The sequence below is a fragment of the Alligator mississippiensis genome, chromosome 7, assembly GCF_030867095.1.
Source record: "Alligator mississippiensis isolate rAllMis1 chromosome 7, rAllMis1, whole genome shotgun sequence".
Classification (NCBI taxonomy): Eukaryota; Metazoa; Chordata; order Crocodylia; family Alligatoridae; genus Alligator; species Alligator mississippiensis.
In genome coordinates this window covers 14,616,649-14,747,208 of record NC_081830.1, presented here as the reverse complement: position 1 = coordinate 14,747,208, position 130,560 = coordinate 14,616,649, and the positions used below count along the sequence as shown (strand labels likewise).

The following is a 130,560-nucleotide window of genomic DNA, read 5'->3' as shown; positions in this document are numbered from 1 at the left end:
CCCAAATGTGGTGATTGGCAGGTCCCTGGGCAAACAGGGTAAACCCTTTAGCCTGGGCTGCAGCCAACCCCCAGTGCTGCTGAGGAAAGCAGGGTTGTCAGGAGAGGGGGGTCCTGACACTGTTGGCAACAGGAGAGGGGAAAAATTATTCCCAACCCAAAGTTGGAAAGCCTAGACACATTGGCCCACTGATAGACGCAGCCTGTTACAAGCCACAGCGAGATGCTGTGACATGTGGTCAGCACTAGGTCCAATGGGAGACTAAGGACAGTCCTTGTGGCTTCAATATCTGTGAATCCTGCGTGTTTGCCCCTGGGCTCTGCTTCTGAGCTGTGCAGGGCTCTAGGGTAGCAGTCCCACAAGACCTCCCAACGTATACATAGACAACTCACTGACTGCGACTTCAGTCTCTTCATTACAGTACAGCTTCAAGGCAGCTGCACACCCAGCTCTTCTTCAGGGACTCATCGTTTTGGGTCAACTCCTCTCAGTTCTCCTGAACAGTGAGGAGTGCACGCCCCCGAGAAACGTGTATCCCTGGCATCTAGATAGCACAGTGGTGGGGAGCAAGAGATTGGAGGCAGGAGTTAGATGCTCAGTAATCAAGCTGCCCTAGGATTTAATGTGGGAAACTGAAGACAAATTCATTAAAACAAACACAGTAAGTAATTTATTCAACTCCATAATGTTTGGATTTTAATAGAGAAGATCTTTTATAGAAATTATAATGAATTATTTAAAATCATTTCAGAACTTTATTCTCCATTTGATAACATCTCTACAGTTCGTAGAAAAAGTAAGCAGAGAAGTATTCTCATGAAAAATAGCAGACTTCTGTCCTGAAATGTTTCCCATTTCTACAGTAATGTAAGTGAAGGAGGAAGCAGGGCAGCAGCCCATGCCCTGTGCATCACAACCTGCCCTGGGCTTGGAGCTGCCCTGCTACCATGTCTCCCTCTTTATCAGTAACCCCTGAAGTACCAAGAGTCATCTAGTTTGCTGGTCACTGAAGATTTTCAGACTAAACGAATAAAGAAAAGGTCAAATATTTTGTAAGTCATGTCTTTCAAAGATGTACAGACCATGCAGGAATGTTGACAACCCATGCTTATATATATTGCTGAGACTTGAAGCCAGTTTGAAAACACAGCCTTGTGCACATCCTGCCAGCCATTTGATTGCAATCTTTCCAGATGACTTAGAGCCTAGACACAGCCAACATCTTATGGTCTATGTCCCTAAGAAAATGGAAATACTATGGGATGACCTTTATGATTTCATAATTAAATGCTCAGCTCCCCGTGGGTAAGATTCAGCCACCGACATTCTTGAAATGATAGGATCTGGGGTTGTAATTATTCCCTTTTCCCACGTCACATGGACTTGCAATGGATCTGCACCTCACATGAACTGACATGGCCCCTTGGACTAGAAAGCAGCTAGGCCAGTTTATGCCAGTGGGATAATCCACTGACAACTTCTCCATTTTCACAGATGTGGAAAATGTCACTGCCACTCACTAGTGCTCATACAAGGTGTCTGCAAAAGCTCTGATAAAATACTTTACCTGTTTGCTTTTTGGCTGCAATGCCTCTATAATCTGAATTTTTTTAAAGTATCATGAAAAATATTGTCACTTTGGGAACCCTGATTTTTATCAAATAACTCCCTTTGAACTGAAAATAAAGCACACCTCTAAAAAAATCAAGTCATAGAAAACTATGGATAAGAAATATGGTTATTTTTGTCTTTCTTCTTCTTGTCCTGACACAGTCATTCCCTTTCCCTCCACAGGCATCTCAAAAGGCACTGTGGATGATGACGTCCAATTGCACCGTGGTGACTGAGTTCCTACTACTGGGGTTCTCTGATGCCCTGGGATTGCAAATCCTGCACTTGACCACTTTTCTAACAATATACCTGGCAGCCCTGATAGGCAATCTCCTTGTTATCATGCTCATAGTCGTTGACAGCCACCTCCACACCCCGATGTACTTCTTCCTCCTCAATCTGTCCATCCTCGACATCGGATCCATCTCTGTCATTGTCCCCAAATCCATGGCCAATTCCATACTGAACACCAGGCTGATTTCCTATTCGGGATGTGTCACCCAAGTTTTTCTTGTCCTCTTTTTCATTCCAGCAGACCTTGCCATCCTCACCATCATGGCTTACGACCGATACATCGCCATCTGCAAACCACTGCACTATGCGACAGTGATGAACAGGAGAGCTTGTCTACAAATGGCAGCCACGGCCTGGAGCACTGCTCTTCTGTACTCTGCCCTGCACATGGGGAACACCTTTAGGCTGCCCTTCTGCCACTCCAACATTGTCAACCAGTTCTTCTGTGAAGTCCCCCAGCTCCTTAGGATTTCTTTCTCAGAGGTGTTTACTAGTGAAATTCAGATTATTATCTTTGGTGCATGTTTAAGTGCTGGTTGCATTGTGTTTATATTTGTGTCTTATATTCAGATATTCACTACTGTACTGAGAATCCCCTCTGAGCAGGGCCGGCACAAAGCAGTTTCCACCTGTCTTCCCCACCTCATTGTTGTCACCTTGCTGGTTAGCACTGCTCTGATCGCCCATGTGAAGCCCACATCTGGGTCCCCATCAGCTCTGGACCTCGTGGTGTCTGTTCTCTATTCCATGATCCCACCAATGATGAATCCGGTCATCTACAGCATGAGAAACAAGGACATCAAAGCAGCTCTGTGGAAACTGCTGAGATGGAAGTGGTTTATTGTGACAAAGATGTCAGTTATTCTCCAGTGACTGTGGTTCCACTGAACATCTTTATAGAAACAACCAACTTTGTTATTAATACAAATTAATTCCACCGATTCCCATTTTGTTGCTTTAGCACTACACTATTTAAAATAATCTCTGTATTTAATTTGAAGCTTATGTCTCCCTGAACTAGTTAGTCTCTAAGATGCTGCTCAGCCCTAGCTAGTGTCTTGGTGTCTATTGAAATTCAGCTTTGATGCTGATAGTGTCATTTGTTACTGCACTATTGCAACACCTCGTACATAACTTCTATATCTCAAAAAATCCCTCTTGGAGAATATCGTGAGATCTTTCTCCTTTTTGTGTTACAATATTTTCTTGAGGTTCTCCTATCTGAGATCTGGAAGGAGGGTCGGAGAATGTTTAAAGGGGAGTGATAATAGTTTTTAGATAGGAGGTGTCAGTGATCACTCTGGTGCTGGGAGTCTTAATCATGATTTCCTTGTACAGGTTTTGCAAGGGAGCTAATGGCTTCTTCCACACCACGCTGAAGGGTTGGAAATGATTTCTTCTAAGTGTCTACTGACTTGAGCTTCTATACAAATCATGACTGTCATGATGCTGGGTTTTTGTTGTCCTTCTATTTCACCCCCTGAAACAGTAGATAGGTGAGCCTGGGGATTTTGGAAGGTGATTTAACTGTGTCAAACCAAAATGGCTTTCGAGCCGCCGGTCCCTCAATCCATTATCCCTTCCAACAAGCAGCCTATCCTATGAAGTCCACTAATTCCAGGAGCATGGCCTTTCTTAGAAATGATGAAGCAGCAAACTCGGTGGAGACCCGAATCTGGTACTGTACAACTCCATGGAAATTGGGATTGCTGTTCCACCCCAAATCCTACAAAATATGAACTGTGTTTTGCTTTCAAATCAGATAGAATAATCAACATTCCCCAGTGAAAAAAGAGTTTCTAACAAAAAAAAAGTAGAAGAAAAAGTTTCTTCTCCAAGAAAATACTGCTAGCAATTTAGAAAACTGTCCAGAATTAACACTCAAAAGGGCAATTTTCAGCGTAAGGAATTGGATTGTTTTGACTGATATGGCCACATAGTTTCATAGTTTCATAGTAGGTAGGGGCAGGAGGGACCTGAACAGATTATCTCGCCTGACACCCTGCCACAGGCAGGAATGAATGCTGGGTTCACAAGACCCCAGACAGGTGAGCATCCAACCTCCTCTTGAATTTGCCCAAGGTAGGGGCGAGGACCACTTCCCTGGGAAGTTGGTTCCAGATTGTGACCACCCTTCTGATCTCCAACCTAAACCTATTTTCCATCAGCTTATGACCATTGTTCCTCGTCAACTCAGGTGGTGCTGGGGAGAACAGGGCTCTGCCTATTTGCTGTTGATCCACCCTGATGAGCTTGTAGGCAGCCACCAGGTCCCCCCTCGGCCTCCTCTTGCTGAGGCTGAACAGGTTCAGGTCCCTCAGCTTCTCCTCGTAGGGCCTGTCCTGCTGCCCTCTCACCAAGTGGGTGGCCCTCCTCTGAACCCTCTCCAGGATGGCCTGAAGTATAGCGCCCAGTACTGGATGCAGTACTCCACCTGTGCCCTGACCAAAGTGGCATAGAGGGGGAGCATCACCTCTCTGGACCGGCTTGAGATGCACCTTTGGATGCATGACAAGGTATGGCTGGCCTTGCTGGCTGCGGTCTGGTATCGGTGGCTCATGTTTGTCTTGGAGTCAATAATGACTCCAAGATCCCTTTCCACCTCTGTGCTTTCAAGAAGGGAGCTCCCCAGCCTGTGTGTATGCTGTGGACTCCTCCTCCCGAGGTGCAGCACCCTGCATTTGTCTACGTTGAACCCCATCCTATTCTCATCTGTCCACTTTTGTCGTCTGTCTAAATCTAGTTGCAGCCTCTCTCTCCCTTTGAGTGTGTCCACCTCGCCCCACATCTTAGTGTCATCAGCAAACTTGGACAGCGTGCTTTCCATCCCCTCGTCCAATTTGGGCAATTTGCAGCTAGTTCTGGCAATGTAGTTTACATACAAGAAATAGAAGAAAGGGAACTCCTATCGAGAGGTGAAATGGAGTTAGGCTGTGGAATTGCCATCCTTGAAGGTTTTTAGCACCTGGATGGACAAAGTCATGGTTGGCACGATCCAATTGGAGATGGTTCTTCTTTCAGCAAGGGGTTGAACTAGAAGACCTCCTCAACTTCCTTCCAAGCATAATTTTCTACGTTGTCCTTCTGTGCACTTGTCCTTACTGAACCTCATGATATTTCTTTTGGTCCAATCCTCCAGTTTGTCGAGGTGTCTCTGAATCCTAGCCTACCCTCCAGCATATCTACTACTCCCCCCAGCTTGGTGTCACCTTCAAACTTGATGAGGAGTGACTCCATCACATCTTTCAGGTCTTCGATGAAAATATTGAAATAGGCCCCAGGCCCAACCCTAGGGACAGTCCACTGGACATTACCTGCCACCTAGACAGTGACCCATTGATTACTACCCTCTGGCTGAACCAATCAGCCATTTTCAATCCACCTCACAGTCCATTCAACCCATACTTCCTTGGCTTGCTAGTAACAATATTGTTGGAGACTGTATCCAAAGGCTTGCCGAAGTCCAGGTATAGAGCATTCAGAGCTCTCCCTACATCCATAGGGGCAGTCATCTCTTCCATCAGGTTGGTCAGGCATGACTTGCCCTTAGTGACTCCATGCTGACTGTTTCTCATTACCTTTGTCTCCTCCAAGTGCTTACAAACAGATTCCTGGAGGACTCGCTCCATGATTTCTCCAGGGATGAGGTGAGGACAACTGTTCTGTAGTTCCCCAGACCCTTCTTCTTCCCTTTCTTAAAGATGGGCACTATACTTGCCCTTTTCCAAATATCCAGGACTAAAACCCAAAAAGAAACTTAAAAGAAATGGAAATGTGGACAAATGGCAAGGGAGGAGGATAAGAGTATTATTCAGGCCAGCTAGGATGAAATCAGGAAGGGCAAAGTGCTGTTGGAGTTGCAGGTAGCCAGGGATGAGGAAGGAAACAAGAAGATTTTCGACAAGTATGTCAGCAACAAGAGGAAGATCAGGGAAAGCGCTGGTGCCCTGTTGAGTGGTGGAAGCAACTTAGTGACCGATGATGGGGAAATGGCTGAAGTGCTCAATGTCTTTTTTGACTTCAGTCTTCACAGGCAAGGTCAGCTCCCAGACTGTTGCACTTGGCAGCACATTTTGGGAAGAAGATGAGCAGCCAATACTGGCAAAAGTTCAGTTTAGGTTCTATTTAGAAAACCTGAACCTGTACAAGTTCATGGGGCCAGAAACAAATGCACCTGAGGGTGCGGAGGAGGTTGGTTGATGTGCAGAGCTGTACAAAGAAACAGGCTTCCTCGGATATTTGAATGGAGAGGTGGCGGTCCTAAACGTGTAGTTGTAGAAAGCGCTCAAACCGTAGGTGTTGGAAGCTGGAGAAGGAGACGACACTCCTGAGTTCCCCTACAATCAGAGAAAAATAGAGCTAGAAGGAACCCCTGGATGTCATCTACTCCAACCCTCGGCTTGAAGAAGGACCATTGCTATCCAAAGCCAAACCCTGTCTAAAATGTTACTAAAAGTGCACAGGCAACCCCCTTCCATTGGAGGATGGGAAACCCTGCCATGGTCCTCCCCATTTGACCATATATTGAAATTATTCCCTGATGCCAAATACAGGGATTGGTCTGACCCTGAGTGGAAGGTCCTGATACCCAATCGAAACCTACTTTTACCGGTGTTTTGGATTCACTCTCTTCTCCCCGTCTCTTCTCCCCTCTGTCCTGCTTCCCCCAGCCCTTGCCCCCATTCCTTCAGATCTCCCATAGTACCATGTAAGTGGACATCATCCCACCTTTCCCCCCAGCTCCGGTCATTACGTGTCACCCTCATCTGCTCGTCTACCACATGCTGCCATGCCATTGTACCCTCTCTTTCCACACCAATTAGCCAATTAGCAGCCAGTACTGACTGCTTGTGAGAAAAGCAGGGTTGTGGGGTGAGGTGAAGCCCGACACTTGTAGCAACGGGAGGGAGGAAAAATCCTTACCAGCCCCATGCGGCTATTAGCAAAGCCCAGAAACATTGGCCCACGGATAGAAACGGCCTAAGTTAGAAGCCAGAGTGAAATCCTCTGACGTGATCAGCAATAGGTCAAATGAGAGAATCATGACTCCTTCTGGCTTCAAAATTACAGATTTCATAGACGTTAGGGTTGGAAGGGACCTTGTCAGATCATCAGATCCTGCCTCTTGCCTTAGGGACAAAGGTAGAGGCAAAGGATCCCAGCATGATAAGCATCCAAATGTTTCTTAAAGGTGATCAGAGCTGGTGCTTGCACCACCACGGGGCGAGTCTATTCCAGTGACTCGGTGAATCCGTGTCTAATCAGTGAATCCAGGGGTGTTTGTCCCTGGTCTCTGCTTGTGAGCTGTGCAAGGCTCTAGGGACCGAGTCCTACGAGCTCTTAGGAAAGATGCATAGAGAAATCACTGCGCTGACGCTTCGGTCCTTTTATTCCAGCAAGGCTCCATGTGAGCTACACCCAGAGCTCTTTCTCAGAGAGAAATCATGTTGATCTTCTCCTCTCCGTTCTCTCGTGGAGTGAGGGGTGGATGAGTGCGAAACCCGTGCCCCTGGCATCTCGATAGTGCAGTGATAGGGGGACAAGGGATTAGATACAGTCAGTAACCAAACTGTCCTGGCGTTCAAGGATCTAATGTAGGAAACCGAAGACAAAACCATTAAGAAGAGCACAGTAAGTAAAATATTCAATTCAACAAAGTTTGGGTATTGAGGCAGAGGAATATTTGGAACAGAAATATAAATTACAATTAAGAATTGTTTGAAAGTCTTATTCTCCATGTAATAACATTTCTTCAGTTTGTCAGACAAGTAAATATGTTTAAAAAAAAAATGCAGATTTTCCATTTTGTACACTAGTATAACTGAGGTGAGCGACCAGGGCAGGAGCCCCAGGCAATGCCTTTGCAGAAGGGTGCAGAATTAGACCTCTCATCTGCATCTCCACATCCCTGGGCTTGGAGCAGCCCTGCTAACATGTCTTCCTTTTTATCAATAATCCCAGAAGTACTAAGGATAATTTAGTTTCTTGCCCACAGAGGGATTTCAGCTTTAGCAAATAAAGAAAAGATGATCTTTTCAGATGATCAATCAGGATCAATTTTTTTTTAAATAGATGAGTTACAATACTTGAAGCAAAACTGGGGTCTTGATAGCCCATGCATATACATATTTGTGAGACTGGTTTGCAATCAAGTGGCTGGCAGGATGTGAACAAAGCTGTGTGCAATCTTCCCAGATGACTCAGAGCTTAAGACATTGGCTGTGTCTATACTATATGTGCCTAGGAAAATGGAAATACAATGGTGTGGCCTTTTTGACTTCATACCTTCATGATCAGCTCCTTGTGGGTCAGACTCAGGCACCAGCATTCATAAAACGGGGTTGTAATTGTTCTCTTTTCCAAAGCTATCTCATGGAACGGACCTAAAACCTGATGGGGACTGACACAGCTCCTCGGACTGCAGAGCAGCTAGGCCAGTATATGCCAGTGAGACAGTGTGTCAGTGCACTGACAAATTCTGCATTTTCACAGACATGGGAAATGTGTCCGCTCTAGTCGGTGCCAGTGACAGGGTCTCCACAACAGCACTGGCAAAATACCTTTGCTGCCCACTTTTTAGATGAAATGCCACAATATTCTGAAGTGACAAAAACAGTTTCTTAACAATTTTGTTACTTTAGGGGCCCTAATTTTTCATTTAACCCCCCCACCCCCTCCAAACTGCCTTTCAACTGAAAATCAAGTGGCACTATTAAAAAAAATAAGACATGCATGACTGTGGACAGGAAAGCTGGGGTTATTCTCTTGTCTGCTTGTGTCCTCACCACAGTCATTCCCTTTCCCTCCACAGGCATCCCAAAAGGCACTGTGGATGATGACGTCCAATTGCACCGCCGTGACTGAGTTCCTGCTCCTGGGGTTCTCCGATGCCCTGGGCTTGCACATCTTGCACTTGGCCACTTTTCTAACAATATACCTGGCAGCCCTGATTGGTAATCTCCTTGTTATCACGCTCATAGCCGTTGACAGCCACCTCCACACCCCGATGTACTTCTTCCTCCTCAATCTGTCCATCCTCGACATCGGATCCATTTCTGTCATTGTCCCCAAATCCATGGCCAATGCCATACTGAACACCAGGCTGATTTCCTATTCTGGATGTGTCACCCAAGTTTTTTTTGTTGCCTTTTTCATTCCAGCAGACCTCTTCATCCTCACCATCATGGCTTACGACCGATACATCGCCATCTGCAAACCACTGCACTACGCGACAGTGATGAACAGGAGAGCTTGTCTGCTAACGGCAGCCACGGACTGGAGCGCTGCTCTTCTGTACTCTGCCCTGCACACGGGGAACACCTTTAGGCTGCCCTTCTGCCACTCCAACATTGGCAACCAGTTCTTCTGTGAAACCCCTCAGCTCCTTAGGATCTCTTTCTCAGAGGTGTTTAGTAGTGAAATTCAGATTCTTATCTTTAGTGTATGTTTATGTCTTGTTTGCATTGCGTTTATTTTTGTGTCTTATATTCAGATATTCACTACTGTACTGAGAATCCCCTCTGAGCAGGGCCGGCATAAAGCAGTTTCCACCTGCCTTCCCCACCTCATTGTTGTCACCTTGATGGCTAGCACTAGTATGATTGCTTATATGAAGCCCACATCTGGGTCCCCATCAGCTCTGGACCTCATGCTGTCTGTTCTCTATTCCATGATCCCACCAATGATGAATCCGGTCATCTACAGCATGAGAAACAAGGACATCAAAGCAGCTTTGCGGAAACTGGTGAGATAGAAGTGGTTTATTGTGACAAAGGTGTCAGTTATTCTCCAGTGACTGTGGTTCCACTGAACATCTTTACAGAATCCATCAACTGTGTTATTAATACAAATTAATTGAACCAATGCCAGTTGTGTTCCTTTAGTTTTAAATAGCCTCTGTATCTAATTTTAAGCTTGTGTCTCCCTGAACTAGTTGGTCTCTAAATGCTGCTCTGCCCTATTTATTGTATTTGTATCTGTTGAATTTTAGCTTTGATGCTGATCCTGTCATTTGTTACTGCACTGTTGCAACATCTTTTACATATCTCCTATATCTCCTTTAATCCCTAGTGGAGAATATGACTGTTTCTTTCTCTGTTTTGGGTTAAAAAGTAGGGCCTGGATGATTGGACTGTGAGGTGGATAGAAAACTGGCTGTATGGTTCAGGTGAAGGAGTAATAATCAACGGCTCAATGTAGCTGGCAGCCAGTATCAAGTGGAGTTCCCCAGATGTTGGGCCTTGAACCAGTTTTGTTCAATATCATGATTGACGACTGGGAAGATGGCATAAAATGCACCCACAGCAAGTTTGCGGAGGACACCGTGCTGTGGGGAGCAGTAGACACGCTGCAGTGTAGTGCTAGTGTTCAGAGTGAACTAGAGAAATTGGAGGATTGGACCAAAAGAAATCTCATGAGGTTCAACAAGGACAAGTGCAAACTCCTTCGGACGGAGCAGGCTGGTGCTGCTTTGAGCAGGGGGTTGGACTAGAAGTGACCTCCTGAGGTCCCTGCCAACTCTAACTTTCTATGACTCCATGATTCTGTGACATCATCTTGTGGTAGGGCACTGGGTGCCTGCCACTTTAAGGGCCGAGCCAAGCAGCCAGCAGGTGCTTAATTGTGGCAGCCATTTTAGATCCTTGGCTGCCTATATAAACAGGGCAATTCGCTGCCAGCAGGAAAGGCAGTAACATTGCCTGGCTGCAAGGCTGCTTGGAGCATCTTGGAGATAAGGGAGGAGCTGTAGGGGATAGTTTGGAGGCTCCTGGTCCTGGGTGTGATCTTAAACTGCACCCTGCTGGGTGTGGGTGGCCTGGTGGGGCTCTGAGTGGTGTGGGAGCCCCCAGGAGATACCAGGCTAGTTGCCTTTCACTGGGGAGGTGAGTAGGCGTGCCTAAGCCCCAGCCTTCACCTTCAGGTGGGCCATATGGCATCAATGTAGGGTAGGCCAGGGCAGCCTCCTACGTTAATTAAGGATTTAATTTATAGATTCATAGATGTTAGGGTCGGAAGGGACCTCAATAGATCATCGAGTCCGACCCCCTGCATAAGCAGGAAAGAGTGCTGGGTCTAGATGACCCCAGCTAGATACTCGTCTAACCTCCTCTTGAAGACCCCCAGGGTAGGGGAGAGCACCACCTCCCTTGGGAGCCCGTTCCAGACCTTGGCCACTCGAACTGTGAAGAAGTTCTTCCTAATGTCCAGTCTAAATCTGCTCTCTGCTAGCTTGTGGCCATTGTTTCTTGTAACCCCCGGGGGCGCCTTGGTGAATAAATACTCACCAATTCCCTTCTGTGCCCCCGTGATGAACTTATAGGCAGCCACAAGGTCGCCTCTCAACCTTCTCTTGCGGAGGCTGAAAAGGTCCAGTTTCTCTAGTCTCTCCTCGTAGGGCTTGGTCTGCAGGCCCTTGACCATATGAGTTGCCCTTCTCTGGACCCTCTCCAGGTTATCCGCATCCTTCTTGAAGTGCGGCGCCCAGAATTGCACGCAGTACTCCAACTGCGGTCTGACCAACGCCCTATAGAGGGGAAGTATCACCTCCCTGGACCTATTCGTCATGCATCTGCTGATGCACGATAAAGTGCCATTGGCTTTTCTGATGGCTTTGTCACATTGCCGGCTCATGTTCAAGTTGGAGTCCACTAGGACTCCAAGATCCCTTTCCACCTCTCTGCCACCCAGCAGGTCATTCCCTAGGCTGTAGGTGTGCTGGACATTTTTCCTCCCTAGGTGCAGCACTTTGCATTTCTCCTTGTTGAACTGCATCCTGTTGTTTTCTGCCCACTTGTCCAGCCTATCCAGGTCTGCCTGCAGCTGTTCTCTGCCCTCCAGCGTGTCCACTTCTCCCCATAGCTTTGTGTCATCTGCAAACTTGGATAGAGTACATTTCACTCCCACGTCCAAGTCGCTGATGAAGACATTAAAGAGTATCGGTCCAAGGACCGAACCCTGCGGGACCCCACTGCCCACACCCTTCCAGGTCGAGACCAACCCATCTACCACGACTCTTTGGGTGCGACCCTCTAGCCAATTCGCCACCCACCAGACTGTGCAGTCATCCACATCACAGCCTCTTAATTTGTTCACCAGTATGGGGTTGGATACCGTATCGAAGGCCTTCCTGAAGTCCAAGTATACGACATCCACCCCTCTTCCTGTGTCCAGGCATTTTGTAACCTGGCCATAGAAAGAGACTAGGTTGGTCAGGCACGATCTGCCCGCCACAGACCCATGCTGGTTTCTCTTCAGCATAATTTGTCCTGCCGGGCTCTCACAAATGTGAGCCTTGATAATTTTTTCAAATACTTTACCAAGGATGGAGGTGAGACTGACCGGCCTATAGTTGCCCGGGTCCTCCTTCCTCCCCTTTTTGAAATTAATTAGCAACAAGGCATGGCGGGTGAGACAGGTGGGCAGCGTGCCCAGAGGCAGGTGGGAAACTAGCCCTGTGGCTAGCTAGGGACTCCCACTTTGCCACACATCTATATACACTACCACATGACTCTGGGGCACAGATACTTGATCCGTAAGGTGCTGGAACATAATGGCTGCCTATGGAGCCCAGATGGCATGCGTTTGAAACTTAAAGCATCCCTAGGATGTGGCGAACTGTTCTCTTGAGCCTTTCCTCCTAAGGTACTTACCAATAGCCCTTAGAAGAAGGTTAGAGAAAATTGAATAGGACCAGTACGTAGCCACTTTAGATTGATCTAACATGTTCTGACACCTCCAACCCAGGTCACTGGATACAAGTTAAACTTTTTCCAAACATTGCTATTTCATTTTCCCATCTGATGCCTTAAAATAGTATCAGTAAGGGAAGTAGTATGGAAAACTGTGAGGCACAGGTGAGAGAACATTTTGGGAACAGCTAGCTCAGTTAGTCTTCCTTATGCTAACTCAACCTAACTTAACACCATTAAGGTCTGCTAAAATGACTGTGATGCAGGATAAAAGGATTCAAACTTAACAGGAGGTCTGCACTGTGTATGGTACCACTATGGGGCCAAACCAAGTTTTCTGGGTTGCCTAGCTGGTTATTTTTGTGTGTAACCAAATGAAATATTTTCGTTGGTCTCTAATGTTAATACTTGTTTTCTCAAGTATGTCATGATTGGTTTTGAGGAAATGAAAACATCCCTTGATGATTGCTGTTTCTCCAATCACTAAGCCATTGTAGAGGTGTCATACATGAGAATATAATTATTTTGGAGTTGAGCCTTGTATTTGGAGCAGGGTTTCAGTCTTTGAACTGCGCATGAGGAGTGAATTGTGCCCCCCCCCCCCCAGACCTTTTTTCTGAGTACAAGATTGGTTATCTTGAAACATTTCAAACAATTAAACTGAATTTAGGAGTCAAAAAGGAATGGCGTGTACTACCCCCTCCCAGAGATCATACAACAACCACGCAAGTGTCATTGTGGCAGGTTACTGCATGTTTGTAATTGCCCCTTGGTTGCTCTTTCCTTTCTCCTCCTTTTTTCTGGCAGAAAGCTAACCTTTTTAGGAGCCCTCTCTAACAGGAAGCCTGATCAGTTGTTAAATGAAGTGTCCCTAATAAAACTATACATGCTTCCTGATTTCCTGAGTTATTAATATAGAAAAGACGGTGAGAAAAAAGGAAAGGAAAAAACAAAGAAGGAAATGAATGGAGTAATCACATTGAATACAATGTTGGAATTTTTGTGATTTAATATGACAAATAATGATGAGTAGAAAAAAGAGTGCACAAAAGACTAGCTCAACCAGAGTCACTGAGGGTGAACTTCTTTTCCCTTCCTGGGTATGTAGGCAACCTGATTTGGTGATATACATGACAGATGGGGTTGTCTAAGGGCAAAAAATGGCACTCAGACACAGGTTGGCATTTATTCGTGGATGTGTAGCTCTCCATGCATGGCCAAATAGTGGTGCAGATTGGGCAGATGCAAGAGTAGCTCAGGCCTATGTGCACACCCCTTGTGCATGCATAACGGCTTCAGACACTTGTCTGTCTTTGAGCCCGTAGAGGAGAGGCTCTGGCACTCATCCAGGGAGCTTGAGTTCCTGGTTTCTAGGCCTTCCTTGGTCATGGGGGATTTGGACCCTGGTTTCACCAGTCTCTCATTGCACTACTATAACTATTATAAAAGCCATTCCCAATGCTACTTTTCAAGATGAGCTGCTAATACAGTGATTGATAAAGATGGATAGCGGGCACAATATGGGATAAAGCTTCCAACTCAGTGGGAGCAAGGTTGTAGGCTATAATCTAGGGCCTTCCCCACTCAGGCTAGCGGCCATCTCTCCAGATCACGCACTCTGGCTTGTTCTCTTTCTTCTTACTCGAGGTATTTCCTACATGGCTGCCCAAGGGGCCATATTTAAAAAGGAGTACTGGGGAAAGGGCTGGACAGTGTCTGGCCCTTGGTGTAGTGGTTAGACTACTGTTGTAGGGGGTCAGTGATGCCCAGATCCGAACACCCTCTTCTTGAGGAGGACCCAAGATCTCTGGCTGCCCTAGCCACTCAAGTATTTAAGTGTAATGATGGGGGCTCTTAAACACGTTTTGTTGCTGGTTCATATGCCCAGTTTGTGAGTATATAGTCATGCATAGTCGTCCACACACCCCAGGTACAGCATGCCAGCTTGCACATAAGTGGCATTTTTGGCCTTAGGTGCCCATGTAGGCAACCCAATTGGTCCTGTGCAGAGGTGATGACATTTCACGCTCAAACATTGAGAAAAGTGGCCATTACTTCACCTCCATACGTAGATTCTAGTTCAGCCTGCCCGAGTCCCTGAAAAAACAGCAATTGCAAAAGGTGAGTGACTCTTCCTCCTCCTCATGTGTTTTTGGTCACAGAGTACCATTTGACTGGAAGACTGAGTCACAATAAAACCCATGTAATATGGCTTATCAGGTACTCGAGGAGGATGCCTTAGAATCATACTTAGACACCCAGGCTAGGGACAAAAGTTGCACACAAACCGGTATACGTGATCAGAAACTGGTTCAGATCTGTAACTCGGTAGACGTTCAGTGCACATCAGCTGCTTTCAGCATGGCTGAACCCAATTTAAGATGAAACTGGATGGATGCAGACTTAATTGTCTTGCTTACCAGGTCAATCTTAGACTAACTTGCAAAGATTGAATGGATTTGGCCTTGGGCTTTTTGACTGTCTGTACTTTGTCCCAGGCACATTAGATAGACTAGGCACCCGATAGGTGAACTAGAAACTACCCTGGGTGCTTTCGCATTCAGAGATCTGATTTGGTTTCCAGTGACATGAAATGTCGAACTCCCTTTGTCCTGAAATGTAGGAGAACCAAGTGTGTTTCTGTTGGGGCCTTAACTCTGAATAAAATCGCCCTCTTCAATGACTAGGGACTTCATAAGGATGGTTACACACATTTCCTGTGCGGTTATAACTGTAATTATGATTGTTAACTCCCTTTCAAAACAATACTATTATTGTCAAACTCCAGATCACTAATTCTAATGTCCCTGATGCATTGCATTCCAGGAGATCTTGCTCTTTCACATAACTGATTCAGTTCGAAGGAAAGTGAGACCTTTCTTTTCTTTCTGACGGATACCAGACACACGGGACCTGGAGCTCAGGACGGGAGTCCATCCTTTACATTTCACTTTGTAATTTTTAGCTTCTGTTACCAAGAAGGTGGAAGAGTGCTTGGGGGGGGGGAAAAACGAGTGCGAGTTCGATTGTATGTCGAGCCTTGAACATGTGGGTGTCTGAACAGGGTTTCAGTGTGGATTTTACTTGGCAATCTCTGCCTAAGTTTTGTTTTCACTTGCATGAATGGAAAAACTGAATCTACTTCCATGGCTTTCATGTGGCTTGCTTAGGAGTTGCAACTCTTCAACTAGGATAAAGTCTATCCATGTAGCAGGGCAAGCTGACAGAGGGATCCTGTTATTTTTTATGTGATGTTGAGATCTTCTCTGTTTCCAGATGTTGGTGATGGATTTGCTTGTGCAAGAAGAACTCGCATCTAACAAATAATTTTTGGAAGCGAGCTTGTGGAATAGAGGGAAAACTGTTTTATTTTGTGGGAACTTTCTCAAACTATCCCCCCTTCCCCCTGCCAATAAAGACAGTAGCAAATAGATATTTGAAAACATTTAGCTGCATATGAATGCTCACAATTCCCTTAAAAAAGCACTGAAATCTGTGTGGACACTGCAGACGCTTAGAATTGAACCCCACCATGTTATTTTTAAAGTGGAAATTTTAGGGAACAAAGGGATGCTTCTTGACAATGTAACTCGGACACAGCTCCTGTTCTCTGTATTGCTTTTTCTCTTGTATCTTGCTTGTGGAATAAAGGGAAAACTGTTTTATTTTGTGGGAACTTTCTCAAACTATCCCCCTTCCCCCTGCCAATAAAGAAAGTAGCAAATAAATATTTGAAAACATTTAGTCATATATGAATGCTCACAATTCCCTTAAAAAAGCGCTGAAATCTGTGTGGACACAGCCCCTGTTCTTTGTATTGTTTTTTCTCTTGTATCTTGCCATCCTGGCTAGGAGCGCCCTCCTCCTGCTCACAATTTTTGCTGACCAGAGCCTTCTCACCCCCATGCACTTCTTTTCTTGGAAATCTACCTTTTCTTGAAATTTGCTATGCAGCCAGTATAGTGCCCAAGACGTTAGCCAGATAATTCTTCCAGCGGTGCTCCTGACAGCCTGCTTGATGCACCTGTAGCCGCACACATGGCATGATGTCTCCATCGCGTAGGGAAAGCAATGCTGCAGCTGGAATCATGTCTAGAGGCCCCAGAGAAATTCAGATGCCTTGACTTGCAGATCTAATAGCAGGATTGAAGGATAAATCTTTTGTTCGTAGATTTTAATGTTTCAAGGCAACCATGACCATCAGCTCCCTGCTTAACGAAGATCAGATGATTCCACTGAGCAAGTTCTGCGTACTGTAAAAAAACATATTTATTGCGTATTGCATAGAAATTGGTTGTATACGTGTTAACAACTCTTATACAGCTGCTTAGAGGTCCATTAGTAATGAAAGGAAATGAAACACATTTTTTTTTTTATAATTATGTAGATGCTTTACTGAGTTATGTGATAAAAAGTTGAAAATCTTCTGTGACTTTAAAAAAAGTAGATAAATATTGCTCTGATGGTCCACCTATTTCCTTGCACATGTATGATTGAATGTCATTTGAAACCTCTGTGTCTAGCTGAACACGTCCATGTATCTCAAGACTGCAGGAACATTTTGATGTGAACTTGGAGAAAAGCATGAAACCACGTACAGAGCAGCCTGACAAGCAGGGTGTTACCCTGGGAGCGGGAGCCTCCAGCAAGGAGTCTTTATTTCCTTCCTTCTGGCCCCAGACTCCACCACGGAAGGGGCAGACGAACCCACAACTCCAAGTGCCTGGAGAAGTCCCATAAGCACCAGGTGATGCACTGGACAGGCCTGGGGGGATCTCCATCGCTCCTGGTGAAGCTCGTTCAGTAGCTAGAAAGGACTGCAAGAGTCCAAGTGCCTTGCGTTCATCTGATTCAACAGAAAAGCAACAAAAAAAAAAAATAGACATCCCTTATTGATAATGATGAAACTGCTTATTTGGGCCAGTCCAAATGATAGAGTTAAAGAAAAAGGGGGGGGGGGGGCTTGGAGCACATTGAAGTGTGAAAGAAATGTTGCTTTCAATGAAAGTTTTTTTTTTTCCATTTTCTTGTACCATCTACACGTTTCCCGGAGCCTGACAAAGGGACTTTGATCCCAAAAGCCTGCAGAAAAGGACGATTTTCTTACCATTTTCCAGTTGGTCTAATAAAAGGTTTCATTCTGGAACCACGAGTTCTGGTTTTTGTAGTTCTTTTTCTATTGGCATTTTGTCCTACCTTTCTGAATGAAAAGTAAGTCTCATTAGTATTTTAAACTTTCCTCTCCCATCAACCTGAAAACAAAGTTTGAAATATTGGAATTTACAGTGAGATGTCTATTCCATTTCCTAATCAGCTTTACATTTACTTTTCAGCGGTTGGATGCATGTGGATATCTGGTTTCCAAAGGAGATCTGTAGGAGACACAATTATCAGTGGGGATGCAGCCCACTGTACCCACAATTAAATATGCACCTCTGTCTTCAACTCATTTATAAGCCTCAGTGTGGAGAGTGTTGTATTTCCTTGGTTCCTATTTAATTTTCTTTCAGTCTGCACATGATCAGCTGGGTGTCATGGGTTCAAATCCCACCCTTGCATGGTGAGCGGGTCTCTGGGGCCAGTTCTTTACTCGCAGGGCTCCCTGACTCTTTCATTGCTGTGGCCAGAGGAACCGAGTCAAGAGGCCACATGCACCCTCTGGAAGATGCTCTCCGCTTTCCCCAATATCTCCCAACCCCATCTTTCATACCACGAGGCCAGAACGACTCGCAGCTGCTTGAACTCCACTGGTCCGCTCCGAATCAGGCCCAGAAAATACTCTTATTTGCTATCACGTGGAATTTGCTCCAGGACAGTGGCATCCTCCAGCACTAAATAAAATGGAACTGGAAACCTTGGCTAGTTTGTGAGAATTTATTTCATGGTTCCCCCATATTTTTACCTTGTTTCCTGCCTCCTGTGCTGTTGGCGGGTCCAGCAGAGGAGCAGGAAGACGGTAACTTCACTGATGAATGCAGCAAAGGAGAGGCAGGGAAGTGCATCAGCCCAAATGCAGAGCCCCTCAAAGCCCTTGCTCCTAACCGGAGCCAGCTGTATCCGACCAGCACGGTTACAAGCCTCTGAAAGAGCCACTGTCCCTCTTTGGCTCTGACCACAAGTGTCCTGCTTGGCCGGATGCAAACCCAGTTAGCTACCAGCTCTTGGGTGCCCCCAGCACTTCCCTTCCTCCTGCTGGGCATCCCCTAGACCCAAACTGCAACTGTGCAGCTCATATGAAACCAGCAGCAATTGCTGCAAGCCCTTCTCCCGCTCAGCGCACAGGTTTGGACTCACTCGGGGGCAAAGCTCACCTTGATGTCAGGGTGCAGCTGAGCCTGGTTCTGGGGGGCTCGCACAGAGCTTCAGCAGCACCGATCCCGACCCAGAGCCTTTCCGGTGTCGATGTCTCACCTGGCTGCTGCCGGGTCACAGCTTGGCCTGAGCCCCCAAATTGAAGCACCCTGCCCGTGGCACTGGTCGAGCACCCAGCACTGATGGTTTGCACTGGGCTGAATGCTTGCAGCAGGGATTAGGGCTCCCGGCCTGTGGCACTGTGGCTGGCCCTGCACCCCTCACCCTCGACAAGAGCAGGAGGCTTTCTGAGCCCAGCTGGAGGGGACTAGTAGCCACCCACAGCCTTGGTGTAGGAAGGGCTAGCTAGGGGAAGTCGTGAACTCTGCACTGGCAGAGACCCGGGCATCTCTAGGCCATGTCTTTGCCCCAATAGTCCTCAGTCCCAGTGGTCCTAAAAGGGGACACAGCACCCTGTTAGACTATCATCCCTTCAATACCCTGTGGATCCAGTCCTGGGGCACGTTGCAGAAGCAGTTTTCAAAGGTAACAGCACTGAACTGCTCCTTGCCTCACTCCCTTCTTGTCCTTAAGGAAACATCCCAAAAGGGATACTGCACCACCCCCCATCCCACAGAGCCAGGACTGATCATGCCCCAAGTGCAGGTCATAGCTGTGGAGGATGCTGAGCCCTACACACCCCCAGTGCCTGCCTGGCAGCTGCATCTCTGCCTTAACATCCTATGGCAGCATAATCCAAACCCAGCCAGTTAGTTGGTAGCTCAGGGAGAGCTGGGACCTTGGTCCTTAAGATGCATCCTCAGGCCCATTGTGTTTTGTATTAAAAAGCACCCACACCGTGCCATTAGAAATAAAGAGCAGGACGTGTACTCAAGGCATTCAGAGAAAATGGTCTGAAGCAAATGGACTAAAAAAAAACACCAAGAAGCTCACACAGTTTTCTGAGCATTTTCTTTTTATTGGGACCATTCTCTTCTTTGGAGACAAGGGACAGCTGAACTTCAACAGATTGCACCCAAGCACCACAACTTCACCGTACATTATTTTTTATTTTCTCAAATAAATCAGGATTGATTTCCTACAGTGCATTTACAGTTGTCAATTGGTGACTAGGCATCACCTGTCATATTATTTGACCATTTTTAAATCAGAACAGGACATATTTTTATTCAACAAGACAGATCAGATCAGTAGACAAAATGAAAGTTTATTATTCCTCCAGCCAGCTCACAACAGGAAAGGGTAATGGCCAAGTCCTCTCAGTGTAGAAGAGCACCAGGCACAAGGTGAAAAGGTTTTTTATACTGTTTATTGTTCGATTGTGCACATCCGGTTTGACGCTAAGCACGCCAACTACCGCTAGGATCATTTGGACACAGATCTTCATGTATGAGGATGGAGATGAACCCTTTCAAACACCCATGGAGCTTCAACTTACAGACGCAACCAAATTGCACCACAAACAGCCTCAAACTGGCCCCACAACCTACGGCTAAAGCAAGCTACAGCCAAGCCACTAACCGAACTGAGCGCACAACTGCATTTCCACACCAACACTGACAACCCAACCCAGAAAACCCTACACGCTACCTTCAGTCACATCTATTTTGATCAACTCCTAAACTAGCAACAGCAAACAACCTGCAAAAACCTAGACCGCCACATATCAATACGCACAACTAGCACACCTCCTCAACCTCACTGCCTACAAATCGCGGCCAACCAAATACGCACAACGCCTCAACCTCGCTGCCTACAAATAGGGCCAACCCAAGACCGAGTCCATGGTGCAACTTGAAGCGTGCAGCAGCTTGCTCCTACTGAGTGTTTGAAAGTGTAGAGATGCACATGACAGTCTCCATCTGTACTTATCTAAGCATATATTAAACATGTGCCTCTCTTCCTCCTGCCCACACCAACCCACACTTGTTGTTTCTGAGCTTTCTTGTCCTGCTTTCTGTTCCTTCTTCTCCAGCTGCTTTTCAGGGACCTGCAATAGTACACAAGACAGAAGTGGAGTTGGCTGGCAATGAACTGCACACACCACTAAAAATATACACGAACGTAGCTCACGGTGCCCATTATACTCTTGAGCTTGGTGACCTTTTGAAAGAAGCGGGGTGTGACCGGCTTCCTGCTTACAGGGAGGTCCCACTGCTCCAAGGCTCCCTCAGCCACATTTTGGCTCTTACGTGACTGCGAGCTAGTGGCAGGGCGGTCACTGTGTCCAGAGTCCCTTTCCTTCGCACCCTTTTCCCTAGCTGGCTTTCCTCCCACCTCACACCCTGTCCCAGTCTTTGTCCTTGCAGTGCTGGAAAGACTTGGTGGTGCAGGGGGAAGTCAGCACAGCCTGAGTGCATATCGAGCGGCTGCAGCTTCTCCCTTTTCAGCCCTGCTGTGAAGGGGTTCCTGCAGCCTCCCTGCAATCCCTAGGTAACCCCTCTGCCCAACCGCACAAAGTAGCCTAAGATTTGGAGAAAGCAGGGCAGGAGACCTGTGCCTTGCTTATAAGCCAACAGACCCAGGACGTCCTGGCACTCCAAGCTTTCCACGGCTCACATACCCCAAGTCTTTACCCAAACTCTCTCACCTTTGCCTCCCGGTGGGCTGGCACTGTTTTCTGCCCTGGTTATAGGTTAACTCGTATTTGTCTGTTGTCTTCTCCGCTTCTTCCTCTAGAGGCAAAAAGGACAAGACAGAAACGGGGTGTCAATCAGCACGATGGAAGATGGGTCTGCAGGCCCCAATTTCTCTCCCTCTCTTATCCTTACCTGGGCCTGTGGCCACTGTCCTCTATCCGTGGAAAGTGGGGAAGGCAGACATCTGTGGTCTGGGCTGCCGACACCTGGGCCAACCAGGAGCAGAGCGCGAAGGGCCAGGACTCCGGACAGAAGTGCTAGGATGGCACCATGAAGGTTACCACAGACACCGGCAACCCTGCTTACAGGGCGGTGCTCCCTGCACACAGCTGGCTGCGGGGCATGAAGCCCAGAGAAAACCTGTAAAGCCCTGAATGCCAGCTGACGGGTGCCTCAGGCAGTCTCAATCAGGGCTCAAAGCAGCCTCGTGTCTGGGGACACAAAGGCCATTACTTCAGCCACCCATCGTGGCTGCTACAGAGCCCAAAGGGCTAAAGGAGGCCTCCTCCCCCAAGGTCAGAGGGGCTGGGGGGGCACAGCCCTGTTTACAGGGTGCGAGAGGAGACCATCTCAATGGTGCCAGGAGCAGCAGAGCAGAGACCTGGACCCGAGTTACAGGAAGGTCACAAAGCCTCAGGGGTCCCAGCGCACCCAGTATCCTCCACAAGCCTGCAACCTTCCCTGCAGTCTGTGGGGATCATCTGTGGCCAACCTCACCGAGTGGGACGAGACCCAACCCGGAGAAGCAAGGGGGCCTGGACCCTGCTTACAGGCTGCAGACCGGGGGCGGGGGCGCAGAGCAAGGGCTGGCCAAGTGCCAGGGCACTCGTCCCCAGGGACTCGGCTGGGGAACACGTGGCTGTCTCTCAAGGAGGGCAGGAACTGCAATCGAGCTACCAAGTGCCCAAAGGATCCCAAAAAGAGGGGGTCTAAGGCCTGTACCCCAAACTACAGGGAGGCCGTGTGCCCCCAAGTATTAGAGAGGGGGCCTAATGCTCCCTGAGACCAAAAGGCCTGGAAATCCGTCCCCCTAGGTATGGAGGTGGGAGGAGAAGGCTACGAGGACGCATCTCGCCCCTTTCCCAGCACTGGGAAGAAAACAAAGTACACTGCAGCGATTTTAAGAACAAAAAGAAAATAACAAACGCTTTCACTCCCAGGCGCTCCTCTCTCTCGTTCTCCACACTCTCACAAGGGTAAAAAGTGTTCCCAGGCTGGAAAGGAGATCGATGCTGCAAACTGCTTGACCTCCAACCTTACACTGAAAATCCTCCTCCGCTCCCAGGGGGCAAGAAAGCTGAGACCAGCACCCTCGTTACAGGGCACGGCCCACCTGGCTAGTCAGGCTGCCCACGGCGGGCAAAAGGGAGAGGACCACAGCCCTGCTTACAGGGGGGGCCGTCAGGCCTGGCAAAGGACAGGACTGTCCCCAAAGGCATGTAGAGACCTGAACCCTGCTTACAGGGCAGGCCACAGCTCTGCAGAACCTAGGCGTGCAACAGCATGCACAGGACTCGTACCCTCATTACAAGGCACAGTCCCCGTGTGACTAGCCACACTGCCCAAGAGGGGCAAAAGGGAAAGGCCCATAGCCCTGGTTACAAGGAGGGCCACAGCCAGCCAAAAGACAGAGCTGTCCCCAAAGGCACATTGAGACCTGGACCCTGCTTACAGGGTGCTCCACTGCTCTGCGCAATCTAGCCCTCCACCAAGAGACACGGGACTCGCACCCTCGTTACAGGGCATGGTCCATCTCACTGGCCACACTGCCCACGGGGGAGAAAAGGCAAAGGCCCAGAGCCCTGTTTACAGGGCGGGTCGCCAGGCCGGGCAAAGGACAGGGCTGTCCCCAAAGGCACGTAGAGACCTGAACCCTGCTTACAGGGCAGGCCACAGCTCTGCAGAACCCAGGCGTGCAACAGGATGCACAGGACTCGTACCCTCATTACAGGGCACAGTCCGTGTGACTAGCCACACTGCCCAAGAGGGGCAAAAGGGAAAGGCCCATAGCCCTGGTTACAAGGAGGGCCACAGCCAGCCAATAGACAGAGCTGTCCCCAAAGGCACATTGAGACCTGGACCCTGCTTACAGGGTGGTCCACTGCTCTGCGCAATCTAGCCCTCCACCAAGAGACACGGGACTCACACCCTCGTTACAGGACATGGTCCGTCTCACTTGCCACACTGCCCAAGACAGGCAAAAGGGAAAGGCCCACAGCCCTGCTTACAGAGGGGGCGGTCAGGCCTGGCAAAGGACAGGGCTGTGCCCAAGGGCACATAGAGACCTGGGCCCTGTTTACAGGGTGGTGCACAGCTCTGCACAATTTAGCCCTCCACCAAGAAACGTGGGACTCGTACCCTCCTTACAGGGCACAGTCCATCTCACTTGCCACACTGCCCAAGAGGGGCAAAAGGGAAAGGCCCACAGCCCTGCTTACAGGCGGGGCCCACAGCCAGACCAAGGACAGGGCTGCCCTCAAAGGCACACTGAGACCTGGACCCTGCTTACAGGGGGGTCCACAGCTCTGCGCAATCTAACCCTGCACCAAGGGATGTGGGACTCGCACCCTCCTTACAGGGTGGCCCAGCTGTCTGGATGTGGAGTGCCAGGCATAGATGCATGAAAAAGGACAGGTGCCTGGACACAAGGATCAGAGAGGAGGCCACGGGCTTCAACCCAGACCACGGGAAGGTCATCAAGCTCTGGGGTCTAAGGAGTTTGCCGTCACCCCACGAGACTCGGCTCCAGTATGCGAGGCTGCCCTGCAGCACAGCGCTGCAGACTGCTCCGGCTGTCTATGCCAGTGGAAAGAGGCTATGTCCATCCTGCTTACAGGGGCTCCTCTCCGACTGGCTGGGAACAGCAGTGGACTTTGACTCCCAATTACAGGACGTCCAATGCTAGGGACATTCAAACTGCCTGTCTTTCTTACACAGTAAGACGCACCATGCACCCTACTCACAGGAGGCTGCGCCCCTGGCAGTCATGTCTGGCAGCTGGCCCGGGCCCCGCTTACAGGGCAGCCCCACTGCGCAAGACCACTGAGTAGATCCACACTCTTTACAAAGGAGGTGGCGGTGACACACGCCTTGCTTACAGGGTTGTCCACTTCCACCCAACTGCCGCAGAAGCGCAACAGCATCAAACGCACAAGCTTGTTACTGCGTTACAGAGAGCTCATGCAGCCAAAATTTGACTAATACATGACTGATACTTAAAGGCAGGGAGATCACTCTGTCCAGAGTCCTTTCCCTTCGCATCCCATTTTCCTGGCTTTCCGCCCTGGTGTGGTTCGCCTGCTGCTCGTCCATCTGGCAGCTGCAAAAAGGAAAAAGAAAAGAAATAAGGACTCACCCCCGACAAAGAAACAGAGACACAGTCTGAGTGTAAAGCACGGGGTCAGAGACTGAGACAGGGAGTTGTAATGTCTGTTTGGTCCTTCCCTGCCACCCCTGTGGAGCCGTCTTCTGTTTGACAGCGGGGTGAGAAGGAATCTCCTTGTTCAGCTCCCAAAGACTAGCTCAGCTGGAAATGGAAAGCCATGGGCCACAAACCGACAGGCCCAACTCGTACCACATCACAAGACTGGCACAGCACAAGGCACCTGCAATCCTACTTACAGGATGGTGCTCCCCGCAAACACCAGCTGCCATGGCACAAGGCTGACCAAACGCTGGTTGCTCAGGCGGTGCGGTTCAAGGAAACAAGCATCCGCACACGTGGAGGACAATGGGCAGAAACTACAACTTCCTCGACAGCAAAGTCAAACCCCTGAAAGGACCAAAAAAAACATTCAAAACACCTGCATTCAAGTTGGGGACGTAACCAAACCCCAGGTAACAGCAGTGAGTGGGGGAAGGAATGACTGCCCGCTTTCAGCTACCAGACCGAACCCAAGTGACAGCAAGCTCACAACGCCCAGTGTCCTAAAGAGCTTGCTGCCTTGGAAAAGCAAAGCGGACGTGACATGCCTCTGGTTTACAAGATCCTCAGTACTTCACCTAAAACTTATCCGCGTATGACAACATCAGGAGCTAAGATACGAATCCTGCTCCTAAGAAGGTGCCAACAAACCAGACTTCCAAGGCCCCCCCAATCCCAAGGCCTATGGCTTGGCAAAGGGACCAAAAATAAATAAAGAAAAAAAGGGGCCGCATGAAAACTCCCTTACCTTTGCATGGTTTTCCTCCCTCCTTGTCCGCTGACTCCTGCTTGTGCGCCATCTTTCCAGCTGCTCCTATCAGGGCCTATAGTAAACACAGGCAGACACTGCATTTAACTCGCCATGTTGAAAAACATGTCTATGGGCTGCAACTTCTCTCCCACTTTAAGCCATACCTGAATCTGGTGCCGATCTGTCCTCTATCCGTGGAGATGGGGGACGTCAGATGTCTGTGGTCTGGGCTGCCGACATCTGGGCCAGCCAGGAGCAGAGCGCAATGGGCCAGGACTCTGGACAGAAGTGCTAGGACGGCACCATGAAGGTGGCCACAGACACCGGCAACCCTGCTTACAGGGCGGTGCTTGCTGCACACAGCTGGCTGCGGGGCATGAAGCCCAGAGAAAACCTGTAAAGCCCTGAATGCCAGCTGACGGGTGCCTCAGGTGGTCTCAATCAGGGCTCAAAGCAGCCCTGTGTCTGGGGACACAAAGGTTATGGCTTCAGCCACCTATCATGATGGGCACAGAGCCCAAAGGGCTAAAGGAGGCCTCCTCCCACAAGGTCAGAGGGGTTGGGCGGGGCGCAGCCCTGTTTACAGGGTGTGAGAGGAGACCATCTCAATGGTGCCAGAAGCAGCAGAGCAGAGACCTGGACCTGAGTTACAGGAAGGTCACGAAGCGTCAGGGGTCCCAGCGCACCCAGTATCCTCCACAAGCCTGCAACCTTCCCTGCAGTCTGTGGGGATCATCTGTGGCCAACCTCACCGAGTGGGACGAGACCCAACCTGGAGAAGCAAGGGGGCCTGGACCCTGCTTACAGGCTGCAGACCGGGGGCGCAGAGCAAGGGCTGGCCAAGTGCCAGGGCACTCGTCCCCAGGGACTGAGCTGGGGAACACGTGGCTGTCTCTCAAAGAGAGCAGGAACTGCAATCGAACTACCAAGTGCCCAAAGGACCCCAAAAAGAGGGGGCCTAAGGCCTGTACCCCAAACTACAGGGAGGCCGTGTGCCCAAAATTATTAGAGAGGGGGCCTAATGCTCCCCGAGACCAAAAGGCCTGGATATCCGTCCCCCTAGGTATGGAGGTGGGAGGAGAAGGCTACGAGGACACATCTCACCCCTTTTCCAGCACTGGGAAGAAAACAAAGTACGCTGCAGCGATTTTAAGAACAAAAAGAAAATAACAAACGCTTTCGCTCCCAGGCGCTCCTCTCTCTAGCTCTCCACAGTCTCACAAGGGTAAAAAGTGTTCCCAAGCTGGAAAGGAGTTCGATGCTGCGAACTGCTTGACCTCGAGCCTTACACTGAAAATCCTCCTCCGCTCCCAGGGGGCGACAAGGCTGAGACCGGCGCCCTCGTTACAGGGCCCGGCCCGCCTGGCTAGTCAGGCTGCCCACAGCGGGCAAAAGGGAGAGGACCACAGCCCTGCTTACAGGGGGGGCCACCAGGCCAGGCAAAGGACAGGGCTGTCCCCAAAGTGAGAGAGAGCTGCACCCTGCTTACAGGGATGTCCACTGCTCTGCGCTATTTAGCCTTCCACCAGGGGCATGGGACTTGCACCCTTGTTACAGGGTGGCCCAGGAGTCCAGACGTGAAGTCAGACACAGATGCATGAAAAAGGACAGGTGCCTGGACACAGGGGGAGAGGAGGCCACAGACTTCAACCCAGACCACGGGAAAATCATCAAGTTCTGGGGTCTAAAGAGTTGGCTGTCACCCCATGAGGCTCGGCTCTGGTGTGCAAGGCCGCCCTGCGGCACAACACTGCAAACTGCTCCAGCTCTCTAAGGCCAGTGGAAGGCGGCTACGTCCACTCTGCTTACAGGGGCTCCTCTTCGACTGGCCAGGAATAGCAGTGGACTTTGACTCCCAATTACAGGATGTCCAGCGCTAGACATTTTTTCTCATGTTAGAAAGCACCACGCACCCCACTTACGGGTTGCTGTGCAACTGGCAGCCAAGTCTGACAGCTGGCCTCGACTCTGATGACAGGATGGGACTGTGCTGTGCAAGACCACTAACCAGATCCGCGGCCTTTACAAACATGGTGGTGGTGACACACCTTGATTACAGGGTTGTCCGCCTTCCACCTGACTGCTGCAAAAGTGCAACAACATCAAGGGCAGAGACTCGTTTCTGAGTTACAGGGAGCTCGCCCAAAGGCTCACAAAGCCGAAATTTGGCTAAGACATGATCGAGACCTGAAGGCAGGGATGCCACTCTGTCCAGAGTCCCTTTCCTTCACATCCTGTTTCTCTGACTGGCTTTTCTCCTACCTCGCCTCTTCCCTGCTGCTTTCCCATCCGCGTCTCCTTCCCGTTCTTCCGAGGCCTGCAAGAACAGAGACCCAGACGGGCTATAAGTGAACAGAGCCAGAGCATACATCTAGCAGTCATAACCCTTAATGCACTTAGTATCCTCTGGAAACTTGCAACCTCCCCCATAATACACAGGCAATACAATACCTCTGGCCAACTTCAGAAAGTAGCCTCAGACAAGCAATAAAGGCAGGGTACCTGAACCTTGCTCCCAGACTAGGGGCATTGGAAATCCCACCCCAAACCTTCCAAATTCCAGGGTGTGCAACTTAGCAATGAAACCTGGGGAACGGACACTCCCCGTGTCCAATTTCTCTTACCTTTACCTCCTGTTTGGCTGGCCTGGCCTTCTTCCCTCCTGGTCAGCTCACTGCTGCTCGCCTGCCATCCCGTCTGCTTGCCCTTCCTGGGGCGATGCGCATCGACCCTCAAAGGGGACCGGTCTCGCGGGATTCGGGGCTGCAGCCTCAGGTGGCCGGTCCAGGCAAGCGATGTCTTCCATCAATCCCTTTTCAGCAAGGGATTCAGCATCCTGGACGACCAGCTCCGACACACTCAGCGCACACTCAGGACACACACAGTGGTTACAAGGGAACCACTGCAGAAATTGAAGGGGGCAGCGGGTGGGGAAACTTGGATGCGAAATAACAGGAGAGAAGAGGAGAGAAACACCGCAGCGGGGAAGGATGAACTTGGAGATGAAAGGCACCAGACACCAAGGAGGTGCCTGGCAGATCAATTTTATTTGTCCATTAAATAGCAGGCCGGCTCACACCTGCTTTTGCGTTATTTTCTCTGCTGGTTTTCTTCAGCGGTACCCCCTGTGCTCGTGCTTCCCCATGGGATGGCCTTGAGAGGGCACAAGCCCCCTCAAGTGACCACCAGTGCTTGACCGCCCACAGAGCTAGGCAGCACCACACCGTAGCTCGGGCTCGGGGGTGTGAAAGACTGTCAGTGCTTGACCCGTTTGCGAGCAGGGCAGCACCACACCGCAGCTCGGCAAGATGACCCCGAGAGCAGACAGCGGCGACCTCCAGGCCCTCGCCCACTGCAGCCTCAAGTGGTGCCTTAAGGAGGGGCCGCGGGCCAAGCCCGATGGGCCTGGCCCGCTGCCCCCCCCCAAAGGCAGGAAATGAGAACTACAGGGGTTCAGACCAGACCCACTGCCAACCCGAATGGTATCTTAAGGGAGGACAGCGGGGGCCTACGGACCTTGCCGCTGCCCCCCACAAATGACACCCTAAGGGAGGACTGCGGGGGTCCTCCGGCCCTCCCCACTGCAGACCCAAATCATGCCTTAAGAAAGGACCGCGCGCAGAGACAAACCAGCCCTGCCCGCCGCCCCCCCAAATGACACGTTAAGGGGGCAGTGGAGGTGACTACGGACCTGAGCCTCCGCCCCCCTGAAGAACACCTTAAGGAAAAGCTGCAGCCGAGGCCCGGGGACCTCGCCCACTGCCCCCAAATGGTGCCATCAGGGAAGGACTGGAAGCGTGCAAGCCCGGCCGCTGCCCGCCCCGCGGGTCACCGGTGCTTGACAGATGCTAGAGCCACGCAGCACCCACGTGGCTCGGGACGTCACTCCCCACAGCCTTTCACAGCCCCGGGCCTGCAGAGGGGCCGTAGGTCCCCAACTGCAGCCCACGTGCCCCCCCCGGCACAGAGCGGGCAGGGGGCTCCGCCTCACCTCCTCGGGGCGCCGCTGCCTCTTCAGATCTGCCTCTTCAGGTCTTCCAGGGTTACCGCTCCCCCCCGCCCCGCTGACAAGCTCTTCTCCGCCCTCCTCAGGGCACTTCTGGGGTTACCGCTCCCCCCCGCTGGCCAGCTCTTCTCTGCCCTCCGCCACCGCAGCCAATCGTCGAATCCGCCCACTTGCGCCGCACGCGGCCTTTTATTCCTTCTGGAGGCCCCGCCCCTGATGGGGGACCAATAGGAAACCTCGGGGGAGGGGTCAGTCCCCCTCAGCGCCTCTCCCTCACCTTGTCTCTGGGGCACGTGGGGGGAAACTTTCCTCCTGCCGTCTCCTGATTGGCGGGGAGGGACACGCCCCAGCCAATCAGCCCGTGCCGTTCTGCTGCAGCTCACGAGGCCGCGGCATGCCTGCCACGTGCGCGGTCTGGCGGGCTCTGCGCGGCGTCACGTGGTGTCTGGCTTTGCACGCTGGCTGAGGCGCCCGGCGCGAAGCGGGCTTTGCTGGGGTTTGCCGTGCTTCCTGCCGGGCTACCGGTCTTGAGGCGTGTTAACATGCATGGGGATACACATCATCTGTAACTACCCGCATGGATCCCCCTCTGCTTGCGGGCACGGCCGCGCTGCTCTAGCGCACTCATTGCCACACACCTCCGCCGGTTCCAGTTTCCCGCCACTCCCGCCCCGCTCCTCTCCACAACGCGCCTGTGCGGAGCAACCCCGCGGGTTCTTCCCGCTCTTCCCGCCCCGCGGGTTTTCACTGCTTTTTTCCCGCTTTTTTTCTATTTTTAAACAAGGTGTGTGTGTGTGTGTGTGGGGGGGGGGGGGGGGATTCCGTGCAAATGTTGCGAGCCGGAGAGCCCCCCCCGCGGCCCTGCCCTGCCCGCGCTATGGGACCGCGAAGGATCGCAGGCGGACCAATCGGCGCACAGAACGGCATCCCTCCCAGCCAATCGCCGCACGTCTCCAGGCGGCCGAGGCTCCTGAGGGGACCCGGGCTGGGCTGCAGCTCCGCCCCCCGCGCAGGCACCTGCGGGGCTGAGACTGGCGGGAAAGGGCAAGCATAGCGCTGGGACACCGCACCCCGCACCGGGGCTTTCTTTAATAATGAAAGGACCTCCCCTTTCCTTTCTTTAATAATGAAGGGAACGTCACTAGCAAAGTTCTCGTTTCTGGAAGCTGGCTCCTCCACTGACCCCACCGACGCTGCACGACACAGTCCCCCCCCCCCCCCCCCCCCCCCCCAAAGGTGGTACGGGGCACTAATAACCCTTTCAAGCTGGCGGAGGTTTCCAGCTCCACTTTATTGAAAAGCAAAAGGTAATTTTTGAATAAAGTGGCTCGCCCGAGAGCATTTCCCAGGTGTGATGCAGAGCAGACAAGGATTCGAGCTGGTGTCAGCACTCAGCAACGCTCCTCATTGTGCTGGTAGTGCGATGCACAGTGACCTGTCCTGGCCCCACAGCTGTTGCTACCAAGATGGGGGGGGGGGGTGTTTCCAGGCCCCTAGACATGCCTTGGCACTTCCCACGTGTGTCTACACAAGACACTTATTGCACATTAGCCTAATAACTCTGTACAGTAGCTTGTCATGGCAAAAAACGTGCTACTAGTCTACTGCGCAGTCTTATTCAGGTAATGTGCAGTTAGCATCACTAAATAACTATGTGCCAGTGCTACTGCACTGTACCTTTAGTGCATTTAGTTAGTACTTTATTAAGAAGGTACTAAAATAAATGCACAGTATCTAAGGCGCATTAATGAACATGAACCACCACAATGCAGTGTGCTGTGTGACACTCACTTCAAGCGAACATCTCACACAGGCTTCTCAGGTTGTGTGTCAGGATCTTGTTTCCTTTGCAGTGACTTGCACCGAGGCTGTAGTATGTTTCCAGGTAGATCCCGGGGTTGAAATCCATCTGATAAACTTCTCCCTCCGTGAAGCTAGATGGAGCCTCCACCTTGCACATGCAATAATTTTGGGTCCAGCCCTCTGGGTCAGCTGTACCGCTAACTTCTGCTTCCACTATTGTAAACCCTTCCCTATGCTGCCAGATTGCAGTCCTCGCCCTGCTGCTCTCATGCTGGAGCTCTCGGACTGAGAGGCTTGCAGAGACCAAAGGTGATAAATCCAGAGCTGAAGCTGCCAGGCACGCGCTGGGGAGGTCTCGGGCTTTCTTTGGCCCTCGAAGATGTGGTGACTGCTCTGACAATCCTAGATACACCCACTGGATAGATTGCCTCCAAGTTTGGGCTTTCTTAAGGGGGAAAATGGACTGAGACAGTGTATTTCGGAGCTATACAGTCATAGAAACCGAAGGTTGGAAGGGAGCTCAGGAGGTCACAGCCAGTCCAACCCCTGCTCAAAGCACGACCCTCCCCAACTACATCATCCCAACCAAGGCTTTGTCAAGCTGGGTTTTAACACCTCCAAGGATGGATACTCAACCCCCTCTCTGGGTAAACTGCTCCAGTGCTTCATCACCCTCCTAGTGAGAGAGTTTTTCCTAATATCCAACCTCAACTTCCCTTGCTGCAACTGGAGCCCATTGCTCCTTGTCCTGTCATCTGTCCCAAATGAGAACAGTTCAGCTCCATCTCTTTGCAACCCCCCAGCAGGGAGCTGAAGTTTGCTATCAAATCCCCTCTCGGTCTTCTCTTCTTCAGACTAAATAACCCTTAGCCTCTCCTCACAAATCATGTTCCTCAGCCCCCCAACCATTTTTGTTGCCCATCACTGGACTCTCTCCAACTTGTCCACATCCTTTCTGCAGCGGGAGTCTCAAAACTGGTCACAGTATTCACAAGTGATTCCCTTGTAAAACTGCTTCAGCAACTTTTTTAAGGATTGGATACAGAGGCTATGGGACAGGTGTTACTGTAACAGCGTGCTGGGGCTGCGAGCTATTGCTGGCGGGTGTTGGAGGATGGAAGTGGCCTACAGATGCCTGTGTGTGTCAGGAAAGCAGTGACACGTGGGATTGCTGAATACTTGTCAAAACTCATCCCTCTTCCAGCACCACAGCAGAGGGCTGTAGGACAGGGCATCGTTCCCTGCTTTTATCATCCTTGTGAGTAACTATGGGCATCGCTCCCTGTGTTTTATCATCCTCATGAGTAACTTTTCATGGCAGCAAAGTGAAGCAAAGTCAGCAGGAGAGGGATTCATTTTGGCTGTAGGAGTGCAACTCACTGAACCAGGCGGGAGATCCAGAAGTCTCTGAGCTGCCTAGGGATGCCTGTGAAGTAGGCACTTGGTAGTTAACATGTCACGGCATTTTTCTTGATGTATCACAGGCTTCAGAACATGACGGAGAAGAAACTGTGCCCTGTGCGATGGGATGGGTTGCATTGGGTGGGTGAGATGCGTTGGTGAAGTGGCATGGGAACTGCCCGCTGGGACAGCAGACAGCGCTATAGCTTTGCTCCAGACAGAGTTAGAAAGCAGCAAAAAAAAAGCAGGGGGTGTTGCAAAATATCTCCTCCAAACTGGCAAAAGTTTCCAGTTCTGTTTTACTGATTCGTAGATGAGAACTCCATGCAGAAGTAGTTTGCATGTTATACTGAATACGTGTATTTTCTATGCAAGAGTTAAAGAGGACTATTGTGTTTCAGGCAGGTGTAATTAGTTCTAAGAAGATGATCTAATTGATGATTTGATTGTTTTCAATGCAGATCAGAGGGCAAATCACTCTCCACAAGAAACAACAAATACCATCTGACCCACAACCCACTTCCTGTCCCATTCCTTGCATTGGTGCCTCCTATTATCAAAGACTGGGATCAGACAGACCAGGCATTGGACCGAAAACCACAGGGCACATCTTGGGTGCCCATATACAATGCCCTTCCAGACGTGGTGAAAGGTTTGTCAAGAGCTTGAGGAACCCAGGGCCTGAAAAGATCTGGACTGGCATCAGCAATCCATGATTAGTACATGTGGAAGCAACACCCTGGCCACTCTCAAGGCAGTTTTCACGTTGCTCCTGTTGTTCAGGGTCAGAAGACACTAGCATCACACCTGAGAGTCTGCGCTCCTCTCCTGCCTAGTGAGGACTTCCACTCGCATGCAAATGCTGCAATTTCTCATTTTTTAAGGAGATGTTTGTATTTTCACAGGAAAGGGCGAAACACATTTTAAGCAGGAATATATGCATCATCCTGGGCATAATGTAGCTTTTTAATTAATTTAATTTCTGTTTTAGAGGGATCCTTTTGTGTCCCACTTATTCTCCAAGGGACTTAAATCGCTTTCTCTTTGCGGGCGACAATGAAGTACATCCCAGAGAAATGGTAGATTTCCTGCATGGTGTCGTCGTCCCTGGAGAGGACGTCAAACTCCTGGATGGCAAAGCCAGTTGCACTAAGGGCCCCCCTCAAAAATTCCTGTCAGAACCAAACAGAAGAACTTTTTGGGACCGACCATGTAGAAACTGGTGCCCAAATCTCCGCTCAGCACCAAATGCCCCCCTGGCTTTAGCAGAGAGCTGATTTCATAGATATTAGGGCTGGAAGGGACCTCGGAAGATCATCGAGTCCAGCCCCCGCCCAAAGGGCAGGACGTCAGCTGGGGTCATAGGATCCCAGCAAGATAAGCATCCAGTTTCATCTTAAAGGTGTTCAATGAAGGCGCTTGAACAACCTCCGGCGGCAGGCTGTTCCAGACCTTGGGGGCTCGGACAGTAAAGAAATTCTTCCTTATGTCCAGCCTGAAACGATCTTGTAGTAGTTTGTGACCATTCGTCCTCGTCATCCCTTGGGGCGCTCTGGTGAACAAACGTTCCCCCAGATACTGGTGATCACCCCTGATAAACTTGTAGGTGGCCATCAGATCACCCCTGAGCCTGCGCTTTTCCAGGCTAAAGAGCCCCAGGGCTCTCAGCCTGTCATCGTAGGGTCTGCTTCCCTGACCCCTGATCATGCGCGTGGCTCTTCTCTGGACTCTCTCAAGCTTCTCCACATCCTTTTTGAATTGTGGAGCCCAAAACTGGACACAGTACTCCAGCTGCGGCCTCACTAAGGCCGAGTACAGGGGGAGAATGACGTCCCGGGATTTGCTTGAGAAGCATCTATGGATGCAAGCCAGCGTTTTGGTCGCTTTACTAGCCGCAGCATCGCATTGCAGGCTCATGTTCATCTTGTGGTCAATGATGACCCCCAAGTCTCTTTCTTCCATAGTGCTAACCAACATAGCACTGCCGAGCCTATAAGGATGCTGCGGGTTTTTTTTTCCCCAAGGTGGAGAACCTTGCATTTATCGGGGTTGAACACCATCAGATTCTCGTCCGCCCACTTGCTGAGCCTGTCCAGGTCAGCCTGGATCACCTGCCTGTCTTCTGGCGTGGATGCTTTGCCCCAAAGTTTGGTGTCATGGGCGAACTTGGCCAGTCCGCTTCTGACTCCAGTGTCCACATCGTTAATGAAGATGTTGAACAGTATGGGTCCAAGGACAGAGCCCTGGGGGACCCCACTGGTCACAGGACACCACGATGATTGACTTCCATCAATTACTACCCTCTGGGTCCGACCCCGGACCCAATTTTCCAGCCAGTGGATCGTGGGGGACCCAAGGCGACAATTGGCCAGTTTCTCCAAGAGACGATCATGGGACACCAGATCGAAGGCTTTTTTGAAGTCAAGATATATGACATCAATCTCATCTCCCTTGTCCAGGTGATAGGTCACCTGGTCGTAGAAGGAAATGAGATTGGTCAAGCAAGACCTAACCGCAACAAACCCGTGCTGGCTATCCCTTAAGATATAGGCGTCGGCCAGTCCATTAAGGATGGCCTCCTTAATAAACTTTTCTAAGATCTTCCCCGGGATAGAAGTCAGGCTGATGGGCCTATAGTTAGCCGGATCCACTTTCCCCCCTTTCTTGAAGATAGGCACCACGTTGGCCTTCTTCCAGTCTTCGGGCACTACACCAGAGCGCCAAGAGTTTTCAAAGATCCGCGCGTTCCTCAGAGCGGCGCAGTACGAGCTGTGGTCTTTGCAGGCAGCTTCCAAGCACAGCGATGAGACCAGGCAGTCGGCCGGAGGCAGGACAACGGGATCCAAGGGGTTGCTTTTGTGGACATCACATTTTAGGACACGTTTGATGGCTCCTCGTAACTTACCCTCTTTCTCAGCCCATTTGTTCCTAAAGGGAGAAGAGGAAAGAGAGAGAGGAAAGCAAGAGGTTATCTATTTTGGTGTGTTTTAAATGCCTCCCCTGGGATACAGATCTGAGAAATGGGCACGTGGGTTTTGTGTCTCTGATTTCCATTCCCTTGGAGAAGGATTTAATAAAGGGGGGAGCTTTGAAAGCCATTTTGCCCCACCCTCCCTGAAATTTGGGTGGATTCTCACAGGCAGGCTTAAACCCATCGGATTTCGATGGCAGTTCGGTACCTGTCTCCCTCCAGCTCACACACGTGCTGCACCACCGGAGTCCAGTCAAATGCTCCGGGCTCGTTCTTCAGCCGCTTCAGCAGCTCCTGGCAATTTTGGTCTATGTAATCCGAAGCAATGATCTCCTTAAATGACTCACAGGCAGAAAGCAGCTGGTAAATGGTGGGTCCACTGCCAATATCAATCAGGGTGTGGCCTGTCACAGCACCTGGTTGGGGTTAAAGAATGGTTCAAGATGATCATCACCTCTTCCCCATGCTGCATGCCCTCCAGCAGAGGCAGGGGACAAGCAGCCCCCCTAAAGCTGCAGCCTTTCCTGGTTCTTGCTCTGCTTTACGGGTGCTCCTTCCTTTCCAGGCGCTGCGGAAATGAACTGATAAAGAGCCAAAACAAGGCACCACAGTGCTTGAGTTTTAGCAGTTTCTCCTCCCTGCTCCCCCTGCACTCAGCCTCTTTCCATTCATGATCCATACCCAAAAACATGATTTCTACTGCACCTAGGTGAGCATTTTTATTCAGCATTAATTATTTCATAAAACCAAGTGCCTCCAATCCCATTGCTGCACCCTGACTCTTGCAACCCCCTTTGCAAATGCTATGAGAAAGGCCAATCTCTAGGTTAACCCTGCCTGCCTCTGGGCTTACAACACCTGATATTAATAAAGCAGTGGTGTGTGTCTGGGCAGAGCTGCACTTGCAATCCCACAGGCATATCCCACTTACTTCCCCATATCCGATTCCTTCAAAACCCTTTATTTCAAGGGATGGCTTCATGACAGTCTAAGGAGAAGGGGAAATCTGCTATATAACAATCTGCTCCAGGACAGCGAGGGCGCTGAATAGCCTCTCCTCTCTGCTCATGGATCTCCAGGCACTTTAGGCAGGGCAGGAGTTCACAACATCACGCCTTGCTTAAGGGATGAGGACGAGCAGGGGGCACAGAGAGCTGACACAACTGCTCTAGAGTCCAACAGGAGGGTGGTGGTGTGGACACGGGACATCATTTTCCTAAGTAAAGTCCAGTGCCTGACTCTTTGCAGGCAGTGCATGAGAGGGGAGGGTGGGAGAAGCTCTCCAATGCTCTGCGCCCTGTTCAGAAGCTAAGCATGAACACTTGGCATTTTTGCTGTGCTTTGTAGCTGGAAAGCCCTTGGGAAAGCACTTGCACAAAAGCTTGTGGGCAGCAAGACAAACTTGGTGAACTGCCCAAGAACTGTTTGTCTCACGACTGAGACACTTGTCTCTAGCAACTGCAGACCACAAGCATGTCGCACGGGCAGTGCAACCTCCCACCCTGTCTCCTCTCCAAGTGCCTGGCTGGTCGTGCCCCTGTCTGGCCAAGGGAAGACAAGAGTGCCCAGGGCTTTGGGAAGGACCTACCCAAAGTGAAGGTTTTGCAGTAGTGTTTCAGGACAAATGTGAGGGACTCATCCCCCAAGGTGCCTCGTCCAAACTTGAAGTATTCCAGGTACGCCATGGGCTCGAACTCTGTCTTGTAGACCTCCCCTCCAGTGAAGGCAGCCATGGGTTTGCTCTGCCCTGGCTCTTCCCTGGCTTTGCTCTATTCTTGCCTGAGTCTCTTCTTGGGGCTTGTATCATCCCATCTACACTCAGCCTTTTAACCCCTTTGTGCCCCTGACACTGAAAAGCTGCTTGTAGCTTGTCTATACCTCAGAGGGTCACTTTAGGGTTGCAGCCGGCTGTCAACAATCCCCACTTGCCCTTTGAGCCAAAGGGGGAGGACACCCCGGGGTTGCAGCGGTCGCAGTGATGTGAATAGTTAATAGCCCAAGGCCATCCCGTTAGTTGCCCCCTCTGCAGCATCACAGCATATGTATATGTATATGCACAGCAAGGGACTTCTGACCCTTGGCCAAATTCTCCATCATGGACATGAGAGCAGCAAGGAGAGAGAGCAAGTTCATACAATGATCAACATCAGCAGCACAAAAGCTCTCTTAATGCCTCACTGCGGCATTCATGTGCTTCATCTGATGTGTGAGAGGAGCTGGAGAGACTCCCCACGGCTCTTGATCCCAAGAAGCCCAATGATCATGGCAAAGGAGCCTGGAGATCTGAGTCTGATAGGGTAGGATACAGTGCCCAGGAATAGCCCGCGGAGGCAAAGTGCCTGTGCTCAGGAGTAGCCATGAGAGGTGAAGTGCCTGGGAGAAGCAGGCAAGCCTGTGTCTCTGGGTTTGTGGTAATTGATAGTAACAAAACAATACAACGCGATTTGCTAGGGCTCCCATTTGCCGTCTCACAGCTAGGTAAACAGCATTAGAAATAACATCTCATTTCCTTCACAATAACAGACGAAGGAGGGCGTTTGATTTTTTAATGCGGTGCTTATGGAGAAGCTTCGCCATCAAATGTTATCAGGCTTATCTCTGCTACCATCATCTCCAGCACTAACATGTTCTGGATTGAATTTGGATCATACCCTGCCATGTAAATGGCTCTCCAGTGAAATCTGGAACTTACACGTACGGTGCATTTCTTTCCCCTTGGCTTCCCTCTCCACACCCAGCCTTGCACCCTGTATTTGTTTAAAGTTTACAGGGATGCGAGACCTGAGCTCAGCCACAGCAGAGACTGGTGAATGCCCTTGCTTATGTGACTGTGCAGAAGTGCAGGAGGCTGGCCGCCTTCTTTTAAACCTTCTTTTAAATCCCATTTGCTTTCGGATCAGGAGGGAAGGGGGCTGTGGGGCCCAAACAAAGATCTTGGGACAGGTAACACATCCTGCAAAGTCCTCTGAGGGGTCGATAGCTGCATGCCCTGATATCTGGGGGAAATACAGACACACCAAGAGCATCCTGAGACATGGCCCTGTGCCTGGCACCAGCATGGTATGCAGAGAAGACCATTTTGGACAGAGCCTTTTGGACAGAGAAGACCATTTGGCTGTGGGGCCGGTGTTACTCCAATCTCCAGGCAAGACTGCAGGCTGGTTTATTTTAGGTGCTGATGGATGGGCCCACTTTAGTAATCAAGTTCTCCCATCTCGGCTCATTTCCGGCTTGTGGCACTCTCTGTAGGTAGATGGCTGAATACTCCCAGTTGGACCGGGATAGCACAGCACGTCCCCTTGCAGGCGGAGGGGAAAATCTGCCACGTCCTATTGAGTTCTCATCGTGCTTTCTCTTTTCTGGCCATGAAGAGGCAGCAAAGGCTCATGTGAAACTCCACTGCTCCTTGTTCTGTCATCTGCCCCCAAAAGGTCCTGCGACAACAGTAACCAGCAGCTGGGCGCTCAAACAGCACAGCTAGGGGGGCACCCAGGCCATGGGTCTTGGGCTCGCTCAGGATCACTCACCAGGCCCAGACACACACAGGACTAGAACCCATGCCTCCAGTGACTCAAGGCAGCACCTCACCCACAAGGCCAGCAAGATTTCCTTCCCAGTGCCCTGTCGGGTGCGCCTCTTGACTCGGCGCCTCTGGCCGCAGCAATGAAAGAGTCAGGGGCCCTGAGAGTAAAGAGCTGGTTCCATAGATGGGCTTACAAAGGGTACTCACTCACAGTGACAGGATGGGATTTGAACCCATAACACCAAGCTTCTAAACCAGCACCTCACCCACAAGGACAATAAGCTCTCCTTCTTGGAGACCTGTCGGCTGCGCCTCTTGACTCAGTGCCTCTGGCCACAGCAATGAAAGAGTCTGGGCTCCAATAGTAAAGAACTGGCCCCAGAGACCAACTTATCTCTATCAGGGTGGGATTTGAACCCATGACATCAAGCCTTTAAGGTAGCACTCTCCCCACCAGGCTAGCAACCGCTCCTAGCCAGCATGCTGTCGGCCGCACCTCTTGACCCGGTGCCTCGGGCCCCAGCAATTAAAGGGACAGCAAGCTGGCCGCGCTGCACTACTCACAGTGCCAGGGCTCAGGCAGAGGTGCAAGTGCAGCCAAATCAGGTGGAGAGAGAGAGAGAGAGAGAGAGAGAGAGAAATAGTAAAGGGTTTTTTTTATCTCTCTCTCTGTGACACAGGAGGGAGGGAGAGAGAGAGAGAGACAGCTGGAGAGACCAAGGGTGCGCCACAGGCCTTGTGCCCCGGCCCTCCCCGGGAGCTGGTTAAATACAGGGTTGTGTTCCTGTATTAATGCAGACCCTAGGACCATCTCAGACTCCTCTCAAACTTCCCTTGCTTTACTTAGCCAAGGGGTCATCATCACTGCACCCGCGTGAAGCGGGGACCTGTTACATGGAGCACCTGGTGCGTGGAAGACGGGTGCAGACTGAGACTCAGGGCAGAGGCACAACAAAAAAGGACCTTGGGCAGGTAAAGTGGGGCTTCAGCTGCAAGCCAGGAGCCTGTATCCAATACTGTTACCCGAAAACCCCGACTCAGCTGCTGCCCAACCCTGGAGGTGACCAGACATCAGGGCCTCCTCTATCTCGGACCTTAAGGCTTCCCCGATGGCAACAACTGCGTCTCAGTGAAGGCCGAAAAGTTTCCCAATCTTACCCGATCAGCAGCCAGGCGCCCAACTCCCCTAAACCCGTCAGCATTCAGAATATAAGCCTATTCCCCAGCCAGCCCCACCGCCCCCATGGAGCAGCGCCGGCTCACGCCGCCCCGCACCCCTTCTCCAGCCCTGCAAACACCATGTCCCGCAGGCCAGGCCTGCCACCTCCACAGCTCCTGGCTCAGCCCTGCCCCGAGCAGGGTTGGCTTTCCCCTGCGGGCTGCCAGGTAGAGCCGGCGCCACGGGACGGCAGCACCGAGCAGGGGTTTTTCCTTCGGTACATTTTTTGTTTTTTGATGTGGATCAGCCAAAAGCAAAAGCAGCTTTGTATCCTATGTCAGTCAGAAGCCTTCACTTGGTCAAATGCATTTTTGTTTCAACGGTTTGAAAATATTCATTCCCTCCCTCCAGCCGAACGTGCTGGGAAACGTGCTGACCGTCACTGACTCACCATTTCCCCAATAATTAAAATAACTAATATGGCTGAAAATAAATTCGAAATGAATTTAAAAATTATATATTTTAAAAATATAACGGCAGTGAGAAAATGTGTCTGGCTTCCTCCCAACTCAGTGGCCCCCCAGGGATGAAAATCGGGAGACATGGCTGAAAGCCCGTGGACATTACATTGAACAGACATGGGGGTAGGGGACGGGGGGCGGAAACCACAGCTGGACTTCAGGGACTCGCGAAAACCTGGAGGTGACTGGGGATGGACACAGGCATTCTCCTTCTCGCAAGGGGACAAGCGCATCTTCCCCTGCCGTGACCCAGCCCGGTACAGAAAGAGCGCCCACCGTGCTAGTAGAAGCAGCAAGACTCGTACCAGAGCCATTCAGAGACTACGGTCGGAAACACTGGAACTAAAACACACCAAGAAGCTGGGAAGTTACTCCTAAGTATTTTAGTTTTATTGGGACCAGTTTTTTTTTTTTAGACAAGGATCGGCTGGACTTCCACAGATCATACCAAAGCATCGCTCCTTCACCCTACCTTATTTTCAGTTCCTCTCAGAATCGGGACTGATTTCCTACAGTGCATTAGCAATTGTGAACTGATGACTAGGCACCATCTGTTACAGTCTTTTACCACTTGTAAGTCACAACAGGAAACATTTGCATTAAACAAGTAAGACCATGGACTGGATCAGTAGATAGAATGAAAAAGTTTATTCCTTCAGCCAGCCTCAGTAGGAAGGATAATGGCTGAATCTTCTCAATGTAGACAAGCACCAGCCACAAGGTGAAAAGTTTTTTATACCATTGAGTATTCGACTGCGAACATCTTAGGCCCGCTTGTTCCTACTGGTTAGACAACGACATCAATTAACTTTATGATCGTTTGGACACAGGACAAGATCTTTGTCCCTGTGGAGCTAGAGATTAACACTTTCAAACACCCATGGAGCCTTCACTTCCAGACGCAAACAAACTGCACCACAAACAGCCTCAAATTGGCCCCGCAACCTCCAGCCGAAGCAGCTACAGCCAAGCCACGAACAGAACCGAGCACAAATCTGCGTTTCTACGCTACCACCGAGACCCGCTCAACAAGAAAAACCTACACGCTGCCTTCACAGTCGCATCTATTTGGACCAACCGCTTAACTAGCAAAGCCAAAGAACCCGCAAAACCCTCGACTGCCGCATATCAGTACGCACAACTGGCACAATGCCTCAACCTCGCCATGCACAATCGGGGCCAACCCAAGACCGAATGCTCGGTGCAACTTGACGCGTGGGGCTGCTTGCTCCTAATGGGTATTTGAAAGTGGAGAGATGCACACCGTCTCCATCAGGACTCATCTAAGCATGCATTAACAATTCCCCTCCCTCCTGCCCACCCCAACCCACACTATTTGTTCCCCAGTTTCTTTTCCTGCTTCCGTTCGCTCTTGTCCAGCTGCCCTTCAGGGACCTGCAATAGTACACAAGACAGAAGTCCAGCTGACTGGCAATGAATTGCACACCCCCATAGCATATAAAATAAATGTCGCTCATGCCGCCTACTGTACTCTCAAGCTTGGTGTCCTTTCAAAACAAGGGGGGTGTGACATACGTCCGGTTTCCTAAATGAGGAGTACCCCGCTAGCACTCACCCGTGTATGACAACAGGAGGACCTCAGGCACGAATCCTGTGTATAAGGGGGTCCCACTGCTCCAAACTTTCCACGACATGCTCTTCACAAGGTCGACAACTTGGGGATGCAACTTGCAGAGACGACAGACACCGTGTCCAAACTCCTTTACCTTCCCTCCAGGTGGGCTGGCGTGGGTCTCTTCCCTCCTTAGTGGCTAACTCCTGCTCATCTGTCATTTCCCTGCTTCTCCTTCTGGGGCCTTAAATCCAATGCCTGTCTGTTTTCTAAGTCAGCACGTGAGAGGACGAGACTACAGGCGACCTCTGCTACTGCTATCGCCTTGTGTCTACTGCCTTTTCCCCAGACCTCTGCCACTGCTATAGCCTTGTCTCCACTGCCTTTTCTCCTGATCTCTGCCACAGCTATCACCTTATCAGGAGAAAAGGCAGTGGAGACAAGGTGATAGCAGTAGCAGAGGTCAGGAGAAAAGGCAGCGGAGACAAGGCGATAGCTGTGGCAGAGATCAGGGGAAAAGACAGCGGAGACAAGGCGATAGCAGTGGCAGAGGTCAGGGGAAAAGGCAGCGGAGACAAGGCGATAGCAGTGGCAGAGGTCAGGGGAAAAGGCAGTAGACACAAGGCGATAGCAGTAGCAGATGTCAGGAGAAAAGGCAGTGGTGATCAGGTGATAGCAGTGACAGAGATCAGGGGAAAAAGGCAGTGGAGACAAGGTGATAGCTGTGGCAGAAATCAGGGGAAAAAGGCAGTGGAGCCAAGGTGATAGCAGTAGCAGAGGTCAAGGGAAAAGGCAATGGAGATCAGGCTATAGCAGTGTCAGAGTTCAGGGGAAAAGGCAGTGGAGACAAGGCTATAGCAGTGACAGAGATCAGGAGAAAAGGTAGTAGACACAAGGCGATAGCAGTAGCAGAGGTCAGGAGAAAAGGCAGTGGCAATCAGGCAATAGGGGTGGCAGAGATCAGGAGAAAAGGCACGGGAGACAAGGCGATAGCTGTGGCAGGCCACGGTTAGAAGAGAACAGAGCAAGGGTGAAAAGGACCCTTGGCTTGGGGGACCAAGGAGACGGGCAAGGAGGTGCCTAAACCTCCCTGCTCTGGGACATGCACCAGCTGCACCAGGGAAATGGTGCCAGCTGCCTCTGGAGCTGGATAAAAGGGGATGCTCAGCACACCAAGCTCCAGGGCCAGGCTGCCCAGGCACAGCACCAACCAGGGCTCATCTGGGAGTTAAACCCAGGATCTCTCACATCCTAAGTAGGAATCATGCCCCTAGAACAACAAGTCACATGCCTATCATTGCTCACCTTTACCCTGCAAGAGTCCATGTGACCCCTGAGCACCTGAGCAGCAGCTGCACCAGAGGCAGGCCCAGCTGGCCTTGGCCTCATGCTGCAGAAGGAGGAGCAGACAGTGCAGGTGGAGCAGCAGCCACCCACACTGCTGGGGCCTGGGGGTGGAGCAGCCCTCCCAGGGTGGGCATAGGATCTGCAGACGGAGTCATAGAGGGCTGCACCAACATGCTGCAGACTGCTGTGGGGCAGGAAAGCAGGTGGCCAGGGAGCATCATGTGGGACTACCTTTTAAAGAGTGATCCTAGCAAGCACGCAGGTGTGGCTGGAGCCTCCACCTCCTGCTAGCTACGGCAGGGAGGCAGAGCAGGGCTAGAGGAGGCCTGGGGCAAGCTGCTCCCATAAGGAAGAAATCTCTTCAAAAAAGATGCATGTGTAGACAACATCCCAGGGCTGGCTCATTGCACAGGACATTACTGAGCAGTAAAGCCAAATAGCATTAATTGCATGTGTAGGCAGCACCTGTGACTTATGAGGGATGACTTGTGACTGAGTACAATAATCTGATGAGATTTGAATAATGATTGGTTTTAGAGTCCAGAGTTCCAAAAATTATCCCATGAACTGCCTTAAAGCAAGAAAAAAGTGAGATTTGAACTCCCAAGCCCAGGCCTCTACACCCTGAGCTACAGAGCCATGCCAAGTGCAAGACATAGGGCCTACTGGGATTTGAATCCAGGATCTCCTGTTTACTAGGCAGGTGCTTTAGCCAAAAAAGCCACGGGGCCTCCTCTCCTTGGGTCAAAATCATGGGAATTTCAGCAGTGTCATTCAGGGTTTATGTCAGGACATCAGTTTGGCTTCTTTGTGTCCCTACAGGAGCCTGATGATCAGGGTTTTCCATTTCCCTCGGAAAGAAATGGAAGCCCGTGAATTTTGCAGTTTTGCCATGAGCTCCCTGCAGGCTGGCACAGTTCAAATTTGCCCAGAGCTGGCAAGGAGCTGGAGGAGGGCGGTACAAGCACATGGCCCCAGGCAGCGCAGAAAGCAGGTCCTGATGGGGGGTGTAGGAAGGGGCGGTATTGAGCCCCCATAGGGAGGGAAGGGGAGATAGGGGTAGTTGGGGAAGGCGGGGGCTGGGGCTGCCCCACTGTTCCCTGCCATGCTGGATCGTGCCCACTGGGCTGCGGCGGTCCCAGGGTAGGGGAGCAGGGTGGGAGCCTGAGCCCGCAGGCTGTGCCCACCATGCCGATAGATCTGGGGGGTGCAGGTCCCCCCTGCCTCCCGGGGAGTGCGTGCAGAGCCAGAGAGCTGCCACCCCGCCCAAGGACACAACCTGCCCTGCGCTCAGATCTGGCGGGCACGGGTTCCCCCTGCCCCCTGGGCGTGCATGCAGCAACGGGGAACCAGCCTCCCGTGCCCAAGCCCACAGCAGGCAGGCAGGCAGCAGCGGGGAGCCGGGCTGCAGAAGCTGTGACCTCCTGCCTCCTGGCCCAACTCACAAGCTTCTCCTCTTCTCCTTCCCTCTTCTCCTCTTCACACACCACACCAGGTAACAAGGCCACACACCTTGCCACAAGAACGACCTCAACCAGGGAACTTCAAACTGGGCAGCCAATGCTCTACCAGCTGAGTGACACCGCTTCTAGGAAAGAAAGAGCATCCCTCTCGGCTCAAGACCGTCAAGCAGGCCAGCGAGCAAGTGACAATGGTAGCAGCCAAGCATTTCTATCGGCTTCACCGCGTGGTGGAGCTTGCACACGGCCCCTCCAACTGGGCTCCAGCCCCTGGCACAGGTACCGCCTGCCACATCTCCACACCGCGGGTTCTGCACCAACCGAACTGTGCCCTGAAGACGCCTTGCTCAAGGACATTCTTCTCAGACGACAGCTCCCTCACCCACACAAAAGTACTCACCTGTCCCGGTGGCAGGCACTGCCTTCTGAAAACCCCCGCGGCCCAACTTGATGCCTCGATGGCCACCGTCACCCAATACTATGATTTTGGGGGGAGCAAGGAGGTGTCTAAATCTCCCTGCTCTGGGCCACGCACCAGCTGCACCAGGGAAATGGCCTCACCTGCCTCTGGAGCTAGATAAAAGCGCTGCTCAGCACACCAGGCTCCAAGGACAAGTGGTGCAGGCACAGTGCTAAGCAGGGCTCGTCTGGGAGTTGAACCCAGGACCTCCCACACCCTAAGTGGGAATCATGCCCCTAGACCAACGAGCCAGATACCTACAAGCGCTAACCCTGCCCTGCTGCATTTCAGACCCTGCGACACGGGGCCCCTCTTGTGCCATGGAAGCGCTGCCGGATGTCCGAGCTCAGGCTTCCAAGCTGTCTTTCCTTGGTGGCTCTTCCCACCATGGCAAGCTCTGAAGAGTTGCTCTCCCCTTTGGGCAGAAGGCCAGAAGGTCCTGTGCAGCCAGGCAGGACTTGAAGGGGAGGCAAAATGCCAGTGGCCGGTAGCCCCAAGAGATGCACTGGGAGGTCAGGCTTGGGGTGGGCAGGAACGACCCAAGTGGGAACGAGGGCCCCGGCTCAAGACGGGTGTAGTTGCACCAGGCCCTGCCTTCTGAAAACCCACATGGCCCTGCTTGATGCCACGATGGCCACTCTTCCCCAGCGGCTTGGGGAGCCAAGGAGATGGGCAAGGAGGAGGAGGTTTTGCTGGGTGGGCGATCCCCGCTCCCCTGCAGCGCTGCCAGCCCCGGGGACCCGCAGCTGCCCCGCATCGCCACTCCAGCGCTGCATTACACACACGAGCCTCCACTTGGTTCCTTCTCCCCACTTCCCAGTCCCTGAATCCCTGTTCCTCAGTCCCAGTATCTTATTCCCAGCTCCCAGTTCCTCATGGAGGGACCGATTGGTGGCTTTGTGAGATAATCCTGTCCAGCAACAACTGGAAATGGCCCCACCTGCCTCTGCAGCTGGATAAAAGGGACCACTCAGCACACCAAGGGGGCTAAGCAGGGCTCGTCCGGGAGTTGAACCCGGGACCTCCTGCACCCAAAGCAGGAATCATGCCCCTAGACCAACGAGCCATGTACTTACGTGTCTCGTGCCTGCCCTGCTTTATTTTAGACCCTTGTGACACAGGACAGACCTCAAGGGCAGGGCTTGGGATAAGTCCTCACGGGTGTGGGGCTGTTCAGGCGCTCTCACACCCGTAGCATGAGGGCCCAGCCCTGTTACAAGGATGTCCTGGAGGACACCACAGACCTCCAGGACAGCCTCCTCAGCAGTTGCCTTCACCACCCCAAAGACAGGGATGACGTAGCTCAGGCTGGTGCGTGTGGCCAAGTTGAGCAAAGCAATAGCCCACTCCCATAAGGAGCAGGCTCCTCCTGTAAGGAAGAGATCTCTTCCAAATGGATGCAGGTGTAGACAACATCCCAGGGCTGGCTCATTCGCACAGGACATTACTGAGCACTAAACCCAAATTGCATTAATTGCATGTGTAGGCAGACCCTGTGACTTATGAAGGACGACTTGTGACTGAGTACAATGATCTGACTAGGTTTTAGGTTTGAATAATGATTGGTTTTAGAGTCCAGAGTTCCAAAATTTAGCCCATGAACTGCCTTAAAGCAAGGAAATAGTGAGATTTAAACTCCCAAGCCCAGGCCTCTACACCCTGAGCTACAGAGCCATGCCAAATGTAACAAAGCAGGCCTTGCTGGGATTTGAACCCAGGATCTCCTGTTTACTAGACAGGCGCTTTAGCCAACTAAGCCACAGGGCCTCCCCTCTAGGGGTTAAAATCACGGGAATTTCAGCAGTGTCATTCAGGGTTTATGTCAGGACATCAGTTTGGCTTCTTTGTGTCCCTACAGGAGCCTGATGATCAGGGTTTTCCATTTCCCTCGGAAAGAAATGGAAGCCCGTGAATTTTGCAGTTTTGCCATGAGCTCCCTGCAGGTTGGCACAGTTCAAATTTGCCCAGAGCTGGCAAGGAGCTGGAGGAGGGCGGTACAAGCACATGGCCCCAGGCAGCCCAGAAAGCAGGTCCTGATGGGGGGTGTAGGAAGGGGCGGTATTGAGCCCCCATAGGGAGGGAAGGGGAGATAGGGGTAGTTGGGGAAGGCGGGGGCTGGGGCTGCCCCACTGTTCCCTGCCGTGCTGAGTCGTGCCCACTGGGCTGCGGCGGTCCCAGGGTAGGGGAGCAGGGTGGGAGCCTGAGCCCGCAGGCTGTGCCCACCATGTCGATAGATCTGGGGGGTGCAGGTCCCCCCTGCCTCCCGGGGAGTGCGTGCAGAGCCAGAGAGCTGCCACCCCCCCCCCCCCCGCCCAAGGACACAACCTGCCCTGCGCTCAGATCTGGCGGGCACGGGTTCCCCCTGCCCCCTGGGCGTGCATGCAGCAACGGGGAACCAGCCTCCCGTGCCCAAGCCCACAGCAGGCAGGCAGGCAGCAGCGGGGAGCCGGGCTGCAGAAGCTGTGACCTCCTGCCTCCTGGCCCAACTCACAAGCTTCTCCTCTTCTCCTTCCCTCTTCTCCTCTTCACACACCACACCAGGTAACAAGGCCACACACCTTGCCACAAGAACGACCTCAACCAGGGAACTTCAAACTGGGCAGCCAATGCTCTACCAGCTGAGTGACACCGCTTCTAGGAAAGAAAGAGCATCCCTCTCGGCTCAAGACCGTCAAGCAGGCCAGCGAGCAAGTGACAACGGTAGCAGCCAAGCATTTCTATCGGCTTCACCGCGTGGTGGAGCTTGCACACGGCCCCTCCAACTGGGCTCCAGCCCCTGGCACAGGTACCGCCTGCCACATCTCCACACCGCGGGTTCTGCACCAACCGAACTGTGCCCTGAAGACGCCTTGCTCAAGGACATTCTTCTCAGACGACAGCTCCCTCACCCACACAAAAGTACTCACCTGTCCCGGTGGCAGGCACTGCCTTCTGAAAACCCCCGCGGCCCAACTTGATGCCTCGATGGCCACCGTCACCCAATACTATGATTTTGGGGGGAGCAAGGAGGTGTCTAAATCTCCCTGCTCTGGGCCACGCACCAGCTGCACCAGGGAAATGGCCTCACCTGCCTCTGGAGCTAGATAAAAGCGCTGCTCAGCACACCAGGCTCCAAGGACAAGTGGTGCAGGCACAGTGCTAAGCAGGGCTCGTCTGGGAGTTGAACCCAGGACCTCCCACACCCTAAGTGGGAATCATGCCCCTAGACCAACGAGCCAGATACCTACAAGCGCTAACCCTGCCCTGCTGCATTTCAGACCCTGCGACACGGGGCCCCTCTTGTGCCATGGAAGCGCTGCCGGATGTCCGAGCTCAGGCTTCCAAGCTGTCTTTCCTTGGTGGCTCTTCCCACCATGGCAAGCTCTGAAGAGTTGCTCTCCCCTTTGGGCAGAAGGCCAGAAGGTCCTGTGCAGCCAGGCAGGACTTGAAGGGGAGGCAAAATGCCAGTGGCCGGTAGCCCCAAGAGATGCACTGGGAGGTCAGGCTTGGGGTGGGCAGGAACGACCCAAGTGGGAACGAGGGCCCCGGCTCAAGACGGGTGTAGTTGCACCAGGCCCTGCCTTCTGAAAACCCACATGGCCCTGCTTGATGCCACGATGGCCACTCTTCCCCAGCAGCTTGGGGAGCCAAGGAGATGGGCAAGGAGGAGGAGGTTTTGCTGGGTGGGCGATCCCCGCTCCCCTGCAGCGCTGCCAGCCCCGGGGACCCGCAGCTGCCCCGCATCGCCACTCCAGCGCTGCATTACACACACGAGCCTCCACTTGGTTCCTTCTCCCCACTTCCCAGTCCCTGAATCCCTGTTCCTCAGTCCCAGTATCTTATTCCCAGCTCCCAGTTCCTCATGGAGGGACCGATTGGTGGCTTTGTGAGATAATCCTGTCCAGCAACAACTGGAAATGGCCCCACCTGCCTCTGCAGCTGGATAAAAGGGACCACTCAGCACACCAAGGGGGCTAAGCAGGGCTCGTCCGGGAGTTGAACCCGGGACCTCCTGCACCCAAAGCAGGAATCATGCCCCTAGACTAACGAGCCATGTACTTACGTGTCTCGTGCCTGCCCTGCTTTATTTTAGACCCTTGTGACACAGGACAGACCTCAAGGGCAGGGCTTGGGATAAGTCCTCACGGGTGTGGGGCTGTTCAGGCGCTCTCACACCCGTAGCATGAGGGCCCAGCCCTGTTACAAGGATGTCCTGGAGGACACCACAGACCTCCAGGACAGCCTCCTCAGCAGTTGCCTTCACCACCCCAAAGACAGGGATGACGTAGCTCAGGCTGGTGCGTGTGGCCAAGTTGAGCAAAGCAATAGCCCACTCCCATAAGGAGCAGGCTCCTCCTGTAAGGAAGAGATCTCTTCCAAATGGATGCAGGTGTAGACAACATCCCAGGGCTGGCTCATTCGCACAGGACATTACTGAGCACTAAACCCAAATTGCATTAATTGCATGTGTAGGCAGACCCTGTGACTTATGAAGGACGACTTGTGACTGAGTACAATGATCTGACTAGGTTTTAGGTTTGAATAATGATTGGTTTTAGAGTCCAGAGTTCCAAAATTTAGCCCATGAACTGCCTTAAAGCAAGGAAATAGTGAGATTTAAACTCCCAAGCCCAGGCCTCTACACCCTGAGCTACAGAGCCATGCCAAATGTAACAAAGCAGGCCTTGCTGGGATTTGAACCCAGGATCTCCTGTTTACTAGACAGGCGCTTTACCCAACTAAGCTACAGGGCCTCCCCTCTAGAGGTTAAAATCACGGGAATTTCAGCAGTGTCATTCAGGGTTTATGTCAGGACATCAGTTTGGCTTCTTTGTGTCCCTACAGGAGCCTGATGATCAGGGTTTTCCATTTCCCTCGGAAAGAAATGGAAGCCCGTGAATTTTGCAGTTTTGCCATGAGCTCCCTGCAGGCTGGCACAGTTCAAATTTGCCCAGAGCTGGCAAGGAGCTGGAGGAGGGCGGTACAAGCACATGGCCCCAGGCAGCCCAGAAAGCAGGTCCTGATGGGGGGTGTAGGAAGGGGCGGTATTGAGCCCCCATAGGGAGGGAAGGGGAGATAGGGGTAGTTGGGGAAGGCGGGGGCTGGGGCTGCCCCACTGTTCCCTGCCGTGCTGAGTCGTGCCCACTGGGCTGCGGCGGTCCCAGGGTAGGGGAGCAGGGTGGGAGCCTGAGCCCGCAGGCTGTGCCCACCATGTCGATAGATCTGGGGGGTGCAGGTCCCCCCTGCCTCCCGGGGAGTGCGTGCAGAGCCAGAGAGCTGCCACCCCCCCCCCCCCCGCCCAAGGACACAACCTGCCCTGCGCTCAGATCTGGCGGGCACGGGTTCCCCCTGCCCCCTGGGCGTGCATGCAGCAACGGGGAACCAGCCTCCCGTGCCCAAGCCCACAGCAGGCAGGCAGGCAGCAGCGGGGAGCCGGGCTGCAGAAGCTGTGACCTCCTGCCTCCTGGCCCAACTCACAAGCTTCTCCTCTTCTCCTTCCCTCTTCTCCTCTTCACACACCACACCAGGTAACAAGGCCACACACCTTGCCACAAGAACGACCTCAACCAGGGAACTTCAAACTGGGCAGCCAATGCTCTACCAGCTGAGTGACACCGCTTCTAGGAAAGAAAGAGCATCCCTCTCGGCTCAAGACCGTCAAGCAGGCCAGCGAGCAAGTGACAACGGTAGCAGCCAAGCATTTCTATCGGCTTCACCGCGTGGTGGAGCTTGCACACGGCCCCTCCAACTGGGCTCCAGCCCCTGGCACAGGTACCGCCTGCCACATCTCCACACCGCGGGTTCTGCACCAACCGAACTGTGCCCTGAAGACGCCTTGCTCAAGGACATTCTTCTCAGACGACAGCTCCCTCACCCACACAAAAGTACTCACCTGTCCCGGTGGCAGGCACTGCCTTCTGAAAACCCCCGCGGCCCAACTTGATGCCTCGATGGCCACCGTCACCCAATACTATGATTTTGGGGGGAGCAAGGAGGTGTCTAAATCTCCCTGCTCTGGGCCACGCACCAGCTGCACCAGGGAAATGGCCTCACCTGCCTCTGGAGCTAGATAAAAGCGCTGCTCAGCACACCAGGCTCCAAGGACAAGTGGTGCAGGCACAGTGCTAAGCAGGGCTCGTCTGGGAGTTGAACCCAGGACCTCCCACACCCTAAGTGGGAATCATGCCCCTAGACCAACGAGCCAGATACCTACAAGCGCTAACCCTGCCCTGCTGCATTTCAGACCCTGCGACACGGGGCCCCTCTTGTGCCATGGAAGCGCTGCCGGATGTCCGAGCTCAGGCTTCCAAGCTGTCTTTCCTTGGTGGCTCTTCCCACCATGGCAAGCTCTGAAGAGTTGCTCTCCCCTTTGGGCAGAAGGCCAGAAGGTCCTGTGCAGCCAGGCAGGACTTGAAGGGGAGGCAAAATGCCAGTGGCCGGTAGCCCCAAGAGATGCACTGGGAGGTCAGGCTTGGGGTGGGCAGGAACGACCCAAGTGGGAACGAGGGCCCCGGCTCAAGACGGGTGTAGTTGCACCAGGCCCTGCCTTCTGAAAACCCACATGGCCCTGCTTGATGCCACGATGGCCACTCTTCCCCAGCGGCTTGGGGAGCCAAGGAGATGGGCAAGGAGGAGGAGGTTTTGCTGGGTGGGCGATCCCCGCTCCCCTGCAGCGCTGCCAGCCCCGGGGACCCGCAGCTGCCCCGCATCGCCACTCCAGCGCTGCATTACACACACGAGCCTCCACTTGGTTCCTTCTCCCCACTTCCCAGTCCCTGAATCCCTGTTCCTCAGTCCCAGTATCTTATTCCCAGCTCCCAGTTCCTCATGGAGGGACCGATTGGTGGCTTTGTGAGATAATCCTGTCCAGCAACAACTGGAAATGGCCCCACCTGCCTCTGCAGCTGGATAAAAGGGACCACTCAGCACACCAAGGGGGCTAAGCAGGGCTCGTCCGGGAGTTGAACCCGGGACCTCCTGCACCCAAAGCAGGAATCATGCCCCTAGACTAACGAGCCATGTACTTACGTGTCTCGTGCCTGCCCTGCTTTATTTTAGACCCTTGTGACACAGGACAGACCTCAAGGGCAGGGCTTGGGATAAGTCCTCACGGGTGTGGGGCTGTTCAGGCGCTCTCACACCCGTAGCATGAGGGCCCAGCCCTGTTACAAGGATGTCCTGGAGGACACCACAGACCTCCAGGACAGCCTCCTCAGCAGTTGCCTTCACCACCCCAAAGACAGGGATGACGTAGCTCAGGCTGGTGCGTGTGGCCAAGTTGAGCAAAGCAATAGCCCACTCCCATAAGGAGCAGGCTCCTCCTGTAAGGAAGAGATCTCTTCCAAATGGATGCAGGTGTAGACAACATCCCAGGGCTGGCTCATTCGCACAGGACATTACTGAGCACTAAACCCAAATTGCATTAATTGCATGTGTAGGCAGACCCTGTGACTTATGAAGGACGACTTGTGACTGAGTACAATGATCTGACTAGGTTTTAGGTTTGAATAATGATTGGTTTTAGAGTCCAGAGTTCCAAAATTTAGCCCATGAACTGCCTTAAAGCAAGGAAATAGTGAGATTTAAACTCCCAAGCCCAGGCCTCTACACCCTGAGCTACAGAGCCATGCCAAATGTAACAAAGCAGGCCTTGCTGGGATTTGAACCCAGGATCTCCTGTTTACTAGACAGGCGCTTTAGCCAACTAAGCCACAGGGCCTCCCCTCTAGGGGTTAAAATCACGGGAATTTCAGCAGTGTCATTCAGGGTTTATGTCAGGACATCAGTTTGGCTTCTTTGTGTCCCTACAGGAGCCTGATGATCAGGGTTTTCCATTTCCCTCGGAAAGAAATGGAAGCCCGTGAATTTTGCAGTTTTGCCATGAGCTCCCTGCAGGTTGGCACAGTTCAAATTTGCCCAGAGCTGGCAAGGAGCTGGAGGAGGGCGGTACAAGCACATGGCCCCAGGCAGCCCAGAAAGCAGGTCCTGATGGGGGGTGTAGGAAGGGGCGGTATTGAGCCCCCATAGGGAGGGAAGGGGAGATAGGGGTAGTTGGGGAAGGCGGGGGCTGGGGCTGCCCCACTGTTCCCTGCCGTGCTGAGTCGTGCCCACTGGGCTGCGGCGGTCCCAGGGTAGGGGAGCAGGGTGGGAGCCTGAGCCCGCAGGCTGTGCCCACCATGTCGATAGATCTGGGGGGTGCAGGTCCCCCCTGCCTCCCGGGGAGTGCGTGCAGAGCCAGAGAGCTGCCACCCCCCCCCCCCCCGCCCAAGGACACAACCTGCCCTGCGCTCAGATCTGGCGGGCACGGGTTCCCCCTGCCCCCTGGGCGTGCATGCAGCAACGGGGAACCAGCCTCCCGTGCCCAAGCCCACAGCAGGCAGGCAGGCAGCAGCGGGGAGCCGGGCTGCAGAAGCTGTGACCTCCTGCCTCCTGGCCCAACTCACAAGCTTCTCCTCTTCTCCTTCCCTCTTCTCCTCTTCACACACCACACCAGGTAACAAGGCCACACACCTTGCCACAAGAACGACCTCAACCAGGGAACTTCAAACTGGGCAGCCAATGCTCTACCAGCTGAGTGACACCGCTTCTAGGAAAGAAAGAGCATCCCTCTCGGCTCAAGACCGTCAAGCAGGCCAGCGAGCAAGTGACAACGGTAGCAGCCAAGCATTTCTATCGGCTTCACCGCGTGGTGGAGCTTGCACACGGCCCCTCCAACTGGGCTCCAGCCCCTGGCACAGGTACCGCCTGCCACATCTCCACACCGCGGGTTCTGCACCAACCGAACTGTGCCCTGAAGACGCCTTGCTCAAGGACATTCTTCTCAGACGACAGCTCCCTCACCCACACAAAAGTACTCACCTGTCCCGGTGGCAGGCACTGCCTTCTGAAAACCCCCGCGGCCCAACTTGATGCCTCGATGGCCACCGTCACCCAATACTATGATTTTGGGGGGAGCAAGGAGGTGTCTAAATCTCCCTGCTCTGGGCCACGCACCAGCTGCACCAGGGAAATGGCCTCACCTGCCTCTGGAGCTAGATAAAAGCGCTGCTCAGCACACCAGGCTCCAAGGACAAGTGGTGCAGGCACAGTGCTAAGCAGGGCTCGTCTGGGAGTTGAACCCAGGACCTCCCACACCCTAAGTGGGAATCATGCCCCTAGACCAACGAGCCAGATACCTACAAGCGCTAACCCTGCCCTGCTGCATTTCAGACCCTGCGACACGGGGCCCCTCTTGTGCCATGGAAGCGCTGCCGGATGTCCGAGCTCAGGCTTCCAAGCTGTCTTTCCTTGGTGGCTCTTCCCACCATGGCAAGCTCTGAAGAGTTGCTCTCCCCTTTGGGCAGAAGGCCAGAAGGTCCTGTGCAGCCAGGCAGGACTTGAAGGGGAGGCAAAATGCCAGTGGCCGGTAGCCCCAAGAGATGCACTGGGAGGTCAGGCTTGGGGTGGGCAGGAACGACCCAAGTGGGAACGAGGGCCCCGGCTCAAGACGGGTGTAGTTGCACCAGGCCCTGCCTTCTGAAAACCCACATGGCCCTGCTTGATGCCACGATGGCCACTCTTCCCCAGCGGCTTGGGGAGCCAAGGAGATGGGCAAGGAGGAGGAGGTTTTGCTGGGTGGGCGATCCCCGCTCCCCTGCAGCGCTGCCAGCCCCGGGGACCCGCAGCTGCCCCGCATCGCCACTCCAGCGCTGCATTACACACACGAGCCTCCACTTGGTTCCTTCTCCCCACTTCCCAGTCCCTGAATCCCTGTTCCTCAGTCCCAGTATCTTATTCCCAGCTCCCAGTTCCTCATGGAGGGACCGATTGGTGGCTTTGTGAGATAATCCTGTCCAGCAACAACTGGAAATGGCCCCACCTGCCTCTGCAGCTGGATAAAAGGGACCACTCAGCACACCAAGGGGGCTAAGCAGGGCTCGTCCGGGAGTTGAACCCGGGACCTCCTGCACCCAAAGCAGGAATCATGCCCCTAGACCAACGAGCCATGTACTTACGTGTCTCGTGCCTGCCCTGCTTTATTTTAGACCCTTGTGACACAGGACAGACCTCAAGGGCAGGGCTTGGGATAAGTCCTCACGGGTGTGGGGCTGTTCAGGCGCTCTCACACCCGTAGCATGAGGGCCCAGCCCTGTTACAAGGATGTCCTGGAGGACACCACAGACCTCCAGGACAGCCTCCTCAGCAGTTGCCTTCACCACCCCAAAGACAGGGATGACGTAGCTCAGGCTGGTGCGTGTGGCCAAGTTGAGCAAAGCAATAGCCCACTCCCATAAGGAGCAGGCTCCTCCTGTAAGGAAGAGATCTCTTCCAAATGGATGCAGGTGTAGACAACATCCCAGGGCTGGCTCATTCGCACAGGACATTACTGAGCACTAAACCCAAATTGCATTAATTGCATGTGTAGGCAGACCCTGTGACTTATGAAGGACGACTTGTGACTGAGTACAATGATCTGACTAGGTTTTAGGTTTGAATAATGATTGGTTTTAGAGTCCAGAGTTCCAAAATTTAGCCCATGAACTGCCTTAAAGCAAGGAAATAGTGAGATTTAAACTCCCAAGCCCAGGCCTCTACACCCTGAGCTACAGAGCCATGCCAAATGTAACAAAGCAGGCCTTGCTGGGATTTGAACCCAGGATCTCCTGTTTACTAGACAGGCGCTTTAGCCAACTAAGCCACAGGGCCTCCCCTCTAGAGGTTAAAATCACGGGAATTTCAGCAGTGTCATTCAGGGTTTATGTCAGGACATCAGTTTGGCTTCTTTGTGTCCCTACAGGAGCCTGATGATCAGGGTTTTCCATTTCCCTCGGAAAGAAATGGAAGCCCGTGAATTTTGCAGTTTTGCCATGAGCTCCCTGCAGGCTGGCACAGTTCAAATTTGCCCAGAGCTGGCAAGGAGCTGGAGGAGGGCGGTACAAGCACATGGCCCCAGGCAGCCCAGAAAGCAGGTCCTGATGGGGGGTGTAGGAAGGGGCGGTATTGAGCCCCCATAGGGAGGGAAGGGGAGATAGGGGTAGTTGGGGAAGGCGGGGGCTGGGGCTGCCCCACTGTTCCCTGCCATGCTGAGTCGTGCCCACTGGGCTGCGGCGGTCCCAGGGTAGGGGAGCAGGGTGGGAGCCTGAGCCCGCAGGCTGTGCCCACCATGTCGATAGATCTGGGGGGTGCAGGTCCCCCCTGCCTCCCGGGGAGTGCGTGCAGAGCCAGAGAGCTGCCACCCCCCCCCCCCCCCCGCCCAAGGACACAACCTGCCCTGCGCTCAGATCTGGCGGGCACGGGTTCCCCCTGCCCCCTGGGCGTGCATGCAGCAACGGGGAACCAGCCTCCCGTGCCCAAGCCCACAGCAGGCAGGCAGGCAGCAGCGGGGAGCCGGGCTGCAGAAGCTGTGACCTCCTGCCTCCTGGCCCAACTCACAAGCTTCTCCTCTTCTCCTTCCCTCTTCTCCTCTTCACACACCACACCAGGTAACAAGGCCACACACCTTGCCACAAGAACGACCTCAACCAGGGAACTTCAAACTGGGCAGCCAATGCTCTACCAGCTGAGTGACACCGCTTCTAGGAAAGAAAGAGCATCCCTCTCGGCTCAAGACCGTCAAGCAGGCCAGCGAGCAAGTGAAAACGGTAGCAGCCAAGCATTTCTATCGGCTTCACCGCGTGGTGGAGCTTGCACACGGCCCCTCCAACTGGGCTCCAGCCCCTGGCACAGGTACCGCCTGCCACATCTCCACACCGCGGGTTCTGCACCAACCGAACTGTGCCCTGAAGACGCCTTGCTCAAGGACATTCTTCTCAGACGACAGCTCCCTCACCCACACAAAAGTACTCACCTGTCCCGGTGGCAGGCACTGCCTTCTGAAAACCCCCGCGGCCCAACTTGATGCCTCGATGGCCACCGTCACCCAATACTATGATTTTGGGGGGAGCAAGGAGGTGTCTAAATCTCCCTGCTCTGGGCCACGCACCAGCTGCACCAGGGAAATGGCCTCACCTGCCTCTGGAGCTAGATAAAAGCGCTGCTCAGCACACCAGGCTCCAAGGACAAGTGGTGCAGGCACAGTGCTAAGCAGGGCTCGTCTGGGAGTTGAACCCAGGACCTCCCACACCCTAAGTGGGAATCATGCCCCTAGACCAACGAGCCAGATACCTACAAGCGCTAACCCTGCCCTGCTGCATTTCAGACCCTGCGACACGGGGCCCCTCTTGTGCCATGGAAGCGCTGCCGGATGTCCGAGCTCAGGCTTCCAAGCTGTCTTTCCTTGGTGGCTCTTCCCACCATGGCAAGCTCTGAAGAGTTGCTCTCCCCTTTGGGCAGAAGGCCAGAAGGTCCTGTGCAGCCAGGCAGGACTTGAAGGGGAGGCAAAATGCCAGTGGCCGGTAGCCCCAAGAGATGCACTGGGAGGTCAGGCTTGGGGTGGGCAGGAACGACCCAAGTGGGAACGAGGGCCCCGGCTCAAGACGGGTGTAGTTGCACCAGGCCCTGCCTTCTGAAAACCCACATGGCCCTGCTTGATGCCACGATGGCCACTCTTCCCCAGCGGCTTGGGGAGCCAAGGAGATGGGCAAGGAGGAGGAGGTTTTGCTGGGTGGGCGATCCCCGCTCCCCTGCAGCGCTGCCAGCCCCGGGGACCCGCAGCTGCCCCGCATCGCCACTCCAGCGCTGCATTACACACACGAGCCTCCACTTGGTTCCTTCTCCCCACTTCCCAGTCCCTCAGTCCCAGTATCTTATTCCCAGCTCCCAGTTCCTCATGGAGGGACCGATTGGTGGCTTTGTGAGATAATCCTGTCCAGCAACAACTGGAAATGGCCCCACCTGCCTCTGCAGCTGGATAAAAGGGACCACTCAGCACACCAAGGGGGCTAAGCAGGGCTCGTCCGGGAGTTGAACCCGGGACCTCCTGCACCCAAAGCAGGAATCATGCCCCTAGACCAACGAGCCATGTACTTACGTGTCTCGTGCCTGCCCTGCTTTATTTTAGACCCTTGTGACACAGGACAGACCTCAAGGGCAGGGCTTGGGATAAGTCCTCACGGGTGTGGGGCTGTTCAGGCGCTCTCACACCCGTAGCATGAGGGCCCAGCCCTGTTACAAGGATGTCCTGGAGGACACCACAGACCTCCAGGACAGCCTCCTCAGCAGTTGCCTTCACCACCCCAAAGACAGGGATGACGTAGCTCAGGCTGGTGCGTGTGGCCAAGTTGAGCAAAGCAATAGCCCACTCCCATAAGGAGCAGGCTCCTCCTGTAAGGAAGAGATCTCTTCCAAATGGATGCAGGTGTAGACAACATCCCAGGGCTGGCTCATTCGCACAGGACATTACTGAGCACTAAACCCAAATTGCATTAATTGCATGTGTAGGCAGACCCTGTGACTTATGAAGGACGACTTGTGACTGAGTACAATGATCTGACTAGGTTTTAGGTTTGAATAATGATTGGTTTTAGAGTCCAGAGTTCCAAAATTTAGCCCATGAACTGCCTTAAAGCAAGGAAATAGTGAGATTTAAACTCCCAAGCCCAGGCCTCTACACCCTGAGCTACAGAGCCATGCCAAATGTAACAAAGCAGGCCTTGCTGGGATTTGAACCCAGGATCTCCTGTTTACTAGACAGGCGCTTTAGCCAACTAAGCCACAGGGCCTCCCCTCTAGAGGTTAAAATCACGGGAATTTCAGCAGTGTCATTCAGGGTTTATGTCAGGACATCAGTTTGGCTTCTTTGTGTCCCTACAGGAGCCTGATGATCAGGGTTTTCCATTTCCCTCGGAAAGAAATGGAAGCCCGTGAATTTTGCAGTTTTGCCATGAGCTCCCTGCAGGCTGGCACAGTTCAAATTTGCCCAGAGCTGGCAAGGAGCTGGAGGAGGGCGGTACAAGCACATGGCCCCAGGCAGCCCAGAAAGCAGGTCCTGATGGGGGGTGTAGGAAGGGGCGGTATTGAGCCCCCATAGGGAGGGAAGGGGAGATAGGGGTAGTTGGGGAAGGCGGGGGCTGGGGCTGCCCCACTGTTCCCTGCCATGCTGAGTCGTGCCCACTGGGCTGCGGCGGTCCCAGGGTAGGGGAGCAGGGTGGGAGCCTGAGCCCGCAGGCTGTGCCCACCATGTCGATAGATCTGGGGGGTGCAGGTCCCCCCTGCCTCCCGGGGAGTGCGTGCAGAGCCAGAGAGCTGCCACCCCCCCCCCCCCCCCGCCCAAGGACACAACCTGCCCTGCGCTCAGATCTGGCGGGCACGGGTTCCCCCTGCCCCCTGGGCGTGCATGCAGCAACGGGGAACCAGCCTCCCGTGCCCAAGCCCACAGCAGGCAGGCAGGCAGCAGCGGGGAGCCGGGCTGCAGAAGCTGTGACCTCCTGCCTCCTGGCCCAACTCACAAGCTTCTCCTCTTCTCCTTCCCTCTTCTCCTCTTCACACACCACACCAGGTAACAAGGCCACACACCTTGCCACAAGAACGACCTCAACCAGGGAACTTCAAACTGGGCAGCCAATGCTCTACCAGCTGAGTGACACCGCTTCTAGGAAAGAAAGAGCATCCCTCTCGGCTCAAGACCGTCAAGCAGGCCAGCGAGCAAGTGAAAACGGTAGCAGCCAAGCATTTCTATCGGCTTCACCGCGTGGTGGAGCTTGCACACGGCCCCTCCAACTGGGCTCCAGCCCCTGGCACAGGTACCGCCTGCCACATCTCCACACCGCGGGTTCTGCACCAACCGAACTGTGCCCTGAAGACGCCTTGCTCAAGGACATTCTTCTCAGACGACAGCTCCCTCACCCACACAAAAGTACTCACCTGTCCCGGTGGCAGGCACTGCCTTCTGAAAACCCCCGCGGCCCAACTTGATGCCTCGATGGCCACCGTCACCCAATACTATGATTTTGGGGGGAGCAAGGAGGTGTCTAAATCTCCCTGCTCTGGGCCACGCACCAGCTGCACCAGGGAAATGGCCTCACCTGCCTCTGGAGCTAGATAAAAGCGCTGCTCAGCACACCAGGCTCCAAGGACAAGTGGTGCAGGCACAGTGCTAAGCAGGGCTCGTCTGGGAGTTGAACCCAGGACCTCCCACACCCTAAGTGGGAATCATGCCCCTAGACCAACGAGCCAGATACCTACAAGCGCTAACCCTGCCCTGCTGCATTTCAGACCCTGCGACACGGGGCCCCTCTTGTGCCATGGAAGCGCTGCCGGATGTCCGAGCTCAGGCTTCCAAGCTGTCTTTCCTTGGTGGCTCTTCCCACCATGGCAAGCTCTGAAGAGTTGCTCTCCCCTTTGGGCAGAAGGCCAGAAGGTCCTGTGCAGCCAGGCAGGACTTGAAGGGGAGGCAAAATGCCAGTGGCCGGTAGCCCCAAGAGATGCACTGGGAGGTCAGGCTTGGGGTGGGCAGGAACGACCCAAGTGGGAACGAGGGCCCCGGCTCAAGACGGGTGTAGTTGCACCAGGCCCTGCCTTCTGAAAACCCACATGGCCCTGCTTGATGCCACGATGGCCACTCTTCCCCAGCGGCTTGGGGAGCCAAGGAGATGGGCAAGGAGGAGGAGGTTTTGCTGGGTGGGCGATCCCCGCTCCCCTGCAGCGCTGCCAGCCCCGGGGACCCGCAGCTGCCCCGCATCGCCACTCCAGCGCTGCATTACACACACGAGCCTCCACTTGGTTCCTTCTCCCCACTTCCCAGTCCCTCAGTCCCAGTATCTTATTCCCAGCTCCCAGTTCCTCATGGAGGGACCGATTGGTGGCTTTGTGAGATAATCCTGTCCAGCAACAACTGGAAATGGCCCCACCTGCCTCTGCAGCTGGATAAAAGGGACCACTCAGCACACCAAGGGGGCTAAGCAGGGCTCGTCCGGGAGTTGAACCCGGGACCTCCTGCACCCAAAGCAGGAATCATGCCCCTAGACCAACGAGCCATGTACTTACGTGTCTCGTGCCTGCCCTGCTTTATTTTAGACCCTTGTGACACAGGACAGACCTCAAGGGCAGGGCTTGGGATAAGTCCTCACGGGTGTGGGGCTGTTCAGGCGCTCTCACACCCGTAGCATGAGGGCCCAGCCCTGTTACAAGGATGTCCTGGAGGACACCACAGACCTCCAGGACAGCCTCCTCAGCAGTTGCCTTCACCACCCCAAAGACAGGGATGACGTAGCTCAGGCTGGTGCGTGTGGCCAAGTTGAGCAAAGCAATAGCCCACTCCCATAAGGAGCAGGCTCCTCCTGTAAGGAAGAGATCTCTTCCAAATGGATGCAGGTGTAGACAACATCCCAGGGCTGGCTCATTCGCACAGGACATTACTGAGCACTAAACCCAAATTGCATTAATTGCATGTGTAGGCAGACCCTGTGACTTATGAAGGACGACTTGTGACTGAGTACAATGATCTGACTAGGTTTTAGGTTTGAATAATGATTGGTTTTAGAGTCCAGAGTTCCAAAATTTAGCCCATGAACTGCCTTAAAGCAAGGAAATAGTGAGATTTAAACTCCCAAGCCCAGGCCTCTACACCCTGAGCTACAGAGCCATGCCAAATGTAACAAAGCAGGCCTTGCTGGGATTTGAACCCAGGATCTCCTGTTTACTAGACAGGCGCTTTAGCCAACTAAGCCACAGGGCCTCCCCTCTAGAGGTGAAAATCACGGGAATTTCAGCAGTGTCATTCAGGGTTTATGTCAGGACATCAGTTTGGCTTCTTTGTGTCCCTACAGGAGCCTGATGATCAGGGTTTTCCATTTCCCTCGGAAAGAAATGGAAGCCCGTGAATTTTGCAGTTTTGCCATGAGCTCCCTGCAGGCTGGCACAGTTCAAATTTGCCCAGAGCTGGCAAGGAGCTGGAGGAGGGCGGTACAAGCACATGGCCCCAGGCAGCCCAGAAAGCAGGTCCTGATGGGGGGTGTAGGAAGGGGCGGTATTGAGCCCCCATAGGGAGGGAAGGGGAGATAGGGGTAGTTGGGGAAGGCGGGGGCTGGGGCTGCCCCACTGTTCCCTGCCATGCTGAGTCGTGCCCACTGGGCTGCGGCGGTCCCAGGGTAGGGGAGCAGGGTGGGAGCCTGAGCCCGCAGGCTGTGCCCACCATGTCGATAGATCTGGGGGGTGCAGGTCCCCCCTGCCTCCCGGGGAGTGCGTGCAGAGCCAGAGAGCTGCCACCCCCCCCCCCCCCCCGCCCAAGGACACAACCTGCCCTGCGCTCAGATCTGGCGGGCACGGGTTCCCCCTGCCCCCTGGGCGTGCATGCAGCAACGGGGAACCAGCCTCCCGTGCCCAAGCCCACAGCAGGCAGGCAGGCAGCAGCGGGGAGCCGGGCTGCAGAAGCTGTGACCTCCTGCCTCCTGGCCCAACTCACAAGCTTCTCCTCTTCTCCTTCCCTCTTCTCCTCTTCACACACCACACCAGGTAACAAGGCCACACACCTTGCCACAAGAACGACCTCAACCAGGGAACTTCAAACTGGGCAGCCAATGCTCTACCAGCTGAGTGACACCGCTTCTAGGAAAGAAAGAGCATCCCTCTCGGCTCAAGACCGTCAAGCAGGCCAGCGAGCAAGTGAAAACGGTAGCAGCCAAGCATTTCTATCGGCTTCACCGCGTGGTGGAGCTTGCACACGGCCCCTCCAACTGGGCTCCAGCCCCTGGCACAGGTACCGCCTGCCACATCTCCACACCGCGGGTTCTGCACCAACCGAACTGTGCCCTGAAGACGCCTTGCTCAAGGACATTCTTCTCAGACGACAGCTCCCTCACCCACACAAAAGTACTCACCTGTCCCGGTGGCAGGCACTGCCTTCTGAAAACCCCCGCGGCCCAACTTGATGCCTCGATGGCCACCGTCACCCAATACTATGATTTTGGGGGGAGCAAGGAGGTGTCTAAATCTCCCTGCTCTGGGCCACGCACCAGCTGCACCAGGGAAATGGCCTCACCTGCCTCTGGAGCTAGATAAAAGCGCTGCTCAGCACACCAGGCTCCAAGGACAAGTGGTGCAGGCACAGTGCTAAGCAGGGCTCGTCTGGGAGTTGAACCCAGGACCTCCCACACCCTAAGTGGGAATCATGCCCCTAGACCAACGAGCCAGATACCTACAAGCGCTAACCCTGCCCTGCTGCATTTCAGACCCTGCGACACGGGGCCCCTCTTGTGCCATGGAAGTGCTGCCGGATGTCCGAGCTCAGGCTTCCAAGCTGTCTTTCCTTGGTGGCTCTTCCCACCATGGCAAGCTCTGAAGAGTTGCTCTCCCCTTTGGGCAGAAGGCCAGAAGGTCCTGTGCAGCCAGGCAGGACTTGAAGGGGAGGCAAAATGCCAGTGGCCGGTAGCCCCAAGAGATGCACTGGGAGGTCAGGCTTGGGGTGGGCAGGAACGACCCAAGTGGGAACGAGGGCCCCGGCTCAAGACGGGTGTAGTTGCACCAGGCCCTGCCTTCTGAAAACCCACATGGCCCTGCTTGATGCCACGATGGCCACTCTTCCCCAGCGGCTTGGGGAGCCAAGGAGATGGGCAAGGAGGAGGAGGTTTTGCTGGGTGGGCGATCCCCGCTCCCCTGCAGCGCTGCCAGCCCCGGGGACCCGCAGCTGCCCCGCATCGCCACTCCAGCGCTGCATTACACACACGAGCCTCCACTTGGTTCCTTCTCCCCACTTCCCAGTCCCTGAATCCCTGTTCCTCAGTCCCAGTATCTTATTCCCAGCTCCCAGTTCCTCATGGAGGGACCGATTGGTGGCTTTGTGAGATAATCCTGTCCAGCAACAACTGGAAATGGCCCCACCTGCCTCTGCAGCTGGATAAAAGGGACCACTCAGCACACCAAGGGGGCTAAGCAGGGCTCGTCCGGGAGTTGAACCCGGGACCTCCTGCACCCAAAGCAGGAATCATGCCCCTAGACCAACGAGCCATGTACTTACGTGTCTCGTGCCTGCCCTGCTTTATTTTAGACCCTTGTGACACAGGACAGACCTCAAGGGCAGGGCTTGGGATAAGTCCTCACGGGTGTGGGGCTGTTCAGGCGCTCTCACACCCGTAGCATGAGGGCCCAGCCCTGTTACAAGGATGTCCTGGAGGACACCACAGACCTCCAGGACAGCCTCCTCAGCAGTTGCCTTCACCACCCCAAAGACAGGGATGACGTAGCTCAGGCTGGTGCGTGTGGCCAAGTTGAGCAAAGCAATAGCCCACTCCCATAAGGAGCAGGCTCCTCCTGTAAGGAAGAGATCTCTTCCAAATGGATGCAGGTGTAGACAACATCCCAGGGCTGGCTCATTCGCACAGGACATTACTGAGCACTAAACCCAAATTGCATTAATTGCATGTGTAGGCAGACCCTGTGACTTATGAAGGACGACTTGTGACTGAGTACAATGATCTGACTAGGTTTTAGGTTTGAATAATGATTGGTTTTAGAGTCCAGAGTTCCAAAATTTAGCCCATGAACTGCCTTAAAGCAAGGAAATAGTGAGATTTAAACTCCCAAGCCCAGGCCTCTACACCCTGAGCTACAGAGCCATGCCAAATGTAACAAAGCAGGCCTTGCTGGGATTTGAACCCAGGATCTCCTGTTTACTAGACAGGCGCTTTAGCCAACTAAGCCACAGGGCCTCCCCTCTAGAGGTTAAAATCACGGGAATTTCAGCAGTGTCATTCAGGGTTTATGTCAGGACATCAGTTTGGCTTCTTTGTGTCCCTACAGGAGCCTGATGATCAGGGTTTTCCATTTCCCTCGGAAAGAAATGGAAGCCCGTGAATTTTGCAGTTTTGCCATGAGCTCCCTGCAGGCTGGCACAGTTCAAATTTGCCCAGAGCTGGCAAGGAGCTGGAGGAGGGCGGTACAAGCACATGGCCCCAGGCAGCCCAGAAAGCAGGTCCTGATGGGGGGTGTAGGAAGGGGCGGTATTGAGCCCCCATAGGGAGGGAAGGGGAGATAGGGGTAGTTGGGGAAGGCGGGGGCTGGGGCTGCCCCACTGTTCCCTGCCATGCTGAGTCGTGCCCACTGGGCTGCGGCGGTCCCAGGGTAGGGGAGCAGGGTGGGAGCCTGAGCCCGCAGGCTGTGCCCACCATGTCGATAGATCTGGGGGGTGCAGGTCCCCCCTGCCTCCCGGGGAGTGCGTGCAGAGCCAGAGAGCTGCCACCCCCCCCCCCCCGCCCAAGGACACAACCTGCCCTGCGCTCAGATCTGGCGGGCACGGGTTCCCCCTGCCCCCTGGGCGTGCATGCAGCAACGGGGAACCAGCCTCCCGTGCCCAAGCCCACAGCAGGCAGGCAGGCAGCAGCGGGGAGCCGGGCTGCAGAAGCTGTGACCTCCTGCCTCCTGGCCCAACTCACAAGCTTCTCCTCTTCTCCTTCCCTCTTCTCCTCTTCACACACCACACCAGGTAACAAGGCCACACACCTTGCCACAAGAACGACCTCAACCAGGGAACTTCAAACTGGGCAGCCAATGCTCTACCAGCTGAGTGACACCGCTTCTAGGAAAGAAAGAGCATCCCTCTCGGCTCAAGACCGTCAAGCAGGCCAGCGAGCAAGTGAAAACGGTAGCAGCCAAGCATTTCTATCGGCTTCACCGCGTGGTGGAGCTTGCACACGGCCCCTCCAACTGGGCTCCAGCCCCTGGCACAGGTACCGCCTGCCACATCTCCACACCGCGGGTTCTGCACCAACCGAACTGTGCCCTGAAGACGCCTTGCTCAAGGACATTCTTCTCAGACGACAGCTCCCTCACCCACACAAAAGTACTCACCTGTCCCGGTGGCAGGCACTGCCTTCTGAAAACCCCCGCGGCCCAACTTGATGCCTCGATGGCCACCGTCACCCAATACTATGATTTTGGGGGGAGCAAGGAGGTGTCTAAATCTCCCTGCTCTGGGCCACGCACCAGCTGCACCAGGGAAATGGCCTCACCTGCCTCTGGAGCTAGATAAAAGCGCTGCTCAGCACACCAGGCTCCAAGGACAAGTGGTGCAGGCACAGTGCTAAGCAGGGCTCGTCTGGGAGTTGAACCCAGGACCTCCCACACCCTAAGTGGGAATCATGCCCCTAGACCAACGAGCCAGATACCTACAAGCGCTAACCCTGCCCTGCTGCATTTCAGACCCTGCGACACGGGGCCCCTCTTGTGCCATGGAAGCGCTGCCGGATGTCCGAGCTCAGGCTTCCAAGCTGTCTTTCCTTGGTGGCTCTTCCCACCATGGCAAGCTCTGAAGAGTTGCTCTCCCCTTTGGGCAGAAGGCCAGAAGGTCCTGTGCAGCCAGGCAGGACTTGAAGGGGAGGCAAAATGCCAGTGGCCGGTAGCCCCAAGAGATGCACTGGGAGGTCAGGCTTGGGGTGGGCAGGAACGACCCAAGTGGGAACGAGGGCCCCGGCTCAAGACGGGTGTAGTTGCACCAGGCCCTGCCTTCTGAAAACCCACATGGCCCTGCTTGATGCCACGATGGCCACTCTTCCCCAGCGGCTTGGGGAGCCAAGGAGATGGGCAAGGAGGAGGAGGTTTTGCTGGGTGGGCGATCCCCGCTCCCCTGCAGCGCTGCCAGCCCCGGGGACCCGCAGCTGCCCCGCATCGCCACTCCAGCGCTGCATTACACACACGAGCCTCCACTTGGTTCCTTCTCCCCACTTCCCAGTCCCTGAATCCCTGTTCCTCAGTCCCAGTATCTTATTCCCAGCTCCCAGTTCCTCATGGAGGGACCGATTGGTGGCTTTGTGAGATAATCCTGTCCAGCAACAACTGGAAATGGCCCCACCTGCCTCTGCAGCTGGATAAAAGGGACCACTCAGCACACCAAGGGGGCTAAGCAGGGCTCGTCCGGGAGTTGAACCCGGGACCTCCTGCACCCAAAGCAGGAATCATGCCCCTAGACCAACGAGCCATGTACTTACGTGTCTCGTGCCTGCCCTGCTTTATTTTAGACCCTTGTGACACAGGACAGACCTCAAGGGCAGGGCTTGGGATAAGTCCTCACGGGTGTGGGGCTGTTCAGGCGCTCTCACACCCGTAGCATGAGGGCCCAGCCCTGTTACAAGGATGTCCTGGAGGACACCACAGACCTCCAGGACAGCCTCCTCAGCAGTTGCCTTCACCACCCCAAAGACAGGGATGACGTAGCTCAGGCTGGTGCGTGTGGCCAAGTTGAGCAAAGCAATAGCCCACTCCCATAAGGAGCAGGCTCCTCCTGTAAGGAAGAGATCTCTTCCAAATGGATGCAGGTGTAGACAACATCCCAGGGCTGGCTCATTCGCACAGGACATTACTGAGCACTAAACCCAAATTGCATTAATTGCATGTGTAGGCAGACCCTGTGACTTATGAAGGACGACTTGTGACTGAGTACAATGATCTGACTAGGTTTTAGGTTTGAATAATGATTGGTTTTAGAGTCCAGAGTTCCAAAATTTAGCCCATGAACTGCCTTAAAGCAAGGAAATAGTGAGATTTAAACTCCCAAGCCCAGGCCTCTACACCCTGAGCTACAGAGCCATGCCAAATGTAACAAAGCAGGCCTTGCTGGGATTTGAACCCAGGATCTCCTGTTTACTAGACAGGCGCTTTAGCCAACTAAGCCACAGGGCCTCCCCTCTAGAGGTTAAAATCACGGGAATTTCAGCAGTGTCATTCAGGGTTTATGTCAGGACATCAGTTTGGCTTCTTTGTGTCCCTACAGGAGCCTGATGATCAGGGTTTTCCATTTCCCTCGGAAAGAAATGGAAGCCCGTGAATTTTGCAGTTTTGCCATGAGCTCCCTGCAGGCTGGCACAGTTCAAATTTGCCCAGAGCTGGCAAGGAGCTGGAGGAGGGCGGTACAAGCACATGGCCCCAGGCAGCCCAGAAAGCAGGTCCTGATGGGGGGTGTAGGAAGGGGCGGTATTGAGCCCCCATAGGGAGGGAAGGGGAGATAGGGGTAGTTGGGGAAGGCGGGGGCTGGGGCTGCCCCACTGTTCCCTGCCATGCTGAGTCGTGCCCACTGGGCTGCGGCGGTCCCAGGGTAGGGGAGCAGGGTGGGAGCCTGAGCCCGCAGGCTGTGCCCACCATGTCGATAGATCTGGGGGGTGCAGGTCCCCCCTGCCTCCCGGGGAGTGCGTGCAGAGCCAGAGAGCTGCCACCCCCCCCCCCCCCCGCCCAAGGACACAACCTGCCCTGCGCTCAGATCTGGCGGGCACGGGTTCCCCCTGCCCCCTGGGCGTGCATGCAGCAACGGGGAACCAGCCTCCCGTGCCCAAGCCCACAGCAGGCAGGCAGGCAGCAGCGGGGAGCCGGGCTGCAGAAGCTGTGACCTCCTGCCTCCTGGCCCAACTCACAAGCTTCTCCTCTTCTCCTTCCCTCTTCTCCTCTTCACACACCACACCAGGTAACAAGGCCACACACCTTGCCACAAGAACGACCTCAACCAGGGAACTTCAAACTGGGCAGCCAATGCTCTACCAGCTGAGTGACACCGCTTCTAGGAAAGAAAGAGCATCCCTCTCGGCTCAAGACCGTCAAGCAGGCCAGCGAGCAAGTGAAAACGGTAGCAGCCAAGCATTTCTATCGGCTTCACCGCGTGGTGGAGCTTGCACACGGCCCCTCCAACTGGGCTCCAGCCCCTGGCACAGGTACCGCCTGCCACATCTCCACACCGCGGGTTCTGCACCAACCGAACTGTGCCCTGAAGACGCCTTGCTCAAGGACATTCTTCTCAGACGACAGCTCCCTCACCCACACAAAAGTACTCACCTGTCCCGGTGGCAGGCACTGCCTTCTGAAAACCCCCGCGGCCCAACTTGATGCCTCGATGGCCACCGTCACCCAATACTATGATTTTGGGGGGAGCAAGGAGGTGTCTAAATCTCCCTGCTCTGGGCCACGCACCAGCTGCACCAGGGAAATGGCCTCACCTGCCTCTGGAGCTAGATAAAAGCGCTGCTCAGCACACCAGGCTCCAAGGACAAGTGGTGCAGGCACAGTGCTAAGCAGGGCTCGTCTGGGAGTTGAACCCAGGACCTCCCACACCCTAAGTGGGAATCATGCCCCTAGACCAACGAGCCAGATACCTACAAGCGCTAACCCTGCCCTGCTGCATTTCAGACCCTGCGACACGGGGCCCCTCTTGTGCCATGGAAGCGCTGCCGGATGTCCGAGCTCAGGCTTCCAAGCTGTCTTTCCTTGGTGGCTCTTCCCACCATGGCAAGCTCTGAAGAGTTGCTCTCCCCTTTGGGCAGAAGGCCAGAAGGTCCTGTGCAGCCAGGCAGGACTTGAAGGGGAGGCAAAATGCCAGTGGCCGGTAGCCCCAAGAGATGCACTGGGAGGTCAGGCTTGGGGTGGGCAGGAACGACCCAAGTGGGAACGAGGGCCCCGGCTCAAGACGGGTGTAGTTGCACCAGGCCCTGCCTTCTGAAAACCCACATGGCCCTGCTTGATGCCACGATGGCCACTCTTCCCCAGCGGCTTGGGGAGCCAAGGAGATGGGCAAGGAGGAGGAGGTTTTGCTGGGTGGGCGATCCCCGCTCCCCTGCAGCGCTGCCAGCCCCGGGGACCCGCAGCTGCCCCGCATCGCCACTCCAGCGCTGCATTACACACACGAGCCTCCACTTGGTTCCTTCTCCCCACTTCCCAGTCCCTGAATCCCTGTTCCTCAGTCCCAGTATCTTATTCCCAGCTCCCAGTTCCTCATGGAGGGACCGATTGGTGGCTTTGTGAGATAATCCTGTCCAGCAACAACTGGAAATGGCCCCACCTGCCTCTGCAGCTGGATAAAAGGGACCACTCAGCACACCAAGGGGGCTAAGCAGGGCTCGTCCGGGAGTTGAACCCGGGACCTCCTGCACCCAAAGCAGGAATCATGCCCCTAGACCAACGAGCCATGTACTTACGTGTCTCGTGCCTGCCCTGCTTTATTTTAGACCCTTGTGACACAGGACAGACCTCAAGGGCAGGGCTTGGGATAAGTCCTCACGGGTGTGGGGCTGTTCAGGCGCTCTCACACCCGTAGCATGAGGGCCCAGCCCTGTTACAAGGATGTCCTGGAGGACACCACAGACCTCCAGGACAGCCTCCTCAGCAGTTGCCTTCACCACCCCAAAGACAGGGATGACGTAGCTCAGGCTGGTGCGTGTGGCCAAGTTGAGCAAAGCAATAGCCCACTCCCATAAGGAGCAGGCTCCTCCTGTAAGGAAGAGATCTCTTCCAAATGGATGCAGGTGTAGACAACATCCCAGGGCTGGCTCATTCGCACAGGACATTACTGAGCACTAAACCCAAATTGCATTAATTGCATGTGTAGGCAGACCCTGTGACTTATGAAGGACGACTTATGACTGAGTACAATGATCTGACTAGGTTTTAGGTTTGAATAATGATTGGTTTTAGAGTCCAGAGTTCCAAAATTTAGCCCATGAACTGCCTTAAAGCAAGGAAATAGTGAGATTTAAACTCCCAAGCCCAGGCCTCTACACCCTGAGCTACAGAGCCATGCCAAATGTAACAAAGCAGGCCTTGCTGGGATTTGAACCCAGGATCTCCTGTTTACTAGACAGGCGCTTTAGCCAACTAAGCCACAGGGCCTCCCCTCTAGAGGTTAAAATCACGGGAATTTCAGCAGTGTCATTCAGGGTTTATGTCAGGACATCAGTTTGGCTTCTTTGTGTCCCTACAGGAGCCTGATGATCAGGGTTTTCCATTTCCCTCGGAAAGAAATGGAAGCCCGTGAATTTTGCAGTTTTGCCATGAGCTCCCTGCAGGCTGGCACAGTTCAAATTTGCCCAGAGCTGGCAAGGAGCTGGAGGAGGGCGGTACAAGCACATGGCCCCAGGCAGCCCAGAAAGCAGGTCCTGATGGGGGGTGTAGGAAGGGGCGGTATTGAGCCCCCATAGGGAGGGAAGGGGAGATAGGGGTAGTTGGGGAAGGCGGGGGCTGGGGCTGCCCCACTGTTCCCTGCCATGCTGAGTCGTGCCCACTGGGCTGCGGCGGTCCCAGGGTAGGGGAGCAGGGTGGGAGCCTGAGCCCGCAGGCTGTGCCCACCATGTCGATAGATCTGGGGGGTGCAGGTCCCCCCTGCCTCCCGGGGAGTGCGTGCAGAGCCAGAGAGCTGCCACCCCCCCCCCCCCCCGCCCAAGGACACAACCTGCCCTGCGCTCAGATCTGGCGGGCACGGGTTCCCCCTGCCCCCTGGGCGTGCATGCAGCAACGGGGAACCAGCCTCCCGTGCCCAAGCCCACAGCAGGCAGGCAGGCAGCAGCGGGGAGCCGGGCTGCAGAAGCTGTGACCTCCTGCCTCCTGGCCCAACTCACAAGCTTCTCCTCTTCTCCTTCCCTCTTCTCCTCTTCACACACCACACCAGGTAACAAGGCCACACACCTTGCCACAAGAACGACCTCAACCAGGGAACTTCAAACTGGGCAGCCAATGCTCTACCAGCTGAGTGACACCGCTTCTAGGAAAGAAAGAGCATCCCTCTCGGCTCAAGACCGTCAAGCAGGCCAGCGAGCAAGTGAAAACGGTAGCAGCCAAGCATTTCTATCGGCTTCACCGCGTGGTGGAGCTTGCACACGGCCCCTCCAACTGGGCTCCAGCCCCTGGCACAGGTACCGCCTGCCACATCTCCACACCGCGGGTTCTGCACCAACCGAACTGTGCCCTGAAGACGCCTTGCTCAAGGACATTCTTCTCAGACGACAGCTCCCTCACCCACACAAAAGTACTCACCTGTCCCGGTGGCAGGCACTGCCTTCTGAAAACCCCCGCGGCCCAACTTGATGCCTCGATGGCCACCGTCACCCAATACTATGATTTTGGGGGGAGCAAGGAGGTGTCTAAATCTCCCTGCTCTGGGCCACGCACCAGCTGCACCAGGGAAATGGCCTCACCTGCCTCTGGAGCTAGATAAAAGCGCTGCTCAGCACACCAGGCTCCAAGGACAAGTGGTGCAGGCACAGTGCTAAGCAGGGCTCGTCTGGGAGTTGAACCCAGGACCTCCCACACCCTAAGTGGGAATCATGCCCCTAGACCAACGAGCCAGATACCTACAAGCGCTAACCCTGCCCTGCTGCATTTCAGACCCTGCGACACGGGGCCCCTCTTGTGCCATGGAAGCGCTGCCGGATGTCCGAGCTCAGGCTTCCAAGCTGTCTTTCCTTGGTGGCTCTTCCCACCATGGCAAGCTCTGAAGAGTTGCTCTCCCCTTTGGGCAGAAGGCCAGAAGGTCCTGTGCAGCCAGGCAGGACTTGAAGGGGAGGCAAAATGCCAGTGGCCGGTAGCCCCAAGAGATGCACTGGGAGGTCAGGCTTGGGGTGGGCAGGAACGACCCAAGTGGGAACGAGGGCCCCGGCTCAAGACGGGTGTAGTTGCACCAGGCCCTGCCTTCTGAAAACCCACATGGCCCTGCTTGATGCCACGATGGCCACTCTTCCCCAGCGGCTTGGGGAGCCAAGGAGATGGGCAAGGAGGAGGAGGTTTTGCTGGGTGGGCGATCCCCGCTCCCCTGCAGCGCTGCCAGCCCCGGGGACCCGCAGCTGCCCCGCATCGCCACTCCAGCGCTGCATTACACACACGAGCCTCCACTTGGTTCCTTCTCCCCACTTCCCAGTCCCTGAATCCCTGTTCCTCAGTCCCAGTATCTTATTCCCAGCTCCCAGTTCCTCATGGAGGGACCGATTGGTGGCTTTGTGAGATAATCCTGTCCAGCAACAACTGGAAATGGCCCCACCTGCCTCTGCAGCTGGATAAAAGGGACCACTCAGCACACCAAGGGGGCTAAGCAGGGCTCGTCCGGGAGTTGAACCCGGGACCTCCTGCACCCAAAGCAGGAATCATGCCCCTAGACCAACGAGCCATGTACTTACGTGTCTCGTGCCTGCCCTGCTTTATTTTAGACCCTTGTGACACAGGACAGACCTCAAGGGCAGGGCTTGGGATAAGTCCTCACGGGTGTGGGGCTGTTCAGGCGCTCTCACACCCGTAGCATGAGGGCCCAGCCCTGTTACAAGGATGTCCTGGAGGACACCACAGACCTCCAGGACAGCCTCCTCAGCAGTTGCCTTCACCACCCCAAAGACAGGGATGACGTAGCTCAGGCTGGTGCGTGTGGCCAAGTTGAGCAAAGCAATAGCCCACTCCCATAAGGAGCAGGCTCCTCCTGTAAGGAAGAGATCTCTTCCAAATGGATGCAGGTGTAGACAACATCCCAGGGCTGGCTCATTCGCACAGGACATTACTGAGCACTAAACCCAAATTGCATTAATTGCATGTGTAGGCAGACCCTGTGACTTATGAAGGACGACTTGTGACTGAGTACAATGATCTGACTAGGTTTTAGGTTTGAATAATGATTGGTTTTAGAGTCCAGAGTTCCAAAATTTAGCCCATGAACTGCCTTAAAGCAAGGAAATAGTGAGATTTAAACTCCCAAGCCCAGGCCTCTACACCCTGAGCTACAGAGCCATGCCAAATGTAACAAAGCAGGCCTTGCTGGGATTTGAACCCAGGATCTCCTGTTTACTAGACAGGCGCTTTAGCCAACTAAGCCACAGGGCCTCCCCTCTAGAGGTTAAAATCACGGGAATTTCAGCAGTGTCATTCAGGGTTTATGTCAGGACATCAGTTTGGCTTCTTTGTGTCCCTACAGGAGCCTGATGATCAGGGTTTTCCATTTCCCTCGGAAAGAAATGGAAGCCCGTGAATTTTGCAGTTTTGCCATGAGCTCCCTGCAGGCTGGCACAGTTCAAATTTGCCCAGAGCTGGCAAGGAGCTGGAGGAGGGCGGTACAAGCACATGGCCCCAGGCAGCCCAGAAAGCAGGTCCTGATGGGGGGTGTAGGAAGGGGCGGTATTGAGCCCCCATAGGGAGGGAAGGGGAGATAGGGGTAGTTGGGGAAGGCGGGGGCTGGGGCTGCCCCACTGTTCCCTGCCATGCTGAGTCGTGCCCACTGGGCTGCGGCGGTCCCAGGGTAGGGGAGCAGGGTGGGAGCCTGAGCCCGCAGGCTGTGCCCACCATGTCGATAGATCTGGGGGGTGCAGGTCCCCCCTGCCTCCCGGGGAGTGCGTGCAGAGCCAGAGAGCTGCCACCCCCCCCCCCCCCGCCCAAGGACACAACCTGCCCTGCGCTCAGATCTGGCAGGCACGGGTTCCCCCTGCCCCCTGGGCGTGCATGCAGCAACGGGGAACCAGCCTCCCGTGCCCAAGCCCACAGCAGGCAGGCAGGCAGCAGCGGGGAGCCGGGCTGCAGAAGCTGTGACCTCCTGCCTCCTGGCCCAACTCACAAGCTTCTCCTCTTCTCCTTCCCTCTTCTCCTCTTCACACACCACACCAGGTAACAAGGCCACACACCTTGCCACAAGAACGACCTCAACCAGGGAACTTCAAACTGGGCAGCCAATGCTCTACCAGCTGAGTGACACCGCTTCTAGGAAAGAAAGAGCATCCCTCTCGGCTCAAGACCGTCAAGCAGGCCAGCGAGCAAGTGAAAACGGTAGCAGCCAAGCATTTCTATCGGCTTCACCGCGTGGTGGAGCTTGCACACGGCCCCTCCAACTGGGCTCCAGCCCCTGGCACAGGTACCGCCTGCCACATCTCCACACCGCGGGTTCTGCACCAACCGAACTGTGCCCTGAAGACGCCTTGCTCAAGGACATTCTTCTCAGACGACAGCTCCCTCACCCACACAAAAGTACTCACCTGTCCCGGTGGCAGGCACTGCCTTCTGAAAACCCCCGCGGCCCAACTTGATGCCTCGATGGCCACCGTCACCCAATACTATGATTTTGGGGGGAGCAAGGAGGTGTCTAAATCTCCCTGCTCTGGGCCACGCACCAGCTGCACCAGGGAAATGGCCTCACCTGCCTCTGGAGCTAGATAAAAGCGCTGCTCAGCACACCAGGCTCCAAGGACAAGTGGTGCAGGCACAGTGCTAAGCAGGGCTCGTCTGGGAGTTGAACCCAGGACCTCCCACACCCTAAGTGGGAATCATGCCCCTAGACCAACGAGCCAGATACCTACAAGCGCTAACCCTGCCCTGCTGCATTTCAGACCCTGCGACACGGGGCCCCTCTTGTGCCATGGAAGCGCTGCCGGATGTCCGAGCTCAGGCTTCCAAGCTGTCTTTCCTTGGTGGCTCTTCCCACCATGGCAAGCTCTGAAGAGTTGCTCTCCCCTTTGGGCAGAAGGCCAGAAGGTCCTGTGCAGCCAGGCAGGACTTGAAGGGGAGGCAAAATGCCAGTGGCCGGTAGCCCCAAGAGATGCACTGGGAGGTCAGGCTTGGGGTGGGCAGGAACGACCCAAGTGGGAACGAGGGCCCCGGCTCAAGACGGGTGTAGTTGCACCAGGCCCTGCCTTCTGAAAACCCACATGGCCCTGCTTGATGCCACGATGGCCACTCTTCCCCAGCGGCTTGGGGAGCCAAGGAGATGGGCAAGGAGGAGGAGGTTTTGCTGGGTGGGCGATCCCCGCTCCCCTGCAGCGCTGCCAGCCCCGGGGACCCGCAGCTGCCCCGCATCGCCACTCCAGCGCTGCATTACACACACGAGCCTCCACTTGGTTCCTTCTCCCCACTTCCCAGTCCCTGAATCCCTGTTCCTCAGTCCCAGTATCTTATTCCCAGCTCCCAGTTCCTCATGGAGGGACCGATTGGTGGCTTTGTGAGATAATCCTGTCCAGCAACAACTGGAAATGGCCCCACCTGCCTCTGCAGCTGGATAAAAGGGACCACTCAGCACACCAAGGGGGCTAAGCAGGGCTCGTCCGGGAGTTGAACCCGGGACCTCCTGCACCCAAAGCAGGAATCATGCCCCTAGACCAACGAGCCATGTACTTACGTGTCTCGTGCCTGCCCTGCTTTATTTTAGACCCTTGTGACACAGGACAGACCTCAAGGGCAGGGCTTGGGATAAGTCCTCACGGGTGTGGGGCTGTTCAGGCGCTCTCACACCCGTAGCATGAGGGCCCAGCCCTGTTACAAGGATGTCCTGGAGGACACCACAGACCTCCAGGACAGCCTCCTCAGCAGTTGCCTTCACCACCCCAAAGACAGGGATGACGTAGCTCAGGCTGGTGCGTGTGGCCAAGTTGAGCAAAGCAATAGCCCACTCCCATAAGGAGCAGGCTCCTCCTGTAAGGAAGAGATCTCTTCCAAATGGATGCAGGTGTAGACAACATCCCAGGGCTGGCTCATTCGCACAGGACATTACTGAGCACTAAACCCAAATTGCATTAATTGCATGTGTAGGCAGACCCTGTGACTTATGAAGGACGACTTGTGACTGAGTACAATGATCTGACTAGGTTTTAGGTTTGAATAATGATTGGTTTTAGAGTCCAGAGTTCCAAAATTTAGCCCATGAACTGCCTTAAAGCAAGGAAATAGTGAGATTTAAACTCCCAAGCCCAGGCCTCTACACCCTGAGCTACAGAGCCATGCCAAATGTAACAAAGCAGGCCTTGCTGGGATTTGAACCCAGGATCTCCTGTTTACTAGACAGGCGCTTTAGCCAACTAAGCCACAGGGCCTCCCCTCTAGAGGTTAAAATCACGGGAATTTCAGCAGTGTCATTCAGGGTTTATGTCAGGACATCAGTTTGGCTTCTTTGTGTCCCTACAGGAGCCTGATGATCAGGGTTTTCCATTTCCCTCGGAAAGAAATGGAAGCCCGTGAATTTTGCAGTTTTGCCATGAGCTCCCTGCAGGCTGGCACAGTTCAAATTTGCCCAGAGCTGGCAAGGAGCTGGAGGAGGGCGGTACAAGCACATGGCCCCAGGCAGCCCAGAAAGCAGGTCCTGATGGGGGGTGTAGGAAGGGGCGGTATTGAGCCCCCATAGGGAGGGAAGGGGAGATAGGGGTAGTTGGGGAAGGCGGGGGCTGGGGCTGCCCCACTGTTCCCTGCCATGCTGAGTCGTGCCCACTGGGCTGCGGCGGTCCCAGGGTAGGGGAGCAGGGTGGGAGCCTGAGCCCGCAGGCTGTGCCCACCATGTCGATAGATCTGGGGGGTGCAGGTCCCCCCTGCCTCCCGGGGAGTGCGTGCAGAGCCAGAGAGCTGCCACCCCCCCCCCCCCGCCCAAGGACACAACCTGCCCTGCGCTCAGATCTGGCGGGCACGGGTTCCCCCTGCCCCCTGGGCGTGCATGCAGCAACGGGGAACCAGCCTCCCGTGCCCAAGCCCACAGCAGGCAGGCAGGCAGCAGCGGGGAGCCGGGCTGCAGAAGCTGTGACCTCCTGCCTCCTGGCCCAACTCACAAGCTTCTCCTCTTCTCCTTCCCTCTTCTCCTCTTCACACACCACACCAGGTAACAAGGCCACACACCTTGCCACAAGAACGACCTCAACCAGGGAACTTCAAACTGGGCAGCCAATGCTCTACCAGCTGAGTGACACCGCTTCTAGGAAAGAAAGAGCATCCCTCTCGGCTCAAGACCGTCAAGCAGGCCAGCGAGCAAGTGAAAACGGTAGCAGCCAAGCATTTCTATCGGCTTCACCGCGTGGTGGAGCTTGCACACGGCCCCTCCAACTGGGCTCCAGCCCCTGGCACAGGTACCGCCTGCCACATCTCCACACCGCGGGTTCTGCACCAACCGAACTGTGCCCTGAAGACGCCTTGCTCAAGGACATTCTTCTCAGACGACAGCTCCCTCACCCACACAAAAGTACTCACCTGTCCCGGTGGCAGGCACTGCCTTCTGAAAACCCCCGCGGCCCAACTTGATGCCTCGATGGCCACCGTCACCCAATACTATGATTTTGGGGGGAGCAAGGAGGTGTCTAAATCTCCCTGCTCTGGGCCACGCACCAGCTGCACCAGGGAAATGGCCTCACCTGCCTCTGGAGCTAGATAAAAGCGCTGCTCAGCACACCAGGCTCCAAGGACAAGTGGTGCAGGCACAGTGCTAAGCAGGGCTCGTCTGGGAGTTGAACCCAGGACCTCCCACACCCTAAGTGGGAATCATGCCCCTAGACCAACGAGCCAGATACCTACAAGCGCTAACCCTGCCCTGCTGCATTTCAGACCCTGCGACACGGGGCCCCTCTTGTGCCATGGAAGCGCTGCCGGATGTCCGAGCTCAGGCTTCCAAGCTGTCTTTCCTTGGTGGCTCTTCCCACCATGGCAAGCTCTGAAGAGTTGCTCTCCCCTTTGGGCAGAAGGCCAGAAGGTCCTGTGCAGCCAGGCAGGACTTGAAGGGGAGGCAAAATGCCAGTGGCCGGTAGCCCCAAGAGATGCACTGGGAGGTCAGGCTTGGGGTGGGCAGGAACGACCCAAGTGGGAACGAGGGCCCCGGCTCAAGACGGGTGTAGTTGCACCAGGCCCTGCCTTCTGAAAACCCACATGGCCCTGCTTGATGCCACGATGGCCACTCTTCCCCAGCGGCTTGGGGAGCCAAGGAGATGGGCAAGGAGGAGGAGGTTTTGCTGGGTGGGCGATCCCCGCTCCCCTGCAGCGCTGCCAGCCCCGGGGACCCGCAGCTGCCCCGCATCGCCACTCCAGCGCTGCATTACACACACGAGCCTCCACTTGGTTCCTTCTCCCCACTTCCCAGTCCCTGAATCCCTGTTCCTCAGTCCCAGTATCTTATTCCCAGCTCCCAGTTCCTCATGGAGGGACCGATTGGTGGCTTTGTGAGATAATCCTGTCCAGCAACAACTGGAAATGGCCCCACCTGCCTCTGCAGCTGGATAAAAGGGACCACTCAGCACACCAAGGGGGCTAAGCAGGGCTCGTCCGGGAGTTGAACCCGGGACCTCCTGCACCCAAAGCAGGAATCATGCCCCTAGACCAACGAGCCATGTACTTACGTGTCTCGTGCCTGCCCTGCTTTATTTTAGACCCTTGTGACACAGGACAGACCTCAAGGGCAGGGCTTGGGATAAGTCCTCACGGGTGTGGGGCTGTTCAGGCGCTCTCACACCCGTAGCATGAGGGCCCAGCCCTGTTACAAGGATGTCCTGGAGGACACCACAGACCTCCAGGACAGCCTCCTCAGCAGTTGCCTTCACCACCCCAAAGACAGGGATGACGTAGCTCAGGCTGGTGCGTGTGGCCAAGTTGAGCAAAGCAATAGCCCACTCCCATAAGGAGCAGGCTCCTCCTGTAAGGAAGAGATCTCTTCCAAATGGATGCAGGTGTAGACAACATCCCAGGGCTGGCTCATTCGCACAGGACATTACTGAGCACTAAACCCAAATTGCATTAATTGCATGTGTAGGCAGACCCTGTGACTTATGAAGGACGACTTGTGACTGAGTACAATGATCTGACTAGGTTTTAGGTTTGAATAATGATTGGTTTTAGAGTCCAGAGTTCCAAAATTTAGCCCATGAACTGCCTTAAAGCAAGGAAATAGTGAGATTTAAACTCCCAAGCCCAGGCCTCTACACCCTGAGCTACAGAGCCATGCCAAATGTAACAAAGCAGGCCTTGCTGGGATTTGAACCCAGGATCTCCTGTTTACTAGACAGGCGCTTTAGCCAACTAAGCCACAGGGCCTCCCCTCTAGAGGTTAAAATCACGGGAATTTCAGCAGTGTCATTCAGGGTTTATGTCAGGACATCAGTTTGGCTTCTTTGTGTCCCTACAGGAGCCTGATGATCAGGGTTTTCCATTTCCCTCGGAAAGAAATGGAAGCCCGTGAATTTTGCAGTTTTGCCATGAGCTCCCTGCAGGCTGGCACAGTTCAAATTTGCCCAGAGCTGGCAAGGAGCTGGAGGAGGGCGGTACAAGCACATGGCCCCAGGCAGCCCAGAAAGCAGGTCCTGATGGGGGGTGTAGGAAGGGGCGGTATTGAGCCCCCATAGGGAGGGAAGGGGAGATAGGGGTAGTTGGGGAAGGCGGGGGCTGGGGCTGCCCCACTGTTCCCTGCCATGCTGAGTCGTGCCCACTGGGCTGCGGCGGTCCCAGGGTAGGGGAGCAGGGTGGGAGCCTGAGCCCGCAGGCTGTGCCCACCATGTCGATAGATCTGGGGGGTGCAGGTCCCCCCTGCCTCCCGGGGAGTGCGTGCAGAGCCAGAGAGCTGCCACCCCCCCCCCCCCCCGCCCAAGGACACAACCTGCCCTGCGCTCAGATCTGGCAGGCACGGGTTCCCCCTGCCCCCTGGGCGTGCATGCAGCAACGGGGAACCAGCCTCCCGTGCCCAAGCCCACAGCAGGCAGGCAGGCAGCAGCGGGGAGCCGGGCTGCAGAAGCTGTGACCTCCTGCCTCCTGGCCCAACTCACAAGCTTCTCCTCTTCTCCTTCCCTCTTCTCCTCTTCACACACCACACCAGGTAACAAGGCCACACACCTTGCCACAAGAACGACCTCAACCAGGGAACTTCAAACTGGGCAGCCAATGCTCTACCAGCTGAGTGACACCGCTTCTAGGAAAGAAAGAGCATCCCTCTCGGCTCAAGACCGTCAAGCAGGCCAGCGAGCAAGTGAAAACGGTAGCAGCCAAGCATTTCTATCGGCTTCACCGCGTGGTGGAGCTTGCACACGGCCCCTCCAACTGGGCTCCAGCCCCTGGCACAGGTACCGCCTGCCACATCTCCACACCGCGGGTTCTGCACCAACCGAACTGTGCCCTGAAGACGCCTTGCTCAAGGACATTCTTCTCAGACGACAGCTCCCTCACCCACACAAAAGTACTCACCTGTCCCGGTGGCAGGCACTGCCTTCTGAAAACCCCCGCGGCCCAACTTGATGCCTCGATGGCCACCGTCACCCAATACTATGATTTTGGGGGGAGCAAGGAGGTGTCTAAATCTCCCTGCTCTGGGCCACGCACCAGCTGCACCAGGGAAATGGCCTCACCTGCCTCTGGAGCTAGATAAAAGCGCTGCTCAGCACACCAGGCTCCAAGGACAAGTGGTGCAGGCACAGTGCTAAGCAGGGCTCGTCTGGGAGTTGAACCCAGGACCTCCCACACCCTAAGTGGGAATCATGCCCCTAGACCAACGAGCCAGATACCTACAAGCGCTAACCCTGCCCTGCTGCATTTCAGACCCTGCGACACGGGGCCCCTCTTGTGCCATGGAAGCGCTGCCGGATGTCCGAGCTCAGGCTTCCAAGCTGTCTTTCCTTGGTGGCTCTTCCCACCATGGCAAGCTCTGAAGAGTTGCTCTCCCCTTTGGGCAGAAGGCCAGAAGGTCCTGTGCAGCCAGGCAGGACTTGAAGGGGAGGCAAAATGCCAGTGGCCGGTAGCCCCAAGAGATGCACTGGGAGGTCAGGCTTGGGGTGGGCAGGAACGACCCAAGTGGGAACGAGGGCCCCGGCTCAAGACGGGTGTAGTTGCACCAGGCCCTGCCTTCTGAAAACCCACATGGCCCTGCTTGATGCCACGATGGCCACTCTTCCCCAGCGGCTTGGGGAGCCAAGGAGATGGGCAAGGAGGAGGAGGTTTTGCTGGGTGGGCGATCCCCGCTCCCCTGCAGCGCTGCCAGCCCCGGGGACCCGCAGCTGCCCCGCATCGCCACTCCAGCGCTGCATTACACACACGAGCCTCCACTTGGTTCCTTCTCCCCACTTCCCAGTCCCTGAATCCCTGTTCCTCAGTCCCAGTATCTTATTCCCAGCTCCCAGTTCCTCATGGAGGGACCGATTGGTGGCTTTGTGAGATAATCCTGTCCAGCAACAACTGGAAATGGCCCCACCTGCCTCTGCAGCTGGATAAAAGGGACCACTCAGCACACCAAGGGGGCTAAGCAGGGCTCGTCCGGGAGTTGAACCCGGGACCTCCTGCACCCAAAGCAGGAATCATGCCCCTAGACCAACGAGCCATGTACTTACGTGTCTCGTGCCTGCCCTGCTTTATTTTAGACCCTTGTGACACAGGACAGACCTCAAGGGCAGGGCTTGGGATAAGTCCTCACGGGTGTGGGGCTGTTCAGGCGCTCTCACACCCGTAGCATGAGGGCCCAGCCCTGTTACAAGGATGTCCTGGAGGACACCACAGACCTCCAGGACAGCCTCCTCAGCAGTTGCCTTCACCACCCCAAAGACAGGGATGACGTAGCTCAGGCTGGTGCGTGTGGCCAAGTTGAGCAAAGCAATAGCCCACTCCCATAAGGAGCAGGCTCCTCCTGTAAGGAAGAGATCTCTTCCAAATGGATGCAGGTGTAGACAACATCCCAGGGCTGGCTCATTCGCACAGGACATTACTGAGCACTAAACCCAAATTGCATTAATTGCATGTGTAGGCAGACCCTGTGACTTATGAAGGACGACTTGTGACTGAGTACAATGATCTGACTAGGTTTTAGGTTTGAATAATGATTGGTTTTAGAGTCCAGAGTTCCAAAATTTAGCCCATGAACTGCCTTAAAGCAAGGAAATAGTGAGATTTAAACTCCCAAGCCCAGGCCTCTACACCCTGAGCTACAGAGCCATGCCAAATGTAACAAAGCAGGCCTTGCTGGGATTTGAACCCAGGATCTCCTGTTTACTAGACAGGCGCTTTAGCCAACTAAGCCACAGGGCCTCCCCTCTAGAGGTTAAAATCACGGGAATTTCAGCAGTGTCATTCAGGGTTTATGTCAGGACATCAGTTTGGCTTCTTTGTGTCCCTACAGGAGCCTGATGATCAGGGTTTTCCATTTCCCTCGGAAAGAAATGGAAGCCCGTGAATTTTGCAGTTTTGCCATGAGCTCCCTGCAGGCTGGCACAGTTCAAATTTGCCCAGAGCTGGCAAGGAGCTGGAGGAGGGCGGTACAAGCACATGGCCCCAGGCAGCCCAGAAAGCAGGTCCTGATGGGGGGTGTAGGAAGGGGCGGTATTGAGCCCCCATAGGGAGGGAAGGGGAGATAGGGGTAGTTGGGGAAGGCGGGGGCTGGGGCTGCCCCACTGTTCCCTGCCATGCTGAGTCGTGCCCACTGGGCTGCGGCGGTCCCAGGGTAGGGGAGCAGGGTGGGAGCCTGAGCCCGCAGGCTGTGCCCACCATGTCGATAGATCTGGGGGGTGCAGGTCCCCCCTGCCTCCCGGGGAGTGCGTGCAGAGCCAGAGAGCTGCCACCCCCCCCCCCCGCCCAAGGACACAACCTGCCCTGCGCTCAGATCTGGCAGGCACGGGTTCCCCCTGCCCCCTGGGCGTGCATGCAGCAACGGGGAACCAGCCTCCCGTGCCCAAGCCCACAGCAGGCAGGCAGGCAGCAGCGGGGAGCCGGGCTGCAGAAGCTGTGACCTCCTGCCTCCTGGCCCAACTCACAAGCTTCTCCTCTTCTCCTTCCCTCTTCTCCTCTTCACACACCACACCAGGTAACAAGGCCACACACCTTGCCACAAGAACGACCTCAACCAGGGAACTTCAAACTGGGCAGCCAATGCTCTACCAGCTGAGTGACACCGCTTCTAGGAAAGAAAGAGCATCCCTCTCGGCTCAAGACCGTCAAGCAGGCCAGCGAGCAAGTGAAAACGGTAGCAGCCAAGCATTTCTATCGGCTTCACCGCGTGGTGGAGCTTGCACACGGCCCCTCCAACTGGGCTCCAGCCCCTGGCACAGGTACCGCCTGCCACATCTCCACACCGCGGGTTCTGCACCAACCGAACTGTGCCCTGAAGACGCCTTGCTCAAGGACATTCTTCTCAGACGACAGCTCCCTCACCCACACAAAAGTACTCACCTGTCCCGGTGGCAGGCACTGCCTTCTGAAAACCCCCGCGGCCCAACTTGATGCCTCGATGGCCACCGTCACCCAATACTATGATTTTGGGGGGAGCAAGGAGGTGTCTAAATCTCCCTGCTCTGGGCCACGCACCAGCTGCACCAGGGAAATGGCCTCACCTGCCTCTGGAGCTAGATAAAAGCGCTGCTCAGCACACCAGGCTCCAAGGACAAGTGGTGCAGGCACAGTGCTAAGCAGGGCTCGTCTGGGAGTTGAACCCAGGACCTCCCACACCCTAAGTGGGAATCATGCCCCTAGACCAACGAGCCAGATACCTACAAGCGCTAACCCTGCCCTGCTGCATTTCAGACCCTGCGACACGGGGCCCCTCTTGTGCCATGGAAGCGCTGCCGGATGTCCGAGCTCAGGCTTCCAAGCTGTCTTTCCTTGGTGGCTCTTCCCACCATGGCAAGCTCTGAAGAGTTGCTCTCCCCTTTGGGCAGAAGGCCAGAAGGTCCTGTGCAGCCAGGCAGGACTTGAAGGGGAGGCAAAATGCCAGTGGCCGGTAGCCCCAAGAGATGCACTGGGAGGTCAGGCTTGGGGTGGGCAGGAACGACCCAAGTGGGAACGAGGGCCCCGGCTCAAGACGGGTGTAGTTGCACCAGGCCCTGCCTTCTGAAAACCCACATGGCCCTGCTTGATGCCACGATGGCCACTCTTCCCCAGCGGCTTGGGGAGCCAAGGAGATGGGCAAGGAGGAGGAGGTTTTGCTGGGTGGGCGATCCCCGCTCCCCTGCAGCGCTGCCAGCCCCGGGGACCCGCAGCTGCCCCGCATCGCCACTCCAGCGCTGCATTACACACACGAGCCTCCACTTGGTTCCTTCTCCCCACTTCCCAGTCCCTGAATCCCTGTTCCTCAGTCCCAGTATCTTATTCCCAGCTCCCAGTTCCTCATGGAGGGACCGATTGGTGGCTTTGTGAGATAATCCTGTCCAGCAACAACTGGAAATGGCCCCACCTGCCTCTGCAGCTGGATAAAAGGGACCACTCAGCACACCAAGGGGGCTAAGCAGGGCTCGTCCGGGAGTTGAACCCGGGACCTCCTGCACCCAAAGCAGGAATCATGCCCCTAGACCAACGAGCCATGTACTTACGTGTCTCGTGCCTGCCCTGCTTTATTTTAGACCCTTGTGACACAGGACAGACCTCAAGGGCAGGGCTTGGGATAAGTCCTCACGGGTGTGGGGCTGTTCAGGCGCTCTCACACCCGTAGCATGAGGGCCCAGCCCTGTTACAAGGATGTCCTGGAGGACACCACAGACCTCCAGGACAGCCTCCTCAGCAGTTGCCTTCACCACCCCAAAGACAGGGATGACGTAGCTCAGGCTGGTGCGTGTGGCCAAGTTGAGCAAAGCAATAGCCCACTCCCATAAGGAGCAGGCTCCTCCTGTAAGGAAGAGATCTCTTCCAAATGGATGCAGGTGTAGACAACATCCCAGGGCTGGCTCATTCGCACAGGACATTACTGAGCACTAAACCCAAATTGCATTAATTGCATGTGTAGGCAGACCCTGTGACTTATGAAGGACGACTTGTGACTGAGTACAATGATCTGACTAGGTTTTAGGTTTGAATAATGATTGGTTTTAGAGTCCAGAGTTCCAAAATTTAGCCCATGAACTGCCTTAAAGCAAGGAAATAGTGAGATTTAAACTCCCAAGCCCAGGCCTCTACACCCTGAGCTACAGAGCCATGCCAAATGTAACAAAGCAGGCCTTGCTGGGATTTGAACCCAGGATCTCCTGTTTACTAGACAGGCGCTTTAGCCAACTAAGCCACAGGGCCTCCCCTCTAGAGGTTAAAATCACGGGAATTTCAGCAGTGTCATTCAGGGTTTATGTCAGGACATCAGTTTGGCTTCTTTGTGTCCCTACAGGAGCCTGATGATCAGGGTTTTCCATTTCCCTCGGAAAGAAATGGAAGCCCGTGAATTTTGCAGTTTTGCCATGAGCTCCCTGCAGGCTGGCACAGTTCAAATTTGCCCAGAGCTGGCAAGGAGCTGGAGGAGGGCGGTACAAGCACATGGCCCCAGGCAGCCCAGAAAGCAGGTCCTGATGGGGGGTGTAGGAAGGGGCGGTATTGAGCCCCCATAGGGAGGGAAGGGGAGATAGGGGTAGTTGGGGAAGGCGGGGGCTGGGGCTGCCCCACTGTTCCCTGCCATGCTGAGTCGTGCCCACTGGGCTGCGGCGGTCCCAGGGTAGGGGAGCAGGGTGGGAGCCTGAGCCCGCAGGCTGTGCCCACCATGTCGATAGATCTGGGGGGTGCAGGTCCCCCCTGCCTCCCGGGGAGTGCGTGCAGAGCCAGAGAGCTGCCACCCCCCCCCCCCCGCCCAAGGACACAACCTGCCCTGCGCTCAGATCTGGCGGGCACGGGTTCCCCCTGCCCCCTGGGCGTGCATGCAGCAACGGGGAACCAGCCTCCCGTGCCCAAGCCCACAGCAGGCAGGCAGGCAGCAGCGGGGAGCCGGGCTGCAGAAGCTGTGACCTCCTGCCTCCTGGCCCAACTCACAAGCTTCTCCTCTTCTCCTTCCCTCTTCTCCTCTTCACACACCACACCAGGTAACAAGGCCACACACCTTGCCACAAGAACGACCTCAACCAGGGAACTTCAAACTGGGCAGCCAATGCTCTACCAGCTGAGTGACACCGCTTCTAGGAAAGAAAGAGCATCCCTCTCGGCTCAAGACCGTCAAGCAGGCCAGCGAGCAAGTGACAATGGTAGCAGCCAAGCATTTCTATCGGCTTCACCGCGTGGTGGAGCTTGCACACGGCCCCTCCAACTGGGCTCCAGCCCCTGGCACAGGTACCGCCTGCCACATCTCCACACCGCGGGTTCTGCACCAACCGAACTGTGCCCTGAAGACGCCTTGCTCAAGGACATTCTTCTCAGACGACAGCTCCCTCACCCACACAAAAGTACTCACCTGTCCCGGTGGCAGGCACTGCCTTCTGAAAACCCCCGCGGCCCAACTTGATGCCTCGATGGCCACCGTCACCCAATACTATGATTTTGGGGGGAGCAAGGAGGTGTCTAAATCTCCCTGCTCTGGGCCACGCACCAGCTGCACCAGGGAAATGGCCTCACCTGCCTCTGGAGCTAGATAAAAGCGCTGCTCAGCACACCAGGCTCCAAGGACAAGTGGTGCAGGCACAGTGCTAAGCAGGGCTCGTCTGGGAGTTGAACCCAGGACCTCCCACACCCTAAGTGGGAATCATGCCCCTAGACCAACGAGCCAGATACCTACAAGCGCTAACCCTGCCCTGCTGCATTTCAGACCCTGCGACACGGGGCCCCTCTTGTGCCATGGAAGCGCTGCCGGATGTCCGAGCTCAGGCTTCCAAGCTGTCTTTCCTTGGTGGCTCTTCCCACCATGGCAAGCTCTGAAGAGTTGCTCTCCCCTTTGGGCAGAAGGCCAGAAGGTCCTGTGCAGCCAGGCAGGACTTGAAGGGGAGGCAAAATGCCAGTGGCCGGTAGCCCCAAGAGATGCACTGGGAGGTCAGGCTTGGGGTGGGCAGGAACGACCCAAGTGGGAACGAGGGCCCCGGCTCAAGACGGGTGTAGTTGCACCAGGCCCTGCCTTCTGAAAACCCACATGGCCCTGCTTGATGCCACGATGGCCACTCTTCCCCAGCGGCTTGGGGAGCCAAGGAGATGGGCAAGGAGGAGGAGGTTTTGCTGGGTGGGCGATCCCCGCTCCCCTGCAGCGCTGCCAGCCCCGGGGACCCGCAGCTGCCCCGCATCGCCACTCCAGCGCTGCATTACACACACGAGCCTCCACTTGGTTCCTTCTCCCCACTTCCCAGTCCCTGAATCCCTGTTCCTCAGTCCCAGTATCTTATTCCCAGCTCCCAGTTCCTCATGGAGGGACCGATTGGTGGCTTTGTGAGATAATCCTGTCCAGCAACAACTGGAAATGGCCCCACCTGCCTCTGCAGCTGGATAAAAGGGACCACTCAGCACACCAAGGGGGCTAAGCAGGGCTCGTCCGGGAGTTGAACCCGGGACCTCCTGCACCCAAAGCAGGAATCATGCCCCTAGACCAACGAGCCATGTACTTACGTGTCTCGTGCCTGCCCTGCTTTATTTTAGACCCTTGTGACACAGGACAGACCTCAAGGGCAGGGCTTGGGATAAGTCCTCACGGGTGTGGGGCTGTTCAGGCGCTCTCACACCCGTAGCATGAGGGCCCAGCCCTGTTACAAGGATGTCCTGGAGGACACCACAGACCTCCAGGACAGCCTCCTCAGCAGTTGCCTTCACCACCCCAAAGACAGGGATGACGTAGCTCAGGCTGGTGCGTGTGGCCAAGTTGAGCAAAGCAATAGCCCACTCCCATAAGGAGCAGGCTCCTCCTGTAAGGAAGAGATCTCTTCCAAATGGATGCAGGTGTAGACAACATCCCAGGGCTGGCTCATTCGCACAGGACATTACTGAGCACTAAACCCAAATTGCATTAATTGCATGTGTAGGCAGACCCTGTGACTTATGAAGGACGACTTGTGACTGAGTACAATGATCTGACTAGGTTTTAGGTTTGAATAATGATTGGTTTTAGAGTCCAGAGTTCCAAAATTTAGCCCATGAACTGCCTTAAAGCAAGGAAATAGTGAGATTTAAACTCCCAAGCCCAGGCCTCTACACCCTGAGCTACAGAGCCATGCCAAATGTAACAAAGCAGGCCTTGCTGGGATTTGAACCCAGGATCTCCTGTTTACTAGACAGGCGCTTTAGCCAACTAAGCCACAGGGCCTCCCCTCTAGAGGTTAAAATCACGGGAATTTCAGCAGTGTCATTCAGGGTTTATGTCAGGACATCAGTTTGGCTTCTTTGTGTCCCTACAGGAGCCTGATGATCAGGGTTTTCCATTTCCCTCGGAAAGAAATGGAAGCCCGTGAATTTTGCAGTTTTGCCATGAGCTCCCTGCAGGCTGGCACAGTTCAAATTTGCCCAGAGCTGGCAAGGAGCTGGAGGAGGGCGGTACAAGCACATGGCCCCAGGCAGCCCAGAAAGCAGGTCCTGATGGGGGGTGTAGGAAGGGGCGGTATTGAGCCCCCATAGGGAGGGAAGGGGAGATAGGGGTAGTTGGGGAAGGCGGGGGCTGGGGCTGCCCCACTGTTCCCTGCCATGCTGAGTCGTGCCCACTGGGCTGCGGCGGTCCCAGGGTAGGGGAGCAGGGTGGGAGCCTGAGCCCGCAGGCTGTGCCCACCATGTCGATAGATCTGGGGGGTGCAGGTCCCCCCTGCCTCCCGGGGAGTGCGTGCAGAGCCAGAGAGCTGCCACCCCCCCCCCCCCGCCCAAGGACACAACCTGCCCTGCGCTCAGATCTGGCGGGCACGGGTTCCCCCTGCCCCCTGGGCGTGCATGCAGCAACGGGGAACCAGCCTCCCGTGCCCAAGCCCACAGCAGGCAGGCAGGCAGCAGCGGGGAGCCGGGCTGCAGAAGCTGTGACCTCCTGCCTCCTGGCCCAACTCACAAGCTTCTCCTCTTCTCCTTCCCTCTTCTCCTCTTCACACACCACACCAGGTAACAAGGCCACACACCTTGCCACAAGAACGACCTCAACCAGGGAACTTCAAACTGGGCAGCCAATGCTCTACCAGCTGAGTGACACCGCTTCTAGGAAAGAAAGAGCATCCCTCTCGGCTCAAGACCGTCAAGCAGGCCAGCGAGCAAGTGACAACGGTAGCAGCCAAGCATTTCTATCGGCTTCACCGCGTGGTGGAGCTTGCACACGGCCCCTCCAACTGGGCTCCAGCCCCTGGCACAGGTACCGCCTGCCACATCTCCACACCGCGGGTTCTGCACCAACCGAACTGTGCCCTGAAGACGCCTTGCTCAAGGACATTCTTCTCAGACGACAGCTCCCTCACCCACACAAAAGTACTCACCTGTCCCGGTGGCAGGCACTGCCTTCTGAAAACCCCCGCGGCCCAACTTGATGCCTCGATGGCCACCGTCACCCAATACTATGATTTTGGGGGGAGCAAGGAGGTGTCTAAATCTCCCTGCTCTGGGCCACGCACCAGCTGCACCAGGGAAATGGCCTCACCTGCCTCTGGAGCTAGATAAAAGCGCTGCTCAGCACACCAGGCTCCAAGGACAAGTGGTGCAGGCACAGTGCTAAGCAGGGCTCGTCTGGGAGTTGAACCCAGGACCTCCCACACCCTAAGTGGGAATCATGCCCCTAGACCAACGAGCCAGATACCTACAAGCGCTAACCCTGCCCTGCTGCATTTCAGACCCTGCGACACGGGGCCCCTCTTGTGCCATGGAAGCGCTGCCGGATGTCCGAGCTCAGGCTTCCAAGCTGTCTTTCCTTGGTGGCTCTTCCCACCATGGCAAGCTCTGAAGAGTTGCTCTCCCCTTTGGGCAGAAGGCCAGAAGGTCCTGTGCAGCCAGGCAGGACTTGAAGGGGAGGCAAAATGCCAGTGGCCGGTAGCCCCAAGAGATGCACTGGGAGGTCAGGCTTGGGGTGGGCAGGAACGACCCAAGTGGGAACGAGGGCCCCGGCTCAAGACGGGTGTAGTTGCACCAGGCCCTGCCTTCTGAAAACCCACATGGCCCTGCTTGATGCCACGATGGCCACTCTTCCCCAGCGGCTTGGGGAGCCAAGGAGATGGGCAAGGAGGAGGAGGTTTTGCTGGGTGGGCGATCCCCGCTCCCCTGCAGCGCTGCCAGCCCCGGGGACCCGCAGCTGCCCCGCATCGCCACTCCAGCGCTGCATTACACACACGAGCCTCCACTTGGTTCCTTCTCCCCACTTCCCAGTCCCTGAATCCCTGTTCCTCAGTCCCAGTATCTTATTCCCAGCTCCCAGTTCCTCATGGAGGGACCGATTGGTGGCTTTGTGAGATAATCCTGTCCAGCAACAACTGGAAATGGCCCCACCTGCCTCTGCAGCTGGATAAAAGGGACCACTCAGCACACCAAGGGGGCTAAGCAGGGCTCGTCCGGGAGTTGAACCCGGGACCTCCTGCACCCAAAGCAGGAATCATGCCCCTAGACCAACGAGCCATGTACTTACGTGTCTCGTGCCTGCCCTGCTTTATTTTAGACCCTTGTGACACAGGACAGACCTCAAGGGCAGGGCTTGGGATAAGTCCTCACGGGTGTGGGGCTGTTCAGGCGCTCTCACACCCGTAGCATGAGGGCCCAGCCCTGTTACAAGGATGTCCTGGAGGACACCACAGACCTCCAGGACAGCCTCCTCAGCAGTTGCCTTCACCACCCCAAAGACAGGGATGACGTAGCTCAGGCTGGTGCGTGTGGCCAAGTTGAGCAAAGCAATAGCCCACTCCCATAAGGAGCAGGCTCCTCCTGTAAGGAAGAGATCTCTTCCAAATGGATGCAGGTGTAGACAACATCCCAGGGCTGGCTCATTGCACAGGACATTACTGAGCACTAAACCCAAATTGCATTAATTGCATGTGTAGGCAGACCCTGTGACTTATGAAGGACGACTTGTGACTGAGTACAATGATCTGACTAGGTTTTAGGTTTGAATAATGATTGGTTTTAGAGTCCAGAGTTCCAAAATTTAGCCCATGAACTGCCTTAAAGCAAGGTCTGGGCATTTCCCAGCCAGGACTGCATGCCTGTGTGCATTAGCTGGAGGTTATGGCACCTCCCACCTGCCTTTCACTGGGGGAAAATTGGGCATGGCACTTACAGGGCTGCTGCAACTGCCAGCAGTCTAACCAGGCCTCCCTACCCTGGTAGGGTGCAGTTTTAGTGGTCATGCCCAGTACCTGGGGCCTCTCCCTTCCCCATAGCCCCATCCCATACCTCCAAGCTCACCCTTTTGCTCAGCACACTGGTCGGTGGACAGGACAGGTGTTTCTGGGCAACTCTGGCCAGGTCCAACCACACCTGGCTGCGGCTTGCCCAGTAGGCCAAAGGGTCGCATAGGAGCAGCTCCATGTCCTTGGCAAGATAGGCAGCCACCAAGGTGGGAGTGCTCCCTGCCTGATGCTGGGGTCTGGTAGCTCTAGACCCCACCATAGAAGCCAGGCCCTTAGCCCATATTGGCAGCACCTGTGGTGGAGGACAAGACTGGCGCACAGCCGGGGGATTGGAAACTGGCTAATGTGGTCCCAATTTTCAAGAAAGGGAAGAAGGAGGACCCGAGTAACTATAGGTCTGTAAGCCTCACCTCAGTGCTCGGGAAGATCTTGGAGAGAATCATTAAAGAGCACATCTGTGGGGGGCCAGCAAGGGAGATCATGCTCAGGGCAATCAACATGGTTTCACCAAAGGCAGGTCCTGCCAGACCAACCTGATTTCCTTTTATGACTAGGTAACTAAATCCTTGGATGATGGTGTCGCCATGGAAGTAGTCTTTCTGGACTTTAAGAAGGCATTTGACACTGTCTCTCACCCCATCCTCATCAATAAATTGACTGTGGCATTGATGCCTGCACAGTTGGATAGGTAAAAAAATGGCTGATGGGGCGCACCCAGAGAGTAGCGGTGGATGGGTTGTACTCAACCTATCAAGATGTGAGCAGTGGGGTACCCTAGGGGTCAGTCCTCCGGCCCGCACTGTTTAACATCTTCATCAGCAACTTGGACGAGGGGGTGGAAAGCACACTGTCCAAATTTGCTGATGATACTAAGATGTGGGGCGAGGTGGACACACTTGAAGGGAAAGAGAGGCTGCAACTAGGTTTAGACAGACTGCAAAAGTGGGCAAACGAGACTAGGATGGGGTTCAATGTAGACAAATGCAGGGTGCTGCATCTTAGGAAAAGGAATCCACAGCATACATACAGGCTGGGGAGTTCCCTTCTTGAAAACACAGAGGCAGAAAGGGATCTTGGAGTCATTATTGACTCCAAGATGAACATGAGCCGCCAATGCCAGACCGCAGCCAGCAAGGCCAGCCATACCTTGTCATGCATCCAAAGGTGCATCTCAAGCCGGTCCAGAGAGGTGATACTCCCCCTCTATGCGACTTTGGTCAGGCCGCATTTGGAGTACTGCGTCCAGTACTGGGCACCGCAGTTTAAGAGGGATGTGGACAGCCTGGAGAGGGTGCAGAGGAGGGCCACCCGCTTGGTGAGAGGGCAGCAGGACTGGCCCTACAAGGAGAGACTGAAGGACCTGAACCTGTTCAGCCTCGGCAAGAGGAGGCCAAATGGGGACCTAGTGGCTGCCTACAAGCTCATCGGGGAGATCAACAGCAAATAGATAGAGCCCTTTTTTCCCCAGCACCACCTGGGGTGACGAGGAACAATGGTCATAAGCTGATGGAGAATAGGTTTAGGTTGGAGATCAGAAGGCAATATTTTACAGTTAGGGTGGCCAAAATCTGGAACCAACTTCCCATAGAAGTGGACCTCGCCCCTACCGTGGGCAAATTCAAGAGGAGGTTGGAGGATCACCTTCCTGGGGTCTTGTGAACCCAGCACTCATTTCTGCCTGTGGCGGGGGGTCAGGGGAGATGATCTGTTCAGGTCCCTCCTGACCCGAGCTACTATGAAACTATGGATGGTGTGCTAGCATGAGACGGTGGATCCGCCTGTTCCACATCCCCCTGCCTCTGCCATTCTGCCTCCCTGACTTCCTTTACCAGCACCTCCATCCACTGATTCAGCACTTGGCCACCGCATATGGTGCCCTTCACCCTTGGGTCACACATGGTGGCCAGCACATGGACTGTACTGTACTGCAAGGGATCAAGCCATTTCCTGATGACCTCCTCCAACTGCCTCACCAGTGCCTGCATGTCTGGTGACAGTGGCTTGCCCCAGCCAGGAACACTGATCCCCTGGAAGCTCTCCATTTGGCTCTCAAATTCCCTCACTATGGTGATCACCTGGCTAAGGAGAGCATCAGCAGCGCTGAGACTCTTGGTGGTCTCGAGGAAGGGCTTGAGGACCACCAAGATCTTGGATATGGTATCCCACTTAGCTCTGTTCAGGAAGCACTGATCCCGATCTCCCTGAGCAAGGCCATCTCATGTAAGTCCTTCTGTTGCTCCACCAGCCTCTCGAGCATTAGGTATGTGGCGTTCCACTGAGTCTCCCCATCCTGCATGATTTTGTGATGTGGGATGTTCAGCTCTTTATGTTTATCCTGCAGCATCTTTCCCACCTTAATGCTCCAGTGGATGTAGCCTGCCATCTTCCTGCATTTTGAAGTGAGCTTGCAGGTAGTGGCAGTGCCATTGCCAGCAGCCCTGTCCCCCTCCAAGGCATCCCTGATAACAAGGTGCAACTTGTGTGCCACACAGGGGATGTCAACTAAGTTGACATCACAGAGCACCTTGACCATACTGGCCCCATTGTCAGTGACCACAAACCCACAAGTGAGCTCTCCCTCCCCAGTGAGCCAGCCCTGCAGGAAGTGGCTCATGGACCCTATGATCTCTGTTGCTGTGTGGGACTTATCTATCACTTTGGCCTGCAGGAGAGCCCACTCAGATGTCCGAGGTGAAATGTAAGGCCACCTGCGGACCTGCTTTGTGCAGCTCCTCCTCAAGTACTCTGTGTATGCCTCATGCAGGTATGGCAACACTGTCCTACTGAAGGTGGTACATGCAGGCACTTTGTATGATGGGACCACAAGAGCCATGATCTGCTTGAACCCTGGCTGCTCAACTAGAGAGAATGGCTGCCCATCGACAACAAGCATTTCCCCAATGCTCTCAGTCCTCCTTTCCCCCACTGTCCCAGGGTGGCCTGCCTCTGCTTTGGGGGGATGGGGCTTTGGATTGAGTGGGGGACTTCCCTTTGGGCACACTCCCACTGGTGCCATGCTGAGGAAGAGCAAGGGCAAAGGGGTGGTGCCTGAAGAAATGCATCAGCATCCCCGTGGTGCTCATATGTTTTGTTCCCTTGCCTTGGCTCGTTTTGGGTTGGCAGTGCAGGCAGATAGCATACGTGGGATCATCTGCCAGATCAACATGATCCCAGACCAGACTACCTGCTCGCTTCTGGGGTGCAGGTGCATCTGTGGATGCTGCTGCACTATCCCCCCCCTCCCCCCCCCCCCAGCAGGCAGAGGCACAGCAAGAGAAGGAGCGGGCTCAGCTGAGCCACTTGCCTTCACCTGTACATCAACCTCCTTCAGAGTGCCTTCTGGGGAAAGAGACCTGGCTGAAATGGAAACTCGAGGGGTGACGAGCACAAACTCAGGTGATTCCCACTCCTTCCCCATAATTTCCCTTGCTAGGGCACTGAGATCCAGATCCAGCTCCAGCTCTTCTTCTGGCACTGAAAGGCTCAGCATGGGAAGTGAAATAGGGGTGGAGTAGGCTGCTGTGCTGGTGCAGCTGGTTGTGGTTGTCGTCATGGTCGGGGTGGGCAGGTTATGACTGATGCGCGTGGAGGGGATGCAGTCTCGGGCACAGGCAGTGGCAGTGCTCCCCTCTCCTTGTAGTAGCCTCATCCCCTTTAGCTGAGGAAAGGGGCTGCATCTCAGTTTGGTGGGGGGGGAACTTACAGCTCTCCCTCTACCCGCTCTTCTGCCCCTCCCTGAAGGCTGGCCAATGTGGCCACCTGCCTTTCCACCATGCTTCATGGTGTTTCGTGTCTTCCTTTTCTACAGATGTATAAATGTATTTGCCTTCCTATATAAATTAAAAAGGTAGGTGTGCTGCAGTGAAGAATGTATACAAACTAGAAATATATCCATCTCTGTATATACCTTAAAAAATGTAGGCATGGTACAATTAAGAATATATACAAACAACTAGAAATATCTGTCTCCATATATAAATTAAAAAACATAGGTGTAGTGCAGTGAAGAAATTTATGAAATGGATAGAAATATATCTTTCTCCCTATATAAATTCAATAGTATAGGTGCGGTGCAAAGAATGAATGTATAAAAACAAATATAAATATATAATTCTCCCTATATACATTATAGAATTTATGATGGATGGTATCCTGCAAAGCTTTAAATGTATAGAAATAAAATAGAAACTTATTGCCCTTCCTATATAAATTAAATTCTATAGTAATCCTCTCCAATATAAATATAAAATTCAAAAGAATAAATCAATGAATATAATACTAAAATAAAAGCACCTAGAAGAAAAATGGTATTGTGAAATCCCTCTTGGTAGGGTAGCAAGCAAGGAATCCTTTATAAAATAAGTGCTGCTAGCCATAGTGGTCTGATGGTGAGCTGCTAGAACAGACGCTCAGTACGTCACCCAAGGCAGAAGGCAGGGCAGTTCAAAAAATCCTGGCTTTTATGCAGTTTTTTCATCCCCCCCCAGAGCACTGGGATTGGAAGGGACCTAAGGGAAGGGCCACTATACAGTCAGTAATAAGAGCACTCCTTCCCCCATCCCTCTCCTTACTTTACTTTCTCTTTCCCTGCAGGCAAGCCATTGGAGGCAAGTCGCAGCTTCACGGCCGAAACTCGAAACGTTTCGACCTGCCCCATTTTGTTTCAACACTGTTTCAAGGCTGCCTGTTTTGTTTCAACTTCTCTGTTTTGAGGTTGAAATGGGTCAAACCAGCGTTGAAACAAAATTCCTGGCGAAACTTCACACAGCTCTACAGACAAGGTTGTTTGAGTGAATCTGATACCTTTTATTAGACCAATTTAAATAGTTGGAATTTTTTTTTTCTTAGAAAGCATTCGAGTTTAAAAACTAGGAAGAGCACACACAAACTGAAGATGCTTTCCCAGTCTGATGAAGGGTTTTGAAACCCGAAATCTTGCTAAGTAAGATGTAAAACATGGGAGGTGATAGTACCACTCTACATGGCGCTAGCTTGGCTTCACCTAAACTAGTGTGTGAATTTCTGGGATTCACATCTTAAGAAGAAATATGAAGAAGTTAGAAAGGTTCAGAGATAGGTGACAAAAGTGATAAATGGTTGGAAGGCAAGCCACGTTAAGGAGAGATGGAGAGAAGTAGGCATATTTAGCTTGCAGAAAAGATCATTAAGAGGCAGATCAGAGCAGTCTTGAAACAGCTGAAACACTGCCATAAAGAAGAGGGTGAACAATTGTTCTCCCTTGTTGAGTAGGGAAGGACATCAAGCTTCAGATAACAGTAAAGAAGATTTAGATTAGATTTCAGGGGGGAAAGCACCCTTGTTTCTAGACCAGTGTGGATGTGGGATAGGCTGCCCAGGGACGTTGTGGAGTTTCCTTCACTTCAGGTTTTCAAAAAGAGGATAGTCATTGCTTATGAATGATTTAGGAGTACTGTTCTTGCATTTGTGCAACAGGGTGGACCACATGATCCTTGAGGTCCCTTCTAACCCTATGATTTTATAATTATTATCACAGTAATTGCACCATGAATACATAGTCAACTGCAAGTGAATGGACACTGAGACAGTAGAGTTACTCTATGTCTTATTACACAATCTCTTTTATTTTCTTTTTCCTTTTGGAGGGTAGACAGACAGATGGGTACTAGTCCTCCTGGTCATTCATGTATGTGTGAACGGCTGGAACTCGAGTTGACATGACTAAGGTTTTGTGAACTTCTTTGGTTATACTGGTTATACTAACACAGCACTTTCCAAACAAAAAGGGTTTGAAGGGAAATTTCCTGATCAGCTTTACTACTGATCATATTAAACTTTGGGGAAGTAGCCCATGTATTAACTACCATCATTAAGTTTTGAATACAGCAATATCCTATCTAAACCTTCCTTAAAGAGACGATCCTCCAAGCTCAAAGGGAAGTAATCCCTACAAGAACCAAAGGGGGCAAGAGGGCTCAAAGGCCCCCATGGCTCACCAAAAGCATCTGGGAATGTCTCCAAAAAAAAAAGGAGGCGTACACCTGTTGGAAGGGAGGGGCCATCACAAGAGAGGGCTATACTTCGGTAGCTCAGGAATGTAGGGGGGCGGGCAGGAAGGCCAAGGCGAAAATGGAGCTGGGACTAGCGACCCAGATCAAGGACAAAAAGAAGTCCTTTTTCAAATACATAGGGGGGCAAAAGAAGGTGCCAGGTAACGTGGGGCCTCTGCAGGACACGCTAGGAAATCTGGCCATCTCATCTGACGGTAAAGCTGACATATTCAACAATTTCTTTGCCTCCGTATTTATGAGGAGGGACCCAGATATCTCCCCCACTGGTACCCCCAAGGGCCCTGTGGGTGAGACACACCCAGGCCTAGGGTTAATGAGGACCTTGTCAGGGAACTTCTGGAGGGACTAGATGTATTTAAATCTGCAGGTCCTGATGATCTCCACCCCAGAGTGCTGAAGGAACTAGCAGGAGTCATTGCGGGACCTCTGGCACAGCTCTATGAGCACTCATGGTGCTTGGACAATGTGCCAGAGGGCTGGAAAAGGTCCAATGTGGTCCCCATCTTCAAGAAAGGGAGGAAGGAGGACCCGGGAAACTATAGGCCCGTGAGTCTTACCTCTGGGAAAGCTGGGAAAGCTTTTCGAAAGAATTACCCTGGCACATGTCCAGGAAGGGCCAGCAGGGGAAGTTATGCTCAGGGGCAACCAGCATGGGTTCATTAGGAGCAGGTCTTGTCAAACCAACCTGGTGGTCTTCTACGACCAGGTCACCAAGTCCTTGGACGCAAGTGTCGCGGTGCATATAGTCTTTCTGGACTTCAAGAAGGCCTTTGACATGGTCTCTCACCCCATACTCAGTAAGAAACTAGGAGGCAGTGGTGTTGACGCCTACACCGTCAGATGGGTCACTAACTGGCTGGAGAGCCATACTCAGAGAGTGGTCATGGACAGGTCTTATTCGACCTGGAGGGATGTGGGCAGTGGGGTTCCCAGAGCTCGGTCCTCAGGCCCGCACTATTCAACATCTTCATCAGTGACTTGGGCGAGGGGGTAGAAAGCACCCTGTTCAAATTCGCAGATGACACTAAGAAGTGGGGGGAAGTGGGTATGCTAGTAGGAAGGAACAGGCTGCAAGCATATCTAGACAGATCACAGGGGTGGGCCGAAGAGAACAGGATGGGGTTCAACACTGACAAGTGCAGGGTACTGGACTTGGGGAGGAAGAACCAGCAGCAGACCTACAGGCTGGGCAACTCCCTTGTCGCCAGTGCAGAGGCAGAAAAGGATCTTGGAGTCATCACTGATGCCACAATGAACATGGGCCGACAGTGTGGGGACGCGGTCAGGAAGGCCAACCACACCTTGTTATGCATCCACAGATGCATCTCAAGCAGGTCCAAGGAGGTGATCCTCCCCCTCTGTGCGACACTGGTCAGGCCACAGCTGGAGTACTGTGTCCAGTTCTGGGCGCCGCACTTCAGGAAGGATGTGGACAGCATTGAGAGGGTCTAAAGGAGGGCCACCCGCATGATCAGGGGGCAGCAGGGCAGGCCCTTTGAGGAGAGGCTAAGGGACCTGAACCTGTTCAGCCTCCACGAGAGAAGGCTGAGGGGGGATCTAGTGGCAGTCCATAAACTAGTTAAGGGGGACCAGCAGGCATTGGGAGAGTCCCTGTTCCCCCAAGCAATCCCAGGAGTTACAAGAAACAATGGACACAAGCTAGTGGAGGGTAGTTTCAGGCTAGACATTAGGAAGCACTATTTCACTTTCAGGGCGGCTGGGATCTGGAACCAACTTCCAAAAGAAATGGTGCTGGCTCCTACCCTGGGGAGCTTTAAAAAAAGGCTGGACAAACATCTGGCCACGGTCGTTTGACCCCAATACGCTTTCCTGCCATGGCAGGGGGTTGGACTAGATGATCTCCTCAGGTCCCTTCTGACCTGACCAACTATGAAACTATGAAACTCGGTATGGCAAAGTGCTTCCTCTTTCCATCTGAGAACATGCTTCCTTGCTCACATCTGCCCAAGTGCTCCTTCATCTTTTTTTTTCCCCTCCAGGCTCTGAGTGCAAGGTTTCAGGGCAAGGATGAGAACTACAGACATTAGGAAGCTCAGTCAATTTGGACCCACAGTAAGCCATGAAACAAGCCTCTTTTGCTCCACAAGGACGAAGGTGCCCAAGGAAAACATTCATGTAGATTTGGTTATGTGGACATGTTTATTTCTTATACAGAAACAGGTTTTTTTTTCCAAATGGCAAAAGCAATGATTCAAGGCTGAGGAAGGCATACCACTGAAGAACAGATTCTCATTGAACTATATGTTAGAGCACATCATTTTCCACCAAAGCCTTAAGGTCTAGTGTTTAGAGGGCTAGGACATTGAAAAGTGCTCTAGCATTGTTGGCACGATTCAGTTATGGTTACATTGCTAGATTGTATTCAAATGATTGGTTGTATTATTCTCTATTGATAATATATATATGTATATATGCCTTCTTTTTGATTCATGTCTCTGTACCCGAGGGAGACCCCAGGTCTACTGGCACCTTGAGGATCTGAAGTCTGGCATATCGCCCAGCCTAGTGCACCGGTGAAGTTTACTGTAGTATGAGGCTACTGCACAGTAGCATCACATAAAAGGTGTTTCCTGGTGCTACTGTGAAGTAACTCTGGTTACTGTGTATTTATTTAATACTTAACTTATACAAGCACTAAATAAACATGCAATAACCACTGTGCAGTAGTGTCTTGTGTAAATGCATCCACTGGGCCTTTTTTTAATAAACAGTAACCTTGAGGTTAACCTAAACTTAAAAAAAAAAAATAGCCCTGCACACACTGGCTGCCCCAGCAGCTCTTGCAGTCTCTGCAGGCTCAAGGCAGAGCTTCCCTCACATAGCGTGGGTTATTGGGGGGCAGTGGGAATCACCCCCCAGCCTGGCAGGAGCCAGTGAGTGCACGGCTTCTTTCTTTTCTTTCTTTTTTTTTTTTTTTTTTTAAGGTGCTGGGACCCTGGGGCAGCTGGGGCAGCCACTGATGAGGCTGGGAGAGCAGGTGGGGGATAGGGCCTGTTCAGTTCAGAGATTCGGCCAATTTGGCAGCAGACAAATCTCTGAATCAGATTTGGCAGAATCGATTTGGGACACCGATTCAAATCACTGAATAGAATCACTGCCCCCCGAATCGGTCAAATCCGAAGTGAATACTAGCCACTTCGCACAGGCCTACTGCTGATGATACGTATCCTGGGCCAGAAGTAGGAAACAGTAGATAAAAGGTGATCAAACTAAAGAATCAAAACAAAACTTTTTTTTGCTTTCAAAAGCATGAATCCAGCAAGGCTTGTTTCTGATTCTATGCTTCAGAGGTAAGCTGCGCTCTAGGGAACAAGTCCCAGAAGCCCTAACAAGAGACATGTGGATAAATCAGACAGACCTCCCAGAAGTGGCTCAGGCTAGAACAGCCCTCCCTCACTTCCACAGAGCTGAGCTGAGGGAGGCATGGCCAGGCTCTGGCAGGACACACGGATTATTTCCCCCTGCTCCTGAGCTGCCCGGCAGGGAGTGTTTATCACACCTAACTCAGTGTTTATTAGACCATTAAGAAAACAAAGCCTCTCTCCATTAACTAATGGAGCTCTTCTTAAACAGCTCTTCCAAGGGAGGAAATTAAACTACTTGTTGATTAGTTCCCAAAAGCTTGTCTGCTTCTGTCATCTCCCACAGCACAGACCTTAGCCAGCATGTGGTCTGCTAACTAATGCTGAGGTGTCTGCATAAGACAGAGGGGAGGTGGGAATATTCCCTGCTTAGCAGGGAGAAGCCAGACAGATGCTCTGAGCCGAGCTGCAGCCAGAAAGCAGAGGGGAGGGATCAGCCCTGCTGCATAGGAGAGTTCCCGGCACAGTCCAGAGAGCATGCTGGGATGCTGGGGAGTGTCTGGTTTATCTTATACCAGCAACGGGTCTGGGACAGACATTGCATAAACTGGTTTGAGACAACTAAGTTAAACTGGGTTGAATGTAGTATCAGACTTATCTCAAACCAGTTTCAGCCATTTTCCAACTGGTTTATGTGCAGTGAACATCTGTTCTGCTACAGGTTTAAACCAGCTTCTGATCACTTAAGCTGGCTTATGTGTAATGCCTGTCCTTAGCTATATGGCGTGGAACAGTTTCAAGTCCTGTGGAAATCAATGGAAGTTGAGGGTATCAGCATCTTCATAGATCAGGCCTCTTATAAATATCTGTTGTAGATTCAGTCCTGTGGCTCTAGCAGTGAGTGGGCACAGGTTTCTTTCTTCTTAGCTCAAAAAAGTATATATAAAATTAAACAGCAACGCAGGTAGCAGTGTGCGTCTCCAGTGCTAGCTGCAGTGCAGTGCAGAAATGTACGGGCTAGCTATAAATGAAGTAAGCAGGGCAGTGTGTCACCTTAGAGACTAAGGCAGAGAAGTATGGGCTTTTGTAGGCTACAGCCCACTTCATCAGATGCTATTCATATTTGTAGTGCATAATGAAGCAGGCTGTAGCCTACAAAAGCTCATGCCTCTCTGAATGAGTTAGTCTATGAGTTGCCACACTGCCCTGCCTTCTGCCTAAGCTTCAGGCTAACATGGCTAACTACCTTGTGTGGTGGGCCAGTAGGAGGTGCTCCTGCACTGAGCCACACACCTCACTGTGCCCAACCACCTACCAAGCTCTGAGTGCCTCCCTGGGGGCACCTCACGTCTAGCTGACCCCCTTCCTGGAGCACACCTGCAAGCTTGGGGGTGATGCTGCCACCACTCAAGAGTCTTGGTCTGTGAGTGGCTAGTGCCTCTTGAGGCACACAGGCTTTATAGACCTGAAGGGCGCTTGACCCACTGCAAGAACTTGGGGTGCTTCTTATAGCCACAAGTCCAAATCGTAGCCTCCCTTAGTCAGCCGGAACAAGGGAGCACCAAGGCATAACCCAGTGCGTCTGCCAATAGGTCTCCAATGCCAAACTCGGAGGATAATTTTATTGGTACAAAAAGGCGGCCTGGGGTAAGATACAGGGTAGTGCAAGATCAAAAAATACCCTTAGAGCAAACAGTGTGGCTAGATAGCCTTTGATTACACAACTGTGTTACTGCAAACTATATATCTAGATAGGTTCCAGTAGACTACTCCCAAGTATCATCCAGAGGCTGGTTGCTTTCCTCTGGAGGCGGGCAGTTGCTTGTGTGTCCAGTTTCACGTGACAAAAGGAGAGGGCTGCAGCATTCAGCTGCTCCTCCTCTCTCCCCATGAGCCCTAGGGCTCCAGCATGGCTCTGCCAAAGATGTTTCAGCTCAAGGTAGCTCTGCCCTCCTTCTTCATGGAGACCTCTTTTATCCCCTATCGTGACCTCATCACTAAGGTCCCACCAGGAGCAGCCCCACTGGCTAATGCCTGGTGCTTTCAAATGACACCACCTTTCCAGGTGAGGAAGCTAGTCACATGACCCGCAGTGGTGGGGAAAACTTGAGACAAAGGGAACAGGTCCCCCCTCCCTCTGGCATGTATCCAGCGCAGGTTACAACTCAGGGTTAGCTGAAGCAGATGGGGTTCTCTCATACAACTAGCTTGACTATTTTTGCACTACCGTGCAATCTGCAATGCAGAAATAGCAAAAGGAAAGAAAACTCATAGGAAGGGTCCTTGATATATTACATCTTTGAAGTCAGAGGCAGACGTGAGTCAGTGAATCCACATGCATGCCAAAGATGGGAGGTAATTTTAGTATCCATATTGTAGAAGTGAGGAACCTTGTGACAGGGATTCCTTCCGAGGATGCAGAGTGGACAGTTGCTCTGGGCATGTCTGCACGGTCCCCAGAGCAAGCCTGAAGCGACACTGAGAATAAAACCTTGCTCATTCATTCCTCCTTAGCATGTGCAAAAGCCTGACCCCTATTTCCAGTATCAAAAAAAGAGGACAGGGGTGGGGGGCAGGAAGGATGGGTGGTAGGGGGCAGCGATATGCCCATGGCCTAGCTCTGCCTCTTACTCCTAAAGCCACAGGCCCCAACCCTTCTGCTGCCTAGGACCTGGGTTTCTTACTTCCTAGGCAGTTGTCCTAATAGGGTTAAAACATGGGGAGGAGATTCAAAACCACTACACCAGTAGATACCTGTGCAAGATTATTCTGTTTTACTTCAGGGAGAAATAAAATCTTCAACTGTAAGTGCCAGAAGCTGCAATTACACAGCCGTTGACATGCCATCTAAGTGAGTAAAGAGACATGAATTTAGCCATAAGCCTTCTTTTGCCTACCTTCTAGGTGCCTGGCCTCTTACCCAGAATGCACAAATCTATTATAAAAGTACTAAATTAAATGTGCAGTAACCACTGTGCATTAACAACTGTAGCCATGTCCCAGTGTGGCCTGTTTTGGTCAATGCTGTAGCACAACCTTTGTACAATTTGGACATGCACTGAGCAACAGTTGTATTAATCTATAGTCCAGTGAGGCCTACAGCAGGTGGCCAAACTCCTTTTCTCCTGCTTAGGCTAACATTTGCCAAGCTGTTTAAGGGATGCGGACAATAAGCTCTCATTAGCTGTCATGGTACTTGGGCTTCCAACTCTCATAGGTATCTTAGAAAAACCTTAGCGTTCACTGTAACAGCATATTTACTTCTAAAATCTGCATGAAGTTTAGGAGGCCTGCTGTGTAGCGCACTCCTCTACTTATACCCGAGACAAGGAGTCCTGACTTCCAGCTCTCATCACTTCTGATTTAACAACTGGGCACTAGCGCATTTTTTAATGGAGAGCTCAACACAGACATCCCTGACTTCGCATCCTGAACTTGCCCTAACCCTTGAAACTCAACCCTCTACCATAGGTCACAGTGGAAGCCAGAACTCCTGGTAGAGAATGCCCCCATTTCTAGAAGATGGCATGTACTCCTCTCCACAAGCTCAATATGGATACCAGAATAGCTCTGTCCTGTTCAGGGATCTTGTTTTAACTCATCAGACCCATAAAATAGGAGTTTGCTCCTCCACCCTCCTCGAAGGCTGGCCAAAGGCTGTAAATACCCTGCAGATGTCAGTTCCCAGCCCAAGGACTTTTCCAAGGTGTGTTGTTTCTGCTTGTGTTTAAAACTTGCTACCTAAATAATAATAGTAAGGAAGATGTATAACTGAACAGATGTTGTCAACTTTTAAGTGATTTCTTGAGACTGAATTATCATGGTCTACTAGACTAGAGATTGCAGGGATAATTGTGAGATGTTACAAGTCAGGAACCAAATGCCAAGCCGGGGAAAAGATGCACGAATTATAAGTCAAGTTATGTTAGAAGAACAATTCACAGATATACACCAAAAGCAAGCCAAACCAAGGTCAGGAAACAGATATGCACGAAAAATTCAAAGCTAAAACCTAGGAACAAGTCAAAGACAGGATCAAAAACCAAGACAACCATGGATGTTGTTAGGACAAAAGCTGTTCAGAAACTAAAGACTAAAGCAATGAGTAAAACAGCTCAAGTGCTGGAGGGGTTTCTTAAAAGCAGCCCCATAACCAATCAGAGGGGGTCAGCTGACCGTGATTAGTAGTAACTGGGTCAACTGCACTATAAAAAGGCTGTAGGGCACAAGCTTCTGTAAGCTTTACAGAGGTAGCTCACACTGCAGGGTAGGATCCTTACATGAATAATCTGCCTTTCAGAAGCAGTAGCTTTATTGATCTTATCTAGTAAACCTTGGGAGGATTTTCAGTATCAGAGTTACTAGGAGGGTACTAAATAAGAGGAAGAATAGGGAAAGATGTCCAAGGCTTTACTGCTTGAAATTTGACCCACTTTCCTTGTCTCTTACAAAAACAGAACATGAAGAGGTCTGAGATGGGACTGGCTAAGGATATATTTTTAACAGTCAGAGGCACCTACATTTGCAGTTACAGCCCAGGCTGGTGATATGAAGTCATGAGTCTTGGAGCGTACATTGTGCCGTGTTCTGCTAGAGATGCATGATTGATTCATAAGTGTGGAGGAAGATGCGGTGTGATCCTCTTGACAATGCAGGAGAGATTTGGTTAGGTAGATAATGTTTAGTGTTACAAACTTTCTAAAAGGCTTTCCAAATATTGGCTGTGGTTTTTAGAGGAGCCTGGAGCTGTTAGCTGCCCACCTCCATTGCAAGTCAGTGCAAACCTGTTCTCCAAGTCACTTAGGCTGTTTCAAAAAGCCTAATTGGTCTCCTCCATGCTCCAACACCTGACTGATTTTAATCATTGCTTCTAGTGCAGGAAGCTTGCTTCCCAGGTCTCTGAAGGAGCTACAGACACATGGTGTTGGATTGATCTCAGTTTAAAATTCAAAAGTATGTTGAAGTGCAGAGATGATTTAGGATTTGATGATCTGACAAAACTCATCTATGAACACTTTGGATGCCACAGGAATCCAAGCTTGCACTCTGCTATCCAAGCTAGCCGTTAGCTTTCTAAGGACTAAGGTTTGCAAAACTACATAGGTTTGCAATGGTTGGACTAAGAAGGAAAGGATCACTCAAAGAAGTTGTAATTGCCCTGATTACCTGATTCCTTTTAATGGCTAGCTCTTTCTCTCTCCTCCTCTCTGTACTTGGCTTCCCATTCACTGAGCAAATCCAAACTAGAAACAAAACTGGGACTGCTTTCTAAGACTAGAGGATCCCACTTAGGTTTATATCTTTCTGCTTGCACACCCCATGTCTATCTGCTTGCACACCCTTTATCTGTCTGAATGCATACCCCTTAGCTAATCATATGAAGAATGTCAATCAATTCAGACATCATAAAAGCTCACTAGAGGATTTCATTAGGAAAGGTTTGCTGAAAGAAAAACTCTAAAATGTAATGGCCTTTAATGTGCCAATGTAAGACTAAAAAAATCTAGCAGCCTTTCCTGAAGAAAATCCAGCCTTACACCAAAGACATCAGTTGCTGGGAATCTACCATTTACCTTGATAGTGTATTTCAGTGCTCAATCATCCTCTTAAAACATGTATGCCTTATTTTTAATTTGAGTTTGTCTGAATTTAATTTCAGTTTTCAGCCATAGTTCTTCTGGATGGGTTTTTCTCACTGTGTTAACATTGCTTCCCTCTGATGGTGTTCAAATTCTGGTATCAAGCCTCTTCTCAGTCTTCTTATAAATAAAAGTGATTTGTGTCTCAAATGCAAATTTCTGGATAATTCTTACACCTGCTTTTCTATGTACTTTCTAATTTTTCACTACCCCTACAAACAGCTAGCACTCGCACACCCTTTAGATCTTTTCGAAATCTGATCTACCTTTAATAACCTTTTTCTACTTGCAAATACAGCCATGCATTTTAATTGATTCCAGCCTCTCTGCTTAAAAAGATAGCTTCTTGCTCAGTTCACCCATTCTCCATGTTGTATTCAGAGTGTGATTTTTTTTCTACACTGAATGATTTTTTTTTCTCATTTTTTAAGCATGTAGGAATAAGAGCCAGCATTACTCCATATGACATGTATGCATATATGCAATGAAAATAATTGTTTATTCATTTCCAGTCACTCAGATTACTCCAAATATTTTGCATGAGGGTCACTGGGGGCTACAGTGGGAAGTAGGTAAATCTGCAACGGTGTCTCTGAGAGTAGAGAAGGCCATGCATATTACTGCCCTGGAGTCACCACTGCAGAGAAGGAAGGCAAGATGTTTGCCCGTAGAAAACAAGGTAGATTGTGTGGGGATGAGACTTTGTCCTCAGTACTGACTTTGTGAGTCTATAAGCAGGAAACTTGGTTGCTGGCAATGATGAAAAAGAGGAGGAGACACGGCTCTCTTGGATCTCAGTCTGAACTCACTCTCTGGGTTTGGACTAGCACAAAGGGCTAACAATGTATTTTCTTCAATCACATTTAAAGGATTTTAACATAGATCTCAGAAACTATCCTGTACTCAGTTCAGGCAGGGTTTCAAAAACAGCCTCAAAATTAAGTGATAGGTCATCTAGTCAACCAAGTATTGAAAGCCTTGCATTTGAAAGATTTATTCCAATTGCATAGTTGATCCAATAAAAGATACCAGCCTAAGAAATCCTTGCCTTTCGAACAAAAAACAATCGCTCCAAATGGAAATTTCAGAAGTGCCGAAGAGAATTAGAAAGACGAGTTCTTTCAGCTCTCAGTGAGACTTGATCACCTAGCATCCACACAGTTTCAAAAATCCTACCATCATCTTCTATATTACTTGTGACCAGCCAGACTAGATAAATATATTGATAAAAGGTTTGGGTATGGGATGGATAGACGGACCGACACAAAGACCACATAGATAAGTTGGCATGAAACCAGCCACACGAAGTTGACAGCTACAAATTGTTTCTACCTAAATGTAACCTAGTTTTAGAGTCCAGGTAGCTTTCCCCCCACAAGTGCCATGTCAATTAAAGCTTGGACACATTTTCTCTGTCTCATACAAAGCTGCTGAGAGGAGCAAGATCTGCTTGGCCCAGGTCGGGACTGCTTGGTTCAGACCAAGATGTTGACTCTGAAGTGATTCAAGAACCAGCTAGAAAGACTCAGCTCTCATTAATTTTCACTGTTGTAGAAGCAGAGCCCTCATGAATGGAAGCCAATAACAACACCAGGGCATCTGACTTCGTCCTGGAGGGGCTCTTTGATTATCCCCACCGCTGTGGTCCGTTCTTTGGCGTCATCCTGCGCGCCTTCATGGCTGCTGTCCAAGCCAACTCCCTGATCATCCTGGCAATTGTCCTCCACCCGCCTCTGCACAAACCCATGTACTTCTTTGTTGCTAACCTGGCTCTAACTGACCTTGTCTGCACCACCCATGCTGCCCAAAACAATGCAGAACCTGATACTGGGAAAGAAAACCATTTCCTTTAATGGCTGCCTGATCCAGCTCTTTACCTTCACCTTCTCAGGAGGATCAAAGCTTATTCTTCTTAGTGCCATGGGCTTTTGCAGGTACATGGCTGCCTGTCGTCCTTTACACTATGTAAACATTATGACCAAGAGAGTCTGTATTACCAAAAGAGACCCCTCCAAAGAGCCTCGACGGCCCTGGGAGAAGAAGACAGTGGCAGTCGGCCGTGCCTCCAGCGCTGCAGCAGAGAGGGAGCCATGGCCAGGAGTGCAGGTGGCATCCTTATCCGGAGCAGGGAGCTGGGCCAGCGAGTTGAGGAAGCCCCTCATCTTCCCTGTGGAAGCGGGACAGCAGTAGGCAAGGCACTGGGATCCTGAGGAGCAGCAGAGAGCCAGGATGAGGGTCCCCAGGAGCTTGAGGCACAGGCCGGCACTCAGAGCGGGATTGCCGAGCCGCAAGGTGTGTGGGGTGCCCGGCCAGTCATCTGGAGTAGGGGTTTGGAGCAACAACCCCTGGGAGCTGCCTGTGCTGCTGACCCTCTGCCACTGACTGCCCCAGAGGGGACTCAGCCCTGTCCCTTATTCTGCAGCTGATGGTCATTACATGGCATCCCTGAGCTTTGTGCTTGGGTCATGCTGATTGCTGCAGGAGCCTACTCTGTTGCTTGCTTTTTTGGTTCCCATGGAGGGTCACCCTTCAGCCTCTTTGTGGGGCTGGGGTTTGATACAGTTTGATTGCTGCAGACCAGAAGAGCTGGACCTGTTGCAGTCTGTCACTTATTGGGAAGCCTGTAGGAGCTGCTGGGAGTGAGCACCTTGCTTCCTTGTGGTAGCGTCTCAGCAGCGGCTGAAAGCTGCCAGTTCCCCTACCTGGGGGTCTTGAGTCATGGGTTGACTAATGCATTCAGGTTTGTTTTGTGATTCTGGTTATGCCATTGAAGTTCACGTGTAAGTCACCTTTCCTATTATTCTTGTTCTGTAAATAAAGTGTAAATCGTTAAATCAGTTAAGTGTTAGACCTTCTTGGGACCACGGGCTGCTCTGTGGGGAGAGGGGCTGGCTGGGAAGTAAATTGGTGCTGGCAGGAAGCCCTGCCCCACTCTTACCACACCATCCCTGATATCGGGCAGGGGTAGCAGCTATTGGGCCAACACCTGGGTTACAAAAGTCAAAGGATTGTCCTCCTGGTATCACCTGTCTTCCAAATACTCTTGCAGTCATGAGATTCAGAGGAAGCACGCTTTCCTGCCTATGGTTTCGACCCCCTGCCCCGGGCAGGAACGGGTGCCAGGGTCATATCACTCCAGCCAAATATCTGTCCAGCCTCCTCTGGAAGACCCCTAGGGTAAGAGAGAGCACCACCTCCCCTGGGAGCCCATTGCAGAGCCTGGCAGCCCTACCCCTAAAGTCATGTCTCCTGATGTCCAGCCTGAATCTACTCTCAGTCAACTTATGGCCGTTGTTGCTAGTAACCCCGGGTGGTGCCTGGGGGGACAGAGCCTCCCCCAATTCCTGCTGGTCCCCCCAGTGGGTTTGTAAACCACCACCAGATCCCCTCTCAGCCTTCTCATGTGGAGGCTGAATAGGTTCATGCCCTTTAGCCTCTCTTTGTAGGGCCTGATTAAGATGAAATCTGCCTGTGCTGATAGAAACCTGATCAGGTTTACAAAGAAAAGTAGGAGGAAATTATGTTTCCTTTAGGTTATTTCATAAAAGGAGAGATACTTCATAAAAAAACTCCTAGAGGTATTTTGCCAGCTTAATGGAGAATATTTTTCCAACCAGTTTGAGTGACACACACTTTTCTTCCCCTTTGGGGCATTGTTTGAGAGTAAAATCTTAGATCAGTTCACAAGGGACTGGTGAACTTTTTGTAGAAGGAGGTCCTTTGAAATGAGAATCATCTTAATCAATTTACAACTCACTTGGAGTCAGTACTTAAATTGTCTCCTTCACTGTAAAGAATTAATCTGTGTGGTTCTACAGAGAGGTGAGGTTTTTCTTGATTCACTCCATCTCCTTTTCTTCCTTCCTGGGTTTTTTATAAGGCAAATGATACCCATTGTTTTCCTGAGATCAGACTCCTTTCTGAGTGTACATGATGATATATAAAGACTAAGTATAAATGGGTGCTCTCTCTCTTGTGCGCGCGCGCACTAAATTCCACTCCTATATTTTTTTAATTTGTTTTTGTGGTTACTTGCTCTGAAATGTACCTCACTGTCTTGTCTAGAAATTTGCATTTCTTCAGTTGAGTTAAGGACATTTCATCTGCAGTCTGATCTGAGTTACACATGTGCCAATCCGGTCTGAATTCACAGCCATCACCCGGGTTCCTGTGAAATTCACTGTGGTCAGAATCCAAATGATAGGTGGTACAATATAGGCTTATAGGTGGTACAATACTATAATTGATAGTTATATAACTATATAATAGTTATATAGGTGGTACAACACCGTAATGGTGGTGTCAGTGACAAATGACATTTATAGGTGGTACAACACCGTAATGGTGGTGTCAGTGACAAATGACATTTATAGGTGGTACAACACCGTAATGGTGGTGTCAGTAACAAAAGAGTCAGGAGAGAGGATGAGTGCTGAAAGAGTCTGCATTTAATCTGTAAAGTGATGCAAAATGTGCAAATGGTTAACCAGACTTGTTCTAGGAAGATCTCCTGAAGACTGAGAAATATTGGCCATGGTAGTCTTCCTACTTTCACCATTTTTATCCACACTTCCTTTGACGCTCCATTTTACACACCGGAGCCCATTTCAGATGGTGGGGGAGCTTATTCAACACCGGCAATGTAGCAGCTTGTAAGAGGAGGAAACTCTGAAGACGATAATACATTCACTAGAGAAGCGGGTATTGAAGTCATCCTGAAATTCCTGCTATATATGAAAATACAGGAGCTTGTACTTGTGGGACAGCCTACCAGAAAACAAAACTAGAACCAGATTAAATTCTGTGGCTTCTTTTCTCCTGCCATTTAAATGATGCACATGAATACCACTCTAATGAAGGGAGATTTTGGCTGTGTCATTTCAGGGGAATGATTCCTGATTGAAAGGAAAGTAGAGACCTCTCTTTGTATGTCTTGTTTTCCCTTAAACATAGATATTATTACATTATGTATAATTGCTCAGCTGGACCAGATCAGACTTTTAAGCTAATATAGACGGTGGAGCACGTATTACTTCTAAGCCATGGTTGTATGAACAGTGTTCCAGATAGTACGGTGTGTGTAGCTCAGGTGAGTTTCTGAATACTCCTATCACTAATCTAATATAATGTGGCTTCTGTTAAGACCCAAATGATTGTTATTACCCTTGTCACAGTTGCAAAATCAGGGGAATGTGGTTTGGGGAAATGAAAAAAAGAGGTTTAGGCTATTTATTCATTTTTTTAAGTTAACGTGTTTTTATATTGCTCAGTTTTGGTAGAGACCGTAGAAGTTTTTGGAATGGCAGGCTGCCCGCCGCCTTCAGCTACCGGTCCCCTCCTCGGTGCCTTAGTCCTCCCTGGGGTATGGATCAATTTAAGACCCAGGGCCGGATGATGTGGCTTCTCAGGCTGGATCCGGGTTACAGACCATATCTCAGACGGACCTGTGCAAGAGATTGGGTTGGATAGCTAGATATTTGGAAATACTTTCATTCATTATTATTTGTTTATCTATCAATCCACACCTCTTTTCATTCATTCGTAGGTTTAGGCTTGCCCATAATTTTGATGGACTGCACATTATGTTGATGGACTGCACAGCTGTTTTTCTTGTCAGCTGGCTGCAATAATGTACATCTCCATTTTCATTCTTTCAGAAGAAATGCCCAAGTAAATGGAAACCAGGAACCACACACGGGTGCCTGAGTTCATCATGGAGGGGCTCTTTGAACGTCCCTACCTCCAGGGTCTGTTCTTTGGGATCATCCTGTGCCTCTTTATGGCTTCGATTAGAGGCAACTCTTTGATCATCCTGGCAATTGTCCTCCACCTGCCTCTGCACAAGCCCATGTACTTCTTCATTGCTAACTTGGCTTTAATTGACATTGTCTGCACCTCCTCTGTTCTGCCCAAAATGATGCAGAACCTGATACTGGGAAAGAAAACCATCTCCTTTAATGGATGCATGGCTCAGCTCTTTACCTTCACCTCCTCAGCAGCAACAGAGCTTGTTCTCCTCACTGCCATGGCCTTTGACAGGTATGTGGCCATCTGTCATCCCTTACACTACATAACCATCATGACCAAGAGAGTCTGCATCACGTTAGCAGCCTGTATCGGGGCGCTTGGAACCATGAATTCCCTTGTGCACACATTGCTCATGCTGCGTCTAGATTTCTGTGGGCCAAACCTCATCCAGCACTTCTTCTGTGAGATCCTACCTCTGCTGGCGTTGTCCTGCAGCTCAACTTACCTCAACGAAGTCATGGCTTTCATTGCCGATATTTTCCTAGCCATGGGAAACTTCTTGCTGACCATTGTATCTTATGGCTTCATCATCAGAAGCATCCTGAAAATTCAGGGTCAGAAGGGAAGTCAAGAGCCTTCTCCACATGTTCCTCGCATCTTGTTGTGGTTGCCTTTTACTACTCCACTATCACCTACATCTACATCCGGCCACCCTCCGGCTACTCCCTGCATAAGGACAAGATGGTCTCTGTGCTTTACACACTTGTGACTCCTGCGCTGAATCCTTTGATCTACAGCCTGCGCAACAAGGTCAAAGTGGCCTTCAGGAAAATCCTCACGTTCTGCAAGAGAGATTCATGTTGACGCCAGCAAACAACAGTCTCTGTCATCTCATCATTTCTGTTCTGGCCCCACGCCTGGTGTGAACTGTTTTAATATCCTGCACTTCAGCAGGCCCCGGTTGATCTGTATCTCTAGAGCCTCTGAGTTTTTTTTCTTATTTCACTGCAGTTAATAATGATGCCTTTTGACCCCTGTACAAAATGATGCAAGTGTTTTGGTGAATATTACACAGTTTTCTTTGTAACTTTATTAAGATTAGGAGTCCATGATGTGTTAAAATAATGTACAAATTGTTGCATGCTTTCCTTTAAATGTATGGTCAGACTATCAGAGCGTTATTTTTTTTCAATGGGTTTATAAATATATAAACCAAACTAAAACAAACCAAATAAATTAACCACCGCCCCATTCTTTCCCTTCATTCTGTTTTCTGTACAACAATGTGACTCCAAAATAGTTCATATATCTCAATTGATATCTAAAAGTTTCATCTACCCAGGTGTAGGTCTCTGACAGATTTTTATAAAATTGTATTTATGAAAATTCACTTTTTAATTCTCACTTAAGGCTTCTGTTCTAGAATTGCATCACCATCGCAGATTGGCGGTATAGAAATGATATTTTGTTCCTTTTTAAATTTTTATTTTTAATTGATTTTCACTTACTGCAGAAATAGATTGATATCAATTACATACATATCAGTCTAAAATGTATCTACATCTCTCAGCCATAGTAACCAATAAAGTGAGTGGGAAAATGGAGAACAGTATAGCAAGGGATAAATAACAAAAAGATTTGAGAGCAAGGAGTAAATTTAGGATTTACTTGCCAAAATATTCCAAAAAGAGTTGTCCTAGGTACTGTTATGCTTTTCAAAGCACTTGGTCTGTGAACACTATTTTCTGCATGGTTGCTATTTTGGGCATTTCATTACTTAAGGGCTTTCTTACACATGGATTTCTGGTAGCTCCTGGAACTCTTAAGCCCTGGGTTGTCCACACATTGACACCTGAAACTAGTTTTAAGCACACTTTAGGTGGTTTAAAAGTTAGGTCACTCCAGGGCAGGTTCATCTCTGATCTGTGTTCCCAAGCATGAATGTGTGGCCACTTCCCACAAATGAACTGCCCAATTGCAGTCCTCCACCATCTCAGGAGGACGTGTCCCCACCTCACCCCACTGTTCTGTGTGGACACATTTTCCATCCCCTGAATTCTGCTGCCTGGAGGAAGATTGTAGCACCAAGCCACCTCCCTCTGCTGTGCCTGGGGGTGTTACCTTCTCACCTGTGGGTGTGCAACCCCATGCAAACGGTGTGCAGGACACATGCCAGCCAGCCAAGTCACAGGGCATGCATGAGTTCACAAGTGGGTACGGAGTTGGGGGGCAGGGGGAACAAGGGCTGGATTGGGGTCCCCATGAGCTGAGACTGTCTTTCCAGGGCGGGCACACTAGCTCTCCCAAAAGCATTTTCCCTTACTGCTCCCACCTCCCAGTCATCCCAGAAAGCATGACCAGCACCCCACACACCTCAATCCCAAATCCCAATTTATTAAAACATGAGCCCTTCTTCCATTTATTTCCTCTGTATTTCTTTTTAAATACTTTTTTAACTTAATTTTATCCTTCATTTCACCGCCCTTCCCCCAGCCCCATTTCCTTTCCACCTCCCATTCGACTACTCATGCCCCCCCCCACTAATTGTCTACCTCCCAACTTCATAATCCTGCCCCTCCAAGCTCATATCTCACCCCCCACCCCACACCCACCTAGAGCAGTGATAGAAGTCTATCCTGGCTTGCCAGCCCCATAGGGGTAACACAGCTGTGCAGGTGATGGAGAATCAGAGCAGGTTTTTAGCCTTTACATGTGACTGCTCTAAACTCGAGGTAGGACTAATCTACTTTTGAGCAGCTCAAAATGCAATGTGTAACCAGGCCCTATGCAATCTTAATAAGAAACCTTGCTAAGGGCACAGTAATGAACCATCCCAATGTGCAGGAAGACTAGCAAGTATGGCACAAGACTGACGTGGCTTAATAGGGAACTCTTCAATGAGCTAAAACACAAAAGGAAACTTAGAAGAAGTGGAAACTTGGCAAACTTCTGGGAAGGAGTATAAAAGTATTGCTTGAGCATGCAGGGGTGAAATCAGGAAGGCCAAAGTGCACTGGAGTTGCAGCTAGCAAGGGCCGTGAAGTAGGTAACAAGATGGGTTACTAGAAGTATGTGAGCAACAAGATGAAAATCAGTGAAAGTGTGGGTCTCTTACTAAACGGGAGAGATGACCTAGTGAGAGATGATGCAGAAAATGCTTAAGTCCTCAATGCCTTTTTTATCTCAGTCTGCACAGGCAAGGTGAACCTGCTGTACCTAGTACACAGTTTGGGGAGGAGGTGAGCATATGATAGTGGCAAAAGAACAGGTTAGGGACTATTTAGAAAAACTGGATGTATACAAGTCGATGGGGCCAGATAGAAAGCACCAAGGATGCTGAGGGCTTTGGTCAATGTGATTGCAGAACTGCTGGCCATTATCTCTGAAAACTCATAGCTATCAGGAGATGTCTTGGATGAATGGAAAAGGGCAAACATAATGCCTATATTTAAGAAAGGGAAAAGGGAGGATCTAGGGGACGTCACCTCAGTCCTTGGAAAAAATCATGGAGCAGATCCTCGAGGGAGCCATTTCTAAACACTTGGCAAAGGAGGTGATTAGGAACAGTGAACACAGATTCAACAAGGCCAAGTCATGTGTGACCAACCTGATTGCCTTCTATGATGAGATGACTCTGTGGATGTGGGGAGACCAGTGGATGTGCTATACCTTGATTTTAGCAAGGCTTATGATATAGTCTCCTACGACATTGTCTCCGGCAAGCTAAGGAAGTCCGTGCTGGATGAATGGACTGTAAGGTGGATAGAAAACTGGCTGGAGCATCAGGCTTGATGTCTAGTGGGGTGGATTGTGGGGCTGTGATGGCATGGGGCCAGGGGCCTGGAGCAGAGCTGTGATCTGCTCCCCACATGCCCCTGCCTGCAGAATCGGTGTCCACTGCAGCGACATAAGGGGGGGCGGATCATGGCTCTGCCCTGGGCTCCAGCACCGTACTGTCAATGCCCCTGGCCCCATCCCACACCCAGATGCCACTTCCCACCCAGCTGCAGCCTCATCCTAGCCACCTAGCTGAGCACGGGGGCCACTCGACGAGCTTTGCTGAGCTCTTTGGGGAGCCCAGAAGTGCTGATCCAGCCTGTAACAGCTCATTAAAGCTCCCTAAGTAGCCCTCAGGCCAAAATAATTGCCCACCCCTGCTTTAAACCATTCTTTTACTCCAGGCTAGTTGTTTCCTTTCCTATTTTTGTTACCAATTGCATTCATCCTGTGGTAGCTGACCTAATTAAAGAAGACTGTAGTAAAAAAGGCATTAAATGCTGTGTTTACTTGAATCCAAGGTAAGGTTTTTTTTTTCCCCCCATACAACATGGGGGGGGGGGGAACCCTTGGATTCAAGTAAGGTCTGGGGCAGGAGGCTCTGGTTACAACTGCAAGTGACAGGAGGGTCACCTAGGAAGCCAGAGATAGGTTTAAAGCCCTGCCCCCCCGGCCCAGATGAGGTTTGAATCCACATAGACCTAACTTCTCATATAGCATAGAGGGAGATACATAGGGCCAAACCAATGCAAGGGGTATGTGGCTGTGCTAGATGGGTATGCTCCCTTTCCCCACCCCTACCAAAAAGGAGACCTTTGGATCTAGCCTTGGACATTACTCCAAGTGGACAGAAACATCTCCACTTTTCTTTTTTTCTTCTCCTTCCCCCAGTTCCCAAATGAGCAGGAAAATAGGAAAGGAGCCAGCTTCAAGAAGAAGCCTGGAAAGAGGCCTGGGCAGTCAGGACTAGCAAGGGGAACTATCTAGTTTGTGATAGCCAGTCATTCAGACTAGGTGGTGGTACTCTTTTCTTGCTTTACAGCAATCCATAAATACTGTGGCAGGGCACGGTTTGTGCCTGCCACTTTAAGGGCCTGAGCCCAGCAGCCAGCAGGTGCCTGCTGAGGGCAGCCGTATTGGAATCAGGGCTGCCTATATAAGCAGACAATATTGTCCAGCTGCAAGGCTGCTGGTATCAACTGGAGGTAAGTGTATGAGCTGTAGGGGTTGGGTTAGGAGGCTCCTGGTCCTGGGTATGACCTAAAACTGCATCCTGCCAGGAGCGGGTGGCCTGCTGGGGCTCTCAGTTGTGTAGGAGCCTCCAGGAAATGCCAGGCCAGTTATCACTCCAGTGAAAGGCGGGTTGGGGTGCCTTAACCCTAGTTCCCACCTTCAGGTGGGCCAGATGACACCAGAGGCATTGGGGCCAGGCATGGCTGTGGCCAACTGAGCCCTATGGGGTTCAAGACCCTGAGGAGGGGTCACTGTCTCTCACCCCATCCTCATCAATAAATTAAGCAACTGCAGCATTGATGCCTGCAGTTAGATGGGTAAAAAATTGGCTGATGGGGCACACCCAGAGAGTAGTGGTGGCCGGGTTGTACTCAACCTGGCAAGATGTGAGCAGTGGGGTCCCCCAGGGCTCAGTCCTCAGGCCCGCACTGTTTAACATCTGCATCAGCGACTTGGCCAAGGGGGTGGAAAGCACGCTGTCCAAGTTTGCTGATGACACTAAGATGTGGGGCGAGGTGGGCACACTTGAAGGGAGAGAGAGGCTGCAACTAGATTTAGACAGACTACAAAAGTGGGGAGATGAGAATAGGGTGGGGTTCAATGTAGACAAATGCAGGGTGCTGCACCTGGGGAGAAAGAACCCACAGCACACATACAAGCTGGGGAGCTCCCCCTTTGTGAGCACGGAGGCGGAAAGGGATCTTGAAGTCATTATTGACTCCAAGATGTACATGAGATGCCAATGCCAGACCGCAGGCAGCAAGGCCAGCCAGACCTTGTCATGCATCCAAATGTGCATCTCAAGCTGGTCCAGAGAGGTGATCCTCCCCCTCTACGTGACTTTGATCAGACTGCAGTTGGAGTACTGTGTCCAGTACTGGGCGCCGCACTTCAGGAGGGATGTGGCCAGCCTGGAGAGGGGTCAGAGGAGGGATGCCCACTTGGTGAGAGGGCAGCAGGACAGGCCCTACGAGGAGAGACTGAAGGACCTGAACCTGTGCAGCCTCAGCAAGAGGAGGCCGAGGGGGGACCTGGTGGCTGCCTACAAGCTCATCAGGGGAGATCAACAGCAAATAGGTGGAGCCCTTTTCTCCCCAGCACCACTGGGGTGACGAGGAACAATGGTAATAAGCTGATGGAGAACAGGTTTAGGTTGGAGATCAGAAGGCAATATTTTACAGTTAGGGTGACCAAAATCTGGAACCAACTTCCCAGGGAAGTGGTCCTCGCCCCTACCTTGGGCAAATTCAAGAGGAGGTTGGATGATCCCCTGTCTGGAGTCTTGTGAACCCAGCATCTATTCCTGCCTGTGGCAGGGGGTCAGGCTAGATGATCTGTTCAGGTCCCTCCTGACGCTAGCTACTATGAAACTATGAGGGAGAGTGAGGACCAGGCATGACTGAGGCCACCTGAGCCCACCAGGGAGTGAAGGGGGCAGAGATAGGAAGCCCCAGTGAAGGGGCAGAAGAACCAGAGGGCTGAGGGCCCAGTACATATATAGACACTTAGTGTTACACTGAAAGTAACACTAAGTGTTACTCATTAACATCTATGAATCTATGAAAGGGGCCAGAGTATGCTTAGACCCGGCTGGGTAATTGGCTGGCCACTACCCCGGTGAGGGTTGCGGGAGAGGCCCAACAGACGGTACAACTGCCACCCTTGGAATGGACTAGCTAAGCCTGTGGCCAAAGGGTGCCCGTTCCAAGAGGGAATAAAGTGGCATAAGTTGTCGAAGCAAGAAAGAGAGACCCTGTGAGAGAGGGTGAGGTGAGTGAGGCCTGAGACAGGAGGGCAGCATGCCCAGAGGCAGGTGGGGAGCTAGCTGCGACTAGCGGGGATGCCCACCTTGCTACAAATACCATAGAGAACCCAACATGAGATCAAAATATTCCTTTTGTAGCACGCTGTTTTATCTTGAATAAAAATTGTACCCCTTTGTTTTCCCCAAAAAACAAATGGACAGTTTTAGGAGGTGCCAAGGTCTTAACCGAGTAATGGTCAAAGTGGTAACATTGTAACGCGTGTAGCTAAAGTTAAGTAAACAGTTTCATTTCCCAGAAAGATGTCAGAATTTTTTTGAATGTCCCATCCACTCCACTCCTTTCATAACTGTTCGTTTGGGGTTTTTTATGGCAGTCGCATATCTTTCAAAATGGTCTCTCACTGTTTTACATGTGGGGCACAGAATGGGACAGGTAAAATATTGCAAAGCTCCTCAAGTCTTAGATGGCCAAAAGCGTTTAGGCAGCTAATTTCTGATTCCACCCAAAATGAGGAGACTAAATACTCTTGACCACCTTGGCCTAAAGCAGTGGTTTTCAGTTTTTCATACGTAGATCCCTAAAACTTTTCAAATGGATGTGCTGACCCCTTATGAAATTTTTGAATGGAGGTGCAGACCCCTTTGAATTGTAAGTGTGAGTATTTACATACTTCTGATTGATCATAGTCATCTTTAGCAGATCCCTTAGATCCCACCAACCCCCAGGGGTTTGCAGATCACAGGCTGAAAACCAGGGGCTTAGAGGATTGAATTATGGTTGAACTATCAGAAGTGACTTAGGACCAGATTTTAAAGAAAGGTAGGTGCCCATGGGGGTCAGAGGCACATGAAGTGAGGTGCCTGACTCCAGTCTGAATGAAAAGAAATAAAAGTTTGAGAATTTATAGTCCATGAGAAAATCTCAGTTTAAATATCTCGATTTGTTCTAGTGATCCAGTGCTACCTACATACAGACCTGCCCGCCCACTTCCACTGCTTATGGGTAGTTTCGTTATTGGGTGCAACTGTTGTTATTACTATTACCATTGAGTACTACTATTACTATTATTTAATCTGGATTTACAAGCATGTAACCAGGACTAGAAGACTCAGTCCTGCCCCAGTCCTGGCCTGTCCAGCCAGTCTAAGGAGGCAGGGACTCAAGAACAACAGTGAAGCTCCTTCGATGCCAGGTCTGGCCTACCAGGAACCAAGCTGGGCAGGTCTGCAAGATTCGCCAGGGCTGTGCACAATGTCACTGCTGGAGTAATGGCAGTTCATAAATGAGCAAGATCTGTGTGTCCATGTATCAGAGTTTCCATGGTGGAGGAAATAAGTGCGCATCTAAACATACATAGTCACATATATAAATACACTAAACTCAGCTTATGTGTTTCAAGTCTTCCTTGTGCTGGAGAGAAATCAGCTTGTTGTGTTGTGTGGTAGGGAAAAAAAACTCCCCTGTGCTTCTGAGGCTGAGCTTTATACTCTGTGGGCGTATCTACACATGAATTTAATTTGACACAATAAACTCTGGCACAGTTTGCTCTTGGGCGCAATATTTACACATGCGCCTTGGAGCACAGCATGTTGAGCGGAGCAGAGCAGCCCCGGCTGGCAAAGGGCTCTGGGGGTCAGCCTGGGGCTGCAACCCAGCTCAACATGTTGTGGAGGGACTGGCCAGGTCATGAGGGTGCTCCAGGACAAGGTTATTTGACAGGCAGCCTTGCACTATGACACCCTCACTCCCCAGCCAGCCCCGTCAGCATCTACACATGTATTGAAGTGGAGTGACTCCTCCATAGGATAGTACTTATGTCTGGCAGTACTATCCTGCAGTGAAGTTAAAGAGTTTACTTTGACCTAATAGCACAACACACGTAGACATTGACAGTTTACTGCAGAGCTAATTAGTCTGTTCCGCAGTAAATGCCTTGTATAGACATGCCCTGTGCTTGTGCAGTGTGTGTATGCGTGTATGTGTATATGTGTGTGTGTTGCTGCTGCTTGCACCTGGAATATATTATATCAGTTATATACCGCTGTGTGTGTATACATCTGTTCCTATGTGAGCCCAATTCTATTCTGCTGGGGATAACATGGCTAGTTTTGCATTTGTTTCAGGGTACCCAAGAATATGTATGTTATGTCCCTTCAGCATCCTGCTGGAGAAAATCCTGGTGATCTTCAAAAAGCATCTAGATGTCCACCTTCCTGGGGCCATCTGGCCCCAGAAGTCTTTCCTAGATGTGCATGGGGGCTGGGCCTGATGATCAGTAAGGTCCCTTCCAGCCCCTAACAACTATGAAAAATGGGATCTTGTATGTGCGCTGTGCATGCATGCATGTGTCTGCTGCCCTCTGTTAGTGGAAAAGGTCCAGCTGCATGTGGGTGTGTCACGTGAGCACCAAGATATAGATGCTGAGCCTATTCAGGATGTGCATGTAGGTGACTGCCTCTCTGGAAGGCATGATATTGTTCACAGTGTGTGATCGAGTGTGCATTGCCTCCTTCTGGAAGGACTGATGCTGCATTTGTAGTACTGTGTGGGCATGCACTGTCATTTCCTGGAGGGAATGATACTGCTCACTGTGTATACGGGGGTGGGAAACAGGCATTCATCCTGACCCATGATGGATGAAGAAAGTTTAGCCCAGCCTCAGTCCTGAATACCCTCTACTATGGGTATTTGCTGCAACTCTGGCCTGGCCTAATAAATGCTGTACTGGGCCAGTTCAAGAGCGGGGCTACCATGTCTGCCTGCAATGTGAGGCCGGGAATAGCAGGCATATCTGCAAGTCACAATAGGGGTGCAGAGAGAAAGAGTGCGTGTGGGGGGTGGAAGTGGGGAGTACAGTCTGGGTCCAGGTGAATTATCAGTCACGTGTCCAAGGCAGAAAACATAAGAGAGATATGTGACTCCTTACTAAAACGCATTAACACAAATGGGAATCGGGTCCAGGACAGGTGATTGCTGATGGCTACTAACCAAGCTGCAACAAGGACCGGGCTTCTGACATATGGGATGCACAGATTTCAGAAAAACTGGGCAACGAAAATCCAGTCGTAAGATAGCAGAGTGGGCAGAGCAGGATTGAAGGGGATTGTCAAGGCTGGAAAGGCTTGGGGCTAGGCAGAGTAAGTGTGGTAAAGTCAGGAATAAGAGATGTTTTTAGAGCTGGTGATGGGAGAGCCCAGGTCTTCAGAGGAAGGGGGGCTGCAGGTCAGGGGTAAGTAAAATTGCCAGAGCTGTGTGGGGAGAGGGCCTAGGAGCTTTATAGCAGGCTCTGTAGGTTATGTTTAATGCACATTGGCAGAGCTATGTGTGTATGTGCATGCACAATTGTTTTGGAGCCCAGCGTTGGGTAGCAGGGGGGCCTACAGGTCATGCATGCGGCTCCTGGGCATATATTTAAGTCCGGCAGGGTGGCACCTTACAGACCAACTGGTTATCTGCCACTGAAGGCTGGAACCCAAGCAGTGTTTTTTGAACGTGACACCTGGGCCTGCCCGCCTGTGCCGACCTCCTGGGAACCTGGGCTGCATTTGTGTGTCGGTGGCACTGCACCCCGTCCCTCACATTCCTCGCAGACTGTATGAATGGGATTCATTCACAGAATTAATGAATGAAGGCATCACCCTTCCCACGACCTGGCCGTCACGGCTTGACCCATACTACCTTACCCATTGGGGGGCAACTTGACATGTGAGCTGTTCATTTCCTTCCTTCTGAAACTTTAATCTATACTCCCTGACTTGCTTTTCATACCAGCCCCAGAAGACTTCCTCAGACCTGCATTTCCCAAATTACTTTTTATTCTAACGACTCCCAATGGGACCCATCAAGAACAATCGATAGCTTTGTTTCTGTCACAGCCCTTCATGCCCAGAGATCTGCCAGATCTCCCTGCAGTGTCCCTGGCTCCTCGCCTCAGCACAGTATTCCTTGGAGCGCCCATTAAAGCGCATGATCTTATAATGATGGATGTGGGCTCCTACAATTCTCTGGAGCAGCAGGTGCTTCACCGCTAATTAGAGAGATTTCTTTTTAGAAGGTGCGCTGCTGAGAGAGTTGTTGTTAATGATTATTGGAACTTTTTTTTTTAACTGAAAATTTTATTAGTTTTATCCAAATGAGAAAGTAAAATTAACAAGTTTCAAATGAAATGGATGAGAAAGCTTTCCAAGTAGGGGTCTGTCACTCCAGATCTTTGATTAGATAGATAGAAACAGATGCAACCTGTTGGCCAATATGTTCTTGCCACTTCCCTTGACCAGTGACGAGGGGCTAGGAGGCTTTGCTTGGTCTTTAACCCTCTTCTGGGGATGGCTATGGTAGTGGTTACAGTTGCATTGCAAAACCTTGTTAGGTTCATTTCCCATTAGCTTTGTCTCTAAACAATTTGCTATACCATCATGAAAAAATTTCTTTAGAACTAACAAAACAAACCAACGATATTTAAAAAATGAATGCAGTGCTCCTGACATTGAAAATAGCCTCTTTGCAGCCCCTGCCCAATGAAGTTCACTGTGCATAAAGAATGTGTTCATAAGTCTTGGGTGCAGAGACATGAAGAGAGAGAGACAGATAAACAGAGAGAGAGAGAAAAAAAAAATTATTTTTTTTTTTACATCATTGCAAACTATTAATAACAAAAAGTGATGGCCCTCCCAAAGAGCCAAGAATAAAATACTTGTCAGTAATAAAAACACTCATTTGACCAAACATTGAAACCTGTATAGAAACCACTTGAATATAGAGAATACAGAATTCTTCAGTATCTGCTTAATGAACTCAAACTGCACAAGAAGTGGGTTTGTTACTTTTCAGAAGATCTATCTATCATTCTTTCTTTCTTCCTCTTCCTGTCTTTTGCTTCTTGGTCTGGGCACATTTGGATCTAAACTCTTAGCTTTATAATAAAATGTGGACTAGTTTGTGTCATGCCGGACCACTGAAGAGGCACTCTGCAACCTAGGTGGTGCGCGGAGGTGCCCATGGCCAAGACCCCATGCAGCAGCTGCCACCGGAAGCCACCGGTTCTCTTGATGATGGTACCCTGCACAGGGTGTGCCAGGATGTGTTGGCTTACCCTGCTCTTGTTGTCACTAGGCATCACCTCCAAGTCATGTCAGGCTATTTTTAATACAATCTCTGCTGTAGCCAGGGCAGGCAGCAAAGACAGGGATGTGGCACACTTCGACCGTGCATGTGAACAGTGCCTTCCCAGACAGGATCTCAAGGCAGATCACCTGAGTTGTAGTTGGGCACAGGGAGGGAAAGCAGAGTGCCAGGCCTGCCGCTCCCATTGCTGTCCACCACTGGAGAAACAGGCAGTGATAGAGGTTGTCTGTCTAGTGAGCTGCCGCTGGGGAGGACTTGCAGTGTGCAGACGTGGTCTTCTAGTAGAGAGAAAAGAGCAGAGGCACCTGTTTGTCTTAGGCAGAATTTGGGGGTGGGTTGATCCCTCCACTGCAGCTCTCTTACTCCCTGCCTGTGGCCTGCTTGTGACAGGTGACAGCCTAGAAATGAGACAGTAAAGCCACTCTGAGGATGTCCTTTCTCTCAGAGGTACCCTTAAGACTGCTTGGAAAGTGGTATGAGCATACACACCATTATAATAACTATGGTATAAGTTCCTACATAAAATAGAGGAGAATGTGGCTCCATTAGGTGTGTGATGGGTGTGAGCCAGTGGTTCTCAGCCCCTACTGTGTGTGTGCAGCTGCCCACTGATAGCTGCTCATCCTTTGCGATTTATATCCATGCCTTGAGTCATGAAGGTTATCACACTGCCTCACAGTGGCTGTTACAAGCCATTTCCCTGGAGGAAATGGTTACCTCTGAATAGACATGGACACACTACACCTTCACCAGTGTAATTACCACTGCTATGTATTTCGACCTGCTTGTCCCTGCAGTATTCCTACACAAGATTCAAACAAGTTACACAAATGTAGGGCTGTACATCTTGTGGTTTCTTGTCTACACCAGCATAAGGCAGGTAACTGATCGATGCATCCTACATGTCTGATCCCCATAAAAATTCATCTTCCTAATACACTGCTTCAGGGGTATATAGTAGCACAGAGTGCCAGGCAGAAAGAAGTTATATGTTTCTACAAATCTACGGCTTAATACAGTAGTTTCCAAACTGTGGTACATGTACCACTGATAGTACAAATGGACATGCTGGTTAGATTTTCACCTGAACAAGTCTTATTGTATTTAGTCTGGGGTACAGCAAGGTTTTCCCCTGCCCTCAGCACCTTTTGTTGTGCTGTTGAGATGCTCATGCAGAGACTGAGGTGGGAGGGACAAGTCATTAAGAGGGTTCATAGATTTCATAGATTTCTAGGGTCGGAAGGGACCTTGTAGATCATCGAGTCCGACCCCCTGCTCTAGGCAGGAAAGAGCGTGGGGGTTGAATAACCCCAGCTAGGTGCCTGTCTAATCTTTTCTTGAACACCTCCAAGGTAGGGGAAAGCACCACCTCCCTTGCACACCCATTCCATATTTTGGCAACCCTCACCCTAAAGAATTTCTTCCTTATGTCCAATCTAAATCTACTCTCCTTTAGTATGTGGCCATTATATCTAGTAACCCCCATGGTCTCAGTGCCAGGTGGGTGAGAGGAACAAGTGAAAGAAGTATTGTATATGGATGATATCAATGTCACGGTAAGGGACAGACTGTGCTCTACCACTTGTTCTTTGGAACAAGTCTGGAACAGGCCTGGCCATGCCCCCGCGCCTGGTGCTGCAGTAGCAAGAGGGGAGTGCCTGGTGGACCCTCATCCCCCATAAGTCTCTACCCATCTGTCTCTACAGTAAACTTCATTCCTGCTCCCAAATGTGGTGATTGGCAGGTCCCTGGGCAGACAGGGAAACCCCTTTAGCCTGGGCTGCACCCAACCCCCAGTGCTGCTGAGGAAGGCAAGGTTGTAAGGAGAGGTGGGGCCCTGACACTGTTAGCAACACGGGGGGGGGGAAATTATTCCTAACCCGATGTTGCAAAACCTAGACACATTGGCCCACTCATCGACACAGCCTGTTACAAGCCACAGCGAGATCCTCTGACGTGCTCAGCAGTAGGTCCAATGAGAGACTACGGACAGTCCTTCTGGCTTCAATATCTGTGAATCTAGCATGGTTGCCCATGGACTCTGCTTCTGAGCTGTGCAGGGCTCTAGGGAAACAGTCCCACGAGACCTCCCAACATATACATAGACAACTCGCTGGCTGCGACTTCAGTCCCTCCATTGCAGTACAGCTCCAAGGCAGCTGCACGCCCAGCTCTTCCTCAGGGACTCATCAGTTTGGATCAACTCTTCTCAGTTCTCCTGCACAGTGAGGAGTGCACGCTCCCGAGAAACCTGCACCCCTGGCATCTAGATACCACAGTGATGGGGGCACAAGATATTGGAGGCAGGAGTAGATGAGCAATAATCAAGCTGCCCTAAGGTTTAATGTGGGAAACTGAAGACAAAAACATTAAAACAAACACAGTAAGTAATTTATTAAATTCCACAATGTTTGGATTCTAATAGAGAGGCTCTTTTATAGAAATTATAATGAATTATTTAAAATGATTTCAGAACTTTATTCTCCATTTGATAACATCTTTACAGTTGTTAGAAAAAGTAAGCAGAGAAGTATTCTCATGAACAATAGCAGACTTCTGTCCTGAAATGTTTACCATTTCTACAGTAATGTAAGGGAGCGGGGAAGCAGGGCAGCAGCCATGCCCTGTGCATCACAACCTGCCCTGGGCTTGGTGCTGCCCTGCTAGCATGTCTCCCTCTTTATCGGTAACCCCTGAAGTACCAAGAGTCAGCTAGTTTGCTGGCCACTGAAGATTTTCAGACTAAACAAATAAAGAAAAGGTCAAATATCTTTGAAATACATGACTTATATAATATACAGACCATGCAGGAATGTTAACAGCCCATGCTTATATATATTGCTGAGACTTGAAGCCAGTTTGAACACACAGCCTTGTGCACATCCTGCCAGCCATTTGATTGCAATCTTTCCAGATGACTTAGACCATAAGATGCTGGCTGGTGTCTAGGCTGTATGTCCCTAGCAAAATGTAAATACTATGGAATGACCTTTTTGATTTCATAATTTCATGCTCAACTGCCCATGGGTAAGATGCAGGCACCGACATTGATGAAATGATAGGATCTGGGGTTCTAATTATTCCCTTTTCCCATGTCACATGGACTTGCAATAGACCTGCACCTCACGTGAACTGACATGGCCCCTTGGACTAGAAAGGAGCTAGGCCAGTTTATGCCAGTGTGATAGTGCAGTGACAACTTCTCCACTTTTACAGACATGGGAAATCTATGAGCACTAGTGAGTGACAGTGACAAGGTGCCGGCAAAAGCTACTATAAAATACTTTTCCTGGCCATTTCTTTTATGAAATGCCACAAATATACATTTTTTTTTAATGTATCATGAAAAATATGGTCACTTTGGGAACCCTGATTTCAATCAAAAAACTCCTTTTCAACTGAAAATCAGGTGGACCTCTAAAACAATCAAGTCAAGGAGAATTGAGGCCAGGAAAATGGTGATTTTTCTCCTACTTCCTCTTCTCCTGACACAGTCTCTCCCTTTCCCTCCACAGGCATCCCAAAAGGCACTGTGGATGATGACGTCCAATTGCACCGCTGTGACTGAGTTCCTGCTCCTGGGGTTCTCCGATGCCCTGGGATTGCACATCTTGCACTTGGCCACTTTTCTAATAATATACCTGGCAGCCCTGATTGGCAATCTCCTTGTTATCACGATCATAGCCGTTGACAGCCACCTCCACACCCAGATGTACTTCTTCCTCCTTAACCTGTCCATCCTCGACATCGGATCCATCTCTGTTATTGTCCCCAAATCCATGGCCAATGCCATACAGAACACAAGTCTGATTTCCTATTCTGAATGTGTCACCCAGGTTTTTTTCTTCCTCTTCTTCTTTGCAGCAGACCTCTTCATCCTCACCATCATGGCTTACGACCGATACATCGCCATCTGCAAACCACTGCACTATGCGACAGTGATGAACAGGAGAGCTTGTCTGCTAATGGCAGCCGCGGCCTGGAGCGCTGCTCTTCTGTACTCTGCCCTGCACACAGGGAACACCTTTAGGCTGCCCTTCTGCCACTCCAACATCGTCAACCAGTTCTTCTGTGAAGTCCCCCAGCTCCTTAGGATTTCTTTCTCAGAGGTGTTTACTAGTGAAATTCAGATTCTTATTTTTACTGCATGTTTAGGTCTTGTTTGCATTGCGTTTATATTTGTGTCTTATATTCAGATATTCACTACTGTACTGAGAGTCCCCTCAGAGCAGGGCCGGCATAAAGCAGTTTCCACCTGCCTTCCCCACCTCATTGTTGTCTCCTTGCTGGGAAGCACTGGGATGATTGCTTATATGAAGCCCACATCTGGGTCCCCATCAGCTCTGGACCTCATGCTGTCTGTTCTCTATTCCATGATCCCACCAATGATGAATCCGTTCATCTACAGCATGAGAAACAAGGACATTAAAGCAGCACTGTGGAAACTGCTGAGATGCAAGTGGTTTATTCCAAATAAAATGTCAGTTATTCTGCAGTGACTGTGGTTTTACAGACCATTTTTATAGGAACAGAGTTATTAATACAAATTAACTCCACCAGTGTCAGTAGTGGAGCTTTAATAGAAACAATCAACTGCGTTATTAATACAGATTAATTGAACCAGTCAGTTGTGCTTCTGTAGGTTTACACCATTTAAAATAATTTATCTAATTTTAAGCTTGTCTCCCTGAATTAGTTGGTCTCTAAGATACCACTCTGTCCTAGCTAATCTTCTTGTCTGTGTTAAATTTTATCTATGATGCTGAGACTGTCATTTGTTAGAGCGGTATTGCAACACTTTGTACATACCTTCAATGTTTGTAAGATTCCCTCGTGGAGAAGATCACTGGATCTTTCCCTTTTCTGGATTAAAAAGCGCTCCTGAGGTTTGACTATTTGGGATCTGAAAGGAGGGTATGAGAAGATTTAAAAGGGAGTGATAATGGTTTTTAAATAGTAGGTGTCAGTCATTCCTCAGGTGCTGGGGCTTTCAGTCATGCTTTCCTTGTACGGGTTGTAAAAGAGCACTGAGGGTTTTCCTCCACACAGCGCTGAAGAGTTGGAAATGATTTCCTGTAATTGTGTACACACTAGAGCTCCTGTGCACGTCATGACTGCAGTGATGCTGGATTTTGGCTGTCCTTGTATTCCACTATAGGGAACCTGTAGCTAGTTAAACCTGGGGATTTAGGCAGCTGATTTAAGTATGTCAAACCCAAATGACATTTTGCTCCTAGTCCATAAATGCTTTCACAACCAGTAGCATCTACTTTCACCTTCCCAACAAGTGGCCTATGCCAGTAACTGCAGTAATGGAAATAGTGTGGCCTTGTTTAGCATGGATGTGAAAGGAAACTCAGTAAAGACTGCAATCTGTTACCGTACAACTGCATCAAAATTGGGACTTCTATTCCCTTATGATTGCTCAGAGCTCCAGTATGAAATTGGAGACGAGGCCTGTTGAAAGTCTCTGGGTTAGGGTAGGCAGGGAAGGCAGGGAAGAAGAAGGGTGATATCATGGCGGGTGTCTGCTCTAGACCCCCAGATCATAAGCATGAGGTACATGTTTTCTTCAAACACCTAAGAGAAGTTTCCTGATCACGTGCCCTGGCTCTCATGGGGAACTTCTTTCACCCTGACATCTGCTTGGGGGGGGGGCAATACAGTAGCACACAGGCAATTCAGGAAGGTTTTGAGT

At 52.3% G+C, this 130,560-nt stretch overlaps 3 protein-coding genes, 1 long non-coding RNA gene, 47 other non-coding genes and 1 pseudogene across 53 annotated transcripts; 3 read left to right on the top strand and 49 right to left on the bottom strand.

The window, feature by feature from the left end:
- Nucleotides 1–2,022: 2,022 nt before the first annotated feature.
- Nucleotides 2,023–2,664, top strand: LOC132251670 (olfactory receptor 14A16-like; the record flags this gene model as incomplete). The annotated part of the gene is made up of 1 exon (XM_059731621.1): nt 2,023–2,664. A coding segment is annotated over one exon (642 nt), but the record flags the coding sequence as incomplete, so codon positions are not given.
- A 17,189-nt stretch (nt 2,665–19,853) lies between these two features.
- On the bottom strand, nt 19,854–30,275 carry LOC132251379 (uncharacterized). 3 transcript variants are annotated; one of them, XR_009463349.1, is made up of 7 exons: nt 28,344–30,275; nt 25,884–28,036; nt 25,717–25,792; nt 25,166–25,316; nt 21,677–24,863; nt 21,496–21,580; nt 19,854–20,895 (listed from the first exon to the last, which is right to left on the bottom strand). It is a non-coding gene; the product is annotated as an uncharacterized LOC132251379 (long non-coding RNA). The 3 variants fall into 3 exon arrangements; XR_009463348.1 differs by lacking the exon at nt 25,166–25,316; XR_009463350.1 differs by lacking the exon at nt 25,166–25,316 and having other exon boundaries at nt 28,350–30,275.
- Nucleotides 30,276–33,957: 3,682 nt separating this feature from the next.
- LOC132251795 (nicotinamide N-methyltransferase-like) lies at nt 33,958–37,633 on the bottom strand. Its single transcript, XM_059731722.1, has 4 exons — nt 37,489–37,633; nt 36,109–36,316; nt 35,674–35,857; nt 33,958–34,101 (listed from the first exon to the last, which is right to left on the bottom strand). The coding sequence occupies exons 1-4, from the start codon at nt 37,631–37,633 to the stop codon at nt 33,958–33,960; spliced, it is 681 nt and encodes a 226-aa protein (XP_059587705.1).
- An 8,489-nt stretch (nt 37,634–46,122) lies between these two features.
- TRNAP-AGG (transfer RNA proline (anticodon AGG)) lies at nt 46,123–46,194 on the bottom strand. Its single transcript has one exon. It is a non-coding gene; the product is annotated as a tRNA-Pro (tRNA).
- Nucleotides 46,195–46,937: 743 nt separating this feature from the next.
- Nucleotides 46,938–47,009, bottom strand: TRNAP-UGG (transfer RNA proline (anticodon UGG)). Its single transcript has one exon. It is a non-coding gene; the product is annotated as a tRNA-Pro (tRNA).
- Nucleotides 47,010–47,636: 627 nt separating this feature from the next.
- TRNAT-AGU (transfer RNA threonine (anticodon AGU)) lies at nt 47,637–47,710 on the bottom strand. Its single transcript has one exon. It is a non-coding gene; the product is annotated as a tRNA-Thr (tRNA).
- Nucleotides 47,711–49,088: 1,378 nt separating this feature from the next.
- TRNAP-AGG (transfer RNA proline (anticodon AGG)) lies at nt 49,089–49,160 on the bottom strand. Its single transcript has one exon. It is a non-coding gene; the product is annotated as a tRNA-Pro (tRNA).
- A 743-nt stretch (nt 49,161–49,903) lies between these two features.
- Nucleotides 49,904–49,975, bottom strand: TRNAP-UGG (transfer RNA proline (anticodon UGG)). Its single transcript has one exon. It is a non-coding gene; the product is annotated as a tRNA-Pro (tRNA).
- A 627-nt stretch (nt 49,976–50,602) lies between these two features.
- On the bottom strand, nt 50,603–50,676 carry TRNAT-AGU (transfer RNA threonine (anticodon AGU)). Its single transcript has one exon. It is a non-coding gene; the product is annotated as a tRNA-Thr (tRNA).
- Nucleotides 50,677–52,054: 1,378 nt separating this feature from the next.
- Nucleotides 52,055–52,126, bottom strand: TRNAP-AGG (transfer RNA proline (anticodon AGG)). The gene has a single exon. It is a non-coding gene; the product is annotated as a tRNA-Pro (tRNA).
- Nucleotides 52,127–52,869: 743 nt separating this feature from the next.
- TRNAP-UGG (transfer RNA proline (anticodon UGG)) lies at nt 52,870–52,941 on the bottom strand. Its single transcript has one exon. It is a non-coding gene; the product is annotated as a tRNA-Pro (tRNA).
- Nucleotides 52,942–53,568: 627 nt separating this feature from the next.
- Nucleotides 53,569–53,642, bottom strand: TRNAT-AGU (transfer RNA threonine (anticodon AGU)). Its single transcript has one exon. It is a non-coding gene; the product is annotated as a tRNA-Thr (tRNA).
- Nucleotides 53,643–55,020: 1,378 nt separating this feature from the next.
- Nucleotides 55,021–55,092, bottom strand: TRNAP-AGG (transfer RNA proline (anticodon AGG)). Its single transcript has one exon. It is a non-coding gene; the product is annotated as a tRNA-Pro (tRNA).
- Nucleotides 55,093–55,835: 743 nt separating this feature from the next.
- Nucleotides 55,836–55,907, bottom strand: TRNAP-UGG (transfer RNA proline (anticodon UGG)). The gene has a single exon. It is a non-coding gene; the product is annotated as a tRNA-Pro (tRNA).
- A 627-nt stretch (nt 55,908–56,534) lies between these two features.
- On the bottom strand, nt 56,535–56,608 carry TRNAT-AGU (transfer RNA threonine (anticodon AGU)). Its single transcript has one exon. It is a non-coding gene; the product is annotated as a tRNA-Thr (tRNA).
- Nucleotides 56,609–57,988: 1,380 nt separating this feature from the next.
- On the bottom strand, nt 57,989–58,060 carry TRNAP-AGG (transfer RNA proline (anticodon AGG)). Its single transcript has one exon. It is a non-coding gene; the product is annotated as a tRNA-Pro (tRNA).
- A 729-nt stretch (nt 58,061–58,789) lies between these two features.
- On the bottom strand, nt 58,790–58,861 carry TRNAP-UGG (transfer RNA proline (anticodon UGG)). Its single transcript has one exon. It is a non-coding gene; the product is annotated as a tRNA-Pro (tRNA).
- Nucleotides 58,862–59,488: 627 nt separating this feature from the next.
- TRNAT-AGU (transfer RNA threonine (anticodon AGU)) lies at nt 59,489–59,562 on the bottom strand. The gene has a single exon. It is a non-coding gene; the product is annotated as a tRNA-Thr (tRNA).
- A 1,380-nt stretch (nt 59,563–60,942) lies between these two features.
- Nucleotides 60,943–61,014, bottom strand: TRNAP-AGG (transfer RNA proline (anticodon AGG)). Its single transcript has one exon. It is a non-coding gene; the product is annotated as a tRNA-Pro (tRNA).
- A 729-nt stretch (nt 61,015–61,743) lies between these two features.
- TRNAP-UGG (transfer RNA proline (anticodon UGG)) lies at nt 61,744–61,815 on the bottom strand. Its single transcript has one exon. It is a non-coding gene; the product is annotated as a tRNA-Pro (tRNA).
- Nucleotides 61,816–62,442: 627 nt separating this feature from the next.
- On the bottom strand, nt 62,443–62,516 carry TRNAT-AGU (transfer RNA threonine (anticodon AGU)). The gene has a single exon. It is a non-coding gene; the product is annotated as a tRNA-Thr (tRNA).
- Nucleotides 62,517–63,896: 1,380 nt separating this feature from the next.
- On the bottom strand, nt 63,897–63,968 carry TRNAP-AGG (transfer RNA proline (anticodon AGG)). Its single transcript has one exon. It is a non-coding gene; the product is annotated as a tRNA-Pro (tRNA).
- Nucleotides 63,969–64,711: 743 nt separating this feature from the next.
- On the bottom strand, nt 64,712–64,783 carry TRNAP-UGG (transfer RNA proline (anticodon UGG)). The gene has a single exon. It is a non-coding gene; the product is annotated as a tRNA-Pro (tRNA).
- Nucleotides 64,784–65,410: 627 nt separating this feature from the next.
- Nucleotides 65,411–65,484, bottom strand: TRNAT-AGU (transfer RNA threonine (anticodon AGU)). Its single transcript has one exon. It is a non-coding gene; the product is annotated as a tRNA-Thr (tRNA).
- Nucleotides 65,485–66,861: 1,377 nt separating this feature from the next.
- Nucleotides 66,862–66,933, bottom strand: TRNAP-AGG (transfer RNA proline (anticodon AGG)). Its single transcript has one exon. It is a non-coding gene; the product is annotated as a tRNA-Pro (tRNA).
- Nucleotides 66,934–67,676: 743 nt separating this feature from the next.
- On the bottom strand, nt 67,677–67,748 carry TRNAP-UGG (transfer RNA proline (anticodon UGG)). The gene has a single exon. It is a non-coding gene; the product is annotated as a tRNA-Pro (tRNA).
- A 627-nt stretch (nt 67,749–68,375) lies between these two features.
- On the bottom strand, nt 68,376–68,449 carry TRNAT-AGU (transfer RNA threonine (anticodon AGU)). Its single transcript has one exon. It is a non-coding gene; the product is annotated as a tRNA-Thr (tRNA).
- Nucleotides 68,450–69,828: 1,379 nt separating this feature from the next.
- On the bottom strand, nt 69,829–69,900 carry TRNAP-AGG (transfer RNA proline (anticodon AGG)). The gene has a single exon. It is a non-coding gene; the product is annotated as a tRNA-Pro (tRNA).
- Nucleotides 69,901–70,643: 743 nt separating this feature from the next.
- TRNAP-UGG (transfer RNA proline (anticodon UGG)) lies at nt 70,644–70,715 on the bottom strand. The gene has a single exon. It is a non-coding gene; the product is annotated as a tRNA-Pro (tRNA).
- A 627-nt stretch (nt 70,716–71,342) lies between these two features.
- On the bottom strand, nt 71,343–71,416 carry TRNAT-AGU (transfer RNA threonine (anticodon AGU)). The gene has a single exon. It is a non-coding gene; the product is annotated as a tRNA-Thr (tRNA).
- A 1,379-nt stretch (nt 71,417–72,795) lies between these two features.
- Nucleotides 72,796–72,867, bottom strand: TRNAP-AGG (transfer RNA proline (anticodon AGG)). Its single transcript has one exon. It is a non-coding gene; the product is annotated as a tRNA-Pro (tRNA).
- Nucleotides 72,868–73,610: 743 nt separating this feature from the next.
- On the bottom strand, nt 73,611–73,682 carry TRNAP-UGG (transfer RNA proline (anticodon UGG)). The gene has a single exon. It is a non-coding gene; the product is annotated as a tRNA-Pro (tRNA).
- Nucleotides 73,683–74,309: 627 nt separating this feature from the next.
- TRNAT-AGU (transfer RNA threonine (anticodon AGU)) lies at nt 74,310–74,383 on the bottom strand. Its single transcript has one exon. It is a non-coding gene; the product is annotated as a tRNA-Thr (tRNA).
- Nucleotides 74,384–75,761: 1,378 nt separating this feature from the next.
- TRNAP-AGG (transfer RNA proline (anticodon AGG)) lies at nt 75,762–75,833 on the bottom strand. Its single transcript has one exon. It is a non-coding gene; the product is annotated as a tRNA-Pro (tRNA).
- A 743-nt stretch (nt 75,834–76,576) lies between these two features.
- Nucleotides 76,577–76,648, bottom strand: TRNAP-UGG (transfer RNA proline (anticodon UGG)). The gene has a single exon. It is a non-coding gene; the product is annotated as a tRNA-Pro (tRNA).
- Nucleotides 76,649–77,275: 627 nt separating this feature from the next.
- On the bottom strand, nt 77,276–77,349 carry TRNAT-AGU (transfer RNA threonine (anticodon AGU)). The gene has a single exon. It is a non-coding gene; the product is annotated as a tRNA-Thr (tRNA).
- Nucleotides 77,350–78,726: 1,377 nt separating this feature from the next.
- On the bottom strand, nt 78,727–78,798 carry TRNAP-AGG (transfer RNA proline (anticodon AGG)). Its single transcript has one exon. It is a non-coding gene; the product is annotated as a tRNA-Pro (tRNA).
- A 743-nt stretch (nt 78,799–79,541) lies between these two features.
- Nucleotides 79,542–79,613, bottom strand: TRNAP-UGG (transfer RNA proline (anticodon UGG)). Its single transcript has one exon. It is a non-coding gene; the product is annotated as a tRNA-Pro (tRNA).
- A 627-nt stretch (nt 79,614–80,240) lies between these two features.
- Nucleotides 80,241–80,314, bottom strand: TRNAT-AGU (transfer RNA threonine (anticodon AGU)). The gene has a single exon. It is a non-coding gene; the product is annotated as a tRNA-Thr (tRNA).
- A 1,379-nt stretch (nt 80,315–81,693) lies between these two features.
- On the bottom strand, nt 81,694–81,765 carry TRNAP-AGG (transfer RNA proline (anticodon AGG)). The gene has a single exon. It is a non-coding gene; the product is annotated as a tRNA-Pro (tRNA).
- A 743-nt stretch (nt 81,766–82,508) lies between these two features.
- On the bottom strand, nt 82,509–82,580 carry TRNAP-UGG (transfer RNA proline (anticodon UGG)). Its single transcript has one exon. It is a non-coding gene; the product is annotated as a tRNA-Pro (tRNA).
- A 627-nt stretch (nt 82,581–83,207) lies between these two features.
- Nucleotides 83,208–83,281, bottom strand: TRNAT-AGU (transfer RNA threonine (anticodon AGU)). Its single transcript has one exon. It is a non-coding gene; the product is annotated as a tRNA-Thr (tRNA).
- A 1,376-nt stretch (nt 83,282–84,657) lies between these two features.
- On the bottom strand, nt 84,658–84,729 carry TRNAP-AGG (transfer RNA proline (anticodon AGG)). The gene has a single exon. It is a non-coding gene; the product is annotated as a tRNA-Pro (tRNA).
- A 743-nt stretch (nt 84,730–85,472) lies between these two features.
- TRNAP-UGG (transfer RNA proline (anticodon UGG)) lies at nt 85,473–85,544 on the bottom strand. Its single transcript has one exon. It is a non-coding gene; the product is annotated as a tRNA-Pro (tRNA).
- A 627-nt stretch (nt 85,545–86,171) lies between these two features.
- On the bottom strand, nt 86,172–86,245 carry TRNAT-AGU (transfer RNA threonine (anticodon AGU)). Its single transcript has one exon. It is a non-coding gene; the product is annotated as a tRNA-Thr (tRNA).
- Nucleotides 86,246–87,622: 1,377 nt separating this feature from the next.
- On the bottom strand, nt 87,623–87,694 carry TRNAP-AGG (transfer RNA proline (anticodon AGG)). The gene has a single exon. It is a non-coding gene; the product is annotated as a tRNA-Pro (tRNA).
- A 743-nt stretch (nt 87,695–88,437) lies between these two features.
- Nucleotides 88,438–88,509, bottom strand: TRNAP-UGG (transfer RNA proline (anticodon UGG)). Its single transcript has one exon. It is a non-coding gene; the product is annotated as a tRNA-Pro (tRNA).
- A 627-nt stretch (nt 88,510–89,136) lies between these two features.
- On the bottom strand, nt 89,137–89,210 carry TRNAT-AGU (transfer RNA threonine (anticodon AGU)). The gene has a single exon. It is a non-coding gene; the product is annotated as a tRNA-Thr (tRNA).
- A 1,377-nt stretch (nt 89,211–90,587) lies between these two features.
- On the bottom strand, nt 90,588–90,659 carry TRNAP-AGG (transfer RNA proline (anticodon AGG)). The gene has a single exon. It is a non-coding gene; the product is annotated as a tRNA-Pro (tRNA).
- Nucleotides 90,660–91,402: 743 nt separating this feature from the next.
- On the bottom strand, nt 91,403–91,474 carry TRNAP-UGG (transfer RNA proline (anticodon UGG)). The gene has a single exon. It is a non-coding gene; the product is annotated as a tRNA-Pro (tRNA).
- A 21,414-nt stretch (nt 91,475–112,888) lies between these two features.
- On the top strand, nt 112,889–113,826 carry LOC132251794 (olfactory receptor 13G1-like; annotated as a pseudogene).
- Nucleotides 113,827–127,885: 14,059 nt separating this feature from the next.
- On the top strand, nt 127,886–129,247 carry LOC132251793 (olfactory receptor 14A16-like; the record flags this gene model as incomplete). The annotated part of the gene is made up of 2 exons (XM_059731721.1): nt 127,886–127,889; nt 128,772–129,247. Coding segments are annotated over exons 1-2 (480 nt in total), but the record flags the coding sequence as incomplete, so codon positions are not given.
- Nucleotides 129,248–130,560: the final 1,313 nt, after the last annotated feature.

What these genes read in the sequence shown, in the direction of transcription:
- LOC132251795 (XM_059731722.1), bottom strand. Translation starts at nt 37,633, where the DNA reads ATGGCTGCCTTCACTGGAGGGGAGGTCTACAAGACAGAGTTCGAGCCC. An exon ending in TGTGAGCTGGAGGGAGACAG is followed by an intron (nt 35,858 to 36,108) that starts GTACCGAACTGC and finishes TTCTCCCTTTAG; the next exon opens with GAACAAATGGGCTGAGAAAG. An exon ending in ACTGCGCCGCTCTGAGGAAC is followed by an intron (nt 34,102 to 35,673) that starts GCGCGGATCTTT and finishes TGGTTCTGACAG; the next exon opens with GAATTTTTGAGGGGGGCCCT.